General features: G+C 44.7%; 1 protein-coding gene across 2 annotated transcripts; it reads right to left on the reverse strand.

Moving 5' to 3' along the window:
• Nucleotides 1–29,835: 29,835 nt before the first annotated feature.
• DPYSL2 (dihydropyrimidinase like 2) lies at nucleotides 29,836–85,541 on the reverse strand. 2 transcript variants are annotated; one of them, XM_074807926.1, is made up of 14 exons: nucleotides 84,695–85,541; nucleotides 69,861–69,949; nucleotides 68,333–68,517; nucleotides 50,249–50,413; nucleotides 49,186–49,247; nucleotides 47,961–48,041; nucleotides 47,000–47,068; nucleotides 42,314–42,434; nucleotides 38,685–38,841; nucleotides 38,379–38,520; nucleotides 37,987–38,157; nucleotides 34,995–35,174; nucleotides 33,383–33,548; nucleotides 29,836–32,709 (listed from the first exon to the last, which is right to left on the reverse strand). In XM_074807926.1, exons 1-14 carry the CDS (start codon nucleotides 85,043–85,045, stop codon nucleotides 32,618–32,620), a joined length of 2,031 nt encoding a protein of 676 aa, XP_074664027.1. In that variant the 5' UTR covers nucleotides 85,046–85,541; the 3' UTR covers nucleotides 29,836–32,617. The 2 variants fall into 2 exon arrangements, with proteins under 2 accessions (XP_074664027.1, XP_074664028.1); XM_074807927.1 differs by lacking the exon at nucleotides 84,695–85,541 and adding an exon at nucleotides 73,208–73,683.
• Nucleotides 85,542–113,031: the final 27,490 nt, after the last annotated feature.

Consider the following 113,031-nt stretch of genomic DNA (forward strand, 5'->3'; position numbering starts at 1 on the left):
GGAAACTTGATCCAAGTGGCTGCACTCCTCCTACCTTCAGAGACCAGCCTGAACTTTTCTCTTTTTGTACAATCAACCTCCCAAATCTCCAAACAAATCCAAATGAAAATTTGCATGCATCCCAGGTTTGTTTGGAAGGTCTCTGTGCTTTGACGCGGGTCTAAAAAAATTCAAAACTAGGTAAGTCATCAGCAAATAAGGCTCAAAGAGGTCAATTCTACTCATCCATTTGTTTCTCTTGTTCTGAGTCCAGCAGAGACCTGCTTAAAGACTCAATAATTCCTTGCTCAGGTGCTTGTTAGTCAGATCAGTGCCACAGTCACTGGAAAAGCTGCAGACATTTTTCTGTCTCCCTGCCCAGTGTTATGCTACATTCCTTTTCTGACTCCTTCCATACCAAGTGCTCTAAGCTTTCTATGAGATCCTGTGTACCCTGGAGTCAGGAACTTTACCCTCATTCTGAGCAGTGGGAGTTAAGCACGTTAAATGACTTAAGGACATACATCCCCATGAGAAAGGGCCACCCTTTGGGAATTTGGGAGAAAAGCATTTGGAAGCATGTTATATTTTAATATAGCTAACCCAAATAAATAAATAAATGAGCTGTTCAGCATCTGGAAGAAATAGTGGGAGGAATTCTCTGTACAATATTAGAAATAAGCAGCTCTTGACATAACTCCTCCTGGGCCTGCCAAGTAAGAATGCAGCTTCTTGAAACAACACATAAGCCTTTACTCATGTCTCAATGTCAGCTCCTGTGCTAAATATCTACTGGCTTGGAAAGGGAAAGGGCTTAAGATAATGTTAGCTTTTACAGGATAGGGCCTTGAAAGGACACCTGATGTTATTGATGAGAGATCATTGTTTATTCATCTCCCATTCAGTATTAAGTCCCCAGGGTCTAGAGAATTTCAGTCTTCTGTGTCTTTTATTTATGCATGAATGAGATTTCTTTCCTACTGCAAACACATATTTTCAGCTAGAACATTATCAGACAATTTGCAAAAGTAAAATCTGATCCTTGGAGTTTGTGCAATACTGTTGCTTTGCAGAGTCCTGGAAGCAGAAATCAACCTCCGAGTGTAAATGCACTTTACATCTATACATGGCCAGGATGCTAATCAAGCATTGCCACTCTAAATAAATGTTGAGCTCAAAGTGAAAGAAGAGAGTAGATGGACCTAAGCCTGTGTTTTGTGTAGACAATTCAGAGAGGCAGAACAAGCCAGCTAATTTTCCACCCTATATTTGGCCTTGTTCTCAGCGCATTAAAATTACCGAGTAATTACCAGTACACCTAGGAAACCTACTACAAAGTGCCCATTTACAGATCTTGCTAATCTTGCAGGATCCAAAGTAAGATCCATAAAAGCAAGAATCATGTCTTTGGGTAGATTCACTAGTATTTACTCAGACAACACCAGCCTGATGGAGCTATGTTAGAAAACAAGAAAGGTGTAAAAGACCTGGTAGTGTTGGCATCTTTTTTCTGGTGTAATAACCAAGAACACTTCAGGTCCCATACGTGCTGGTAAATTTTCCTTGCACTTGCTGCCTCAGGTATGTGTCTCATAGGTGTTTTCAGGTGCTAACACGTCACATCAAGCAGAGGTCTTGCTTCTCCCAGCCTTCAAACAAATGAGTGCGTGGTGATAGGGAAAATGAAGCTAACAGTTCTTGACTCAGCCTGCAGTGGTCCTGAAGACAATGACAAGACACTTGAATTTGGAAGCACAGTGTTTTTCAGACCGTTAAGCTTTTGTTGTGTTTGGTGGGTCAGTGAATGGCACTGTCTACCTCTTCTTATACTTGGAAAATGAAATATCTAGCTTTGCTGATTAGCTGAAGCAAATAGTTATTTCTTCTCCCACATGAATGCTGCATAACAAAGATACACAATGTCCCAAACAGGTTAAAATTAGAGAAGAATTCAAATCAAATCCTCGGACCCAAACCCTTATTTATTTCCAAAAGCATGCACCCACAGACAGCAAATCTGTAGCATTATCCCATTAAATAAGTTTAAATAAATCAAATAAGTTTAAATAAGAAGCCCACACCACCCCTTAAAGCTTTTTTACATTTTTTCAATAAAGTCTAGAATTTGAAACTAGAAGTGTTGAAATACCATGAAAAAAATATTCTCATGGTACTTCAAGCCAAGACCAGAAGCAGAAAAGCTGGAAATCTCATAAGAAAGTCACGTGAGATTCGTGGCCAAGGTTTTCAGTCTCACGGGGTTCAAATATGTGGGACATTTATTTGAACAAAACCTGAACTCTGAAACATTTCAAAAAAACCCCATTAAATTGAGCAAAACAGCAAAACTAGCAGGATATAAAATCTTCACTACACACACTTGCTGCCCAACCCTATTTGTATACATTTTATAACTTGAACCAGTAAGGTCATTTGTCCCATCTCTCCTTCGGAGCTGGGAGATTTACACAGGGTCTCTCCAGTAATTTTATATTTGTTGAGGTTTCATGGTGTCAGGGGGTGTCAAGGGGTTGCTGTGGAGCTACGCATAGGCTGACACAAATGGATTAGTCATTTAATTCCAGAGCAATACTGAAGTAACAATATAATCTGAATCTAAGATGAGGATAAGTAAGTCATCATGCTGGTGGCAATGTCTGGATAGACATGGATAGCTGCCTGTGTAGCACAGCACTCCTGCCTGTGAGAGACTGAGGGTAGAATAATGAAGTCTTGGTCTCACTTTCATCCTTTTTTTTCTGTCATCAAACAGATGCTAACAGACCTCTCTCTCTCCAGTGACACTGAAAAGCACCCGGCAAGCCTGGTCCCAGCCACACCTCTGCTGCTGTCACATTTGCCAGTAAAAACAAAATCAGTTTGGCCCACTCAGAGAATTTCTGCATGAAAACTGCTCTGTTCCCTTGCTGCAAGCAGGGTCATGGGCACTTGTCATCTTGATGGACATTTGGACTGACAAGTCTCAAAAACCATAGAAGGAGCTCTAGGAAGAGAAGAAAAAAAAAAGCAAAAAAAAAAAGCAGTGCAGGTTTAAGCAGCCCATATTTTTCTATTATTTAAAATGAACTTGGCACTGGTAAAAGAGCTGCAGCCACAGAGGCTGAATGTATCTGTCTATCTAAAAAGCACTAGCAGAACAAGAGATTTCCCAGTGGCTTGCCATCTATCATCACATGTAAAACCTTTCTACGATCAGGACTCCACAGCAGCACAGAACAGAGAGCGGGAAGCGGTCAGGTGGGATGTAAGAACACAGAGGAGTGCTGTGATTTTCCCTTCAGAGCCACATCCAGTGGACCACACTGACCTGTCAATTGATGTGTCCTGACCAAAATCTTTGAGGGACACGTATGCCATCCCACTGCCCTCTCTGTTCAGTATTTCCTGTTGAGAGTGACAGCCAAGATTTCCATCTTGAGCGGAGCAGAGAGGCTCTGCTGCAAAGAGTTGAGAGCTGTCACCATCATATAGATGACTTTTAATTTACACAGGCTGAGACTAAGCAGATGACCAATCTCTTCCTCACAGAGCAGGAAATGTTCAGTATTCCAGTTTCCACAGTTAATGATCATTCAGATTTACTGTCTTATGCTTCTGAGGCTTCACGTACTCTAAGATTATTCAAATCCCAAATACTTGACCTCTGTCCACTATCCAAATAAATGTCATCTTTTTTTAAAAAAAAAAAAAATTTTGCTCTGCCAAGCCCAAGGAGAAATTCTGTACTGTATAAAAGAATATTTTCCTTTGCCAGGCTTTAATGTTTTGAAAATCTATGGCATTGAAAAGAGGAAAGATTAAGCTAGGGATACTTCTTCCTTTTCTACTCATCAGAGTCAGTAAATGGATTTCACAAACCTTCTTCAGTCTTACTTGCAAAATTTCCCTGCCTGACTTTTTCAATTTTCTGAAAAGTAACAGTTACAAAGCAGAGTATCATATACCAATTGAAGGCAGTTAAAAAAGATCTTATTGTTTTACTGAAGTGGAAGTTCCTCAGTTCTAGGTATGCCTGTTGGCCTCATGTTAACTAATGCTCATGTTTGGGTTTTTATTAGGAGCTCCACTTTAAGATAAAGGCACAGAATGACTCGGTGATTTGCTCAAGGAAGATTTCAGCTGTCCCATGTTGAATCCATGCTTGGTAATTAACTCTGTATCCTACTCAGAGATACCTTTATCCTCTTTCCTGTCTTAATATCGTTTGGGTAAGCAAGACAAATAAGACAGGCAGTTGACTCCAATTATTTCCAGATGATTGCTTCCGACAACAGAGCCAAAGAGAAAAGCCAGTTGGTCTTCAGGATGTTGCACTAAGCTCAAGGCATATTTGGGACCTGCACCACACAGTGTCATTGTTTGCCAGAAGGAAAAGCTGTCTAATAGATCACAAGAGAACTGCTGTAATGAGGCACTTTGTGTATCTGCTCTCTGTCTGCTTGCTGCATTCCTCATACCTGCTTCCAGTCACCCTTCTGCCCAGAGCCTTTAAGTCTCACTGACATATCAGCCTGTAAATTGTTTCCCAAGAAGCCCAAGAGTCAACTAGCACTTTCTGTGAATTAATCTATCCAATATTTATTCTGTTTCTTGCCTAATTATAATGAGACTCACAGGGAGAAGGTTAGACTGTCTGGCCAGACTAATCCTGTCTTTTCCTATCAATGCACATAAGTAAACTAACCCTTCTCCATCTGTAAAAGGGAGCTAATCCATAAGCATAATCAACTACTTTTTGAAGGTATTCCTAAACAGATTGTTTAATATATGACAGTATTATGAAAATCCAAGGCGCTACGGAGAGAGCTTGTGGTGCATTAAAATAAAGATCTTCCACCCAGCTTGATAAACGTAATTGAATCACTTTTTTACCAGGAGGAGATTAAGCATTTGTATTAGGCATTTGAGTGAAATGTCATGCCTTCTGCACAGAGCACGCTGCATATTTCTCATACTGACAGAGAAGGAGAAAAATAGCAAGCATGAGCTAAGGGGAAATTAATTGCTAAAGAGAGCTACGTATTGCAAGCAACTATCAGTAAGAAAAACCACATCTTTTAGTTCCACAACATGCTCAAAAATCTAGTTAATGTCTGTTATACTGAGCTCAAACCCGGGCTGAGAAATATCCTCTCCTTTATCATCACGATAACATTAAGATCTTTTTCAGAGTAAAAAAATGTCCAAGTGTTAATACTGAAAAGCAAAAATGATTTTCCAGTACTCATTGTCTCAGACTGAATGACAAGACCATCTTGCATTGATCCAAATTTCTTCTATGATCTGCAAAATCTCTGTCCTTATAAACCATTCTCTGAAGTAAAACAGAAATCTAGCCAGCATTTCAGCACTTTTCCACTTAAAAAGCAATTCCACTCAGTTCATGATCACAGCATCATTGTTTTGTGATACAAAGCCATTGCTGAATATCGCTGAATACCCAGTTCTACAGAACTGACGTTACGACTGTGGGAATTGTATGCAAGCTGGTTTGGGCTTTTTTTGCTTTGCCAGTCTTTGGTGACAAAAATATTTTATTTTTCTTCGGTCTGCTGCAGCATTTTGCCTGCATGTTGTACAAGTTTGGCTGCCAGTGGTTTTTAAAGGTGTTTCTTGAAACGGGCGCTGCATTTTCTGAACACGGTATTCCAATGTCATTGAATTTTCTACGTGCTGTTTTTAAAGGCCCATTGTTTATCGTGTGCGACATGTTTGAACAGTCATGCTGGTCATTTTCTTGAACAAAACTGAATGTATATGAAATATTGCTAGGTGAACAAATAAATTATTGGGGGAAATGTGCACTTTGTGACATGTGAGCTACAAGTCTGTTTGCTTGTTTGGTTTTTTTCCCCCCAAAGGTATTTATACAAATGTGACTTCTCCCTTTCAACAAAGATTTCAGGCAGAGGATCAGGTAGAGATTCCTACCAAAAGTGCTGATCTCGGTGGGTTTTAGTGGGAATAAGGTACAAGGAGGATAAAGCAATCAAACTTTGATTTCTACTGTAAAAAGTTAAGGTCTTAAAAAATTTTGAAAGGAGATTGAAAAGTTCATTTGGGCCCCAGATCCTTACCATGCCTATTCAATTTGCTTACAGTAAAACATCATGTCCCAGATGAAATCCAGCCCATTTTGCTGTATTCCTTATAAACAAGCACTAAGAGAACAATCCTTGTCAACCCAAGAATGTAAATCCTCTTTGGGAAAGACAGTGCTGAATTATTATTTCCGTGATTTATAAAGGGAGAACTGAGACAGAGAAGGAAAGAGAGATTTCCAAAACAGCTGATACACTAGGAACCTACAAAGCCCTTGCTGTAGCTGTCACTGGTGAAACCCTTGAAAAATTCATCCTAGGTCTCAGGGAAACTCTGGAGAAAAACTGTAGTTGGGAAAAAAAAAAACCCACCCCAAAACAAACAGTTGCCCTCCTGCTTCTTTTACAGGCCTGTTCTTTCTCTGGCTTACAATGCACATTTACCCTGTATTACTCTGTGTTGCAGTGGAACCTGGGAGCTTCAGCTAAGGACCAAAATTTGGTCCTGAACTGATACAGACCTTGCTCTAAAGGACACCCACCTAAATTCACAGACGGGTATGACAAATGTTGCAGCTATAAGTAATTACTTAGAGAATCAGAATGCCTTTGTGATCACTAGATTTACTGTCAGATAAAAGAAGTAGAGTTATTTTTAACCAATGGTAGGAAAATTGTGCAGGAAATGTGCATTTTTGCTTGGCTTTATAAAATCAACCTTTTTAAGATTACGTAGTACTACGTCAGTCTGTTCTAGTAATATGGGTATAGGTCCTTCCTCTGTTACAGGACACACTCCCTTGCTGTGAACCTGCCAGGTGAGGCAAGGAAGGAGTTACATTTTCTGACATATCAGATGAGAACTTTATTTTCTTAACTGGGTCATGATTTTCTGACCTTAGGCAAGTCAATGCATTTACACTGTGTCTAAACTCCCCTCTGAGCAATGGATATGATATATCCCAAATGTCCCAGGAATGTTGAGCCTCATAAAATTCCATCAATGATTCTGAAAAGCTGACATATGACAGGAAAAAAAAAAACAAACCAACCTGTTGATGCATTTGTTTCATTTCATTACAAGTACATGAATTTGGCAAATTCTCCTTGTGCTTTTTTGGGGATGAACTTACTACCCCTTTCCAGCTCCTCAGATGTCTTTGCTAATTTCTCAGCAGCTTCTGTCCACTCAGTCTCATCAATAAACTGTCCCTGTTGCATCCTTTTTTGTAATGGCCAAGGCAGGACAGAGCTCCTGCTGCTCTGCTAAAGGCACAGTGAAGAAGAGCCACTAGGTTGCTACCTCTGCCTGTCTAGTAGCCACTTCTGTGGTTACTGGGGATTATTTCTCTGTCTTGAGCCATCAGGGTGAAATAACACATGCAGGAGGCTTCAGGAGGTCCTTGATTTCCTCCAAAATTACATAATCAAGAGAAAAAGCAACATTTCCACTTTCCCCAGCTCTGCTCTACACATTCATTTCAACAATAATGTCTGTGCTCTGCATTACAAATAAGTTTTAAACAAATAATATAAAACAATTGTCGGTCTTATATGTGATCCACCAACAAACCCCAGGGTTGCTCTGGATTTTCTTACTTTACAAGATAGAGTTACAGATGCCACCGTAGTTAAAATACCTTAACTACTGTTAATGCAGTACACTTCAGTCAAGTATCTCCAAGTGCTTTTAGAAACACTTCTTAATTAATCCTTTCCAACACAGAAACTGCAGTATACATATCCCCTTAAAGGTTCCCAAGCTGTTTCATTAACTTAATGTAACTTTAAACAAACTAACTATATGAAAAGGTAAAGTCATCCTCCACTCTGGTATGAAAGGAAGCATCTGGTTTAGTATCTACATTAACATCACACTACAGCTTTGATAAGGATTTACCAGTGAGAACTTCAAGGGAAATGCAAGAGGCAGAACATAACTGCCCAACTATGGCTTTGGCCAAAGCAACGCAGTCAACACAACTGCAGTTTTCTGTCTGAATGCAGTATTTAATAACCCATGGACGGGTGATGCTAACGGGACTGCTCCACCTCCCAAAGAAATTCTGCTCATGTTCTCAAGAGCTATTAAGGGTTTTTTCATAAAGATTCAGGCCCCACTAGAAATTTTATGACAGTTTTAATCATGGTCCCCTGCAGGATAAAAATCTTAACACTGTAGCTTTTGTTTTGTTAATCTAGCTGCAGGCAAAGGTCAAAGCAGTCAGGAGCTTTATTGAGGTTCAAACGCTTTTACCACGATAAGTGACACTGTGCTGGCAATTACAGAAGTGAAAGCCATAAAACATAGAGGGGTTTTTTTCAGCTTGTTATTGGCTCAATGCTATCATAGTTCTTACAGTAAACTTCTGCTGTTCATTAAAGTGGTAAGTGAGCCAAACAGGTATTTGTTTAAATCCACTAGTTGGGTAATGCAATTACCAGCCACTGATCTTTATCAGAAAGCTGCAGAATTGACTGAACAACCTTGGGGAAATGGCTTTGTTCCCCTTGATAAAAAGCCTAATGCCATGCTCCAGTTTTGGCCTGGGCGTGTAGTTGACATTATCTTTTTTATGAAGCAAATAGATTTGGAGCAGCTATATGGGCAGGCTACCAGTGATCTGTGGCTGCTGGCTTAGGTTATCACTGTAATGATTAGCTCCATAAGGGACAGATTCCCAGATATAATTAGAAGTGGTTCTGTTAATATGATAGTCTATCTCCCAAAGCAAGGAGAACCTGCACAAAATGCATCCGAGAGATGGGTAAGGAATTCTGCATAAACATTTCTAAGTGTTTAACTGAAATCACAGCGTGGGCTTGTACACAACAGAAGAGGTGTAACAAATAAGGAGCAGGACTGATCGTATCCAAACACACTTCCACACCAGAGCACATCTTTTAGCTTTTACAGTTTGTTATAACTGAAGTGCTCTGTTTAGTCTTCAAGAAAACATAGTGCATGATGGATAGAAGCTTTCTGGGTATGTTTTCATTTTATTTTGTATTTTCTTCCTGACGTATTTTGGCAGAAAAGAGGAAGGAAAAAAAAAACCCACAACAACAAAAAACCAGAAAAAAATTAATGCCTCCCATATCCAAAAAAAAATAAAAGGGGGGCTGATCCTGTTTCCCCTCAACCCAATTAAAAATATATATTGAAGCAGATCCAGCATTCCTTACTCATATTGAGCAGTAAGTTACCAAGAAACCCCAGTAGCTGTGGCAGAACAGCTCTCCAGTGGGGTACCTTTGGCTCTTTAACCTACAGCAGAACTACGCCTGGTTAACGCAAACCAAATCTCACAAAAGTGGTTACAGCACCTTAGTATCACAGGCTGGAAGTTGTTCATTCACTCTCAGAAGCACTGCCTGGAGATAAAGGAGCAGAAATACTAGTTTTTAGAAGGACAAGCAAGAAATGCTTGCAGATCTGAGTACTGAGAGAGTCAAACTGATGGTCTTCATGTGTCCTACCAGCAATAGGAGGGGAAAAAGCTTTTTTCTATAATACTGAGTTGAGGATTACTTATCTGTTACTTGTCAGTATAAACTCACCCCTTTCTTCATACGGGGTGTAACATCACCTTCTAGACAAAACCCTGAGACCTTGGAGGCAATTAACTTCACTGGGACTCCACTGGGTGTAAATCTGAGCACAATTTAACCCAACAAGCAATGAAAATAGCACAAGCAAATGATTCTCTAGACCTACATGTTTTATTCCCCACTTGGCTTATGTGTAACACAGAAATAAAGGCCTGTGGTGTTAGTAGTAGTGGCAAGACAGCATTTAAGTTCCCTTTACATAGCAATATGTTGGCATTCCAGTTAAGTTCACATTCATAGATCTGCTGACTAAAGGGAGCCCACCTCCTTTTCAGCCTGGATATCCAGACTACAGTGGTTGCTTTGCACCTGCCAAGAGAAGAAAACTATACAATTTCATTGGTATAGTGGGTGGACTGAAACCAACTCAGTGTCACATTACCATATGTGTGCCTATATGTATTTGTACGCATACATGCATATGTATACACATGCAGATCCTGTCTAATCTTAGCCCAGAGCACTCTGTTCAATGCCTGAAGGCATTTTCACAGTCGAGACTGATTGAAAAAACTGGGGGAAAAAATATAGTCTGCAAGGAGTAGAAATCTATTAGTTGATCTAAAGATTTATTTTAGAAACTTGAGCTCTGTGTGAGATTTATTTTCAAACAGAAAAACCTGCCTGAACTTGTTGACCAAGAGTAAGAGCACATAACTGATTCTGCAGATTCCTAACTTGTTCCTTCACTCCATCCTGCAGCTATTACAAAGCAAAGGGAAGTGTTAGAGAGCTTCATTAAATAGCTGCTTTGTTGCTTTGCACATGGCTCTGCGTTTTCCCCTCCCTCACCCCAACACACACCTGATTTTCCTTTCAGCAGCTGATCGTTACTGATGGAGCTGGCCAAGGCTGTGGAAAATGGGGCTTTTTGCAGCTGCATCCTGCTTCCTTACTGAGTGACAAGCCCTCTGCTGACTGACGCTGAGGAGACAGCATTTACACACTTCATTTTTCATCATCAGTTGCACATACTTAAGCTCACAGAAAACAGGCTTTGCCAGAAGAGCATCTAGGGCTAGGCAGGCTTAGTTAGATAGAACATGTATAGTGTTAGACCTAACCTGGGTGGTGGAAAGGGGAGTTGACAGCTCGGAAGTAACAATGCTGATGAATGTTGAACCCAGCTCCTGTCCAGTTTTCATGTTAACCTACCCAGGAGCAATAATTTAGAGGAATGAAGTGTATATGAACACAACAACATATTCTCTGGCTAGTTCATTATTTCCCTCCCTTCAAACATCTCTCAAACACTCCTGAGTTTTTAACCGTAACAGACCTACTCCTTAGGGGTGAAAACTGGAGAAATTCCTCTTGCACTCAATGAAATCCATGGCAGTATTTCAGCCCAGCTAAAGCTCTGCTATACTATAGTTTTTTGTTTTAGTGGTTGGGGTTTTTTTCAGCCATTAAACAGTCTTTTTTACTAACATCCACAATCACATTGTGTTGTTTGGAGTTGACACAAAGCTGAAGAGCTGCTGCCTGTTCTTTTAGTGGTCTTTTTTTTTCTCATGATAGCTGCTGAGATGGAGGCAGCTGGCAGCAAATGAAGCCTTCCTGACAAGTTAGTTTTTTGCTAACACTACCTACCTTCAGTTGTGATGCTTCCTTATCATCAAGTTGCTGCTGGAAATCACACTGAGCTACTTTGAGATGAAACATTTACAATTCATTAGTGAATCAAGTAACAGTATCGATGTTTATTGGTCCTCTTACACCAAATATCCCCTATGTTGGCAGCTCCCATGATTTACCCTTGAGAGAGACCGTGCTATCTGAACTCCAGCTCAGGGACTCCAAAATGCTACTTCAGTTTCAGGAATGTTCTGTGTTTCCCTTGAGAGTCATAAAAATCTCAAACTAATGGTGCTATATCCGGAGATGTAGTGGAGGAGGGGGCAGACAGGAAGAATATTACCAGGGAGTCTAAGGTTTTAAAAGCATTTCTTTCCTTGAGCACTTGTAAAAGGGAGGACAAGCCAAATCTGTTGGTTACAGGCAGTATTGTTAAACCCGGGCGTCACTAATCACCCCCTCAAAAGACATCAAATCACTCCTAACATTTGATTTATTTACTTTTAATCCTAAGAATTAGAGAAAATCAGCTATTTTGGAAAAGGGAAGAACCTCTTTCAGTGACTTTTATAGTCTGAGGATGCCCAGTCCAGCAATATCCCAAACCTGAACTCCAGAGGGATGATGTAAAGGTGATCTCATGGAGAGCTGCTTCCCATTCTGAAAACTGGCATTTCTGAAAGGGATGGTCTGGCGTGCAGGGAGGAGACAACCAACTCTACAACGAGCAACCTTTCCTGAAACACACATAAAACCTACAGCTTTTTGTTTGTATTTAAGCTTTTAAGTTCTCACACCCGTTGTGGATTTTTTAACGTATTGTGGATTTTTTACAGAAACCAGCCTTTTCATCACATATTATGTTGTTCCGTGTGTCAACTGACCTCTAAGAAATAAGGCTTTCTCAAAGATCTTGAGATATCCATTTCAGAGATGGGTAGGGTTTATTTGATTTAGGGAATATTATTATTATTATTATTAATTCCATTGGCCTTACATTTCTCTACACTCTTAGAAAACTGACTTTCTTTTCCAGTTTCAATATTTCTCATTCAGAATTCCAACACAGTATAATCTCAGAGAAAAAGATCTCTTCAGTCTGGGTTTTTTTAGTACTCAGTTCAGGCACTATTGCATGGTGGCCTGTACTGAAACAGTTGCATTTAATCACCAGACTCTGTGTGTTTCTGCCATTCTGCCTGTCTTTCCTCGACTCCAGACTCGACCCTATTACTTACCTACTTCAAGGAAGGCATTTTGCTGGTACCAGATATCACAAAATGTGAGGCAACAAACTAAAATTGCAGTTTGTTTTAATTCACTTGCTGCTGCTCCCATTAAGGAAAATAATATTTAGAACAGGTTCAGTAAAACAAGCAGTTTGTTTGGGCTCAGGCTGTTAAAGAAGAAGAGGCTTTGCAGGAAAACTTCAGATAACCAGTCCAGGAGGAATTTCCTAGCAAGGTTAACGGAGAACTTCTGCCAGACAGTTCAAATGGGATAAATTCATGTCCCAAAAAAAGGCCTGTGCATTCCCATCTACTGTCTGAATAGTTACATGAGAATTTATAAAGTGCATGGCGAATCTGAAAAGCCAAAAATGTGCCAATGCAAAGAAAAAGGAACATGTACTTATTTATGAGCACTGAGTCCAGACCCATAAATTGCCTCCTCCTTTTGCCAAAAGAATAGGTTCCATGTGGTTGTTAGCAAGCTATTTTAAGGCACTTTTATGCCTTTCACTATGTTGTTATATTCAAAGAACATTTGATTGGGAATTCAGTTGTCTAATTTTGAATGCATGACACATACCCAAAAAGAGGCAGTTAAATTAAATTACAAGGCTTGGTTGGGTTGTTGTTTCATTTGTAACATGCCTGGAGTGTCTGCTGGCTTCTCCGGGAAATATCTGAATATAAATCTCATCTCAAGCTATATTTACATATGGATCTGGGCATATTGAAAGGCTCCAGAGGACTCATCAGAATCATATGCCCCTTCCTGGTGCTGCAAAGGGATCATGCCTAAATGCTCCAGAACCCGGTGTTCACATCACTGGGGACATTTGTTTTGCTGGAAGCTACATATAAAAATACAATTCAGCATCTATCGAAGCAGGTGGCAAACAGCAAATTGGCCAATAAACACCTGTTGCATCTGCAGTAGCTGTCACGGGCATGTTCTGTGCAGCCTTGCCATCTCGTGGTCTGTGCGGGTCTGCAAGCAACGTCGGGGTAAGAAGAGGATCTGACAGCAGAGTTGGGAAGAGAAAGCAATGCTACTCTAACTCATGAAGATGGGGAAAAAAGTCAGGGGAGACAAGGAATTGCCCCCGATTGCCCTCCCATTTTTCACCAGTGTATTGCTCCACTGTCTGCACTGGGACAACCGATTTACAGGTCTGCATGGCAATACAGAGCCACGGACTTTGCTGCCAGATTTTATTTCTCATCCCACAAGTGGTAACGGCAACACACAGGGAGGAAAATCTACCTGCTTGAGGCATGTATAGGCTAATATAGGCCCCTATAGGCTCATCCCGAATAGGGACATGCAATGGGAGACTCTGCAAAGGTGCCGCCACCGCTGGGGAGATGCCGGGGCAAACCAGGCAGAGGTCAGTAGGGAGGTTTGGAGAACTTCAGCCTCGGAAACATCAGCAGAAAACGCTTGCAAATAACTGAGAAAACAAAGGAAATGTTAAGACTGACATTTTGGCAAAATTAACCCTTCACATGAAACTTCTTGATCACCACAGTGAGCTACCACTGTAGTCTTCTTACCCTTGTTTTATACAGCCAAGGTTGTCCAGTTTCTTTTGGATAAATTTTCCTTACTCCAACGGAGCAAACCCTCCTCCTGAGGGTTTTTGGGGAAAGGCGGGTGTGAGCAACTTGTCAGTGGGGTACAGCTTCAGCTGCTGTGGAGGGGTTAATGCTGGAGACAGGAGAGCCAGTGAGGCAATACTGCTTTGCAGTAGCTGATCTTCTGCCGCCTTCTCCCATGAACTCCGGGAGCTTTAGAAATGTGTTAGCCTAATTGGTGTCATTAATCCAACTAGAATCATATCATCTTAATTTGTATTGAGGTTAATTTTTGTTTAGGAAAAAAATGGCTAGACCTTTGTTTAATGTAGCTATGTATGGCTCTTAAACCAGCTATTTTACTCTAAATGATTAATTAGAGGTATAATTTCCTTTCAGGTTTTGAAAATTAACATCTAATTATTCTTAACCTAAGGGATATTAGCACTTCTTATGAAAGCGAATAACACTCTAATCTAAATTTAGAAGAGAGAACTTCTCAGTAAATGGCAAGGCTGGAATTATTCAAAGACAAAAGAATCAAGCCACAGAAAAAAAATAACATTAAAAAAAATCAGAAGTCATTTTTTAAGACAACCAAAGAAAAAAGAATCTGCCCCTTTCAGATCTCTATTGGTAATATTATCCAGCAGCTTCCAACCCTGCAGCTTGAGAACAGCTCAGTATAAACGGCCGTGATACAGCAATGAGATTTTCATTGTCTTTGGGACCACTAAGATCTCTCTGAAGAAACTGAGACTATTTCTCTCTTTTTGCTTCATTTAAAAGAGTTGCTGTCTGGAAGAAAAATCCGAAATTGGGTGCATTTTTTTTACTGATGAGAGCAAAACACCATCAAGACAGATTACCAAGCAACATGACAAATTCTCCATCTCTAAAAGACTTTTAATAACACTAAATGAGTGTCTAAAGGATGAGATAGTTCAACCTCAAACTCTTGGGCCTGATCTTGGAACCAATCAGGGAATTAACTGAAGAATCATAGTTTCAAAAAAGACTTAGTATTTCGGAATCTAAGTGTCTTTGACAGCTATGAAACTGCTTGTCTTCTTTCTAAGTGCAAAAAGGCATAGATCATTTTTCTGGCATCTATTTCATTATTTCAGACTTTCTCTTCTAATGAGAAGAAACATTTTATTTTTCTCTTTATTCTTAAACCGCAGATTGTTACAGAGAGATCTGCAGCAACCAGAAATAGGACTGGATGTAGCCTGACAACTCATTACTTGTACCTAATGAATTAAATCTCTTTGGAGAAGGAAGGCAGCACAAGAAGGGCACATTCCTGGTAGGATCTCCTTATGCTTTCAGACCGACACTTCTGTCCTCGCTGTCTCTATTGAAGGTTCCCAGTGAAATGTCCTTGGTCTGTAGCACGTTAGCTCATTAACTCTCACGTTCAAGCCAGAAAGGAAGCACTTGCCTTCATCTCTTAGAGCTTTAGATTATTTTCTCTTCCCTTTGGATGTCAGCTGAAGTCATTCTTGCATCTTTCCATTGTGAGTGCTTGTCACTGGGAATACTTTCATGCAACACAAAACCAGTGGGTGAATAACTTCTGGCCCAGAGCAAACACAGATCTGTGACTATGGCATCTGCAGTTTGCCTTATTTCTAAATCGAACTCATAGGGCAGGCCTGATGCCAGGAGGTTTTTCTCAAAATAGGAGTTTCCACTCTCCCCTGATATTGGGTAGCAAACTGCACTTCCAAACTGGGACACGTGCTAATATTATCTTCTCAGATATTCCTGAGCTTTCTCCTAAGCTGTTTTGGTGCTCAAATGAAATGGTTTTAGTGCTAGTGTAAGTTTTGGCAGCCCTGAAGACTGAAATAATCTCAACGCCAAACAGAGGGTGGTTGGGGTAACCAGTGTGTTTCCAACCCTTTCCCTTTGGTGACCACCACACATGTGCTGGCCAGTGGGATCAGGCAGCGGGGAGGCTGTCCAGGCTCACAGGAGAAACTTGTTCAAGCAATGGCTGCGACACAGATCTTTGTATTAGGGTTTGGGCACATTCCTCATTCCTGCTTTCTTGATAAACTGGTAGCGATTCTTCCTCCACCCCCAAACTCCTCCTCACCTTCACTACAGCTTGGATATTATGACCTTCCCTGTGGAAATAAGGTCTTGGTGGTCCCCAGAGTTTTTTTGAACTGTTTTTACACTCTGCTGTAGCATCCTCAAGAACCAGGGTGTGAGGAAAGATGTTTTAAAGTCAGTCTAATCTTCCCACGTACGCTTCAGGTCCCATTTTTCTGTGAGCAGTAATGCTGAAGGAGGCAGTTTGTCTTTTCAGCACAGCCACGCTAAGGGAAGGCATAATTACAGGAGTTTATCTTTTCGCTCCACACCGTATTATTCAAAAGGGCAAGATATTTGCCTAGAAACAGTGCAGTAGGTGGGAGGGAAAACTTCCAGCAAACACTGTGCACTTCAATAGCATCTTTCATCAGAGAACGTGAAAGGGCTTTATAAACATTATTGGGGAGATTTTTTTCTAAGTATTTTGCATTGGCCAAAGCTCTTCTCCCGCTGCAGACAATCTACAATTCCTGCTCTCCTTCCCTGGAGCAGCCTGAGGAGCTAGGCTGGCACATGGCTCTTGAGATGCTGTCTAAACCCTATTAAAGGTTTTTAATGTCCATTTCTTCAGCTGTAAAATTAGAAAATGTGCCTTTGCCCTGAATCATACAATGGGTCAGCAAGAGATTTAGTGTTTTGAACCCAGGAGCTCCTTATATTCTGGAAAATATAGGTTCAGATGTACTCAGACAGAAATGAGAAAATGTAATCCAGTTCTCCTCATGCCCCTCCCCAGCTGTAAAGTGTGTGGCCAGCATGATGTCCATCCATCTCTCCCTTCTGCACGTCCTCGTGACTGGTTTACGGGAGCTCCGCAGACAATGTCTGGGCTGGGCTCTGGGATTAAGATTGTGGATTTTCCTCTGGGAAGCAAAGTAGCATTTCAAACCTCAGGCTTCAACGATTCCCACTGCAGTCAATGATCTGGTACCAAGCACCTGCCAACATACTCTGCTAAATTATGGCCTGAAACTGTCTTATAGGCACTTACCTTTGAGTGTGAGTATTAATGAGCACCTCATCACACCACCAGGCAGACACAGCTTTTCAAAGAAGATTTAAAACAAAAGTTGCAGAGTGTTGGATTATATCCCCTCTGTTGCTGTGGCTTGTTCATAACACGGCTATTTAAAAAATAAACTTATTATAAATCAAAAGGACCATTTAACATCTAAGTGACAAGCTACAGTGAAACCCAAACTGTATAAATGCCAGGGGCTTTTTTCAGTTTATAAAACCCTGTTTCTAAGTTTATATAAAACATCTTGCTGGTTTTGTTGGGGTTTTTTTAATACTAAAAGAACTCTAGGACCCAATCCAAAGGCCACTGAAACGGATGGAAATACTCTCATTGATTTAAGTGAGTTTGGATCAGCCTGTTTTTAATATGGGATGGCTGCACCGGGAGAGATTTCTCCAGCCCAGGATGGGGGACTCTTGCCCTCTGCTGGCTGTTGCTCACTCTAGAAATAAACGACCAGAAAAAACTGCTTTAGGAAAAAAACCACCAGCCAGCCTCACTGTGCTGGGAAGGGTGAAGTCTGCGGTGACAGAGAATGAACGTCTGTTAACACCAGAGTAGCCCCACAAGAGCAAAAAGGGCAAGAACTGTTTCTTCCCCTCTGATGTTTCCAGATTTTGATCCGTTCAGCTGCATGAAGCAGGGCTGGCAGAGGATTTTTCAGAGCTGTGCTAATGAGTTCTCCGTCGTTCACCAGATCAGAAGGCGCTGCCCAGTCAAACTCAGCACCATCCATACGCACGCGTTTAATAAAGACCAATTGCCAGGAAACCACAAAGACAGTTGCCCAAAAGACCACAGGGCCCCTGTTGCAGCTGGGTTCCTCCCACCGCAGCCCTGGGATTCAGTCAGGGATGCTCTGAGGATTTGCTAGACCTTGTCAGGGTTAAGGGAACTGCTCTACTCAGTGATTTTTCAATGTTGGTGAAAGGCAGAGCAGTTCGGTCGCGAAGGACACGGTCTTTGTTGTTGAAATCAACACTGGACTGTGAGAAGAGAGAAAAATGGATCTGAGCTGAAAAACTTTGAGCCCAAGGGTGGTTGTTTTTTTTTTTTTTTTCTTCTGAGAATCTGATTTATTGCTCTGGCATAAGAATAAACCTAAGCATATTTATTTAGTTTAATAATACAGTTTCATCGGGAGAACTCCAAGTTGCTTACAAAGGTGGTCAGAATTGTATTTCTGTTTTAGAGAAGGTAAACTGAGGCACAAAGCCAGCCCCAAAAGAAGAAACAGACATAATCATGGCACCAATTTCAAGCATCTTCAGTGCAAGGAATCCCCAACTGAGTTGTTATATGAGTAGAGACCCTTACTACTCAGTACAGGGAAAGAAGCACTCTTGGCTTGGTGCAGCTCGTCCTAGGAGAGGAGACTTTTCCCCTTGCCCAGTCTGGGGGGGAACAGGCTTTCAGTGATGATTGAACATGCAGAATCACAAAGTGGCACGAGGGTTGTATTTGAGCTCTAAGTACCACCTTTGGGGCTGTTTTCCTTACTCTTTCTGTCGAGGCAAGAAGATGCTGGTTAAGTTGTTTGTACAATGCTGTGAATGACAAAATGTATTCTTTCCACTCCTACAAACTGAACCTGAAGTGGTCCAATGGGCAGTTTACAATCAGTGCATGTAAAGCAACGCACAAGAGAGGAATGGGCCAAAGCCAGATGTATGGCTGCAATGTGGGACAACCCAAAAAGCATCTCCTGCAAGAACTTCCACAAGATCTTCCATGGCACATTGTTTCCCCTCCTGATTTTGTAGCCACAGCCTGGTGTGTTCTTAAAGCACCTACACTGATGCTAATAATAGCTCACCTCCCATCTGGATCCAGTCCTCAGGAAGGCACAATGTTCCCTCTGTATCAACTACTGCTTCATCTTCCGATCCGTGGGGCTGCCAGGATGTGAGGAGTGTGTACTCCCTTGCCTGGGTGAGTCATTGCTGTCCACTATAGCAGGTAATGTTCCGGGCACTAATGTGGAGATGAGTGAAATCTGGAGGAGGGAAAGGGATGATTTTAGCAGGGAAAGATCCATAATTATTCATAGGGATGTCTCTCTCTCTCTGTCTGCACTGTCTAACTGAAAAAACAAACTGTTCAGAATTATTTTGAGCTGATTTGTTCTAGCTGAAGTTCCCAGCACAATTGTTTAGCCAGAACTGGAGGGAGGGAGGAGATGCTATAAGGTAGAATCTGATCTCAGTTACCAGCCTATGAAGTTTGTTCTAACTCTTTCCATGCTGAGGATGATTTGGACCTTATAACCTCAGATCCAAACCCGGAGCGGATATGCAGGACCATTGTGAAAACAGTAGGAGTCGCAACAATAAAGCTGTGATCAGCATCTGACTCAAGAGTAGCTCAGCTAGAAGAAAATAGATTTACACATATTCAATAGATCTGAATATCTGCCCTTTGGGCCAAAGCTTGTTACAACACAAAACCTTTCACAGCTAAGCAGCTGGTCAAAAGCGTAGATCACACAGCCTGTGTTGGTACAATCTAGTGATGGGAAGCAAGTGTCTTAATGACATCCCAGGGACTGGAGAATCCAATACCAGTAACTGTCACCATTACTGTATTCATGTTTTAAAAGCACAGGTGAGCCTGCTTTGGGTTTGCAAGGGTGCTTCCTGAAACTGTGTCTAGCACGTTGGGGAACACTGAAGTGACACGTCATGTCTTGCAAACATAAGAATCCATCTAGAGTCCAACCTGTGCTTTCTCTGAAGACGGCTGATGGAGGTGGGTTCGGCTTCTCCTGTAAGGGTCAGTTGCCCCAAGGCTGAACCCTGAGCACAGGCTCAGCGTTACCGAGCCCCCAGTGTCAGAGCGCTGCACTGGCAAGGGCAGGTCAGAATAAAGTTTATGCTTATAATTAGTTTTACAGGACAGTTTCCTGCGCAGCTGCTGGTAAAGTCCCAGTATGCAGCCTTGGCAGGGTGTCTCCTAGGAAATGCTGATGCTCTGTCATCTATACCTACTACCTTCATTGGATGGTAAAGAGTAAAGATGGCAAAGACTCAGTATTTCTGCCATATCATTCACGCTAACCTGAATTACCCACTGGGAGCCACAACTGCCCTGGAGAGGCGAGGGCACGGCATATCCCATTATCTGCAAATTAATAGGGTTGGACCTTTAAATTATGTGTTGATCCAGGTGTCTCTGAGCTCAGACCCTGCTCCAGACCTCTGCCCAAGCAATAAAACGACAAGGAAGCTAGCGAGGCAGTCCTCCAGGGCCAGCACTCCCCAGCCCAGGAGGCTGGGCACTGCCAGAGGATGGTAAGGACAGCACAACGCTACAGCATATGCTGCTTTCAAACACGGGGAATCAACTTGTGCTGAGACCAGGCAGATAATTCAATATTTACACAGGATTTCAACAGTAAAAGAATGTTGTTATGCCTTAAAAGCTTTTGGAGGATGAGATCCAAGATGGCACAGCAGGGCCATGGAACAGCTCCAAATTCTATTTCTTTGTGGTGAATTTGTCAAAATGAGGTGTTGACTCTGTAAATCGCTCAGCGAGCAGATGTTGCCCCATTCACAACGCCAAAGCTCCCAGTAGCCCTTCAACCTCAGGCTGCCGAGTGTGCCTTTGACCTTGTGGCTCAGTGAGGCTCCGGGAGCCAAGACTGAGGAGCCAGGGTTAGGCTGAGGAGTCAGCTTTAAATGTTGTGGCAGCCACTTTACCTGTGCTCTGCTGCCCAGCGCTAGGATGGCATCAGCAGATTGACTCATCTCCTGGTTCTGCCACAGGATTCCTGCATAACCTGGGATGACTCACTTCATCTCTCTGGGCCTCTGTTCTCCAGCTTTAAAATGGAGAGTGTCATAGGCAATAACACACCTCCTTTATCTGTCTTTCAAATTAATGCTCTGCACAGTCATGTTTGCCTCAGAAAATGCAGAGCCCCAATTTTGGCTGGATGCTCCTCCACTACCACTGTGTCATAGTCATAATAGCATGAATTTATAATAAGCAAGTTGTGGTTCTTTTCCTACACATACCGCCGGAGATCCTTTCTTTATTCCAATTTTTGAAGCCAGAGGCAGTTACACAAAATCTGCGTTAGAAGATGATGTATAACAGACCTTTGAAATCTGCCATTAAGCTGCTATTGCTCTTGCAGCTTAAAGAGACTTAAAGAGACAAAAACTACTTTAAGGGTTCTAATCAGCAGCCAAAACCATGGGAAGCAACACAGCGGCGAAGGAAATCCCCTCTCTTTACCTGGCTCTGCAAGGGAGAGGATTGGTGATGTATGGGGCAAGGCACTCTGCCTTGGTGTTTGTCATTCCTATGGGTACTCCAAGTGCAAGGTCCTCATGGCAGGGGCTGTTTCCTTATCTAGACTTCATGCTGGGCAAACGGGACAGTGGCTCTCATCCGAAATTGCTGTCATCAGAGTAACTAAGCCCAGCACCCTCCCTCTCTCTGAGGAGCTGAACAGGTACACTGCAGCCTCCCTCTTCTCCATGCTGCTTGGCTCATCAGCTGTGTTTGTCCCCTGGCTTTTCTTTCCCCATCCCTCTCCACTTGAATTTTAATCAGAAGCAGCAGCTGAACAGAAGGTGCCATTTCCATAGTTACGGAAGAGGCATCGACAGCGAGAGGTGATGGAGAGGCTTTTACCCAGATGCAGTCATCATTAACATTCACCATAATAACCTCGCCTGCAAGCACAGCCCTACTATGGCAATAAGACGCTTGGGCTGTAAATCCTTGGCCAGGCTCGTCTTTCATCACAGAGAACAATACCTTTTGGGGTCACATTTCTAATCTGCTAATTAATCATTTTTAGATGTGGCACTGTTTACATATAAGCAGAGACCACTTTGAACCACGTATGGCTACGCCAGTGGTTACCTTGGCTTAGGCACGGTGGACAATAATTGCCCTTTCTGAGGTGTTATGCATACACACATGCACACAGAGGTATGTGGCATCTACTATCTGTGTCCTGCTCCTCCCATCAGACTGGTTTATGCCTCCTGAAACAACACTGTTTAACAAAGACAGTCTGTCTGGATTTCTGGCTGTCCCACTGAGTTATTTTGGGATGCTGGGTAGGACCTTTCCCCTCCATTGGCACTGTTTAGCTTGTGTTTTTCTTGTCTTAAACCTGTCTGTCCTTCTCAAAAGCCTAAACCAGAAATATTCCCTCCCTCCAGGATCTACACAAAATCAATACATTGTTCAGTGGTAAAAAAACCCCCTTGCCATGCCATGGGTTTCCTCCATGGAGCATGACTCAGTCCCACTATGGTTCGAGTTTCATTTCAGGTACAAACCCTCGTCAGTGGGTGAACCAAGAGGCTGTGTAGGGTGGGTGGCATTTTGAGGGGACACACTACAAGGGGACCACCTCTGGCATTGGGTTGGGAGTCTCTCTGCAGCACTGGTTTGGGCCTGTTACAGTGGAAATCTCCCCTGCAGAGCTCCAACCTTGTCCATGTAGAGATTTCTACCCAAGCTTCCCACACAGCAGCGCAGGGTGAGGAACTGGATGAATGAAATTGAATTTGAACGTGAGGGAGGGAATGCGGGTAGGAGAAAATAACCCTTTGAGTAATTTATGAGGCATGTTTATAGCTGTTATTTATAGACCTCTATGGGGGATTCACATTGTTCTCTACCATCTGACATTATTTGGCAGTTTAGTGGTGCCTGCAAAAAAAAATACCCCAAACCCAAAAAAACCCCTCCTCCAATACCACATTTTTGATTAATAATCGTGAAAGCTCAGGGTGTCGGCAAGCCCTCAGAAAGACTGTCCCTGCTCTCCTCTAATAACTTATGGCTTAAAGGTACAAGGGCTTGATTAAAACTCTCATCACAGTAAATCAATGGTAGCTCAGGGAAAAGAGGTCCTTTCCCTCCCCCTTTTCAGATAAAGTTTACTCGCTTGTGCTTTTCTGGCATTTGATTTTGCATGCATGCAAAAATACTAAATCAATGCCATCAGTAAAGTGCTCACTGGGGGTGCTTAGTCCTGTCCATGTCAAGCTGAAAGCATGCTTTTTTATGCATGTCCCTTCAACATTATTTTTGGAGAGATTAATGAATTCAGGTGCAGTGAAAAGAAGTCTACTGCAAACAAACAAATTCCTCCTTAGCATATTGGAAGGATAAAGAATGTCATCTGCATGAATACAACCTCAGTGATACCACGAACGAGGCAAAGCAATTGCACCATTGCTGTGGCTGTTTGGGGCAGTGGATGTCTCGAATGACCTTGCCTGTTGGGAGCTGTTAATCCAAGCATTTACCTCAGCTGAGGCAGGAGACACATCTGGAGATGAGCAGAAGAAACCTTCCAGCCCCAGTTATGTCTCTACATGGGCACAATATGTGGATCTAATTATAGGAGTGAGGTTCGCAGGAGGCTGGAAAATTAATGCTGATTCCTCCGAGCCTCCATGCTAGCAGAGTCAGGAAGGGCTCACTTCCGTGCCTACCCTGATATCCTATGAGAGGGAGAGGTTTTTTGCTGTATTTCTTAAAATATAAAATCTCAGGAGACTTCAAACTGACAGCTAAGCCCCGGTCACCATGGACCCCCCTTAGCCTTGGTAGGGTCTCCCCTGCCCTCAGCAGTGCGGCTGCTGCAAGTTTGTTAAAGGGAAGGACAAAGTACAGCTGGCTTAAAGCAAAAATGTGGGATGGTAGCTCATTACAGAATTAGCCCAGAGCCTGGAAAAGCCTGGTCTTATCACCAGACAAGCTTTAGAGAGGGTAGGAGAGCAAAGGGGAGCAAACCACAGGGTCTTCTGTAGAGCTTTGCTCAATCCACAGATAATTTGGATCTCAGCCTTGAAATGTCCAGCTGGGCTGAGTCCTCTAGGACTTTCCTTGCTGGGACTTTTTACGCTTCTCTCTGACCAAGAGGTAATATGAAAGGCCCAGAAAGGAAGGCCACATTAAATCTCATGGCGTGCCTGCTCTTTGAAGTATCACACAAAGCAAGCCATCCCTGGGAATTGTCTAGCATTTGGAGCCAGAAGCCTGAGTGTAGTTGATGAGCTGTGACATTTGAATGTCATCTAGTCCCAGTCCAACCCCCACTTGCTGTTTAACTTGGCAACTGGCTTCCCCTCCCTGTCCCAGAAATGCAATGCTCCACCAAGGTGACATCCACCTCCAAACCTCCCTGCCTCTCCCATGCTACCTTTGTCTTTGTCCTAGAGGAGGAAAAAGCTACAAGGAGATGCATAAATAAAACAGGATATTTTCCTGTTTAATTGATGCCATTAAGGGAGAGAGACAGCAGTTTTCACCATGTTTTGACTGTCCTGTAACAAAAATCTTGCAAGAATCTATAGAAAAAGCCTCTGGGGTGACTCTGATGGGACTCTTAGAAAATCACTGGTAAAACTATAGCTTTGCTGCAGAATTCTGTGTGTGAAATAAAAAAATGCAAACAGATGATTCCCCATTACACTTACAGGCAATTTTGTCTGAAAAAAAAGATATTATTTCAGTTGTGTATGAACCAGCATCTATCTAATCTAGGACAAAGTAAAATATGGCAGGTTCTGGTGCTGAAAAGCATCATAGATATACAAATGCCAAGGCCTGTGCACTCAGTATTTAGCAGGTCCATATCTGTTTCTGGAGGAAGCAATGTGAATAGGAAGGAGAAATAACCTCAAGAAAACTAATAGAAATGCAGCTTAAACACGTGTATCTGGTGCCCTCCTGTGGAAACGAGCCACTTCGGAAGAAAGGAGCAAATCCTCGGTGGTTTTGATGAGCAAAAAAGTGTCTGGGATAGGGATTACTTTTTGGATTTAGAATAGGACTAAGAGTGATAGAAACTAGAGCTCAGTTAGCAATTTAACTCATCATTTTCCAAAAACTGCTGCGTGATTTTCTGGACTAACAACTGAGTTAGTTTTACATACTGTTTGAGTAGCTGTAGTAATCACACCCCATTGCTGTTACTACCTAACCATTAGTAAACAACAGTTTGCATTGGAATGCTGTACTCTGCTTGCTCCTGTTTTAGGGACTAGCAGAGGACAAGATGCGGCTGTTGCACAAATGAAACTGAAATTTGTGTGCGAGCTTAAGTAAAGTTTCCTAACACTTGTCTCTGAAATCTGAATGAAACAAAGCAGAAAAAAGGGTAGCAATCGTTATGTTTTGGAATTGAAATTCAGAAAGCAGATCAAGCTTTCACTGGACAAACTAAGTAACACTGATTCGTGATCTACTTTATTCTTACATTTGCACTACTTTATATCTTATGAATGTTTTGTATGACAGACATTAAATATAAATGCCCTCAACTGCTGTACAGGGTCTGGCTTGTGCACCGAAGCGTGAATTTCTTGTCATCCTCTACGTTCCAATCCTAACAATTCAACACTACTGGTTAAATGTGATGTCTCATACTCACAGTTCACATGGGGAAAAGGAGCGATTTAAATTTTTTTTGACCAATAAGCGTTACTGCTTTTTAAACTGCACTTATAGGGAACGAATATTGGCCTTATTTGCAACTTCAAAAAAGGAACTGCTGTGAAAAGAGGCTCTTCATTTTCTACATGTGCTTCCATATACCAGCAACAGGAATCCACAGCCATAGCCAAAACCTGAAGAATGCAGGCTCGTCAGGTCAGCTCCTCCCACAGTTTTAGATGGTGTGGTGTTTTAGATGGTGTTTTAGATGGTGTTTTAGATGGTGCTACGAATCCTCTGCAGTAACCCAGTCTGATCACTTCGGACTGGCCGGACCGTAGCTCAGCTGAACAGCAAAGGGTCAGCGAGGGGAAGGCATCGCAGCCTTCCCCAGCACACAGTAGCTGGCTGAGCTGGTAAATATTCAGGGGGATGCTGGCTGCAGATGTATCGCTCTCCTGACACAAGGGGACATGCTGCCCCTCTGCAGCAGGACGTGGTGGGATGGGGGGTGGAAGTTGGCCAGAGCCACGCGTTCAGCTCGGCTGCTTGAGCCACCCCGGAGAAGAGTCCCCCATCGGCCTTAGAGGGATCTCTGCTCTACTGTGGGAAGGCGTAACAAGAAGTACTGGTGAGAAAGGAAAGACAGGCCAATTCAAATCAGAAGCAGGGGAAAAGAATTAACCATGAAGATGATTAATCAATGGAATAAATAACCAAGGGATTTTCTGCCATTTGAGGCTTCGCAAGTCAGCACTGAAAGACTCGCTATAAGGTGTCTGCCAAGCTTTATTGGTTAATGGTCAAAAAAAATGCTTGTGGAAAGAACACCACACTCAAGCACACGGTGGTAAACCCACAGTCAGGGTGCCAAGGCTGTTAAGTCAATCACAACTGACCGGAGTTAGCAAAGGGCAACTTCTCTGGCCTGTGTTATATGGGAGAAAAAATAGATAATCGCCTCTAATTGTACAGCAGTCAGTTGGCAAAGTTTGCAGTTTTACAAGAAGAAAGAGGAATAGGAGGAGCAATAGCAAAGAGGGAAATGATTCTCCTGCAGATATTAGGCAGCAGCTAGCTCTTGGAAAGACACGGTGGCACAGTTTGGTGCTGACCAGACTTAGCTTTGATTATTTTCAAGAAATAAAATGATTTGGTTTTCTGAGTGGTGTTGGGTTTTTTTTAAGGGAAAACTTTTCCTGCTACTGGTAAGAACAACACAGAGCAAAAAATCTGCATATTTTCCATGTTAGAGAGGAAGAATCTTTAGAGGTTTCTTCTGTATTTCTATTTTTCACTGTTTTCTCAATGAGAAATGAGTGGAACAACTAATACGATAAACCAAACAACTGTTCATTCTTTCCCTCTTTTCCCCCCTCCACCAGTAGCTACTTATGCAGAGAACGGCTGCACAAAGCCAAAAGCCAAAAACTTTAACCACAGAAGAGGGGCAGGAAATGGCAGAGAAGAAACAGAAGCATTTCAGAGGATGGAAAACCCTGCCATTTCTTCAAATCTACCTTACCTCTGCTCTTGGACATCATACTTTTGTGGAAAAAAAAGCCAAAATCTGTTTAAAAAATAATGTTTGGGTTTTTTTACCTGTAACCAAATTGGAAGCTAAAGTTTATGGCTTGCTCTCTATTTTATTACAGGAGGGTGCCTTGTTAGGCTTAAACTGTAACAGAATGCACTTAGATGATTTATATCTTTTTAACATTGAAATACTATCCAATATATTAATATAATAGAAAGGATATGTGTGTGTGTCATCTCTCTCTGTCACAGTAATCATAAGCCCTGTGCATGTTCTACATTTATTACATCCTACATCATTCTTAAGATGATCCATGTGCCTCAAGGGAGTTTGTCATGTTGTAGGTCCTGCTGCCACCTAATGGGAGTGAGCCCAACCTTCACCTTTTGTGCTAAAAAAGGGGAGAAAACCGGTTCTGAAGCTTCTATCTGTGCAGAACAAGCAGCTAGCAGTACTAAATGCTTTAATTTTTAGAGTCATAAAAATCTTGGGAAATTTAAGTTAACTAAACTTAGTATTAATTAATAGGATTCTTGCCCTGCACAAGCTATCTAGAGTCATATATAGTACCTTAGTTAGGGGCTTGATACCATGTTCCCAGCCCATGTGAAGGTGCCAGTCATGGTAGCCCACACTAAGGGTTACCCAACAGTGGGTTTTTTTGAAGTGCAAAGCAACAAGGTCCATATTGCCAAGGAGCCTTGGGGGCCTATGCACTCAGACACCCTCAAATTACTGTGGTAGAAGGTATTAAGCTGCAGAAACACTGGTTTTAGCTTGCAGAAAAATAGTGCAAATTAACCTTGTTTGCTGCAAAACCGGTTGGGTTGAGCAGAGGCACGTATATATGCTTTTATATAGATGTATAATATAAATATAGATATGAATGAGCCCTAGGTCAGAGAAGCCTCGGCTTTGAAAATGCTGCGTTAGGTCTCGGCGTACGCTGAAGCAGGACAGCTGAGATGCAGGGACCAGTGACAACTATTGCTCCCAGCACCCTGCCACTAAGGAATAAATCAGGCCCTGTTGTCCTCTGCTCTGATAACCCACCGCCCCTCTCGAGCCGACAGCTAGTGTTCCAGGCCACTGAGTCAAATTCATCGTCTACTTTTTTTCTCCTCTGAGCCACTAATTCTGTCTCGATGTTAACATCAGATTAGATCTGTATTGTCTTACAAGCGTGGCTGCAGAGCAGTCAGCGGGAGGCCTGCAGAGAACCAAATCAGCCATGAGCTGGGCCTCCCCGCTGCCAGCATGAGGAACTACCCGGATTAAGGGGTTGACAAAACACGGCTGTTCTTGTGCTCTTCTGTAGCAGCAAGTCCTGCCCCACTGACCTGACCATGTTCCTGAGATGTCTCCCTGGCTTGGTTCCTCAGTACACGTTAGATTTAGATCTGGCTGTTGATGACTTCTTCCTGACCTTAACTTCTATAGGCTTCAGCTGGTATTTTTTGGCCTGTTGAACATAGACCAGGTTCACTGAGTCCCTGGAATTGATTTCCTGGGGAAGAGGTTTCTTTCTTTCCAATGTAGGTGCTGGAAGAAGAAATAACGATAGAATAAAAACAAATGGAGGCTCTGCAGATGTATGTTAACTAAATACCAGTGTTTTAGGCTAAATGTATCTTTCACTGGGATATTATTGTTGGGACAAGCTAATAAGTCTTACACACAGCTACCCACCAACCCTATTCTAGGGGATTTGATTGCATACATGCTAATATCTAATCTAGCTGCCAGTAGCCAAATAACTGCCTGTCATTTGTGACAGAGCCAGGATCCCCACGTTAACCAGAACTCTTTTTATTAGTTTATCAGACCATTTATTAATTTATTAGATCATTGCCCCTTCTCAACAGATAAAAAGGAAACCCTCTTAAGACTTCCCACTGGATAGGGGTGCCAGGTTTAAAGCTGCGTGGAGAAAGCTAATTGCATTTCACCGAGCGCTTAAACGTTTGGTTTTGTTCAGATGAGGAACAAGAGCTAAACATCACTGCAAAGTCAGTTGCAAACTCCAGCTGTGCTCGGATTTGGGGGAAGACCACTGAGAGGGTCGGTGTGGTGGATGCAGGGATGCAGCAACCAACGATCCGAGCGGCTGACAGCGACAGTGGCTCCTTGAGCCCTTCCCACGATCTGGTGCGATCTCTCTCACAGCATCCTTGCAGCACAGTAAAACCCAACCACCACCACCAAAAGTTTCACTGGCGTTTTTCCAGCCAGCTCTAACACTCCCCATTCAGTTATCTGTGTGTGGCTTCTATTTACGGCTGTACTTTCTCTCCCCTCCTCCATCGCTGTTAGGAGGGTCCAAGTAGAAACACATTGGAGGGCTGAGGGCTATGCCAATAGTTTTAGCTTCTTTTGCTCGCATTTCATCAGCGATCTCTGCAATGCGGAGCCAGGATTTTTCAAGCAAATGCCTCTGCTTTGCCAAATACTGTTTTAAATAGACAACTGCCCTGAGGCTTGCTTTTCTCTAAAGAAAATTATACTGTAGACCACTGATTCCTCTTTCCCATCACCATCCTCCAAGGAACCACAGGACCTTATTTCAGCTCTGCCACTGTACCTCTCACTCCTACGCAGGACTACCACCAGCCTACATGAGCACCAACTTCAGGGCTCAGTCTGTTTTTATCTGTTGAAGGCATCAGCCAAGGTACGCGGTTACCCAGAACACGTATCGCCTTGAGACACAGATGCACCTAGTGAAACAACAACATTTTGTCTTTATTAGGAGTTCCCATGGTAATATAACACAGAGTTCTTAAGGAATAAAACACAAGACTTGGGGTTGGGGTGGGGTTTTTTGCCATTGAGACAATGGTCAAATATCAGTACTTCTTTTTGTCTACACACATGATCAGCTTTAGCACTTACAGCTCCTCCACTCATGGTTCACAATCACAAATCCAAGGGTTAAATCCAGCTAGTATTAAATCCTACTTTTTTTTTTATTTTTAGAGCTTCAAGTCACTGCGGTTAATTAATTAATTAAGTCATCGTCTTTTTTTTTCTTTAAGCATTTACATATGACATTCATTAAACAGACACAAAGCGGACGAGCTCTCACAGGAAAAAACATGCTTACATAGCCTGCAAAAATCTTTTTTTGTGATTTTTTTTTTCCTTTTGAAGAACAAATTAAAACTAAAAAGTCATCATGAGTCAGTGAAGGAAAAAAAAAAAGGAAGACTTAAGTGAATACTGAAGAGCCGCAAGTGTTTCGCAGAATTGAAACGGATCTGCAATTCTTTTTTTTTTTTCTCCCCAACTCGTTCAAATTGATTTTAACATATAGGTGAAAAAAAAATGAAAATAGCTGCAATATATATTAAGTTCACGGATTACTTAACAAACAAAGTGCAAACTCTTTTATGCAAAACTAAAAAGACCCAAGAGTTAAACTGAAATGCAAAATGCATGGATGAATATGGCAATGTTTTTCTTAACTTTCGTGTTCAAAAGGGCCTAAAGGAATTAGGTGCTGAAGCTGGGAGGGTTTGGGTACCTAAGTAGCTTCCAGATCCTTTGCAAATCCCAGCATTGATACTTCATAACAACAAATTTGGTACTTGCTTCTTAAAAGCCTTCATATATATAGTTTTTTCCCTAAAAGAACCTGTAAACACCATTTAAGAAAATACTCACAAATATGAAAAAACAAGATCAATGTACGTGGCAAAGTACAAATAGAAGAGAAAGCAGAAGATGCAGCCAAGTGCCAGGGCATGCAGACAGTGGAGGTAATGCTGTGTTAACTGCGGGTAGAAAAGCTCCCTGGGCTAAGAGACAGGCCAAGTCCGTGGGACTGCCGAGCCCTCCAGCTAAGTTTAAGTGGGAATCTAATGGTGCAGATTTATTCTCCATGTCCTGAAAATAATAATTCTCCAATACCAGGGCTAAAAGACCTTCAATCCCAGAAGACAGTTAAATGCCTAGATCCCGCTAACTGCCACAGAAGCTGGGGCTCCTAAATTCATTTAAGGACCGCTCAAGACCTCTGGTTTCTCAAATCCGAGGCAGCAGGCATCCGAGGAAGGGTGGGGAACCACCAGGCCTTCTCATGTATGTTTGCACAAAGGCAGATTCCTGAAGGAATGAGCGACTGTGAAATTTGCACCACGTATGAGAGATTCTCAGCTGCTGTTGACCCATGGAGCTGCTCTGAGGCTCCCAGTTACAACAGCTGGGCATCTGGACTTGAACTGGAATGGCCGCAGATGCTCGGGCACACCCTCAACTGACCAGCCTTTTGATGAGAGCCAAAGATAAGCTCTCATAAAGTTTTAAATAACCACTTGTCGATGGCCAGGAAGGGGGAACATGGCTGCTACAGAGATCTTACAAGCAACACGTTGCTCTTTGCCCATGGCCCCTGCTTATCCATTTCCACCTCCAGGAAGACAAACTAACTGCTAAGAACTTCTCAAGAGACTCCGTCCCAGCTCCTCAGCTGGTATCCAGCCCCTTTGTTTGCACCAGCTCGAGTACACTGAAGTGAAGATCATAGCTTATGAACCTGCTCCGTGGCCTCCTATTGCAGCTAAGTGGCAAGCGTTGGCTGGAATGATGCAACGTAGGAACACCTGAAGTACCAGGGTGGCAGTGGCAGTGACACGGGAGTCTGTAACTTGAATGAGGTTTGGGAAGGACCAGAAAGAACAGGGAGATTCCCAGTTCTCAGATAAGGCTTCGTAAACACAATGATACAAACATATTAAAAACACACACACAAACATAAAAAAAAAGAAGTTTCCTCAAGGACCTAATTTGCAGCAAAATCCAGAAGGAAAAAAAAAAAAAAATAATGAAAAAACAAACCAACAGAACCAAAGTCCCCAACAATTCTAGCTCACCCAATGGCCGGGTGCGATGCGCTTTGTCAATTCCTAGTGCTGGGTCCTGTTTCTCTCTCTTGGCAGCAGCCAGCCTTTCAGTGACCTCAAAGGTGGTGCTGGGGAATGGTTACAGACAGCCTGGGATTCCTGTCCCTCTGTGCTTGCCTAGCTATTCTGCTGGAACACAGAACCCTACAAAATATCCAGTTTAAAACCCTTGAACTACTCTTCTGCTTGACATTTAAAAAAAAAAAAAAAAAGTATTTTTTACATTTATTATTTATTTATTCCTTTTTTGTGTGTGTCTTAAAGGCAGCTCCCGGGAAATTCACTTTATCCTTCCTTTATTAAAAGAAAGATGCTGAATGGGACAGAGGCCACATATCTCAAACATCCTCTTTACATTTACTTTCGCATGTCAGAGGTGTCAAAAGAGGGTTTATTTCTTTAAATGTGTAAGGGCTGAGGGGGGAAGTGAGAGGGGTTGGTGAAGATGAGGAGGGAATCTGAGGGGACTGAAAGAGGCGCCTTACTTCAGCCCCCCCCTCACTGGTTGCCCGCAGTAACTGTCACAGGCTCTAAAAGGATCAGAAAGGGTCTCCAGGTGCCCCGTCCCCGGTCCGCCGGGCGGGCACGGAAGGGGTCGGTCCTTAGCCCAAGCTGGTGATGTTGGCACGTCCACCTGGCGGTGCCACGATGCGCTGAGTCGTGCGGCGTGGGATGTTGTCATCGATCTGTGCCCCTGCGGGAGAGAGAAGCAACGTCAGGTCCCCCCGGGCCAGCGAGGGTTTGAGATGAGCGAGGGGCAGGACAAGGGAGTCGGGAGGGCACGGCTGCACTGAAACTCATTGAGTCCTCTTGGGCCAGGCTCCGACGGTGTGCACCAAAATGCATCATCTTTGAGGGAAAAGCCCTTACCAGCCTCCAGTGCCTTAATCCTCTGAAACCTGTTCTGCATTAGTACCTCCACACCGAACACCTGAGCCACCCAGCCCTGCACAGGTAAGAGCTGGCTAAGTGGTTTGCCCTTAGCGAGCCTTTTTATTCCTTTAGACAGTTCTCCCTGATTGCACTGAAACAGGCACGCTGAGAAATCAGACCTGCCACATCCCAGACCCACAGCTGGTCTCAGCTGGCAAAGCTCCACTTAAAGTTGGTGCCATCTGCCCCCTTCAGACACCCAGCTGAGGACAGAGCCCAGAACGCAAGGGGGTACTCAGCATTCATGCCATGGCATGAACATCAGCAGGACTTTATGATAGCTCCTATACTGCTCCTCTTCTTCCTTTCTAAAGGGATAACCTCCAGGCTAAAAACACATCACAGTCTCTCTCATTGCCTTCCAATTAATTCAGAGTATGGGAGTATAAACAAGCCGTGATTTCACAGCAATTTAGCCCCATCAAAGTATGTACCAGACAAGCTGAATCCAGACTGGTGCAGGTTCCTCACGGGTGGGGCCTGCTGTTTGGCAGGAGACGTCTTAGCTGAAGACGCCGGCGTGACGGTCTTCGGTGTCACTGACACTTCGCAGACAGGTCCGTCGTAGAGACCTCGAGGCACACCCCGCAGCTCAGCCAGCTGCAAAACAGAGAAGCAGGCAGCCTTCAGGCCCAAAACAGCCTTCAGAACAGAACTAAACAGCTGGCCAGATGTTGCTAAGCCAAGGACACGCATTGCAAGATTTGTAAGAGGATTTGACAGCGTACATCATCTGCTCCGCGCTGATCCTCGCGTGGTGGCTGCTCTCTGAAGCAGCACGGATAAAATGAAACGTGCTCTGGACTGCTGGGCTCTGGCTAGTTGCTAGCTGGTGTGAGCAGCCTACAGAAGACCGCCAGTCTGTCCCCTGCACCCCGAGTTCTGTCCTTTAATGAGCTCACCCCACTTGCTGTTGTATTAAGGGCTCCTGACAACTCTCAAATGAAATTTATTACTCATCCCCAAAAAGCAAAAACAATGCTGAGACCAGAGGCAGGTCTGCATAAAGAGGAGCCAGGCTAGCTGCACATGGCCAGCTTGGGAGCTTTAGATTGGGTTAAATGCAATTATTCCAGTTGAGATGCTGCCCAATTGGATTTATAGGTCAGACACGTACTTCTGTGGGAGACCAGAACACAACAGAAACCATGGATCTGTTCTCTGCAGTGCTAAATCATTAAGGTTGCAATGTTGATAACTTGCAATTTCTTCAAAGAACAATTAAGGAAAGATCATTTGCAAGGAATGTGAATATTACCTATGGTCAGCAGAACTAATACAGCTCTGGTTTTGTCCAGGAGAGGGCAACACTTCGAACATCAAAACACTTTTCAGAAATCTGACTTCATCGAGAAATAAACTTCTTAAATTCTCAGCAACTAAGTTGCAGCTGAGTTCAGTGTCATCTTCTCCATCAGTTTTTACCAACTAATGGCATATCAAAAGGCAGTTTCTGTTTTGAATGGGTGTATTTTACAAATCACTTTCCCAACAATTTTAGCCTCTTAAAAATAGAAAATTCTCACTTTTACACAGTCAGTAGGCTGTGCCTGTGACTCACTAGTCATCCGACAAGAGCATCTGATCATATCTGACAGAAGAGAAAGCAGCATAATGCATCTATAACAATAAATTAGAATTCCAAATTGTTGCTGAAAGGTTTGATATGTAAATGCTATCCATAACTTCTCTTGGTTCTTCTGTGACAGGAGAAGCCTGCTGGGTTATGTGCAGATGGACTCCTCTCCAAACTGGACAGTTGCTGGACACCTGCTCTGTCTAGGTGTCCCAAGACAGAGAAGAATTAGAGCGCAGAAAAATAAAATTTGCAGCAAATCCAAGCTCAAGGCAAAGCATATTCCTGTAATGACTCAAGTGAATAGCAAAAATGAAAGAGGAATGAGATAAATATGGCTCCTATCCAGGGAACATTTTCTGTTGCAGAAGTGTGTGTCTGCGAGCCAGGGGACAGCATCTGTTTTCCACCCACTTTAACTCAGGAGTTTCAGTGAGAGAACAAATGTGCATCCAACCATCTATACTCACCCTGCTCCTTGCTTTGATGCGCTTGTAAACGAAGTCAGGGAACGGTTTCCTGGGGATATACCGTCCAGATCCCTCAGTGACATGGAGATTCCCATCCTCCAGCACGATCTTCCCCTGGCTGATAACCACCAGGGGAGACCCACGGCACTCCATGCCTTCGAAGATATTGTACTCCAGAGACTAGAACAAACAAAAAACCAACATGAGGCAAACATATTCATCCCAGCAAAGCCTGCTGTGCTTTAATTAGCACTCACCAGTCATGCTACTTGCCAAAATTTTAAGGACAGATGGAAGCAAACTCAACAGCATTTACCTGACTTGTATATGTTGTGGTTTAATAGTAAGGCTGGTCTTTATTATCAGTCTAAATTTATTAAGGATTTACTCATGCAAAATTTCCACTGCAACATGAGTCATAAAGAGGAAATAACAGTTTCAAATGAGGAAGTCTACCTGTTTAAATGCATTTAGGTGCCTATCTCTGCTGAATTGTGGGGAATTTAGAAGCCAAATAAAGTTTTATCTGAGTTTCATACTAAAAATAGTGATAATTTTGAAAAGCTGCATTTCAAACCAGCATTTTGGTTGATAGATCAGGGGCCAGGACAATCTTGTTTTACTCTAATGGGATTGCTCATCCTCAATTAACAAGATTGGAAACATTACACCATGGAAAAAAGACAAGCTTTAAAGGAATCACTGGTAAACGTCCCACCCATGAAGCACCCTGGAATGAGATGCACAACGACCATGTTATTTGGGGACTGTTACTCTAGTGACCATCTCTGAGACAAATCCGGGTTTTTTTACTGAGTTAATAATGGAGTTTGCTCTTGAAGTGTGTTATAAGTATGGATAGGCTTGACTGCAGATTTACAATTAGCTAGAATGGTGGTTAAACCGACACTAAACCAGGTCCAGTCTGAAAAAAAGTTGTGGTGGCAAAGGAGGAGGCTTGGTTAGAAGCTTATGAATTAGGCTGGTTCCAAGAAAAACACTATCTCCCCTCTCTAGCTCCTAATGTTTCCTTGCCAGACAGTGGCAAGAGCAGTGTGAATTCTTGGAAAATATCCGTATGTTGCTCTAGCATTTAAAAAAGTAGCAATCATCTGATGCCACATAATCACTGCATCTCCCTGTGTCACAGCAACCGCTCTGTCTGACTTTCAAAGGGGCTTTTGTTTTATACTTGACTCTAAAGGCGTCTCTCGTATCAGTTTCTCTTCTAACACAACACACACGTGCAGTGAGACACAAAACAATCCCCCAGCAGGTGTAATGCCAGGTATAACAGGCGATGCAATGACAGGGGAGGAGGTTAGAGCTGGACGTTTAAGAAAAAAACCTGCGATTTCTTAGACAGCCCTTCAAGCTCTAAACAAACCACTCGAAAAGGAGAGCCCTTCATCCTCCATCGTCTTGGCACAACTTAAGAGGCAGCCTTTGGCAGTAGCTGATCACTGAGTGCTAAGGCCTCTTACACAGTGCAAGAGTTTCAGGGGGATCTGCAGTCCTTAGCGTATAAAGAATTTCTGAACGGCCACTCCACAGCGGATCTGGTTCTCCTTCAGCCTAGCCCAGATCAATGGCAAAATCACGGAGTCAATCCTGATTGTACTGGAGCATTTCCACAAAAGATAAAGACTCTGAGTTTTGTGTTAGGAAATTTTTAAAGAATTCAATTTGTTTCCTAAAGACAACGGCCATTAAAGGGCAATGACTTTCAAATACTCCACCCAGCAAGCTACCTCCAGCTCCCTGAGCCATTCATAAGCACAAATCCAGGTTCAGACCACTAAATTTGGCACCTAATAGGGGTATGTCCCTGGGCTCCCTCCTCTAAGTCATTCCTCTCCAGACTGGAGGTGTGAAGAGTCCAGAAGCACCTCTAAGGTGACTGAAGCAGCCAGACTTCTGAGTCTGGATGCCTCTGTTAGAAGTCTAAGCAGAGGCAGGATGAATCCAGGCCATCTGTGACCAATTCTGACACAGAGTTAAATCACAGGGAAGTGACCCAAACCTGTAAAAAAGTTTCTTTGTGAATGTGCCCAGGGATCCAAGTGTGGAAGAAAATTTTGCTCCTTCAGCTCCAGAGTGAATGAAAGCATTCACGGAAAAAAGAACAAGGAGTTTTTTTCCAGGGAAACATTCCATAGGTTCATCGCCAGCAGTGAAACAAGTTGTCAACAAATGCAAACAGTGGTTGCTTTCTCCGAGACAGCGCTCGAATGTCACAGGGAGACTCCAACCAGCCCTTTGCACTGGGACCATTCTGCAGTTTCCCACAGGGTGGGACAGCTTTTCACTGGAGGAGCCAGGTGTAAGATATGGGACCAGCTGTGGGCCACAACAGCGCCTCTAACAGTGCCACCACAAAGCCACAGAGAAACAAGGGGAAGGTCTGGTTAGTCTGGGTGCTGCCTTGTGCCTCCCTGTGCCAGCTAACACTGGGATCATCACCGGTAAAATCATGTCTAGGTATGACTCCACACACACGTGCCAGATCAGGACGTGGGGTAAATCCACTCCGACTCCTTGATCTGGATCAGCTCTCCAGCAAAGATGTCCACAAGCTGACAAGCTTCACCAACCCCAACTAGAAAAGGGGCAGTTCACATTCCCACTGCTAGTGAGCCAGAAGGTCATAGGCCACACACTGTGGGAAGAGGCCTTTTGATATTTTAGGAGATTTAAAGAGCTTTCTGTGTGCTCAGATCCAAGCATCCAACACTCAGAAAGAGCAGACAATCTCTTTGCTCTGAGAGGAATCTCTGGGTAGCTCATGGGATTTCAGATTTGGACTCAGTCCTCTTCCCTTTCTGCTCACACAGCTGAGCTGTACAGGGTGTAAGACCAGAGAGGGCTTGGGGCATCGAGAAAACAAAGCCCTGAGTTGTCATGAGCTCTAGTTCTTGGCAGGACAGTCTGGCACTGAAGGAAGAGAGGAGGAAATGAGCAGCAGAGCTCACATTGTAGAAAACATCCTTACTATGTTATGAGTCTTGGCGGAGATTGTCTTGACACTGTCAGGATCCCAGATAACAAGATCAGCATCCGAGCCCACTGCAATGCGGCCCTTCCGCGGGTACAGGTTAAAGATTTTAGCTGCGTTTGTGCTGGTCACAGCGACAAACTGGTTCTCATCCATCTTGCCAGTCACCTGGGGAAGAGACAAAAGGAGTCGCTGCGTTAGCCAGGTAGGGACCACTCTGAAAAGCAAATCACTGGCAGGACAGCAGATTCCCAGTGATCTCTGCAGGGGCAAAAACCTCAAGTGGAAGGACCAGAACAAGCAGCTGGGGGAGATAACAACACCCTGCTGCAGCTCTTTCAGCTCTGAACGTCTGGTTGCAGCCTAAGCCTATGACACATGTGACATACCACAGCCTTATCCCAGATGATGGACATCCTCTCCTCAGTCCCGTTGGTTCCCTCAGGGATCAGGGTGAAGTTGTCCTTCCCAACGGCCTTCTGGGCAGTGTTGAAGGTGCAGTGGGCACTGCCAGTAACTTGGAGGTCTCCACTGGAAAGGGCAATGAGAGGTATTTAAGATATTTTATTGTCACAAGTTTAATCCTAAAGGTAAAACAGCCTCTCTTGCTTGCTGGCAACAACAGCTATTATTTTTATCAACCAATTGCCTCATGACGAAGCATGTGTTGTATGAACACAGAGAGCTCTACTCACCACGACAGCAGCGAGTTGAGAAAATCAGGAGTGGTTGGGTCAGGACTCAGTGGTGGGGAAGTAACAAAAGCTGCTGCTTTAGCCCAATTCTTGCTCCAGTAATGAGATCCATCAGTACCCAAGCTGGCTGTGATGGGCTCTCCATACACCACAGTGCCTACAGGACAGGAATACAGACAAATCCACGGTGAGCACCAACCAACATGCATCTCCAGCCTGGCTTCCAGGCGTAAAACATCCTTCTGAAAAAGGGCCAGTCCGGGAAGTCACGCCAGCACCACACGCTGCAGGGTTTCTTGGTACTTCCTCGTGAGTATGCGATCACAGAGACACAACACTGGACTGAATTCACTGGCCTGCATAACCAGATGATCAGACATCGTTAAACTCCTGACCTGATCAGTGCTCCTCAAACTGTATTACTAGGGGCATGTTTTCACAAGCAAACTCTTAATTTGACATGTTTATCTTGAGATCTCTAAAGAAACACTGAGTATTTTCCAAAAACCAGTCCCTCAGACTAAGTATCCAAACAACTAAATACCCGAGTTAATAACAAAGATATTGTTACTGTTAAGAGCTTGGAGCAGCAAAACGGGCAAAATTGCTGAGGTTGGCACTGATTAATTGTGCTTGAAAGGGTTACTGTAGAGATTCACTGTATTGTACCCTGGGCCAAGAACCTCATGAAAGAGGCTGAGGGGAACTGTAAGAGTGTGAGGAGATCCAGCCTGATCTAGAAGGGATGTGGAAGAAAAAGAATGACGAAAATAGCGCCTGCAATATTTTTATAAATGTGTACGTATTAAAGATCTAACAAGGCTGGGTTTCTTGGAGCAGACTCTATGCATAGATCTGATGAGAGAAAACTCCTCTCAGGGAAGTTTCCTGCCTACAGAGAAAGCCCATCACAGAGGAAGTATCAGTGTTTCTGCTTCACAAATGCAGCTCAGGGAAACTGAGTGATTCCCCCAAGGGTACAGGGAAAATCTGTGGCAGAACTAGGAAATGAAATTGGATCTTCTGACTCTCTGTCCAGTGTGCTAACCACCAGTGCATCCTTCCTCTTCATTAACATTTTTGGAACCACATGAAGGAACGGCGGATCCTTAAGGCCGCGATACTTTGCAAGCTGGAACGCACCAGCAACATCTGCGCACCAAGCAGATGCAAGATGCTGCAACTTCAAAAGCTGGTAGCCCCACAGATCTGCTCACCAAATGCAACCTTCCCAAAATCTCTGCTAAGTGCCTAACCCTCTGGCTTCTGAGTCCAGACGCTTCATGTATTTGTATGTGCCTGCAAAAGACATGGGTAGTTAAAATACTAACCCTAAATACTTCAAACAGACTGGCAAAGGCAACCCCAGAATTGGTCAGCAGGGTCTTACACACCTCACCATGCACAGTAAAAAAATATGAGCTTGCTTTCACCATGTTGTCTGAGCTACTATGATGTCTATAGGCTCAAGTTAGATGGGAAAGAGTGCATCAGCTGAGGCAGAACGATGCACTAACTGGTTTCACGCTGCTTCCAGGACCACACTGAAACAGGAGGTGTAGGAACAGCCTTTGTCAGAGGGGATCCACCAGCAGAGGAAGAGGCCGTCTGACATCACTTGCCACAAATAGGGTTACGAAATCAGAACAAGGCAAAACACACGCTGGCTATTAATGGGAGGCCTGTTGTGGGCCAAAACATTGGGAGGATTGTTCTGCGGGGAGTGATGTTTTGAGCTCCCAGATCTGCCAACGACAAGAGTCTGCAGGGAATCTCCTCCATAACAAATGCCACTGGGAACATCTGGCTTTAAATAACATTCGTTCTTTTTCATTTAGCAAATCAATTCTGTTTTGTTTTCGCCTTGGATAGTCTTCAGTTATGTTTCCTCTGTTGCTTGGGAGGGCAAGACTAGTGTGTGTGGCCCTCCTGGGCTACCCAGTTGGGTAACTGCACAGCATTTATATTGAATTATTTAAATAAAGGAACAGAGAATGGCGTGCCATTTATACCCCAAATTCTCCTTATAAGGAGAAAACACAATCTGAATGAAAACTGCATATGCCAGTTCACTCAGGCTAAGCAAAGTGAGTTCTGTGGATCATTCACCTGGGACAAACCCAGCACCTTTCCCAGGCAGGGTAACATCTGCCCAAGTCAGGTCGTGTTTTACGACTTCTGCGATGTAAGTGTATGGTCCCTCACCCCAGTGCCCCTCTCTGCTTGCCAGCGAGTGGTCTCAGGGGACAGCGAGCGCAGCAAGAAGGTATTTCAATTAATGCTCCATCTCTGTGGTACATGTCTCCAGTACTTTACCTAGAAAGAGGAAGGGATGTTTCCCCAGACTTACAGGATTGAGTTGAACAGTGACATCAAGTTGTTTTCTGGGGTAATGCAACATGCAGCCACTTTGCCGTGTCAACACATCTTCTCATTTCAGCATGATCTCCACTAATGGAGCTAGGAGAGGAAGGTTTATCCCAAGCAGCTTGAGCTGCTTCCATTCCACAAACAGAAAGAGATGCCTTGGAAATTAGTCCTCCTCACCAACTCTGAACTCATTTAACAGAAATCATGGGACCAAAATACTTCTGAGCCAATACACAAACACAAATCTGTTTGCTGCGGTAGGAAATTAGCTCTTCTCACACCAAACACCCAGATGGAAAGTGATGTCATTTGTATATCCATTCAGGCTCATTCAGACTGCATAAAATTAAATCCAACCCTTCTGAGGAAAGAAGGGGGAAAATCATCCCTGCTGCTTACTCACCCACCCAGAGCTGCTCTAAATAGAAATGAAGGGTTTAGTCACAGAATAAAGCAGGGAGACAGGCACTCACTGTGCTTTGTAACCCATGCTTCCTGGGGGCAAAGCAGCTGGCTCAGGACTGGGGAGAAGCTACTGCATCACTGAGAGCAGCGCAGCTCCCCCACAGACTTTGGTTAGAGAGAAGAGACCCAAGGCAGAATCATCCACAGCAGGTCTGAGTCTTGCTTCTTGCAGCATCCTCAGGCAGAGTTATCAGAGGCAATTGCAACTCCCAGCCTAACCCAGACTACTGATCCCAATTCCTGTTCGGATGCCAGGCTGTGAGTTACAGCACATGAGGAGTATCTATTTCACAAGCAAGGAGCACCATGGATAGCTGGAATCGGTAACCTCTTTGGTTACTCCAACTAAACCCAGCAGGGCTTGTGAGTCAAGACCTCCGTCAGGACTCCTGGAATCACTTCTGAGCCCAGGAAGCAGCTCAGCAGAAAGCACCACGGAAAGACCACAGCAGCTGGAAGGAGGACACAGCTTGCAATCTCCTGGGAGATTCCTTAAACGGAGGCAGCATGAAATTACTCTGCGATAACACGAAGGTGCATGGCTCGGTGTGGCAGGATGAGTGTGAAGAGAAAGGCTTTAGGCTGAAAGAAAGAAACAGGTCCTGGCACTGGTAGACCATTGAATACTTGTCTGTGGCAGATGAGACAGAAGCAGTTGCTTAGGACCTTTTAAAAAAGAGCCTGGACAATAACACTGGAAAAAGAAACCTTTCCTGTAGGGATGAAACTTATGTTGGCAAGCAGCTGAACTGCATGAGCTAATAGGGTGCTTCCATCCAAGGGAAATAACTTACCCTTTTTCCTGGCTTGAGCAATGACATCAGCGGCACTTTTGCTCATCACCTTGGTGATATAAAGGGGGCAGTTGGTTTGGTTGGCGATGGTTATTGCCCGGTTCACAGCCTCTGCCTCCACCTGAGAAACAAAGTCAGCAGCAAGTTAGTAACATCCCATGTGTTAGCAGATCCCATTCCCCTTCAGAGGGTCACAGCCTCTGCTTTCACGGGAAAACAGGGTGTGCAGGGCCAACACGAGACTTTCCATCTCTCCGATCCTGAGCCAGAAAAACGTAAAGTGTAATCATGATAATTAAAATGACACCAAGCTGTAGTCCCCTCTCATTACTACCTTTTCTTCCAGGCTGCTTCAAAGTTTCTCTGCAAGCAGACAAAGTCCTAAAATAACACTCCAGGTGCTCAAGGTCAGAATGATTAAGTCCCTTCTTTAACCTAGACAAAAAAAAGCAACTAAACGTTGACTCAACAAAACTATTCATGTTCCAGCCCACGCGGAAGAGATGCTGTAGCCACATACTCTGGTAAGCCACGTTTGCAAACAAGCCTCCTAAATTGTACCCTCCGCTACAATATCTGGCTTGGGATCTGACAGAGTGTGAACCACCCCATAAATCAACTATTTTTTCTTGCATGTGTAGAGAAATAACCTCAGCAAGACTGAGGGTCACTTTATAACTACAGCCTCAGAGTGAACGTCATCACTCCGCAGACTTTTACGGATCACACATCCTAATCAAAGCAGTCCAGATGGCAGATTTAACAGCAGGCTCATGCTCACAGTGCCTACTGCCACGGAGAACCGAGCCTGCAATGCCACAGACATTTTCCAAGCGCACAACAGAGGACACTGAAATGCAGAGCAATCAGCCACCTGATTCCCAAAAGCAAGAGGCTACCAGCACCTCCCCGGGGCTCCAGCGGGACTGGCACACGCTCAGCACTTTTGAAAAATCTGCTCTGTGGTGACTTATCACAGGCCAAGCGTCGAAAATCATCATCAGTCGCAGAATCGGAACACGCTGACTGCTGGTTCCTAGCACTGTGCCTGGTCCACCAAAAGAAGTAACTGAGATTAGGCACCCATCAGCTTAGGGAACTGTGTATTCACCAGACTGATGATGTCCAAGTGCTCAGAACAGCTCTGCTCACTGACAAAGCCACCACTTGCAACACCGCTCCGTCTGCAGCTGGGCTGCTTAAGAAAAACAACACAACAGCTGGGAGGTTTTAAAAGAAAACCAGCCCCCCAGACCCCGTCAGCTGGTCTCTAGTGCCAAAAGGGTTAAAGCCCTAGCCTGTCACCACTCCAGGGCTTGTGACTAACCCTCCCAGGCAGGGTGATGTACAGAAGGAGACATCTTCTGGCCCAGCTGCCCCATGCAAATGGAAAAGGCTGCAAGGAAGGGTGTTTATTCCAGGACTGAGTATGCCACAGCCAGCAGCCCAGCAGGGAAGACAGAGGCTGAAGGGAAGGGCCAAGAAAATCACACTTCTCCCTCCTGAGAGACAGAGAACTCAGGTGGGCCGACGCTTCCAGGCAATGGCATCAGTTTGCAAACTGCCCGCTTCAAGCAGGCCTGCGCACAGCTCTGTCACTGCAGCAGCTGGAAGTCACGTTCCCACCCACCCTGTGCCTTAATTTCCCCACTTGCAAAGCGGGGATAAAACAACAGGCACCTCCAGACTTTTGACCAAAAGGCATTTGAGCAACAGCTAAGCAGGAGGAGAGTATTTTCTGCCCAGAAGAGAACAAGGCTGCTGAATTCATGCCTTGTGCCCAGATGCTATGGTGATAGGCACATAACAATAACCCAAGGACTAGTCCAAAGGGGAATGTTTGCAATTACCAGTATGCGCTAGAAGCCCTAGCACAGCAGTTCTCTTGGAAAAAAAGACAAGACATTTCCTGGAGCACTTGGACCGCTTGTGCTTTCAGCGTTTTTGTGGCTAAAATAAAAACAAAAAATGATGGATTGCTCTGAAAAGTCATCACAGAATGATCTGAGCTATGTGGGGGAGAGTTTTCCAGAAAGTGATGGGTGATGCTGACCTGGGACGGTGGTGTGTCCATTAAGGCTCCCTTTGCTGGCTGGAACAACGTGCTGAATACCGTCACCTTGGCTCAACCCAGGTTACTGAGGTGAGAAAACTAAACCCATGAGTCAGCAGTGAAACTTAAGCCTTAATTCATGCCTTCTGCTCAACCTGGGAATTCAGAAGATGTGTACGTTCCAAGTAAGACGCAAACGCACATGGCCAGACCCTGAATGCTTCACTCTGACGTAAGTCTCACTGACTTCAGTGGGAGTTTTGATTTAATAAATATTGTAGACTTGTTCAACAACTCCTGCTAGTTTGCTGAAGATGGAGGTCTGACTTAAGCATCTCTTCAGTAAGATGACAACCACCATAAAGTCCTTAGGACAGGCTTTACACTCCATAAGGGACAGCATGAAAAGCCAATTCTAGTGTTAACAGTACCCCAGAGGGATACCAAGAAACATCCGCTCCTGCTGAAGTCAACAGGAATCATGGATCTGCTGCCACCCTCAGAATCTGGCCTTCATCATCAGCCAGCTTAAAGGGAGTTGTATGTTTTTAAAAACACAACGTTACTCCTGCGTTGGAGAAAAGGAGGGGAGGGAACCAGATGACATCGTTTCCTGCTCTGTTTCCTATGACTTTCAAGGAGGAGAATTTTGGACCAAATGCTTCCACTCTGGGCAGACGGCACAGCTGAGCTCAGCTGCACAGAGGCTGCCCAGTGACACTGGGAACAGGCTTTACTGATCCTCAATTTGAGGCAGCCACGTGTCCTCAGGCAGCCTTCCTTGCTACGCTGAGGAAGAACACATGTCTGCACAGATGTAACAAACCAACCAAGCCAGGGAACCACACAGTTCACACTTTAAAGCTCCTGCTCCACTCAGGATGAGCTTTGAAGTAGCCAGACAAGACTTGGCTAGTTTGATGGCCAGATCCTTTAAGGTAAGGAACAGCCTTTCTTTGAAGTCAACAAAAGTTTAGGGGTGCTCCACAGATGAGCCCCAAGTGTCATGTCAGCATCTGTTCCCACTCTCCTGATGCAAGCCAAAAAATATGTTTAAAAAAATGCAGGGTGGGTGGGTGGAAAGCTCAGTGCAAGTGTTTGCTCACAACTTTCAGGAAGCAAAAAAATTCCAGCTCCTAGGGCCAAACACAAATTCTGTGAAGATTCACATACTGCCCAAGTTGAGCATTTTTTCCCCCTTTCTGCATGAAGCAACCAAATGATTTATATTCCTGCTGAAATGTCTCTGGATGCTGCTTGTCTGAACCAAGGGGAGGAAATAGAGAGGGAGCATGAGGGGCACGTGTGGATGATCTCACACACCCAGCTTCCAGCTCCCACATCTGGCAGTCAGCAAAGCCCCAAGATCTTGGAGGAACAAAAAGAACTGCTTGTACAGAAAGGATAGCCTTCACAAACCCAGAATGCCACGGCGAGATGTCTACCTTAGAGATACTGAAAGACTGGAAACGAAGAATGCAATGGGAACCAGCCTGAAAAGCAAAGTTTTAAGGTTCTTTCTTGCTCTTGAGATTTATTTTAAAGACTTAGAGAGAGTGAGAGGGATTGGGGTGCTTGACCCTAGAGAAATCAATGGAGAAGTATGGACGTTAACTATATTAACGTGCTGGGCTAAGATCTGAGAGTTAACTCCCCTCTCTGGTACACACTTTCTGTGCCTTTAGCAAACCACTTAGTCCCTTGGTGTAAAAAATCCACCACTTGTAAAATGTTCATCAAATATCATGGTAATGGATGCTATGCAAGTGCCTAAGAGACAATGTCAGGATTTGGGCGTATACTAAAAATTTGTGTTGATTTAGAAGAAGGACAAAATAAGGACCAAGAGAGAAGTCCAAGAGATGGGATTTAGAAAAGTCAGTGGCAGAATCTTGCCTACATAAACACAGATTCTGAAGTCTTTACTCATACAAAACTTGACTGAAAGCAATGAGAAACTACAAGAACTTCAGGGTCTAGCTCCATGAAGACCAACATCATCAATCAGAGCATGTAATTCTTCAGGGACTCCACCTTAAAGTCTTCATGTGCAGCACCTGAATCAAGGAATTGGTGATTTGGGTAGATCATGCTCTACCTGTGCTTCAGGTTCAATGTTTTCTACATCTCCTAATGTAGGATTCCAGTCTGGGCTATCAAAGGCATGAACTGAAGATATGCTAAGTACCAACAGCTCTCTCTGTCTTGAGGGCTTATCGTGAGCTCTGCGGTTCAAACACATCTCACCTCACTTTAGATACCTGATGTGTGAGCAGAGCCTTTACGAACTATCTCCAATAATTAATAGAAAGAGATGAGCTTTTCCAGAGGGTGAATCAAATCTTAGGCTGGATGAATTACTCCCTGGAGATGTCCCCTTCTCCAGTACAGAAGCTGAGGAGGCTCCTCAATTCCTCATAAGTACCCATAGCAGTCAGTCTCTAGAAGGGACTAGTTACTAGTTAGTCCCTAGAAGTGTCTTATCCTCTTCCCTTACCCCACACAGCATATAATTTTTACAGCCAGGATGAAATTGTGCTTCCAGCCACATTCATCCCAATATGAAGTACTCGATGGCAATGCAGAAATGTTATAAATTGAGGGAGTAAATGCAAAGGCAGTAAAGTCCTCACCTCTTCAGGTCTGCTCAACACATGCCCTTCAGGGCCTGTAATTCCCAGTTCCAGGATCCTCTGCTGCTCCTAAGGCAGAGAGAAAAAAGAGCAGGAAAAAGATTTAAAGCAACACACATTTCTTCTTCTGGCAAGCACAGCTGTTTGAAGGAGGTACAAGTAAGATCCTAGGCATCTGTGCTAGCTAACAATCACATGGGGCTTTAGATCAGGGCCTTACAACCAGAGTTCTGTCCAACTTCCCTTGCTGAGAATAACCAGAGCTCACAAAACCCTTGCTGATTTGTTCACAGGAGGTCAGGGAAACCTTTTATTTTGATTTGCTTCACACTGAGTTCATAGCCCCTCGACTTTCACTACTCATTTGTGTCCATAAAATAATCTCTAAGATGTGGCAAAACAGTATCTCATGAAAAAATCATCTGACAACTGGGCTCAAAGGCGCAGGTGGGCTCTTCCCCAGTCAGACAATGCAGAAATCCTCTGCAACACCAAGTTTTGCCTGCTTGAGACAATGTATAAAATGAGCTGGAGAGCAGATTAAATCCAAATACATTATTAACATTTCTTCTTTGTTGCTGTTTAAAGGATGAACAGATCCCAAACATCAGCATCCCAAGTACAGTATGAAGCTATTACCCTCCCCACTCCTCCTGATCTTCGTTACCACAGAATATTTTATTGTACACTGAGCCGGTCACACCCAGACACAGTCTTTCACTTATGAAGATAAAGGCAGAGATGGCTGATATCCACCACCAACTGAAAGCTGCCACCAAAACCTGCTTTATCAGTGGCACTGAAGGGGATTAAGATTTGATGTACAGTTCTGCTTGCATCCTGGATATAGCTATGTCATGCTTTTAAAAGTCCGGGTGATTTTGTTTGCAAAGAAGGAGTTAGAGTTTAAATCCCTCCCAGCATTTTGAAGTTAATAATCCACAGAATAAACATGACATACCTCAGCAATGATGTCACCATTCTCAGCATGCACTTGAGCTGTCGCGCCAATATCCCGGATTACACTCAGGACCTCATATATCTGGAAGACAGAAAACACACATTACAATATACCCTGAGTATACACGCAGGTACACACCTGTTATAAAGGACACACTCCAGACTCCTTCAGCATACAGAATTTTGCAGAACGGAAGACAGAAAAGCACTAAGAAATATAAGATGTGGTTTGCTGGATAGATGTGATCCATTTTCCTGCCTCTAACTGAATTTCCCAATCTGTATAGTTGGATGCTACTGATATGGCAAAGCAGCACTATTCAATAGCCAGGCTGGGTATATTTACCATGCTGGAGGAAGAAACAGCAACTGCACAGCCCTACATCTGGAGTGATTTTAAAGAGCTCACAGAGTTGTACCTGTTTCATGCCTTCATCTACTGGTGCCTGGCATGAAAAAAAATGGTTTATTTTCACAGAGAACCCGTCCCCACCCCTCTCACTGCCTAGGACAGGAACAGTGTGATTTCCCCCTCCAGCAACCAGTCCGAGAGGGCTCAGGTTGAGTAACCCACAGCTGACACTGGCTCCATCAATGGTCACTCATTAAAATGCTTACCAGAGTCATTAGAGATAACTGTCATACACCACTGCCTCCCACACTGTTCCAAATGACTCCCAGGCATTCCTCTCCTCCCACCACGTTTAGAAATATAAACTGCCCGTCTCAACAATTAAATGTACCCAAACGTATCCACCAGAATAGCAAACAGGATTTTTAAGGTCCCAGCAATTCGAACGCTAAAGCCAGAAACCCACTTCTGGGCCAGGATCAGTTTCAGCTTATAAACACACAGCGCAGTTACGCCAGAGATCTCGCTGTCCTGCCCCGCGCCTAGGCATGAAGCAGCAATTTATAAAATTGCCACTGCTTCCACACCAAAGGAGCTGGAATAAAACCTTAGATCTCTCAAAATGAGGGTTTTGCCATTGCTTTGCCCAGCCAAGCCTTTCAGGGTTTGTTGTTGGTTGTTGGGTTTTTTTTATTAAAAAAATAATCTTCAGACCAGAGCTCTGGGTACTGTTGCAAATCTTAGGTACTGTTACTCATACAGAGATTGAAACCAGAAGAGAATGTCAGATCCCAGCATATTGAATTTAAACCCTTATATGTGACTACTGCACAGCTCGCAGTGACAGAAGCACGTGCACATTAAGCCTTCCTACCTGAGAATCAGTTAGCTGAAAGCGATCTTTGAAAGCCATGTAAACCAAGAAGGAGTTCACACCTGGTAGAAAGAGAGCAAAGGAATTACCTCTGACATACAAATTGCAGGCACAGACAAAGCTATGAAACACACCGTTTCTCATAGAGAGAAGACGTCCCCCTCACTCAGCCCCCCCCCAGCCAGCAGTAATGATGGGTAGACAAATAAATTACTTTAATCTACTGTGAGATGCGTACACACACGTGCGTGCACACAGACACACGCACTCTCAACAGATCACTGTACAACACCAGGATCTCCCAAGTAAAAAAATATAAGCAAAATGCATCACAGACAAAAGCAGAGACTGGGCCTGGCTCCCTGATCCCCCCACTCCCTCCTGCAAGAGCGATGGGAAATCTGTCTGTCAGTGTGCCCTCCTGCACCGTGTTCGTACTGACCAGGACACCAGAGTGCTCCTAAGTCGGCTTTACCTCTCTCACCTTCTGAACCAGCAAAAGCTCTTACCCAGCATGTGTGGGAAAGCACTCATTAGGATCTAAAAGGTTGTTTTTTTATAAACTACAAACAGGATGGAAAATTACTCTAGCCTAAGGCTGAAACGTCAAGGAAATTAAAGAGGGGAAAAACCTATGAGGTCATTTTATTCAGCTCTTCTCCACTTTTAGCAACCAGTGCTGGATTGTTCCTTCTGGGCCTAATTCTTCCCTTGTTTACAACAGTTTAATGGCTGAAGCTATCACCTACTGCACTAATGAAACCCAAAGGTGCTCCTCTCCATGGCAGCAGGAAGAGATTCACCTCTGCAAAATCACTGCTCACCCACCTAACACACTGCAGCAACACCAGCGTGTACCATCTCCCTGAGCCCTCTGCAACAGGGACTGCCCAAACCTTCACAAGAGGCCAGAATGGGCCAAGGTAATGTCAGGGCCCAGAACAGCTTTACTGGGATATGAGAGTCAAATAGTTCACAAGAGCCAGTCCTAAAAAATAGGGGAGAGGGTTCTGAAAAATAAGAAGGGGAAAGGCTTCCCCAAACTTTCAATAACTGCACTTACCATGATCTTTAACCAGAGCTTCCATCTCCTCCTGGACACCTTTATGCCACTCGGTGATATCCACATGCAGAGAGTAGTCGCAGCAGGATTTGCTGTCTGCCCATTCCCGCCACTGGTCGAAGGCAGTCAGCAAACTGGTCCCTGGCTCAGGAACCACATGATCAACTGGGAAAGACAACCAAAGCATTGGTAAATGGCTGGTGCAGTAACCTTCCTGGATGCCCAAGACATAAAACATGCCTTGCAGATGTTGCCGCAAAACCAAGACATCCCCTTCCCCTTAAAATACGAAGACCTGGTTTCTAAAGCCCCACACCTGAGAAAGCCACCAGGAAGCTGATTACGGAGCAGAAGCTGAAGGAAATAGTTTAAATATTACAGCCTGTTTACGGCAATTGCTTGTGAATGGAGTAAATGAAACTCCTAGGGCAGCAAACACAAACCACTGCAGAGAGCTCTATAAACACCGCTCCCCTCTTCAGTGACAAATAAACAATGACACGGGCAAGATCCCCTGCGAGCACCAGTCAGCAGCTTTCAGTACTCAGCACCTCAGGTTCAAGCAGTGTCTCTGTCTGTGCCTCTGGACATGCTAGAAAAGGTGTCCAGAGAGCAGAAAGATGTATTACTGCTGGCACGTACGCAGTGACAACCAAGGACTCCCCACCTGCATCTGAGCTGCTTTATGCGCCTCATCCCAACCGGGAGCACCTTCCAGAGACAGCGTACAAGGGAGGACTGGAAGAAGCAGGACCAACAGTCTGTCATGGCTGGAGAGACACCTCCTGACAACAAGACAGTGCTGCTTGCCTCTGGCATCTGCTCAGGCTGATCCTCGTTCTAGCCTAACACATTAGGTCCAGCAGCAACTGGGTTCATCAGCAGCTACAGAATACTCCACCAGTGCTACAGATGCAAAACAGCCTCAAAGGGTAACAAAAGAGATTTGGATCTGAAGGTTTAGTGTTCCTCCCAGTAATTTGAATAGCATTCAAATTTTTATTTGAGTGCACGGGATCTCTAAGATCTTCACTAGACGCAGTGAAATAAAAGAAGCAAGCCAGCGTCTCAGAAACTGAACTGCTGCTGAGAGAGTAGGAAAAGCCTGCGGGACTTCAGGGGTCACAAACTGGTCAGGCACTGTTGGGGAGGAGGAGAGAGCCCTGGCTTGATTTTACATCAAATCACACAAAAAATAAAAAGTTGCTTCAATTATCAGCAGAAAAAATCAAGCAGTTTTATTTTTAACTTTACTGTGAATATCTGGGCTGCCATCAGCTCAGCAGTTAGCTCTAAATCACATCTGGGATAAGAGACAAAGTCCTTGGGCCCTACTCACTTTCAGTGAAATACAAAGCTTTGCTTCGCCCCCACGCAGACACATCAGCCTAGATTTACTGGTCTTGCACTGCCTTAAGAATTGGATTTACCCCGGGAGCTCTCGACCCGCTGCAAAAGCGGTACAGCTCACCTGAACGACCCACGAGCCTCAGCCACCCAGTCGGTAACGACGTCTCCAATGTTTGAGACGTGCAAACACTGTAGAAAGTCAAGATTACCCAAAACAACCATCCTTCCCGCAAAGCTCTGCCCAAGGTCACTACATGACAGAGAGTAAAACAGCAGTTAAAACATTTGTGCTTCTCCAAAAGGCTTGTGTCTGCCCCTCCAAGTATCACGCTAGCCTGCAAAGGGAAGGATGTGATGTGCAGGTCTTTGCTGATACATGGGCAGTACAGCTGCAGCTTTGATCAGCAGTGGTTTAGGGGTTCAGGAGTGGCTGGTGGCCTTCGTCTGCTCAGACAGCAGTGTCCTGCCCATCAGAGAAATCCATGCTATGAGCAAAAGCTCTGAAGTTTGCCTGGTGACTGGCATCAGATCAAGGATGTGCTTTTCACCCCCCTCAGGAAAAGCAACCCAAATTTAACCAGACAATAAACTGTCCTGTTTTTTAAAAAATCATCCAGTTTCTGTTCCATGATCTCCTCCTCCCCAGTGGTCTGAAACCTTCCAGACTGAATTGTTTCTTGGCCAATATGTAGCCCCTTGTCACTCTGCCAAAGTTAATCTTTAGCTTAAGTAGTATGAACAACAAGGGGAAAAGTAACATTCTCTCTGCGTTACCAGTGGGATACAGGGAAAACCCAGGTTTTCACAAATGGCAACTGCCTTAACACAAGAGCTGTCCTCTTCAGCCCACTAATTAAAAAGCCCATTTAACCTCTAACACCTCACAGTGATAAATCCATCTCTACTTAAGAGGAAATGTGCTCTAAGAGCTCTATCAACCCCGAGATGATACATGGCTTAGGGGCATTAGGAAATTCTGCCTGGAGGCACCAAGGGGTTAACACAGTGGAGTCTTCACAGCCCAGCACGGAGCCGCTAGGAGTGACTCTGGTGTCTAGGATCAGAGCTTTATCACCATCTTATTTCATGCGCTGCCCAAGTATGACTAACGGGAGTTTGTGGAGGGAGTGGGAGAAGGGGTAAGGGAGCTCTATCAGATCTTTGACAAAGTCAAACCACAGCTGGTTACAATAAGGATAAGGGATGGAGGTAGTGGTGTATATGTGCATGAAAGTCAGCTCTGGGGATTAGGAATATCTTATATGGAAGCTGCACTGCTGACACATCTTATAGCAGCTCCCTGGAGCTCACCAATAGCCAAATCACCCATCATCCCCATCAAAATAGTGCACAGTTTGTTTCCATAGCAGCTTTCTGCCAGGCAAATATTACTGATCAACCATTGCATTACATTCCCATGGAAAAGAAGTCGGCGAGGAGGCCTGAATGTGCAAGGTAAGCCAACAGCCTTCAAAAGCCTGTGATTTAACTTGTCCAAAGAGCCTCAGGGAAGGAGCAATGTGACAGAGCACAGCATGGGACAGTCACAGTGTCAGGGACATCCCCAGACAGGGGTCCAAGTGCCAGAGGGCAGCTGGAGCTGCTCAGCGGCTACGCCTGACACACGGCACCCTGGAGCGGGAGGGAGCTGTGCTGCCACAAGTGAGGCAGCAGAAATGGTAGATGCTGCACATAAGCCATGAGGAAGGTGGATGTAACCCTGCATGCTAATCTAGAGGTAATTCAGACACAAATGCGAATGTCTCTGCAATTTTACCATCCCTTGTTACAATGGAAGGCGCCAACTACGTTGACGGCTCATGGCCTACATCCCTCCTACATCCCTGCATGCTGGGGTTGGGGTTTTTGGGAGCCCAAGTAAGAATGAGCCTAGATCCTTTAAAGGAGAAGAGTTAAGATTGATTCTCTGCCTGCTGTTAAAAGAACTGAGCATTGCAACTACTTCTGCCTGTTGGTATGGACAGGAATCACCCACATGCAGCTCAGAGGAAGTTCTCCTTCTAGCCCTCAGGCACAGCTCAAGAGCTCAAGAGTAATAAACAAAAAGCTTTTTCTTTAAGGTCCCTGTGCTTCAGAGCAGTACAAAGCAGCTGATGAAAGCTCCATCCGCTGCATTCCCACAGCCCTAGGTTCCCAAGATGACCCCTGGGTACGATCCACCACAGGACCATGGACACAAGGTCTTCTGACCCACCGGAGCAGGCAGCAAACCCTGCCGTGGAGATTACCCTGGAGGTTTCCCATGTGAAAAGCAGTGTGCTGTCCTGACCTCACTGATCCACTTCTCTCTAGGGAACCCGACAGCTTACTGCCCCATCTTTCATTCCTTCATCTCAGAAACCAGGAATGTTCAATTCCTGAAGCCGTCGGAGCGGCCTCACGTCTGCAGGATGCACTCAAGGCAAACTGTTGCAATGCAGACTGTTGTCACCCCTTTATTCTCTAGACCACTACAGCCTTGATCTCTTCATGCTTCCAAGCCCAGATGTTTTCTTCCTGTTGTTGATTATTGCTGTGCAAGTGATGTCAGCTGCTGAGGCCTGAAAAGGAAGTTGCCAGCTCAATTTAAGCTCAAAGCTTGCTCCAAAAGCAGAAACACAATGAAGTAAAAAAGAGAAAAGGAAAAGATCATGTAAGTATCACTTCATCAGTACTGAAACCTTCAAAGGAGTTAAAGAGCTTGCGGTCCTTGTAGTGGCTCCCTGAATCAGAGTGAATTTCAGGCCTAACCCTAATGTTTCTCTTTACGTAACATACACCCTCAGCAAGTTACATGGCAAAGCCAAGGTTAGGATTACAGTGGTTTCTCAGCTATGAATAGAAAACATTCCGTAGATTTATCTTTTAACCTTCTGAAATGCAGAATCCAAAACGCAACAGCCTGTGGCTTCGAAGCAAGCAAGCCTGTTTACATCAGCAAAGGATCTGCTTTGTAGAAAAAAAAAAAAAATAAAAAGGATTTTGTATTTTACAAATCATCTCATTTTTCCCTGGCTAAAATACTGACGAGATTCCAAAATTACTGGATAGTCTGTTTATCTTTTTCCCAGACAAACTGAGCGTTCACCTCCCTCTGGAAGGCAGTGGGATCTGAGGACCTGCGTACCCAATGTGCCATGATTGTTCCAGCCACAATCACCAAGACCCTTAACTACCTCTCTGACGTGCCTGGTTTTGCTCTCCCGTCATTACATAGGGTTTCACATTGTTTACAAGGTGCATCTGCTCTTACTTCCAAGTATTTCAGCTCCCACCCACCCATCATCCGCGGCTGGTTTTCTGCCTGTCTCACTCACAATCCTTCAGTCCTCCTTGACAGATTAATCAGCTCAAGATTAAAGGCAGACAATAAGCTGAAGTGAGACAACAACACCAACCACTGTTAGCTTATCTGTGTGGCTTTAACAACACCAGAGCTGGCATTCAGCCACACCGAAACGTTACGTGTCCAGTGAGCCAAAATGGTTGAATGCTGTAGGGGAGAGGTAACAACCACCGGGGCATCAGGCACTTGGTGTTCAATGAAAGGGCAAGGCAAAAACTTAGAGGAATTGATTTAAAGGGAATTTTCCAAATGTGGGGAAAATAAAGTAGTATTGTTTTAACGTAAGCATGAAAACTCTAAGTAGGGTAGGAGAAGTGACAGCATCAGTTTATAAAGCACTAGCATTTACTAATCACATCACCGGTCAGTGCAAGTATTAAGGGTCAGCTTTAAACATATCTGTGCTCTTCATTCAGCTGCTATATCTTCTCCCTTACTTTAAAACCATGCCGACCCGCCAGCTGCACCGCACACGTAAAATGGTGCCAATCTCAGCTTTAAACAGTGACTTTATAAAATGTTGCATCACATCTTGGTTCCCTTTTACAAACTCAGCTGAGACTGTGGCTTTCCGGTCCTCAGGAGCTTCTCTGAAGCAGAGGGGTATCTGCGGGTCTCTCCCTGAACAAGCTCCCAGTTTGAGAACGGAGGTAGCTATTCTGCATGGGCACGAGGGATCACACACAGAAGACTGGGGAATTTAACCAACAGCCTGCAGGATGCTTTGAGACTGAAGCCATAAAAAATCCCATATAATCTCTCTCTTGCACTTTGAAGCTCTCAAAAAAACACAGTTTAAGAGCCATGCCTTTATGTTTTTGACTCCTCACTAAGCTCAAGGGAAATCACTGCTGCAGTGGCACAGCTAAATTCAGCTATCAGCCTTGCCTTGGAAACAGAAGTTTACTTTTTGGATGGATGTCCTCATGGGTGGGGATTAATGGGGTTTATAGCTTCCTGGTATTGTGGCATGTTCAATTTTTTTCTTTTTTGCATCCTGCCTCATTTGAGCAGGCCTTGGCATGCTAACAACCCCTTCCTGGAGTTTCTATTAATAGCCCTTGGTTCTAGGTTTCCCCCCATAAAGGCTTTTTTTCCAACTGGCTTAATTACGTGTCATCTAAAGCATGCGTGAAATTTCTTCTGGTCTTCAGCTAATGAACACCGCTACCAGGAAAGAGAAAAACTATTTGATATGGACAATATAAATGCGAATTAGGGTCAGATGTTACAAAAATTGTGTATGTAATAAAACCATGTATGCGGGGTTCCAGTTGCTATTATAAACTGCAGTTTTACACATTATTTCCTGCTCCTACTAGCATTAAATGTGCCTATTGTTTAAGAGGAGTTTATAAGGTGAAAATCCTTAACTTTTAAGCTTAACTGTTAGCAGGCAGATTTCCCCTACCCAAAACTTTAAATAGCAGCTTAATCACTATAAACACATCTGCCTTTTTAATACTACTTAATCTTCACAGCAACTGCATGTGATGAAATCTGGTGGATTTATTGAGTTGTACATTCTGTCACAAGCCATTTTATTGAGAGGTTGTAATTAAATTCAGCCCTGGTAATTGCACAGCTCCCTACTTAGAAGTCTGGAGTTGTTGCTAGTCTCTGGCTGCACTAGTATTCTCCTGGCACTGGTGTGAACTGGGAGTAATGCTATGAAAGTGAGTGGAATAAAATCAGTATGAGTGAACTGAAAGTTAGGCCCTTGACTGACCCAAGAACCTTCACAGAAGATTATCCCATAATCACAGACCTTATTTCATCCAGAGACTTCAAACTCTCAGCTGGTGAAATACCACAAACCTTTCTACTATTGGTTATATATCATTACGACTCTTTTACATGTCAAGAATTGAGCTACCAAAAGCTGCCTTGTCCAGTAACAAAGTTATTACAAAGTCAAGCCTCCCAGCAACAAGACTTCTGCTTGAAATATTGAAACACAACTGCCAGCTCACCGGCTCTGCATCAATTTAGGCTAGAAAGAGACCTCAGCATTTATTCTAGAGACCTCAGCATTTATTCTGAGCTCAAAAATCCCAAAATCAAGTAACCTAAAAGAGCTTCACATCTATGTTCCGATTTCATACCCGGCTCTTCCTCTAAACCACACTCCAGGTGATGTTTTTGATCTAGGACAAGAAAGGATAGCTACAAGATTGCTTTTAAGGTTGCCTTTTCATGTACCTAACATACATAAGCTCATACACTTGAAGGTAATGAAAAATCAAAGTAAGAACTTTCTTGACATCCTGGATCCAGCAATCAGATTTCAGCTTTGCATATTTCTGGGGATTTATTCCCACATTATTTTATTATTGGAGGTTTTTTTTTCCCCAAGAAAAGATACTCGAAATAAAGAGATTATTCTGAAGAGTAACAGCACTCTGCACAGAATAGCACTTGCTGCGCTAATACAACTACACAAGGACTGTTCGCTTGTACGCGCCTGCCAAACGAACAGAAGAAAAGGCAGCCTAAATGACATTGCATGTTGTTTTCTGTCACTTTAGATCCAGTTTATTAGACTCCATGCAGGGAATCAGAAGCTGGACCAGACTCAGAAGAATTAGACATATCCATGCTACACTGATTACATTTTCAGACTGCAATGTTCTGTTATTCCCTCACTGATGTCATACAGATATTTCACTTGTCTTTTTAGCTGATTAGATCCAAAATATGATTAATAATTTAATGCCAGCTGGACACAAATGTAAAGAATGGGGGTCTGTATGTCCAAACAGTAATTAATAACCCTCTTCAACAGCTGGAATGACTATCTATTTAGATCAGATCAAAAAAGGCTCCATTTCTCTACAGTACAGGTTTATTGCACATCCAAGCTATGCTTGTATCTCAGGAGGTCACCATGATAGAGGAGGTGGGGAGCCAAGTTCAAAAGAGATATTTAAGTGATTCCAAGATTTATTCTTTCTTTTAGGCATACTCCACACTTCAAGCCCATGAAAAAAAAGTGCACAGGACTTCAAAGACTTCCATACAAATTGGTTTGTAAACCTTGGGGGAATGGGACTGAGAAAACCTCTGCTTGTAGCCATGGTTTTCAAGTCAAGGCAAAACACAACTATAACAACACATCCAAGGGGCAAAAGTTTGATCAGAAACAAGAGGACAAAAGATCAAGCGCTGTAAGCCAGTTCTGTCCCTCTCAGGTCAGTGGAGATATACCCTGCCCGCCAGGCTTTTTCCACTAGCCAGGAAGCTGGAACAATTCTGGATTTGCATCACTGTCCACAAGACCAGATTTTGGCTTCTCAGCTTCCTTTCACTGCCCATGGTTGTCTCAGGGGGGCGTTGGAGATGAAGAGGAACAACTGCAGAATGGGAATTTTTACAATGGAAATTTGTGATGGTTCTGAGAGCGCTTTATGTTTTCAGGACCAGAAAGATTAATTTTTTCCCCAACAAAATCAACTAAACGCAAAGAGTTCTGACTCCACAGAACCACTTTAACAGTTTGTGAGGGAAATAAAAAAACATCTGCTTGGTGAACATGTCCTCTCCCTCTGTGTATTTGCCATATAAACATCTCCCCTCGCTGGACAAGGGCCAGACACTTCCTCTTCTCGTGGCTGTGATGAAGTGACATCGCGCTTTGAGGAAGAGGTTTTCATCAATCACCATCATACCACTTCCACTTCTGGTAAGACACTAAGAGTCCCCATTCTGTTCTCAGTTAAGACTGACTTTGATGACTGCCAAACAGAACTACAGACAAGGAAGCACGGACTGAACCAGATCCAAATGTCCGTGTGTCCATAGAGAAAACTGTGGTGGGATCTGATGTGGGGGTGAGCAGAACCTATTTTCTAACAAACCAATTGTAGGACAGAGACCAAGCAGCACACTGACACTGCACATGTCAATTCTGACTACACCGAGCCATCTGCTAGTTTTCTATTAACTCCATAAGGCTACTGTTGCCTGCCAAAATACCTATTGTAATCATAACCTGTAGGAAGCCCTAACTAGATCTTCCTTAGTTTTAATAGGAATCCTGTGACGCAGTCCCCAGCTGCCAAATTTCCTTCCTCCACGTCTCAGATAGCCCTGTCCAGCCTCTGACACAGGCTGGGATCTTCCCAGGCTCACAAAACCTTGTTTGGGGGCACAAAGCACCGTGTTTGAGGTACGAAAGGATGCACACCTGGGTATCACCTGAGCTGGCCAACCCAGAGATGGACACTAAGCCTGTGACTCTTCCAGTCCAGGAGCCCTACACCAAACTGGTTAGGAAAACTCATACATACAAGACGCTGCCTTTTATTTTTGCCATGCACTAAGCTTTCACAGGCAACTCTTACATTCTAGACCTCAACTTAATTTCCTGTCTCAAACGCAAAAGCCAGACTGCTCAATAGCCTGAACTGCCCCTGGATCCACGCTGCGGGACAGCTCGCTCCGAGGCATTTCCACACAGCTGCCATTTTCCCCTTTTATAGTGTTTGCACAGCAAAAGGACCAACTGCTTCACAAAGCAGCAGAAGCCAACTCTGGTCTTGGTACCATGGCCTAATTTTACCTCACGCAAGAACATCCTGCACACTTACATTTTTCTCCAGTTACTGTTGAGCTACAAAGACTTTACAAAACTTTTTCAGTTCACAGCAGACAAAGAGTCTCTGCACATCAGTCTGAAAAGTACTTTGTACCCCGGCAGTAGCTGAACTCTTTGGACACTGATACAAATCCTGAGAAATCTTATCTGAAATAAAGAAAAGTCTGTTGGGAAGTATCATTAACTGACACGCATTTCTGAAATGAGATTTCTGAAGCAATATTGGGTTACACTATCTCTTGCTGTGCTATGCTTCGGGAACTTTCCCCCTTCCCCTCTGCACAAAAGCGGTGCTGTGTGATAATACAGGATAGTTCTCAAGGAACTCCCTTACCACCTCACGTTGCCTGTAGGTTGTGCCAGGGAATTTCATTCATATGTAAACCACCACAGAGTCCCCCAGATTCCAAAAGTATAGGAACTGCACATGTGTAACTGCTTTCAGGAACAAAGAAATCTGGTGAAAATACACCCTAGAAGCAGTCAGGAAGGGGAACTTCCAACAGCACGGCCCTTTTTTATGGGCTTTGAAAATTCACTGAGAGATCTCCCCGTTGACATTTGCACGTTGAAGTCTCGTGGTTCCTCCTATTAGTTAAAACAGGCTTTCAGGATCCAGGAAGCCAAAAGCACTTTACGCACACAGGGCTCACTCCATCTCTCCCTCACACAGGGTTTTTCCTTTTATTCACAACCAGAGCTGGGGGTCATGAGCTGCAGGGACTGGGTGGCTGCATCTGCGCAGATCCCAGCCGGGAGGGACAGGGATGATCTCCTTGCTAGGTGGCATCCAGTATTTCATACGTCGGGCTCTCAGACAGCTCCACATAAAAATAATCACTTTGTACTTACAATATGAGCGTCTAGGTGAACTTAACTAATCTGAATTAAAGCTTACAACTCCACAGCAACAAAGCCACCTCCCGTTACGGACAGCTAGCAACTAGCACGGAGAAATTAAATGACATACCCATTGTCACAGAGATAGTCCTAACGCTAACTGTAATCTATCAAGGGAAGAAAGGAGTTTTTCCAGAAGTCATAACTCTTAACTGCCCGTCGCTGCATTCCTTTTAAAAGCACATGGCTTCCATGGGAGTTTGGGTTGTGCAAAGCTGCAGGCACAGCACCAAGTTGGTAACAATTGGCAATTTACAAGCATAATTACGCTAGACAGGAGGAGCTAATTTGTATTCCTTAAACATTTCTCCCTCTCACCAGAAAGATTAAAAAAAAAAAAATATCCAGTTGTTAAGAAACAGATGGGACCTATGAACTGAAGGAAAGATGGAAAAAGACTCCACTGGCCCAAGACGCCAAATTCCACTCTACAGACAGCACTCACCCAAATCCACCCCGAGTGAGAAATACTGCTTTTCATTTTAGCCATCACTTATTTCAGGGATCACTTGCTTCCTTCCCCTGAGACGCAAATTGGAAAGTGAAAGGTTCCTGTCTGACAAGGATGGTTTCTGCTGAGTCAAGCTCATGGGAAGGTAAAAGAAGCCAAGGGATTGAACACTGGTAGGAAGGCAAAAATCTGTGCCCAGAAAAACAAGCCAAGAAAAGAGCTGGAGGCACCATTTCCTTTTAAGACCTTGTCTCAACTTGAAGGTGATTAAGACAGGTTATCTAGCAAGATTTACCACATGTGCCCTGAAACCTATCACAGACAGCTAATGGTGTTACATTGATGGAGGTGAATAACTGTATTTGATTTTTTTTAAGATTGCTTTGCCATCTACAGCAGACAAGCTTTATCTGGAGGACCCAACTTTTACACCTGCACCCCTCAAAGTATCCCATACATTTTCCATTGATGTAAGGGGCTATGTAAGACACAACACATCGGTGATACCCGTTAGCTCTTCACTTCTGCGTGTCACCCATAAGGCATGGGACTTGGGGATGAAAGTGCTGGACACGGGAAAGCAAGAAAAGCATTTAAAAGCAGCTTCAAACAAAGGAACATGAATTCTTCCCCACGCAGTGGGAAAGCAGCACTACTGATCCCAACCATTACATGGAGTAAGAGGTATTAAGTGCTATTGTATAAACAGACAACATTGGTTATTTCTGAGTGAGTGCCAAATCCCTCTTTCTGGATGCATGGAAAAATCTAGGTCAGTCACCTCTGCAGGAAGACAGCTGCACTGCCAGTGGTGTTGCCATTTCAACATTCATTTGTTCATAACTACATCAGAGCCTCCAGGCTCCAGCACGTGTCGGGCAGCCTCCATCCACTCCTTCCTCCACGGTGACGGGGGGTGGAGAGGGTCCAGAGCAGAGCGGGGCAAAACAGAAACGGAGCCAGGGCCCCGCTCACCTGCTCTTCAAAAAAAAATCAGTGTTGCCAAAGAGGCAGAAGGCTGGGAGAGGGGCAAGGGCCAGGATCCAGACCAGCTCTGGGGAAGGCAGAAGATGGGAAAATAAGGAGAAATGTGCTGACTGACTTACAAACAAGCTGTGCTGGACTGCAGTGGTTTCACAGGACTCCAGCCCAAAACCAGACACTGCTGATTTCACCTTTCAGCATGAAGGAGGAGAGATGGCCCAGCTGGTAGGCAGAGTCATTAGCCTGAATATCTGACAGCCAGGGTTAAAGACACTATCACACCACAGACCTCCTGCATCACCTCAGGCAAAGCTACAAGCTCCTAAAGTCATCTGTTCCTCACAGGAGCCTATTCTCTCAGCAGCAAAGAGATGACAAATAATAGTTGCAGCCCAAAGGGGAAAAAAAAAAAAAATAAAATGCCCACAATAACACACAATGTTTGCTGAGGTCTGAACAGCTGTTTCCTTCTGTGCTAACTGGCAAGAGACATCAAGGGCTTGGCAGATTCATTTCGTTTACTTCCAGCAAGACCCCTTTGGAAAGCCCATCAGAACAACAGAGGTGATCCCATCCAGCAGAACGTCAACATCGCAGGGATGCAGGAAGCAGAGCCGGGCCCAGCAAGGCAGGCTCTTGGCCGAACAAGAGCTGCAGGCAGAGATGCCTAATGGACTTAGAGGGGTTTAAAAGCTTGAGAAGGGTAGCTCGCAATGGGGGACTGCCCATCTCTGTTTATGGACCGACTTTCTCATTAATGATTTTAAGCCCGCTCTGAAGGAAAGCAACAAACACATCAGCAGCAAGCTGGGAGTCAGTGAAGTGAACAAGATTTAGCGTGAATCAGTGCAGAGGCTGAAGAGTGCGGGGGTATAAAAAGCACCGAGGGGAGCTGGGGAGAGGAGTGAAAGGGCCAGAGGGACTCTGCACTCCTGTGTGGTAATGTCATTATCTTATTAACAGAGTTCAAGGAAGCTTTTACCCATATAAATCACCAATAACCTTTTATACAAGCAAGTGGACATTTTCATTAAATTTCTAGAGAATTCCACATTTCTTTGCTGCAGAAGAACCACTGCCAGCTGCTAGAAAGTGAAACAAGCCATAAACCCCAACGCAGCCCGTCTGCAGTACTATCCCCAGCCACACAGTTCCTCTTTTATCTCTGCTGCTGGATGAAAAAAAGAAATAAAATTCAGGCTGGTGTCTGCAGAACAATGCAGTGCTGTGTACGCACAGCCACAGAGACTTGGTGAGACACTGCAGCTCTGTGGTCACTGCTCTTGGACTCAAAACGCTTGGTTTTGTACTTCCAGCTCAACCACAAGTTACTGCATGACCACTGCTGTCACCTCCTTCCGTGTCTCTGTTTCCGTCCCCCTCCTTTGCCCACCATTTAGACTCTTGCTCTCTACCAGAACAGGACTAACCCTGATAATATAAAATAGCAGCTCCCCATAGTGCAGAGTGTGATCTAGTCTTCACTGGTGGGTCTAAACACCATCCCATACCAAGCTGCCCTTGACCTTTTCTAAACCCTGCTCTAAGCCCACACTATTGCAGTTTTAGACTCTGATCTCCGTTGGGGCAGCTCCATTCTCTCAAGTCATGCTCAGTTTACAAATCAAGAGGGAGGAAGCATGCTAGACTCGAAACATTTCCTTCCAGCAAGGTGGTGATCTTCAGGATGACCTAGAACACCTGGTGTCCCCTCACTACAGATCTGACTGTAGCTGAGCAGCTAACACACTCCTGAAAACCTCTGCCACCCTGCACACGAGCTTTCTCTTTAATAGAAGCATAAAGCAGTAGGAAGCAGACTGAAGCCCATGTGAAGTTCCCCTTCATTTTCTGAACCTCCCAAGATACAAGGGCTCATATCCCTAGCGTACATTCTCCATGTTATTAGGATAACTGCTAGTCAAGTTCAAAAGGCAGCTGGCTTCCAAGTCACCAAGCCAGAAAGAGCTATAATTTCTCTCACTGTAATTTCTCTCTATGATTATAACAGTGGTTGACTGAGTCAACACAAGCAATGTCAGCAAGCAATTTTACTCAAGGACAGCAGATCCCCAGGAAGAAACACAGCCTTCGGGGGGCAGGGGGCTGACATGTGTGTGGGAGCTGGCCTGAATAGATGCAGTTCTCACTAGGACATTAAACATGCTAGAGGATCAGAGAGCCAGTAAATATACACAGCTTAGCTTCATCCTTTCTGAAGGGTCAGGAACAGAGAAAGGCAATCCTGCCTCTGCTGAAATCAGGGGGAGTTTTACCACTGATTTTGATGGGATTTCATCCATCACAGTTAATAAGCGACCAAATCATCAAAAGACTTGGAGAGGCCACCCTGTTCTTAGCAGTGGTATCTTCCTTTTCTAACAGCTCCAGGGACTGTTTTATATCCTGGGGCATCAACCTATCTCAAGTTGGGACAACAGGGGCTCAGAAATGCCATCTTTAGATCAACAGAACTGTGGCTCCATAGGCTCCATGGATGAGAAAGAGTCTCTTGTAAAGGGCAACTTCAGTTGGAGTCCTCTTCCAAAATTCCAGAAGGACTGTTCTCTTTCCATGGAATACAGGGGGGAGCTTAGGGAAGCTACCCTGAATGAGCTGGAGCCTATCCAAGGCTCTTCTCTCCTCCAAAGTCTTCTGCGGATCACCCTGGAATCCTCCCTTCAACTTAATGCCCAAACACTGCATTCTGACATTTTAGAAGGGCAATAATCCAAGTTTTTTCCAGAGTAACGTTATCCTAAAACATGCGCAGTGCTGTTCGCCCTCGGCTGACGTACCCATACTAATATTGTTTTAAGGTAGGGACAGAGAAAGCATCATGCAAATTGCTGTTTCAGAAAAACAAACAATCATATCACAATACGTCACTTCACCTCTCAGCAGCTCTGCACAGCAAAACCAACTATATTTTTTCATGCGTTAGCAAAGTCAGCTGGAGTCTTCCCTTTGGCACTGAAGAGGGTAGAGACAGAAGGATCATAGCTGGAATTCCTGTTCAAATGGCCTCCGTGGAATGAGTAGCTAGAAAAAACAATCAGCCCTAACTCCTGAGTGGAGCAACCTAGAAGAGCGCTCAGGAAAGTGAGGACTGGAGGGCAGAAAAGGGCTAATTCAGATCATCACCACCAGCCGCTCTCCCTCATCCCAGCTGAGCAGGGGGTGGGTTGGGAAGCACTGGGTTGGAGCCAGATCTGCTTCCCACCAGGATAAATCTCCACCAGTCCCACACAGAAAATGGGGCTGCTCCACCAGACACCAGCTGAGTCGGATTCTCCTCTCCCTGATGCTGTAGTAATGAATTTACTTTAAAGGGGAACGGAAGTAAATGAGAACAGGGCTTGGAAACAATAGGTTACATTCTTGAACTCCTGTGTGCTTCCCTTGGATGTGTTTGCCATCAGTATTAAAGGAACAACACTGAATTTGATCTGAGCTGAAAATGAAGTTCACTGAAACCAAACCAGACACACAGGGTGAATTCCTGGCACTGCTGAGGTCAGCGATAAAACTCTCTGTTACCCCACCGAAGCCAGGATTTCACCCACGGTTTTTATAAAACCAACAGTCAGTAGAAACCTATCCAAGATTCTTGTTTTAATTTCACTGAAAAATGTACATAAAACAAATATTTCCCTGCAAGGATTGTAAAGTAAACAGCCATAAAGTGCCCTCCTGCGTGCAAATGTGAAACAAACTGAAGCATGAAGCCAACTAACCCTGCCCAAACGAGGGCTACGTATAAAACACGGATGGAGCAAAGGTATTTGTAAATAAATAATGCGAAGTTTGCTTAAAGCACAAATGAAGAAACATGGGTGTTTTTTTCCAACGAAGCTCACATTTGTGTGCCCAGCTTTTCCATAAAAGCCTGAAGAACGGAGGCACACAGCTAGAGATATTTCCATGAGAGAAGCATATTCTCTTTTGAAAAGTCACAGGCACGGTATTTAAAATATACCATGACATAAACATTAGTGTGTCATTTTCAGGCTGCACTTTGTGATATTATGAATCTCGCTCACTAAATGTTGTCCTATTTATTATAAAAGAAAAAATGCTGCAATCAACTGCAACTCCCACCTGCTTTGGGAAAAACCAAAGGCCACCCACCAAGAGCATGCTCACGAGGGCAGTTCTGCATGCTTCATTGTGGAAAAACATTTTTGAAAATGGTATAATTTTGCTCAGAAGAGAACAGCTGAGCTGACACAGAGCAGAGACTCTGAAGCTTTGAAGTCTGGTTGGATTATTTACCCTGCTTTCCACTGTTCAGCTCCAGTTGCTGATACCCACCCATCAGAAATGTCTCTCCATCATCCTAAGCAGTTCCATTACTGTCCTTGCTGCTACGCTTTAGGAAAGTGTTTTTTGTTCAGAGATGATTGTGGATTTTGGTATCCTAATCCAGGAAGGCAGTAAGGTCAAGCTTAGCCATCAGCCTTCTCTACATGGTTTTCCCACGGTCATAATCTACATCGTGCTCATTTTTCAGAGCTGTAAAATGAGAGGTTATAAACTGGGGGCCTCTCCTCCAACTTCCCTCACTCAAGTAAGTGTTACAAATACCATTAGTGAGATATTCAGCTACTACAGCCATAAAGGCAACACACATGTACACATAAACCGAAAGGTCCAAGCGTTTCTGAAGCATGAGGCTCTGCACAGGTAAAGTTGGCCAACCAAAGCAAAGGGTTACTACAGAAAATTTTGCCTAAGCAATTCCTGCTTGAAATGTTTTAAGAAGTGCCATTGGGGGAAATAATGCTGTTGAAAGATCAGATGCAGATGACAGAAAATGTTATTTTGATCTAATTCAACTTAACAAGGAAGAAAAAAATGATAATTCAAGTGTGAACCAGGTGTACTAGTAACAAAGGAACAACCAATGAAACAAAGTCAATGAACTGAAGCTGAAAAGAAAATACGATTTCAGTGTTATTAATTTGACAGCAAAGATTTGAAGAAAAACTGGATATTAGTATGCACAATGAGACCATCCACAACTGCACTCCCACTTTACGTTCTGTCTGTGAGGTCATCTTCATACACAAACTTCATACTCTAAAGTGATAACATTATGAAAAATAATGTCCTGGGTTATTTTAAGGTTATTTATTTGAAGCATTAGACCCAGTTCATAGGCCAGACACAACCTCTTTGCAGGGTCCAGACCCAGAAAACGATTGTTTCTGAAACTCAGACTCTAGCTCTGTTTGGACCACCGGCTCCTACTCCCAACCTCCATGTCAATCCATCCAAGTCTGCCCACCAGGCCAGGGATCAAAGATTGCTCGTAACCATCCTCTAAGAGATGAGGATGTTCTAGTCCGTAAGGAGCTAGATTTGAACCGAGGAGAGTTAGCCTGACTCCTGGCTGTGCCTAAGATCTCTTTATATTGTGGATCAAACAATAGACACTAGTATATGTTCTGAACCACGCTCTTATTTCTCTGCACCTTAACTCCCCTCCTGTGAAATGGCAGCACCTCAGAGTACACGAAAGAATGCAAGATGCTCAAATATTCTATCACTTTACACCTTTATGCTTGACTCCCACATGCAGCAACAGACTCCAGGGCGCCGTGCTACAGCTTACACGTGATCAGCTGCACTGCAACAGAGGTTTTTATTTTTCTTCTCTAGCTCAAACAAGGTTAACGACAATGACTCACGCACGGAGTTTTAAGGTGCCTGATCCTGGTGTTAAGTCAGTCTGCCTTTTTATTTTGAGATACTTTCATTTCCCAATTTCTCTCTTCCTCCAAAAGAGGATATGAGCACAAAAGGAACAATGCTAACAAAAATCCTGGTGCTAAAGCTGCGTATATGAGCGAGCATGTGCAAATCCCTAAGAAAGTGGCCCAGTTTTCAAAGACACATAGTACACTGGCATCAAGCTTCTGGGTGTGAACTGTATGATGGACATCTATCCATCCCCAGACAACCCTGTATGAAGTACCTGCCCTTCTTCTCTCTGTACGTGCAGCAACCGCTGTTCCAGAAAGGCTGAACTCCACAGATGAAAGAGTAAAATCCTCTTGGAGTCATAGACATGACAGAGAATGGGAACTGAGGCACAGGGGATGTGGAGAATCTGCTGCTCATACTGGAGCCAGAGGTCAAAGTGACACTGGTTTCAGTAGGAGCAGACCCAAGAATCTGGTAAAGTCACACAAGCAGCAAGGCAACCCCTGCCAACAGAGAGGACAAGAGTGAAATGATTGACAGCTGCAAGATGGGCAAATCCTGGGGTCTTGCTTTTCCATCCCTTCTCCTACACAAGCTTTTCTCAGCAACCTGGACAGACATCAGAAATCCCCCACTGCTGGTACCTGGTCCAAAATATCACGTGACTTACACAACCCACAGTTTTTGTACTTATCCGAGGAAGAGAAAAGCAAAGCTTTCTTGGAAGAGACAAAACAGCCAGCTTACTGATCATGGTGGTGCCTCCAGCCAGTGCAGCCTTGGTCCCTTGGAAGAAGTCATCAGCAGATGTCATCCCCTGTTCTGGCATCTGGAAGCGGGTGTGAACATCAATCCCTCCAGGAATCACCATCCTGCCATGGGCTTCAATAGTTTTCACTCCTCCTGGCACAATCAGATTCTCTCCTATTTGCCTGGGTAAAGAGGTTTCAAACAGCACATCAGACACAAACAAGGCCAACAGCCTGTAAACATACACCCTCGTGCTACTTAACCTGGCTAGCGTTTTCTTTTTCCGTATAAAGACACGTACAGGATCAGCATACACAGCTGATAACGTTTTATTCTTCCCCTTGAAGCAGTTGCATAATTGAGAGCAAAGTGTGCAATTACTTCAGGACCTCGGGGCAATATTAGACTTAACAGGAAGGAAAAGAAGGAGCCACTGGCAGGCAGCTGGAGAAGGGACCGTGCAGATAATCAAATGATCGCTGCACCAAACACAGCAAGAGGCTTGTGAGCAGCTTTACTGGGACTGGACGGGGGTTGCCAAGTGGCAGGTCAACACTTGATTCTTACCATCTAACAGCAATTTAGATGTTAATATTGTTTTGGGAGCACCGGGAAAATTTTTGCCTCTATATTGTCAACTTTCCTTTCATGCATAAATATTATGTAGTCCCTGCACAAACATAAACCCGTGCAGATACTGGTTACCAAATTCCTGATGAGACCCTCAAAGGTCTCTCCAGTCTAGCTCTTAACAGACATATTTTTACAAAAGTGCCATGGCGGATGACACATTGCAATTAATAAGCTCTCTTTGGCTGCCTCCTTTAACTTTTAACCTTGATTAACAAAGCACATGTGCTGACCACTTAGCCAGAACAGGAAAATTCCCTGTTTGTAACCTCTGGCTCGTCCATTTTTTCCTAAGAGTAATTTTCCAAAGAAATTTGTAATATGTTTAACGTGCCAGAAATGTATGTTTTGGGACTGAAAACACAGAAGCATGCTGGAAAGAGGTCTGAACGTCAATCCTTAAACTACAGGAACATTTTTAACTTTAAGGGGGTTTGGACTGATCCTTGCATCATAGAATCATAGAAGACAGCACTACAAGAGACCTCAAGGGGTCACCTAAGTCCACCTTCCTACCCTAAACCAGAATTAACTGTATTAGGATGGTGACCTCTGGATTCAAAATATTTTAAGTCATAACTCAGTAAAATGTTACAACACAGATAACTTCAAACATATGTGCCATCTCAGCATGGGGCTATTCACATGGCTAAAATTAAACACATGTAAGTACCTCCTCTGACCCACACTTTAATAACAGTGGGGTTTTGGGCCATTTGTTTATTTAATTTAACAACTTGTTTTTAAAGTTCCTCCATCAAACACCAGGATATATGTGAAATATTCATTTTTCATTGCAATTTAATATAGCTCACTGAGACGAAGTTATTCCTTGCTAACCTGCAGTACATTTATGGACATTTCCAGTCACAACACGGTATCAGGCTTCACTTACTTTATCAACCCATCTTCCATGTAAATGTCTGCATAAAAAGACTGGTCGTCATTAACTATTTTACCACCTTTGATCAAAAGACGATCACTCTGCAACAAAGAAGCATACAACAATACATAATTATTCGGTGAGAAAGCTGACAGTCTGCAGTGTCACTTCAGAGATAAAAGTGTAGAGACAGAAACAACCTCTGCATTATTCAAAAGTGCATGTCAAAACACAAGTCAACTGCTGCACTTTCAACTGGAAAGAGAATATATTTTATTTCATCTGAAAGTCCTTTCATCACACTAATGAGCAAAAAAAATCCGAACAGAAGAGGAGCTGGGTTCCATTGGGCTTGTCTACTTGGCAGCTTCACTCATACCTGCAGCCTGCCACCATCACCTACAGCAAGGGCATTAAATAATACTTTGAGCGATGTGTAATAGCCACATCTCTATTATTTCTGCCTTGGTCGTATGAAAATTTCCTATATGCACCCACACACTGGAGTCACTACTTGGCTAACTGTGAGTCAACTGCTGTCAGGGAAATGGACCAAAAGTCTGTTGCCACGGGTTACACCACACAAACAAACTCATTTTGTCCAACTCAGTGATGTTTCGATGCAGTGGACACTTTTACTGCCTTTCCAGAGCACTACTGCATAATCAGATGGAAATAAACTTAACTTGCTAATATGTGCTTAAGAGAAGGATTTAAAAAACGGTTATTAAAACCTCCTCAAATTAGAAGGCAGTTTGGCAGGAACAGGAAGGTAATTATAACAAGACAGCTATCAGGCGATGCGCTTTTATCACAGCCCAGGTTACATCTCGCTTTTGCGAGATTTTAGGTCAAAACCAAATTTACCTTTTTTTGCAGTGGTCGTAAACAAGAGTGAAACACAGTCTGGATGGGGAGGAAAGTTAAAAGCGACTGCTACGTCCTTCTGGTTCCTCCATTCCCAGCATTACAGACGCACACATTGAAAGCAGAGCACATACACCGTATGCAGTGTTCAGTTTAAACTACACCTTGGCCCTTATATCTGCACTTGTACTTACTCTGATCCTCCTTCCTCCTCCCAAAAACATCTCTGTAACACAACAAAGCTATACCAGAACAGCACAGCCAAAGACCAGTGAAACCAAAAGCTGACTTCAAGAAGGGGCAGAAAGCAGGACTTTAACTTGGTGGTGCCTTGAACTTACAGCAAATACATATAAGACAGTGACCGTGGTGCTCTGGATCCTTAATTCGAGCTGGGACTTCGCTCGTCAAACAGGAGAAAACAATCAGGCATTTTCCCAAAGAGCTTATAATAAAACTGAAGAGCTGGAGCACCAGATTCTCAACTGACACAGGCTGACATGGCTCTTTTAACACCGTAAGAGCTACATGAATTGCATCAGCTACTGATTTATACCATTATATCCATCTTTTATACAGCTGCTAAACACCTATGAGATGTTAAGTGTCTCTCCTTCCCCGTCCTCATTTCCTTCTCCTTCCTCCTACCGCTGCAACAGAGAGCTTCCCTGAATAACGCCACCAATTTAAAAAACAAAGAAAGAAACCCCCAAGATTTAAATTTAGGATCTGCGGTGAATGCCAATAAGCCTGAATGAATTAACTTGGGGCGTGAAAAACCCACTTGTCTTTCAATGCCAGCCTCTACAGCAAACTGTCCTACATGTTTACCATTTCCAGAAACACTGCAGTATTTATGCCCACCTCTAGTGCAGCCTCCTTGTGCTATTAAAAAGGCAAAACCAGCTAGTTTGGCCATCGATGTCCCTGACAGCCCGAGTCCTAACGCAGCGGGCATCAGTTAGGAAAGAAGAGAAAAAAAAATATATATATATAACGATCAACCAAAATGCAGCCTGGGCCATTTTAATGATGCTCTGAATGTTTCTGCTGGTAAACAGGTCTCCTGCTGTGGCTGAGCGGTAGGCTCTGAAATCAGTGCGAATCCTTCTGCTCATTTCAACCACCTTGGAGACAAAAGCACACGCAGTTTTGCAACCGTGCGAGGGCCTGCCCCTAAATCTGTATGTATTCACCCTGCTGATGCAGTCGAAACGGGACAGCTAGACATCGAGTACCCTTCTTCTTCAAGCATCAGCCTCCATCGATCAATTGTAGGTTTATACAACAGCCAATAAGACCAGAATGTGATTTTTTCTATCCCTTCTCTATAGAAGAGAATTGCATCGGGTGCACACAACATAAATCAGAGCATTCAGTCGTAAGAAAAATGCGTCAGACTACTTTTGGCCTGTGACAGCGATTCAGCAGTAACCTTCATCCTTATTTAAACGCAGGCATCTTTTTTAAACTCTCTACCATTGGACTCTTGGAGGGAAACTACCCACCCCCCCTCCAAAAAAAAAAAAAAAAAAAAAAAGGATGCTCCATGTATCGCGTAACAATTTTGTGCATCCCCTGCCTTTCCTAAACATCCTTTAAAATGTAACTGTGCAGCCCAGCGGCTCCTGCACAAATGTCACACTTCAAAGCTCCGTTTCAGAGCTCACTTTTCTGCCTCCGAGGCTGAGGAAGGAGGACTAGGATGGGTGTGTCCGTGGGGCTGGGAGAAGGAGCCGCTGCGCCGCTGCCAATAATGAAAAACTCTGTGTCAAAAAAAAAATAATGGCTGTACCAGTCCGTTAGATGCGAGTATCTCGCCTTACGTAACGAAAAGTTAGTATCCTTGGATCTGCAATACCTGCCCTAAATCGGCTCCCACAATAACGACGTCAAGGGAGGGGTTTATATAACGGCTCCTTCCCTTTTCCCCCAGGATGGCAGCGAGGAGCGGACCGAAACGCGCGCGTTGCGAGAAGCTTCTTGGGGAAGAAAAGGGAATTCTGCTCCATCCCCAGCGCCAGCCCGCCGGGGCAGGGGGGCTCCGGCCGACACCCCCACACCACCCCCCCTCCCCGGGGCCGCCCTTTGCCGGGCTGGGGCAGGAGGACGGAGACGGGGGGCTCCATTCCCCTCCGCCCCGCTGCCCCCCGCCCCCCCCCGGGCACAGCCCCGGCGAGCCGCAGCCCCCGCTGCTCTCCCGCGGCCGGTGACACCCGAGGCCGGGGCGGGCGATGCCGATGCCCCCGCGGCTCTCCCGCGCCCCCCCGCTTAAACTACCGCGCATCTCCCCCAACCCCAAGGCCCGCCGCCGTGCCCCCCCCGGCCGTCCAGCCGCGCTGCAGCACAGGAAGCGCTGCATTAGACCCTGATCTTATTATCCTGCCACAACCCCCGGCCCCCCCCTGCCACCGCGCTCCCAGCACACAAAGGGCTTAATCCCCGCGCACCCCTCCCCCTTCCCCGCTTTTATTCCCGTGCACTCAACTCACCGTGATCCGTGGAATATTTTTCTTCCCCTGATAAGACATCTTGGGAAATCACTCCCCGATGTATTTATTTAATAATTTTTTTTTTTTTTTTTTGGGAGATGTGGGGCGGCTGCTGTATCGCTATTGTCTCCCGTGCAGCAACTGCTCCCCGACCTCCCCTCCACCGGAAAAAAAAAAAAAAAAAAAAAAAAAGAATAAAAATAAATCCCCCAAGCCCCAATCAACGCGATCACAAGGAAGGGGAGCGCGGGGTCCGCCGGGGAGGGCGCGGCGCGGCGGGGAGGCGAGCCCTGCTCTCCGCAATGGCAGGAAGGGGAGAAGCAGCCACCCCTGCGCGTCTCCCTTTCTTCCCTCTGCCCGGAGCCCAGCCCAGCCCCGCGCAGCCCAGCCCAGCCCAGCCTAGCCTAGCCTAGCCCAACCCAGCCTAGCCCAGCCCAGCCCAGCCCAGCCCCGGCCGCCAGCAACAACAGCGGCGGCGGAGCGGAGCGCGGCGGCAGCAGCGCATGCGCGCGGAGCCGCGCCCCTCCCTCTCCCCGGCGGGTGGTGGAGGGGGGGAGCGGCGCAGCTCGGGGCGCCATTGGCCGAGAGCCCGGCAGGGATGCAAATGAGAGGCGGCCGCCGACCAATGAGGAGAGGCGAAGGCGCTGATATGCAAAGTGGCGCAATGGAGACGTCAGGGCGGGCGCGGGGCCGCGCGCTGGTGGCGGGGCCTGCGGCGCTGAGGGGAGGGAGCGGACACCGCCCTCCCCCCCCGCCGCAACCGGGAGCCGCCGCCCGGCTCCCCCCTCCCCTCACGGCCGGGCCGCTGCAACGCGGCGGGCCCAGCACCTGCGGAACGACACGCAAACACGGCGGGGCTGGGGATACCCCTCCTCCTGCCCCCGCCGAGGGGAGAGGAGGGTGCCCGGGGAGTGGAGAAGGCGCTGCCCTCCATCTTCTTTGTCCCACCCCGCCCTTCTTGGCGCTACCGGAGCGGAAAGCTGTGCGGAAGCGTTAGCAAATTGCGGGGGGGAGAAGGTTTGAAGCCCCTCCGGACTGTCAGGCTTCCTCAGTGCCTCCTCCCGCACCTCCTCCTCCAGAAAAACCAGCCTGGCTTCAGGCCCCCGTTCCTGGGGTCACCGACCTGGGAACTGGGGGCTCAGAGCCAGCACACGGGCAGGGGGGTCCCCGCCGGCCCCTCTGGCCCTGCCTCACCATCCCGGTGTTGCAGACTCCAGCGTTCCAGTCACACTTGGAGTCTTACATTTCTCAGTCCCTGAACTCTGGTACTTCAAGGAAGGAAATGCGTTAAATTGCATAAATATTTCCTCGTTCTTTACAGCACGCTCGCCCCGGAGCAATGAGGAGAGCTGGGAGTCATGGCCAGAGTGTGGGATAACCATTCCCAACACGTCCAGTGCCACCAGTTCCCCTTGCTCTGGGGGAAGGTACAAAACACCTTTTGGAGAAGTCAAATAGCACAAATCCACTTCTGCTTGGAGGTTATAACAGACAATTAATGACCGACAAAGACTTACCTTCTCCCCTCAATCACGAGTGAACTTCACGTCACACAAAGCAAACTGCAAGCTTCTCCTATCACAAAATGTAGTGATCTTTACACACCCAAGCAGATCCGTGAAACACAGTGCACAGCCCATAAGAAATTAAAACCTTCGGCATATTATGGCAGTAGATGATTATAAAGGCAACATCTGTTCAAACAGGTGACTATCGGCACTTTTTATGTACATTAGCTCACATGAGGCTATAAGGAAAAGAGTAAGAGTTTCTCCTGTGTATCGGTAGGGCATCAGGCAACATTGAGGTAGCTAATATGCCAATCAGTTAATATCCAATTTGTAGCAAATGAAAAAGTGGCTCGTTATGACAGTAGCAACATGATTAATTTGTTAGCCTGTAGGGGTTTATTTTGATGTATTGATTAGACTAGACAATACTAAATGAGTTATCCTGCCCCTCTCTGATCTGTGCTGGAAGAAATTTCGAAACTTCAGCATATTTTTGCTCCGAACATGGAAGAAAGCATCTACATCAGATTTCTAAATTTAGGTAGTGCAACTGTTCCTTTTTTCTGTTTAATGCCAGCTTTCCTCCTCAATTTTATATCTGAATGGTTTCTTGCCTTTGCTTGTCAGGTAAAAGAGAGTCTTCAGCTATCAAAGAGGAAGCAAACACTCCCTGAAGGTTTGAGAGACTGCACCTTGGGCAGCCGATCTGAGATGTGCTAAGGCCAGCTACCATTTCAAGATCCTGCCCTGGCAGCAGCATCATGATTACAGGGGAATGACCACAAACACGGGCGCAGGGAAGTCTACATCTTTAGCACTGACTCGCCTCCCTGACCTTGGCAGGTCATTTCTCCACGTTACGCTACAAGTTATGGGATACAGGTAGAAGAAATCGAAGCACCTTTAAGAGGATGATGTCACCAGCAGGCTAGTATTTCTAAAGCTATTCTCATCTGCTCAAAGATAGCTATTTAAAATACTTTTTTTAAAAGGCAATCCTTACTGCACATGGACCTAATTCAGAACAGGAGTTCTTGAACTTTGAATACATTCCATAACTTGAATCCAATAGTGATTAGGTTCAGAAAGTAATAATGAATCTTCAGATGACACTTAGCTTTTCCTTCCCATCACCATGTTGCAAGAACCTAAGTAGTACAGAATAAAATAAATGAAGAGATTAAAGAGCTGAAAAACATTCTTGTTCAATATTCAACATCTACACAGCACTGAATTTTAAAAACTTCTATATGATTTAGCGTGTACCCAAGGGACCAGAACTGAGCTCCCAAGTGTATCTTCTAGCTCCATTACACCAATTGCCAATACAGCCCAATTTTCTTTCCTCTTAGCGATGAACTAAAAGGTTCTCAAAAAGTAAATCATTTAAAAATTATTAATGTAGTTGCAAACTGGCTTATTTAGCCTTGCTAAACAAAGGCAATGAAGGGATATTATCTGTTGTATAAACACACATGAGGGGAGGTGATCAGGAGGGAAGGAGGAGAGCTACTGAAGCTGAAGGACAACGTTGGGATGAGAACAAGTGGGGAACAGAGTCAGAAAATACCGAGATGTGAACCTGCATTTTTTTTTTTTTTAACAAAAGCTCGTTCATTCCCCCAGTAAAGCTATAGTTTATGTATGAATTCCCCCTGTAAGTAAAATGAAGAAAGATAACTATTTATGAAATGTCAGGGGCAGGAGTCAGGTCCTAGGTTAAAAGAAGAGGGTTAAACTCGCTTCTTAAATCCTTGCAGGTTTGTATCCAGTCCAGCTGTCATGGTGGTGCCGTTACCTGCCAAGGTATTGCGGGAAACGATGGGATTTCTAGATAATGTTGATGCACTTTGTCTTCTATCAGTCTATTAATGCACGCGGCAGGCTGAGCAGGCTAAAATTAGAAGGTGCTACAGAGAACGAGCACTGCCAAATCTTCCTTGCCAAACATTAACGAAGGGAAGTGATGAAGGATGGCTGGCCAGCCCAGCCCAGCTCCCTGACTGCAGCCACTACGACAGGACCAACAAGGTTGCTGCAGCCAAGTCACATCAGCGGTAGAGGAACCGCAAAAGAACATAAATATCTTCAATTATGCTCTATCAGCACTTCTGAGGGCCTTGACAACATTCCCCAAATGGCAGAACGGGAGGAAATGCACAAAATGGAGCATTATGCCCACATTTGCACTGCCAGCCTCTACCCCGGCCACATACAGAGCTGTGCTCTGCCCCGGCTGAGTGTCTCTGGCCCATCCTGAGGCTTCGGGTAGTTGGGGGGTGCATTGGCCAGCGGATACCCGCGAGTGCCATCAGCCATTTCTGCACAGATATCAGCTGGTGTAGGACATCTTGTGCAGGCTCATTGCAGCAGAAACGCATTTCACGTTAAAGGAACGTCTGTGTCTAAATTTGTCTTCTGGAAAGGTCTAGAGGGAAAAATGGCACAAGAATACGAGAATCTCTGTACAGTGATAATCTATGCTAAAATAAATCATCACAGGCAACAGTGGAAATCAATTTACATCGGCTCTGAATCTTAACTTTACAGATTCTGTGGACTACCATAATGCACACAGCAAGGAATTTTATTCCCACTGTGGAGTTACTGGATGGTTGGGGAAAAAACTATTCAAAGAGTCTCTTTCTTTGTGGAATTTTAGTGTAATGCAACAAACCCCACAGAATTTCTGCAACACCCGATTGCTGAATTCTTACAGATTTATCCACAAGGACATTTTGCTATGAAATTATAAAACCTGCAAATGGAAATATACATTTCAGAATGTAATGAAAAGAGGGATCAGAGATGGATTTAAAGCATTCCTGGAAGGATCTGAAATTCTAGCACTTCAACAAGCTCTAGATTTCCCTTTAGGTTTGTTAGATGCTAATAACCCCCACTCCCTATTGGGGAATCACCCCCTGCCAAAGCCAGTGAGGCTCTTGTTATTGCCATCAGAGGCAGCAGGACTGGGCCAAAAGAGCGTCCATGAGGTCACTGATCAGGCCCTAATTTTCTGTCATGATTCTGCCCATGCCAATTGCTTCATCAGCTCCGAGTCTCAGAGACTTGAAATGAGTTTCCCATGGATCCAGCAACCCCCTGCATCTTATGAAGTGTTGGGAGGATTAAATACAGGCTGATACAGGGCAGAAGGAGTACGTCTGTCCTTCCCAAAAGATGATGAAAGAACTGTCCATTATTAATCACTATAAATTAAATTGTGGAGGGGAATTATACTTGCCAATGGGCATCTTTCATTTGTTTTATTATCTTACAGGAGAAAATTAAAATTAAGTGTAATGATATGGAAATGGCCATAGAGGTCAAACATGCTACTATGAGGTAAAAATCATACAACTTCTCAGAGAAACAGCCTACTTTTTTTTTGAATACAGACTATCTTAAATTATGAGGGGGAGATTCACTTTCTAGCTGCATAAACAGGTCGATAAAAATGTACATTTGATCTGCAAATTAAAATTAACCTTCCAATTGATTTTGTTTCCTTTAAAATCCCAGGAAACCTTGAGAAGATTCAGAAATAACCTTCTAAGACAACTTACTGTTATAGTGTGTTCCTTAGAGGAAATGTCCTGAGCATTTCAGGTGTGCTACAATCTTAATTGTCCTTAAACACACCAGAGCCACCGCTCCACTGTTACTTTACTATCACGTCCTGTTATCAGGAAAGAAACAGCCCTCTTCAGGGTTCTAGACAGGGATCACTCTGTCATGGGTAGAGCAAAAATGTCCTCTCCTCTCTAAGCAGTTTAGAGCCTACATTCATGCTGTGACCTTCACTATAGTTAAATACAGGATTTCTGGAACAAAGGCATGGGACATTCGGGCATCCTTGTCCTTGCCTCTCCCTTTCATCCAGTGGAGAGAGAGTTTAGCATCTCCAGGCCCATGGGAACTGCAGGTAGGGTCTAAAAAATAGCTTTTTGCACAGTGATCTGCACTGTTTCTTAACATTATAATCCCTTCTCCTTCCCCCAAAACATACAGGGCAAAGCATCAGGCTATCAGCAATTGCTGTCATTGCTTGTGTCAGGCAGCTTTGCCTAGCTCTGATGTACAAGACAATCATTACTCCAGACAATGAGAAAATTAAATTCTGACCTCTGTTCTCCCACCTTGAGATTCATTCCAGATCTCTAGGAGGTGACCAAAGAACAGACATTGCACTTCTGTCTGTATCTTAAAGAGATCCCAGATCACAGAATCCTAGAATGGTTTGGGTTGGAAGGGACCTTAAAGACCTTCCAGTCCCACCCCCCTGCCATGGGCAGGGACACCTTCCACTAGCCCAGGTTGCCCAAAGCCCCGTCCAACCTGGCCTTGAACCCTTCCAGGGAGGGGGCAGCCACAGCTTCTCTGGGCAACCTGTGCTAGGGCCTCCCCACCCTCACAGGGAAGAATTTCTTCCTTACATCTAATCTAAATCTCCTCTTCTTCAGTTTAAACTTGTTACCCCTCATCCTATCCCTACGCCCCTGATCAAGAGTCCCTCCCCCCTTTCCTGTAGCCCCTTTAAGTCCTGGGAGGCCGCTCTAAGGTCTCCCCGGAGCCTTCTCTTCTCCAGCTGAACCCCCCCAACTCTCTCAGCCTGTCCTCACAGGGGGGTGCTCCAGCCCCCCGAGCATCTTTGTGGCCTCCTCCAGACTGGCTCCAGGGCTGCCCTCAACCCACTCCTCACCCAGCCTGGATTTGTGCTTGGGACTGCCCCGACCCATGGGCAGGACCTTGCCCTTGGCCTTGTTGAACTCCATGAGGTTGGCACGTCCCCCCTCTCCAGCCTGTCCAGGTCCCTCTGGATGGATCCTTCCCTCCAGCATGTCCCTGCCCCACACAGCTCAGTGATGTCAGTGAACCTGCTGAGGGTGCCTCGATCCCACTGTCCATGTCCCCAGCAAAGATGTTACACAGCGCCAGTCCCAGGACTGACCCAGTGCTGTCCCTTCTCAGGTAGGAGAGTTCATGCAGAACACACACATCAACTTCACATGAGGTTTGCTGCCTACATCATTTCCCAACTTTATAACACCACCACAGAAGACAGACTCAGATTTCATGTGCCACAAGACAGACAAGTGATATCGGGAGTTCGACACAGTCCTGCAGATAAAAGATTTCAGGCAGACCTAAACAACTGCTCAGCACCTACTAAAAGCAGATGGCTCATGTCAAACGATGGCCACAGCACTGGCATAAGGGTGGCATGCAAAGCTGCCAGGCTCATCGTGCCGGGTACTGCATCTATCCCCTGAGATAAAGCCTGCATCACAAGGTGCTGCTGAAACACCAGACCTCTGAATCGACTCAGCTCCAAAGCGAGTGGGGAGATCCGGCCCCAGGTGTTTAAGTTTTTCCTCCAGTCTTTAGCCCAAATAATAAGCCGGCTCTGTATCAAAGCCTCTTGGCTCATTTCTGCATGACAGTGGTATTGGTAACTAACAGACCACTCCACGAGACACCCACTGGATGTGTGGCACATTCCAGCTACGCAGATCAATGGTTCTGAGAGGGATCTAAGAAGTTAAGAGGAATTTGGCATTTGTGCTCATTATTGTTAGTTTCTCTATGGCTTTTTTTTTTCAGTAGCCAGACAAACTATTATGATCCATTGGAGGAACATGCAAGTCATCCTCCTGTATGATTATTTTGCAAACAATGATTGTCGAAACAAGGCTAGAAAAATTGCAGGCATTGTAACAAATTAAACTCATAACTGCATTTCCAGCTGTCTGGAACAGCTTCTTTGTTTTACACAACAGTTCCATTAACGTTCCAGAGTCTGTGATTATTTGAGCTCTCAACAACGCCCTGTTATTCATTATTTCTCTCCAGGAATGAACAACCATGATCCTAAGAGCTTTGAGGTTTTAGCAAAAACCCCAGTCATATCAAAAGCTTCCTGACACTGTGTTTTGCAAGTGATTCCTCTCCTGTCAATTCTAAAATAAAAATATTTTCCTAGTCTGTTTATTTATGATTGTTATTTATCTTATTACAATAGGACATAGCTTTGTTGTTTTAGACCAGTAGTTTACACCCAGTGCTCTGTACTTCCCAAAGGTCCATGAACTGTTTCTAAGGGATGCAAAAAAGGCGTGTAAAGGTGACTGTTTGTTGCACAGGGGAACCACCCGAATCACTGGAATAACAACAAGGTGGCGATGGGAACTTTAACTAGCAATTTAAGAAGAGATCTGGGATCCCAGGGCTTGTATTAGTGTTGAAGTGTCTTAGCTCCTACTCGGGCTCTCTATGCAAACTAGATTAAAGCAAGCCCCAGGCTTGCTGATCCCTCTTGCAATCAAACCTTGCTTTTCCCTGTAGATGGTCCCTAAAAGACTGTCTCTGTCCCAAAGAATTTCAACAGATGAGCAAGACAGAAGCAATGCCAATTATACACATGGGAAATCTGGGAAATACACACAGGGAAATGACCCAGGTCAAGCAAGCAATGGCCAAGGCTTTCCAAAACCCAGGCGAATGTGTATGTCTCAAGACTGTTCATCTAAGGAACAGAGGACCAATGCCCTGGGAAGCCATTTTATCAGTCCCCTTGCTCTGAGACGAGGTAACTTGCAGCTTCTGCACTGACTACTACAAAGCAGTGCTATTGAGTAAGTTCCACAGGTCCCTGCCCTGGTGCTGTCTGGAAACCAACCCCGCTGTAGGAAATGGGCTTGCAGGTGCACAGCAGTTCATGAAAGCCAGGCCAAGTGTTCATTGTCTCGGTCAAGAAATCCTGGGTTTGAACATCACATTCTTGTTAGGCTGCAGTGATGGCCCAACTGAGGTCAGGGCCTCAAAGCACTAAGCAGTGCTCAGACATTGAACAAGTAGCTCCAGGACCAGGCATTAGCAGTCTAAACAGGGAAGATGACAAAGTTTAAGATGGGAAATAGAAGCACAGTTAATTCTCCAAGGCCTGACAGCTGGGAAGTAGCTTGCCTCCGATCTGCTGAGTTGCAGACCTGTTGAATAGGTCACACTGCCTCCAGAGGCCTAACTGTAAAGAGCTGCTTAAACTAAGATAGAGAGCCTTCCTAGTGCCTCTAGAGATGATCTTAACCCTGAATGATGAGGCAGCATGGCCCAGAGGCAATAAAGCGAGGCCATGATAGATGCCTATAGAATACCCTAGACAGGGTAGACGCAAAGAGATTTGATTACCCTTATCTTTGCCTGCAGAACAATATATTGCAATTTAATGTGGAATAATTACATGCCTTTTTTTATCCTCTGGACAGTTAAGAACTCAGGAAAATAAAAAATAGCTTGTCCATCTTCCTTTGTTAATTATTTCAGTGGAGATTAATACAAGATCTTTCTGTACAGTGACAGATGACTGTTTTAAAGGACTGTTTTTAAAGGATGACTGTTTTAAATTCGCTTTGGCTCCAGCCACTGGCTAAAACACTTCCAGCTATCTCCATTGCCTCCAGGCGATCGGCACCCATTCCCATCAGCTCACGACAGGGTCCTTTGGTTCCTCAAAGAGAGCATGGACCGTCCTGTGTGTGGGTTGTTACAGGTATTGATAAAAATTGCAACTATTGTCAGCCTCAAGCTAAGGAAAAAGAAGCAGTAAGATTTCCAGCCTATTGTGAAATAATTCATGCAAGTTATAAATTCAAGATCATATAAATTAGCACGCCGTTGCTTTCCACTGTAGTTTAGATTCCTATCACATGGAAATAGTGTACAGTCTATCCAGGGAGAACCTATTTCAGATGTGTTATTAAATGCTTAAGACAGAGGTTTGAAAATAATGGGCCAAATTCAGTTGCAAATCTTCAGAAGCCTTTTAACTCCTATCTGAAATTATTTTAATGCACCATTTCCTTTAATGCCACTTCCTGCAACGTTATTTTTCTTTACCTTTTTTTTAATACTTTGAGCTTTGATTATCATCGTAAAGACACTTCTGTTAACTACACTGAAGTGAAGCCAGTTTTGCCTCCTGAGGATCTAACCATCGATTCAAGTTTAGATGCAGTCTGCTGAAAAACCATCGAAGCTAAAACACTCCTGCAATAAAATGCCAATCCATAGCAAGGCATTTATAATAAAAGGCTGCACTTACCCAGACGCTCACAACCCCTCACTATACAATCCGTTGGCATCAGTGTGATGTAAAGCTAACGAGAAACAACTCACATGTTTTGCACTATCCCATTATTTCATGCCCTCAGTTAACGTTAATACAAAAATCTTTAAAAATAGAAACAAAACACATACTTCTTAAAAAATGGGATTAATATTCTATGTGGACTTCTGATTTTTCACCATATTACACTTAGAGTTTTTTATTATACTGGTACCCTTCAATCACAAAATAATTAATCTTTTCAGAATTAATATATCACCTGTTTATACTTATGTCCCGCAGGACATCACCACATCAAATTGTCCAAAATTAGTTCTGAAAACGTCCTGAATTGCAAACCCTTTGATTCACAAAGCTGAAAAGGCGTATACCCTTTATTCCCGAGATGCACTTTGGTTAGGCCAACAAGACTAATTAATCATGGGAAGTTACTCAATTAGTAGGCACTTCAACATGGTCACATCAACCCATAGGCATTTCTAGCGGCAAACTTTTGTTTGGGTTTGGCAAATCGGGTTTGAGGCGGCGTGGAGCACATCCCACTCCTAATTAAAGGTTGGTGCGTGGCACTTCTGAAGATCAGGGCCTACCTTTGTGATCTCACCGTAAACAGCAGTTGTTCACCCACGTAAGTATGGCTGGATGGAGCCCTTGGGTTACTGCAGTAGGAAGAAGCAAAGTAGGGTCTGACCTGGGGAGGATGAGCCCCCAGTAATACCCTTAGTAATATTTCACATTTCTGAAAGCAGGAGAAAGCGGCGGACAAGCCCATATTATAAATTCCAGGCAGACTTCTGCCCTCTATATACAATCCATACCATTAGTAAACATCAGGAGGCACATGCTAGAAACCGTTTCCAGAAGGACAGACTGCTCCATAAACCCGCTGGGGGACTACTCACAGAAACTCCTTCCCAGTACGCCAGGAGTTTATCGGTTTGCTGGTCGCTGCTTCATTCATTTCCGCTCTTCCAGCCCATGCCTAGGAGCCAGCATTGTCAGAGGAACGCACAGAGTATTTCATGGCTCAGATCTCAGAATAAAGCTTGCTAAAATCTATTTATCGAGGGAAGCAAATGCGCACGGTCAGCCAGACCTGTGGCTTGAATGGGGTTTGCCTCAGGAAGAGGATAGGCTTTATTACACCATGGCACATACAGAGGGTGAGAAAATAGCTTCAGGAGTCTTCAAAGACTGGGAGGAGTTCAGTGGGTTTCTAAGAGAACGCCACATTCCTGTGAAAGTCCCAGATCTTCCGGAGGCAAAAATTCCCACTGTAGCCAGAGGCCTTGATCAAAATTGGTATTGAAATACAGCTCCCAGGGGTCACTCTGGAGTCTGCCCTCCCCTGGGAGGAGGGGGTAGGAGTTTCCCCTGGCAGAAGCCCGCAGGGATTTGATCCCTGTAGGTGGAGGCTCATTGATGCTCTTTTGCTAACAATTGCGTTTCTGTTCCCTGGAGCTGCATTCACTAGCTGGGTGGGGCATTTTGCTACCGTTGTGCTGGGGGGAATTGCCTAAGAAACAAAAAAAGTCGGTCTCTATCACCAACTAGGAAGGCAGGGCGGGGAAAGGGAAGGTGTTTGTGGGTGCAGGGGCTCCTTTCTTCTTCTGCCCTCCTCCCTGTGCACATACACACACACCTGCAGAGAGCACACGGATAACATTAGAGGTCTGGCAAGAATGCTCTAGTAGAGATGCTGCTTCTTAGAGGAAGACACCGACTGCCACATCCATGCAGGTGACATAAAAGCAAGAAGCTGCAGGGTGGAAAGGATACATCCTTCTGCAGCCTCTCACGTGTTCAAGTTGCATCTCACACACACACCCCACACATATATGCACCCACCTTGTCATTCAGGTTCTGCAGCGCCTCCTTCCCAGTGGCACTCCTGATCTCCACCTTTCTCCCGAAATCAACAGATGGTTCCCCTCCCTTCCCGCTCTGCCTGGAATAGACGGACTGAGCATCCGGACCCAGGTGGGCAACATCCTTCTGCTTTGCCACGACTTTGTTACATCCACGGCCCACCGAGAGGGAGTCGAAGTCGATGGTCTTGTTCTCCAGGGAGCCTTCCACCGGGCAGAACATGCCACAGAATTTCTGCCGGGGCTTGGGACTGCCCGAGCCCAGGTTTTTGAAGAAGGCTGGCACTTCTTCTTCCTCGCCTTGCCGGCCAGACTGCTTCCTCTCAGCCATGGCTTGTGTGGTCTCCCTGCTAAGGGAAAATAATAACAGCGGTAACCAGGAGGATCCTTCACACACACACACGCACACACACGAAAAGAGGTGAGGGAAAAAAAAAAAAAAAAAAAGAGGGAGAGAGCTCGCTCTGGGTCCTAGAGATACGGCAACATCAATTGCAAAGGGCTGTGCCTGGCAGATCCCCTGCCCCCATCGGTACAACACAGCCTGTGGCTCGCTCTGGTTTCTTTGATGCAGCGCAAAGTTGAGGGAAGGTTGGGGCAGATCCTGCTGCAATCAAGGGAGGAGGTTTCGAGTTCCCAGCATCCAGATGGGGAGGGAGGGAAAAGGAGAGGAAAAAAAAAAAAAAAAAAATCCTCACTCTGCAGCAGAAACTGAGGACTGATCCGGAAGTGATGCGACTGGTGAATTGGCAAATGGACTCGATCAGGTTGGAGCAACAGCCCCCATCACACACACACCCTTTCCCCCCTCCCCTTCCCCGGCGTGTTGCTGCTGCTGCTGCTGCTACAAGTTGCACGGAGCTGATGAGGACTGAGCACCCCCCTCACCTCCGGCTGCTCTGGAGGCGTGTTCCCAAGGCAGGGGAGAAAGGATCCCTTCCTTCCTCCCCCCCCTTTCCCCTTCCTCCCCTGGCCCCGCAATGGTGGAGCCAGGGAGTGCTCCGGGAATCCTATTGTTCCTCACTTTTCCCAAAGCAGCGGAGCCGGAGGGCGGGGAGCAGATGAGATCGCGGTTGGGTTAGTGGGGCTAGTGGGAGGCAAAATGCTGACTCATCTTTCTGGGTTTTGGGGCATCGCTGGTGCCGTGACTTGGGCAGACCCTCTTCAGGGGGGAAAAGGGCTGATTGATGCACTGGAGAGAAAATGAGAAAGAGAGACAGATGGGAGAGGGGTGTGGGAACCGAGGGAGAGAGGAAAATGAGCCGTGAACCAGGACTTACCTCCAGGAGCTGAAATTAGTGACCTTGCAAGTCAATTAAGCCTCTGCAATGCCGGCAGCCCCCGGTGTCTCCCTGCGGGGGATCGGGGGAGGCAGCCAAAGGCGGCTCCGGCTGAGTGCGGGTTTCTAGAGGAGGAGACAGAGCAGCGGCCCCTCGCCTCCCCGCTCCTGCCCCTGCCGACAGCGGCCCTGCGCTGGGGACGGAGCCGAGGGGCAGGAGCGAGAAAGCGAGGGGCCGGGGGGCGAGCGGGGCCAGCGGGGCCGGGGCCGGGGCCAGCGGGGCCGGGAGGGACCCGACCCCCCCGCCCCGGCCGGGCCGCCGGCGCTGTCCCTTCAGCACCACCCGCCGCACGGCCCCGCGGCCGGGGCGGGGGGGGGGGGGGTCAGGGCCGGCCCCGGGGGGGCTCAGACCCGCCCCGGGGGGGGGCTCAGACCCATCCAGGCACTCGCACCCCACCCCGAGCCCCCTTTCCGCCACGCAGCGCCTCGTATGAGCTGTTGGGCTCTAACACACCCTGCTGCTCCTCGTGGCTGGTCCAGTTGCATGTGTCAAAGATTTTTTTTTTTTTTTTTTTTTAAACTTATTCTCTCGGGTTTGTACCTAAATAAACCGCTCCGGCGGCTGGCGAGGCAGAGGGAGGGCTGCCTTAGTCATTTCCGAAGGGCTTGTTTCAGCACGGCTCTGTGAGTCCGGCTCGGGCTGAGTCCGTGGGAGCAGAGACATTTTTATCACAAAGGTAAGCGGTGCGGCACACAATAGGTTGAGCTTGGCTGTCTGCACCTGATACATGTTATTAACACCGCTGAGCTGGTCCTTAAGGCTAATCCGTATGCAATATCGCTCTGAACCTAGCCCAATCACCAAGCTGTTTATTACTATGCATTATTCATCGATATGCATCTTTGCACATGCATACATTAATTTAGAGGCATCTGTGTCCAAATGGTTACCAAGCACCTTCGTAAGATTCAGGCCAAAAAACCCACCAAAAGCAATAAATAAATCAATAAAAATCAAAATCTCAGAGCCCTCTCTCCCTGCAAACCACACCCAAATCAATGCATTTTTACTAAAAGGTAGCAAAAAAACCCCAAACCAAGGTCACAACCAAGTGCAGCCCTGTAATATATACACAGCACAGTGATAAAAGACTCCAGACTAAAAGGAAAGAAATAAGCCTGCAGCTTGGCCCTGAAGGATGAAGGTGATGTGCTCTGGTAACTAATGAAGGAGGGAGAAATCCAAAGGCCCTCAGGGGAAAAGCTCCACCTCCTTCCCCTTCTGGGACCATAACAGTGGATCAGCCAGGGTTGTAGCCACACTGATCTCAGGTGCTTTGCTGGGGATTGGAGGCCAACATATGGTCTCTCAGGTACGCTGAAGTCCTGTATTATTTAAGGTTTATAAATATTAATAGTCATAGCATTGCTGATCAGGCAGCCCGCAGAAGCTGCAGAGTGCTGACAGAGGCTCCAGCAAGCTGAAAGCCTTGAAGCGATTGTGTTGACACGTTCTGCAGTCTGCTGAAACGTATGCAGTGGCTTTCAGGGATAGCCTTAAATAAAGCTCATTCATCACTTGGCACATCCTTGGAAGATGCTCTGATGGCCACGGACACAGGCCTCTCTGGCGGGACGGAAAGAGAATGACCTGCCAATAAGCTAGAGGCTGTGAAGTGACTGAGAATGAAATCCTGCAGACAGGACCACAACTTCCAAACGTTTCAGATCTGATAAAGGTCACTCCCAAAAGCTGAGGTTTCCTGCCATACAGATCCCTCTTTTCCAATAAACCCTCAAAACACAGACAACAATCACATATTGAACAGCCACCTCCAAGTATTTCCCCTTTCCACACGCACCTGAGGACATGCTCAGCAGCGTCTTCATTTATTTTGTGTTCAGCTCCAGCTGTGCTCATGGGAAGTCTATCCAAGACACCTCACCACAGGCTGCTCTGCGGAGTCTCTGACTGGCCTCACGTATCAAATCAAAGATGATTTTTTCAATCGCCCATGTGGAAACTCAGGCACTCCAAAAGAATCACTGAACTACTAAAAGGAACCCTCCTTTGTATTCTCCTTTTTGGATATTTCACAGGGTGTTTGTGTAGTACTCTCTGTCTTTATGGTCCTCTAATGGACACTGAAAAATACTGGGGTCATTTCAAAAGTTGTTATTCCAACCTGTGAAACTCAAGTATCAGACCTTAAGAACTGTCCAATTGTAGCAAATTCTACTCATTCTTTTTGTTACACTTGAACTGAAACATTTTGACACACCTACATGACTCCACAGCTTTATTCCCTGGATATTCTTTTTCCTACAGGAAGAGTGCTATCACGAGCAAAGCTCAACCAGCCAGTGCAAAGAGAACTTAGAGCCCCAAAATCACTCTGACTTTGGGACCAGCCATAGAAACTTCTTGTCTACACGAGTCCCGTTGAGCCTCTATAACGTCTGACACACAGGTCTTGCTTAAGATCCCAGAATCCCCAGCCAGATACATCAGCTTCCTTACCAACTTTGTTATCATAGAAAGAGTATAGGCTGATGCAATTTACATTTCAGTCTGAGCTTGTTTACAGCGAGGTAGCATGGCACAACTCCTGAGTGGTAACATATTAAACCAGCAACTGCATATATCCATGCTCTAAGCATGGAAATAACCAAATTTTGCTGAAAAAATCACAGGGAGCTGATAATCTGTGTGCTTAATAATCCCATAGGGTGACTGTTTTCACTGAGAACCACATAAATTACTTCAAAAAAATCACACCGACCCTCATCTGAATTTCATAAACGCAGCGTCAATAAGAAACTTCCTCAGGTAACAGCTCATACTTAGCCCTATTGACCACAGAGGTGGAGAAACACTGAAGTTACATAAACACAATCTCAGAAACGCAATGCATGAAAGATTAGTTAATTTTATCAGTCAATATTATCCACACACCCTCTAATAAAAGGAACAAAAGAGGGAAACTGAGTGGAATCACAACATCAGGTTTTCTTAACATCACAACGCTCTGGACACTTCTGGGTGAGTGACTTCTAGTAGTAATATCTCAACGCTGCAAAAAAAGGGATGAATAGAGAGGTTGCACAGTCTGCCTGAAACTGCAGAGGAGAGCGGTGGCAGAACTGGCTTAATTTGAGCTTCTTCTGTGCTAGTGCACAAAAGTCCTAAGCGACAGAAGTACTCACTCCCTTAAGCACTGCAGTACCACAGGACAAAAGACAATCCCTGCCTGGGGATTTGCCCTGGCAAAGACAAGAAAAAGGACCGCGTGAAGAGCACAAGGATCCTTTCACCAAAAAAAAATGTAGTGATATAGAGGGGAAAATGCGAGCACAAAGATATGAAGTAGGCAGGCTCCTCATCAAACAAGTGGAAAATTAGGTCTCTTTACTTAAATACCAACTCTCCCCCTGTGCTGGTGTCCGTGGCTCACCTAGAAAAGCTCAGGAGCACAGGACTCCTTCACTGACCTGCGCTGCATCAATAGCTCTAGTGATTTCTGATCTATTCTGTCTGGCCAAGACGTGCCAACTTCTCATCCATAAAATAACGAATGATGCTTTATTACATTTCATTGCCATCGTTACTTACATGTGCAGGGTAAGGCTGAACAATCAAACTTGGCTTGAATTAGAACCAATTCAATATATGCTCTATGTTGCTTTATTTTCCTACCATCCTTAGGTGAGACAATTGCTGCGAATCCAGAATTTTCTTCATTATTTAAAGATTAAGAACCCAGCCAGAAATTACAGCAGTATGCTCTGCCATTAAATTGCCATTATTAAAATAAATGACAGCAACTACTTCAAAATCTGGGGCTCTTCCTATTGCAAATAATTAATTATTAATACTTCCAGTGGGTGCAAAATTCATCATACAAAGCAGGATCCCACTGAAATTTGGATATTTGCAAAAGCAGAACTCCACAAAACCTCCATTCTCCAGTGAAAATGAGCAAAGAAAGAGACTGGTTTGAGCCACCATGCCAGCTTAAGGCATGGCTTACTGAACTCTTGCCTGGGCCCTCCGCAGGACACAGCCACTCCCAGGGCCGGGGTTCTCCCGGCAGCCAGATACTTGGCAGATAGCCACGGCCATAACAAGCCACAGGGGAGATTTACCTGTCCCTGGCTGCAGAGGTACCATGCTCGATGCCTCCAACATCTGAACGAGAGCCGTGAGGAGCACAGGTCAAACCTTACCAGGGAAAGCTGGAGCTCCCCATGCGAATGAGGAAGGTGTATTTGCAAAACACGGGCTTATGCCAGCAGAACCACGGCTGACATTCACACTCAGTGAAATACTAGGTGCTTTTAAGTCAATGACAATCCTTCAATTAAGTTTCACTGGGTCACAATTTAAGAATACAGTTTTGTCCTCAGAATTAAATCAAGCTGATACCGTGTTTTCAGCTGGGTCCACTGAGAGGAGACTCCACGGTCAAGTTAGCTAATTGCTTTTACTGAATGTAGAGCAAAATCTTCATGATGCCTGGGAGCATGGGGCTAAAAGCAGAGATCCAGTGAGCACTCCTATACACTACACAAGTGGTTTTCAAAGAGAAGCTGGACAAAGCCTGAATATAAATCCACAACCAAATTTCACGGCTGCTCTGAGCAAGGGCTTGGGATAGCCTGTGCTGACCTCTGCAACCATCACTGCTTACAAAATTATGCAGCCCTTAAAAACACCACTTGTTGCCTCTGCGATAGCCTGTGAATTTCTCTGCCTGGCCACAAGCTGGGAAAGCAATCTTTCCTCTCTCTGATTTTGCCTTATCAATTGCTGATCCCTCCATCTCACCCAGTAATTTTAATTTTCTAAGGTGCAGGCCCAGTATCAAGAGGTGGCAGTGAATAACTATATTTCCAGAATATTCCTTGAACATTAAGAATCAAACCAAATCCTAAAATGCTTCACTGGGTTGGAATTGTTCTGGCATAGCACAAAAACTGAAAGACCAAGTTGTCTACGGAGAAATCATTAACCAGCTTCCCTTTGGGATATGATAATTGCTGGAGTGGTTGACAGCTTTTCTTGGCGTTGAGTGCTCTAAGACGAGACACATTATTTCAGAAACATTAAAGACCAGAAGAAAGTCTTTTGATAAATGAGTAAAGTCCATTCAAATGCTGAAACAAAGCTCATTTATTTCCATGGTCCTTTTTATTTCTGCATATCCTATGCCTCTCTTTTCCTTTATGGTTTTGTCCTCAGCAACCTCAACTAATGTAAACTAGCCCTGGTGAGTTTCTGCCAATCAAGGTTTGTTGCCAGTGGGTTTTAGTCCATGAAAACAGATGGTTTGAAAGCCACATTGTGCCACTGTGCCCACAGCCAATAGTACAAATATTTAGTCAATTAGAAGGGGATTTTCCAAAGGCACAAATGGAAATTAGGCACACAACTCCCATTGACTTCCAGAGGCAGTGGAGAGCCTCGCTGCCTTCAAAATCTCTCCTTACTAATTCAGTCTTTATAAAACAAATGCATGTGAAAGGTGCCAGCCTGCTCTGAAATCAGACATTTTTCAGCTATTCCCAGGATGATAATCATGGATAGAAGCAATAGGAATCTCTCTGAAGTGTTCAGTATTTAAGACAAAAGTTCCAGCAAAACTGCTGGTTTCATTATGGTCCATAAATGTCCTGTGACATTTTGAAGCCTTGCAATAGGTCGTGTGGATTGATTACAGCTGAGGATGGAGGTGTGCTTCTTCCAGACAGCATCATTAAGAGAACGCACCCATCTAACCACAAAAAGGCATCATTAAATATTAACATTTCCTCTGAACACCTCTCTAAGAATATGACAGCTACTGGCTTACCAGCATTAAAATCTGTATGGAACTGGGACTCAACAGGAAATGGCTATTGATTTGTGGACTGGAAATTATTTACAATTTTGCCAGCATTTTCCCAAAAATACCCAAAATGGACAATGATAATCTTTACTATTGAAACGTGGCTTAAAACAGTGACCTTCCAATGTCAGGGAGCTCTGGTCAAAAGCGAAGGAGAAGAATGGGTCAATATTACCGCTGATGTCCTGTCCCTGGGACCTCTCAGCCTGCTCCTCTATCTCTCCAGATAAGATCTTTTCATTGCAAGCATGCCAGAGCTGTGATGCACATGGCTTCACACATCTTCTAAGCACTGTGTTAATAAATAATGATGACAACAATAACAGTAAGGGTCATAAAGCATATCATGCTCTATGAATGATTCACTCATTTGACTCTGAGTGTTACAGCTCTCTGGTTTCCTTTAAGACACAATAGCACTAAAAATAGAAGTCAGCAGTAAACTCGACATATCCCAGACTCACGATACACAAATGCTACTTGGCTTAACATGCTGCTACTGCATCGAAGATGCAGTCCAGCTTCACCTTCCCTTTCAGCTGCTCTAGAATTGCTCTCGCCTGTCCCTGATGTTTCATGGCAATTCCTGCAGCACTTTGCACTAAGTGGAACTCCCTCCCCGTTTATTGGAATGGAAATACTTTACAGAATATCCTGGGACATCATCTGCCATGTTGCACTCATAATACAGGATGATGGGCTCAGAGAAGGTTTCCTTGGACACTGAAACCGTTTTCTGCACTCACAGGCAGCGATGTAAGCAACACTTGGATCAGAACTGTGCTTAGAATATTCATTACACATGCATGCACAGACACACGTGAGCACAGAAATGTTTTCCCTATGTGTTATCAAAGACTCAAGATTTTTCACTGCAGAGATCTGAGCCTCACAAGTTGAAAGAAAAGAGAAGGAGAGCACATCCAGGGTCCAGGTAAAGAAGGGATGCTGGATGAAAATGCCCAGGTGAGTTCAGAAGATGTTACTTATGTTGATGGTTCTGTTTATCAACATCACTGGATGAAAGCTCTGCCAGCTCATAGCACAAAAGCATCTTACCCTTAAGCTGCATTAAGCAGCTTCACCTCACGGACTCTGTGTCTGGCGATGGCTTTAGAGCCTATTTTAAACACATCGCACCAGTCTGCACAGGTAGACATTTAGAATACAGCTCTGGATACACTGTTAATCATGTTTACACACGGCAATGACTTACTTGGTGAACCCAAGGAGAGAGAAAGGGAAAGACCATTGATAAATGCAAATAGACTGTCATGCTTTATTCTGCAATAAAAATACCAACCAGAGACAATAATACAGAAGAGAGAATCACTACACTGGAAAGCTAATGAACACTGTGGCTAAGCTGGGCCATTGTGCCAGGTTGATACCATTTCCAACTGCAAAAAACAAGGAATAACCCTTCTAAAGCAAACAGGTTTCCACGTAGTGCAACACTTTCAAGTGAAACAGATAGAACTAAAGCTTCCCAGTATGCTCCATATTACTATCACAGCATGTCATGTGCTATATAATATTACAAACACACACAGAAGATGCAGTCTTCTCCAAAGGTCTCGAGCAAAGATTTTCTTGATGACCGGTGTTCCAAGGGACACACTGAACTGGGATTTGGTTCAATGGCAGAAAGAGGAATGTGAAGGACAAATAGTTAAACAAAAATTTCACGCTGGAATTTTCAAAGCAAAAATCAAATCATCAAACCCCACAATTTGGAAAGCAAGAAAGAGAGAAACTTCACTTTTCTTCCTTGTTTTTACAAAGGTTTCTCTTCTCTCCTACAAAGGTTTCGCTTCTCTCCAAGTGTGATGTCTGGGAGAACCAATGCTAACTGTTAAGACGCATTGGTGTTGCTGAATTTAAAAGTTAAGCTGAGAATAAAAAGCTTCAAGCAGAAACCTGCACTGGGCTGTCTCTGTACTGCTCAGTTTCTTCATTTTGCTGACACAGCTTGCAAACCTCACCAGGCCATACCGCCCAGCAGGAGAGTTCAGTCCCTTCTGAAGCCGCCTTCAGCTGAGCACTCACACGAGGCACCGAAAATCATTTGTCATTTTTGAAAATCTCATCTCATTACATTTTAAACAGAGAAGACAGACAAAGGCAGCATTATTAGCCTCACTGTACACATGGGAAATGAGGCATAGAAATTCAAATGGCCCACCTCAAACCGCAGAGGCAGCCTGTCACATGGAGCAATAGCGAGGCTCTTGTTTGTCTGTGGTCAGCCCTGTTTGGGGATCCTCCTAGCCACCACCACGGCTCTGTTCATTCTGCCTCCACAGCTTTCAGCCCTTCTTTCTAAGCAGAGGCAGAAGCAGGCAAAAGTCAGGAATAACAGTAGTAGTAAGAAAGAAGCGATGCAAAAGCCAGACCTCTTTGTGCTGCTCTGTAGAACCCATTAAGTCTGGGGGCGTTGCAGTTGCTGCTAACATGAACCAACGTCCTCATGTTGCACTTATTTAATAAATCTAATCTTATTAAACTGCATTACAAGCTTTTATTTCATAAATCTGTGTGCCTCCCAGATCACCCAGAGAATTAACTCCTGAATGGACTCTGCTGTGGAGCCTTGCAGAAGGCCCTCCTGACCAAAGCATCAGCCCTGCGGACTGCGGCGCTCCCGGGGAGCGGGCCAGGCTCTGAGCCCTCTGTGTGCAGCACAGGCCCTAAGCGCAGCCCATCGCTCTGCAGCTGCGACGACCAGACAGGAAAACCCAGCAAGTGATTCGAGGGTTCCCCTGGATGAGGGAGGGAGGTGACAGCATGGAGGGTGCTCCGGTGAGGGGATGGGAGAGGCCCTTTGCATCTCGCTGCCATCTGCAGCATACTAATCAGAGGGCTGCCAGCTGCTGCTTTTGAAAGGAACTGTGTCACCAGCACATGGAGACCCCTCATCCTCCTCTGCCAGGGTGTCCCTGCACAGCCAGAGGTATATACCAGTGTCACCCCACCCTTTCCCTGAGCAGGATGAGGAGTGACACCCAGGGCGACTGTTTCCCCCACCAGTGAAGCGCACACTCTCTTTTAAACAGTACGGGAGGATGGGAGCATCTGAGATGCTGCTTTAACATCCACATAAATTTGGTACTGGTGTTTCAGAAAGACTACAAGTTGCATACCCTCCAATATGGGCTGTATATGTGGAAACATTTGTTTAAAATCATCCAAAGAGTCTGCTGTAATTCAGTGAAAATGCAGGGTATTACTAACTCCTCCCGAAGAGCAGTACCAAGAGGTCAGGCTCTGAGTTGCATTCTGTGCAAAACAGCCTTTCCTCCCCCTTGTATGCTGGGATTTTGTTTTAATGATCTGAGGTCAACATGAAACAATTTGTTAAACAAACTTCAGTGAATCAAAACGTAAAATTTCAGACTGACCTGCCTTCCATCTGATATGAAACATCTCATCTGGGGGCTAAGCAGGTTTTTTTTAAGGTTGAGCTGTACTTTTTGTAGGATAAAAGGAAATGTTCGCATAGAAAGACATTCTGACTTCAAAATGAAGAAGGTTTTCAAGAAGCTGCATGAATATTTTAACCCTTTAATAAGAAAAAAAAAGAAGGAAATTCTCAAGCATTTTGATGAAGTGTTCAAATCCGTTTTAAGCATGGCTCAATAGATAGATTTGATAACCACTTTACATATTTGGATAAAGGATATTCACAAAGGTCTCAGACTGTAACCACTACCAGTCTAGCATGGGCAATGCCCAGACCCAGGCCAGCTGGAGTCAGGGAATGCTCCAGGGATCCCAGCAGTGCTAACAGTGCCCCACTGCAAGCCTAAGACCATTTCCAAACAATGAGCATGGCCTCGGTATCTAACTCTGACAATGATGCTCTAAGGGAGAAACACATTACTCTTCAGCAGCTTCAATACTGAAACTGAGATGGGAAAGAAAATGGATCACACCTACATCCCCTGACCTTGCAAACCACCAGCCCCGATTCAGAAACATGTGATGGCCTCAGCAGTATTGATAGAGCAATTCTCTCACTGAGCCTTAAGCTACCATTCAGGTGTTTTGCAGAATTCAGTGCTCCACGCTTTGAAGTCTGAGCCCCAGAATATGGCAGAATTCTCCCCAGGTCCAATAGTGCCCAATTAGTTTTTAATCTGGATCAGTTTTTCCAGTCTTACAGAGGAAAAACAAACAAACAATCTCCCTCAAATTGCTCACCATTTTATTTCCCAAACAGAAGCCAACAAATTAGCATTACAGTGGGAAATATGCACTGGCTGCTCTACAATTTCCTGTTTGCTTTGCTAATGTGTGCAAATGTAAGAGCTAGGCAGAGGACTAATCTGCAAGGCTTCTGTGCCTAGGTACCACCGTGAAATAAATACACACACTTGAGTGAGTCTTTACAAGCAAACCAGGCTACTTTAGCACGCTCACTTCTCTGTTCCACGCTGCATACCAAAACCTGTCGGGAGAAGTAGTACTGTCAGTTGTCTGCTATACCAGAGGGGGAAAGAAAACTCAGGCTCCTCACTTGGCTCTGCAACTGACTCACTTTGTGACCTTTGGCATGTCACTGCATTCGCCTGTGCCTATTAAGAGGCAATACTACTAATCATCTGCAAAGATGATAGATTAGTTAATTCTTTAGTGAGCAGAAAATTATTTTAGATGTGGAGATTAAAGAACAAAAACCCACACTAACAAAATGAAATTACTTAAGCGGTCTACTGCATTATACACTAATTAATCAGCATCTCTAAAATCAGGTTTGAGAAGTGTTAGCGTTAAGGTAAGCAATTATTTTCTAATAAGAATGTGTCCACAACTTGGCACAAACAGTATACTCATCATCTGAAAATCCATGAAAGTCCAGTCAGCTTGGAGGAGCAGGATTTTCAAGCACATCATTTTTCAAAGGACCTCTCTCTTTCAATTCAAGGTAGGACAGATTATGCGAGCCTAAAATATATTCACGCCCTAGAACTTTAACAAGCAGCAGCAAAATTCAAGTTAAGGCAAATCTTGAAAAATGTTCCAACAGCACCTTGGGCAACATGGGGGGATAAACTTTTTGGTCATGCAGAAAAGATGTTCTAACTGAGGATAAATTGCTGGGTCCTGGGAGGAAATGGTTACCACTATCTCTAGGAACAATAATTAAGTTGGAAAGCTGGGTTTGATTCCTGTATGAGAACACAAGGGTCTGTCTCTGGAAACTTGTCTTCTCATTGGAGACAATAATTCAGTCTCTCTCTTGCCTGACTGTTTCCTCCACCATCTTTTTTTTTGGTAGCTACCTGTATACTCACAGCCTCTAGCACTAGGTCATTTTCAAGGTCACGTTATTTTGGTACTGTTCTGAACAAAAATTGTTAATGTGCCAGCATCTCCAAATTCCTGAGCTCTTTCCCCAGTTCTGATGGTCATTCTTTTGACTTGAGCAAGCCACTTCCCTTCTGTTGGATCCATCTACACATTTGCTAAATGGCAGCGATAATACTGACCTGCTGCTCACAACTGGTTAAAGAATAGATTCACCCGTGCTTTATGCTGTTTTCCATGGTAGCAGCGAGTCCCAGAGGGAGAGCGTGCTGGCAGAAGGAAAAGAGCTGCATTGTGTCTGGAGAGGGGATGCCTGGATCATGATAAAGGAAGACAAAGTCAGCCTTCAGAGCCCAGCACTGGTAGCTGCTGAACCCCACTGGCCTTCGTTCATCTCGCAAAAACACCACTATAAGCTGCCACCTCCCAAAAATGCCCAGCACTCCCTCCTCCAAAGATCCAGACCTTTGCCTGTGGAAGGCTGCTGGCTCCAAATTTCCCTCTTTGTGTACAACGGACATATGGCGTGTTGTTGAATGCAGAGACAAAAGGAAGAAAGGAACCTCCAGCTAAAAAGCACCATCCATTCACGGGTTAAAAATGAAAGCAAGCCTCGAGGATGTTTGAAACAGCAGGGTATCAGCTGGAGCCTGCATGGAGGCTTTTCCCATTGCCATTCATAACAAAATCAGGAGGCAGAAAGTTACTATAGCAATGGCAACAGAATGCAGAACGGGCGCTCTTCAGAGGGCAGGAAGAGCTCGGGAAGAAACGCAGGGGTCTGTTTCTCTTCATCCTTCAGGGCTGCCAAACCCTGATCAGCTCCAGGTCACCAGTACACCCCCCTCTCTATAGAATGGTTATTGTAGATCACTGAATTTTAGCTTCAACAAGCTTAAACAACACTGAAAGGAGGCCCAGCTGAAAACAAAAGACAACCATCCACCTACTTACTCTCCAGGTGCTGAAGCAGCCAAAAAGTAACCCATGGCTGCACGATGAAAAGGCTGGGCTCACTTTATATGATGAAAAGCCCTGGGCAATAAAAACATCTGTGGCTACAGACCCCTCCACTAATGCCTTTGTTCAGACAGATCATTACGCATTTAGCTTTGGAACAGATTTGTCCGCTTCCAACACGTTAAAGTTTTGCTGGAGGATGGATGTGGCCACCCTGGCCAGCAGTGTGACAAGCACATGGCAAGGGATTCTGCAGCACAGATGTCCAGGACCACATGCAAACCTTGCCATAAGAGTACCTGCAGAGCTCGACTCAGTCACTGACTTAACCCCCACGACGGGATTCGACACAGCTAAGGCTTAAGCAGCACACGAGTCCTGGATGCGGCTCATCTGAAACGAATACAATATTGTTGGTTCAGCTCTAGGGATCAAAGTTTCCATACGTGCCCGAGCAAAACTGAGCTCATCTCTTAGCAGATCCAATTGTCCAGACACAAACGTGGAAAAGCACTGGAGAGTCCTGGGCCAGGAGGACTGACTGGGCCAGGGACCAGCGCCCTGCAATCGCAAGCAACCCCACATCGGAGGTTGGTTCAGATGCATCCATACAAGATCCCCTCCCTACACCACAGATCATTTTCTAAAAGACTAAAATCACAACTTAACTATTGACCAGGAGAGATGCAGGGCATGTTGAAGGGCTATTAAGTGAAAAAAAAGAGACTATCTGTCAAAGAACATTACATTACGAATGTAAATTAAAGCAGCCATAATACCTGTTAACCCCCGGGTCTTTTAACAGATGACGGGAGCACAAAAGTGGCTGAAAACAGTCACTTGTGTCTCCCTCCCATTTATCCCCATGTCAAATGGAGCAATTAAAATCAGACCTGTAGGAATTTTCCCATTCAGTAAAGGCTTTGGGCTACATTTGCACCCTCTATCACAACAGCTGCAGCCTGAGTTCTGCCACAGATTTACAGTGTAAAAAACCAGCAGACTGCGGCCACTTTTACATAAAAACTTTTCCTTACAATCTATATTTTCATTTCTTGATTAGCAGTAACAGACTCTTTAACCCTCTGCAAGACAATGATCAAACCAGCAGCAAACATTTGTCCCCACGTGGTGCCCGCTTTAATTTAGTCAGCTAGACAGCAGGCACTTCTGATTGCCTGCCTGACGGCTTTGTTTGCCTAATAGATCTTACCTTGTCTTCTCTAATTTTTAATGCTGACCAGTTCTCCGCACAAAATGGGGGTCTGCAGCAAGCACTTATTTCAAAAGAGGCCTTGTTGCCTTGGTTACCAATCATCAAGCCTAGGCCTTTGCAAGCTCTGTCGAGATTCTACCTTCGCCTTGGTTTTGTCCTGTTTTTTGTACTACTGAGATTTCTGCTCTCAGACAGTGCAGTAGAAAGCTGGACTTAAATGAATAGATCAAATAAATAAAAAACCTGAGGGAAATGCCCTCAGACATACATCATTCATGAGGTTTTACAGAAATCACAAGGTCAGTGAGAAATAACAAAACCAGCAGCAGAAGACACACTGCAGTATGACTTTAGCCACAAAGACTCTGCAAGTGAGTTTCACAGCAAAATAAGCTCAGCCTACGTCCCGAGGAGCTGGCACTTGCTCCGCTGCCAGTTAGCGGCGGCGGCAAGACAGAACTGAAACTGGGGCATCACTGGTGCTGCGTGTGCCTCCAGTCCTGGGCAGTCCCTGCTGCACAAAGCCCAAACCTTCGTAGTCCGATGAGGGCAAGGAGGGAAAGAAATCCCGTTTATTCCCATTTTACAGAGGAAGAATGGAAGCTCAGAGGCAGGATTTCTAAAGAGCGCAGCAGATGGGTCTGCAAAGTTTGCAAAGTGAAGGACAAAGGCAGGAAGCAACAAGGCCGTAGCCACCACTTAGAGATCCTTTGCAGGGGCACACGCTCGATCGCTTCATGCAGCTGGTACCTGCCCCGAGCCCGTTCTGAAACCACGTCTGCTCAGTCCTCTCCCGGCACCGGGCCCACCAGATCAGCGTCCCCCTGTGTGAGCAGCCTCCTCTTCCTCAACAGGTAACTGCTGACATGCGATTTCTGTTCTGTCAAGAGCAGCCCGCTTTAGGCCCATGCAGTATTTCAACTGACTCCAAAAAGCACCTAAATCAGATTTGAAGTCTACACACCCCTAGGCAAGGGGTGGGGGTGTGTATTTGGCATACGTACTCAAACCAGCTTGGATTAAGAGAGCTGAACACTCATCAACACAGCACAGACCAAAATCTACACAGAGAGATTAATCAGTGGCTGCTTTTGATAAACATTGAGAAAAACTTTGATGTGTCAGTGGATAAATCTAAAGAAGAAAATGAAACCAAATCCAAATCCAATGAAATCAATGCTTACTGTTTCTGTTAACTATTCTCCTGTGCCTAGAATCTAGCAAATTTCTGTATTCGCTATTACACAGTTAAAAAATAACATCTGATTTATTTTTTTTAGCACTGGCTGGGAGAATTGATTCAGGGCCCACTAAAATGCTAATACATACTGAGAAAGGTCTCTGCATTCTTCTGTGTAGAGAGCAAGTTAGCTTCAGTTAATCCCATTTTTGGAAAGTACAGGCCACATTCTCAGCATTGTAAATCAATGTGACTCCCTTAATCATTCCTATCTGTGTTTATGGTATTTCAAATTGTCACATCAAGTGCAAATTAGATAAGAATATTAAATAAATAAGATATCATGCAGCTCTCATGCTCCACCTATATTGAATTGAAAAGGCCACCTCTAACTCTCTACCGTCTCTTTCAGTGTTGCAAGCTTAATGAGATCTTACAGACAGAAACAATCCACCCTACACACAGGAGTGCCAGAAAGGAAAAAGGAAAAGGACAAGGAATTTTAATTGCACTGTAATCCTTTCAGCTAGGTTTCTTGCAAACACTGCATTTCAGGGACCTAACAGACTAGAACCAAAACCAAAATTCACTATGAACCTTTAGAAAGAAAACACATTAAAATAAATGTGATCTGCAAGATCCATACATAGACTGTATTAATCTCCAGGCAGTTGGCCATGCTGTAGTTTAATGTAAGGAAGTAATATAAATTAAACTCCTAGCTGAATGGAAAAAAAGGAAACTGCCAATTTGTCAGCTGACTTTGCCTTCATCCTAATTGCTGTATCCATCTTTCCTGCTTCGCTGTACCTCACCACTACAGGCCACAGTCCAAGCTGTCAGCAGTTCTCACACGATTCTTCAGATTGTCCGAGAAAATGTTTCATTCTATAGTTCATATATCCTGATGAGAGGCCTATAAATAGACACAATTTTCTACCCTTGTTACTGTGCTGTATCCATCACCGTAACAGCAAAATTACCTTTCAGCACTGCATTAAGTCAATGGTTCTCCAAGTACAAAGCACTAATGTCTATGAGGCCATGGTAAATGATCCACTAAGCCACACTGCACACTAAACCAAACTACATTTTCATTAGGAGTTCCATTATGATAACAAAAGTGGTCCCACTCTCCACAAAATATTCAAGGTTGACAACAGACTGCCAAGATTTGCCAAGAGGACTTAAGATCCAGCTCCCATTTCGGCTTGAGGGTGCATCAGGCAGTGCTCTGCTGTGTATTAAAATGAGTTGGGAGGATGTGTGGTGGTGTGGCTTGCTTGGGGAGTTATTTGACTTGGGTGTTACCTGTTGCTCAGACCCTGTCAGAACCTCCAACCTGAATTCAGTTAGGCAGCACTTTATTCCAAGCCAGGAAGATACTACGGACTCATGCCCGCTTGCTACATTCACCCAAACAACTAAGCTGCTCCTTCCTACCAAAGATGCAGGTTAAATCACCCAGCTGCTGAGGCCTCTGAACTCTCCCCACAGCTCTCCCCACATACACAGCTGCCTGCCTTCCACTACAGTTTTAAAGCAGTTTACAAGCAGCTTTTCGTTTTGACCACAGAGATGTCAAAGCAAAAGCCCCACTAACTTCCAAAGAGAGGGCCCTGCCAGCAAAGGTCTTCTGCAAGACATACACTACTAGGTGGAGCAGTTTAGCTGTGCTGCTCTTGCAGGTTAGGGGATGGGATGACTTGAGACTTCAAAGGGGTTTTGTGTATATGCGAGGGTGTTTTGCAACCCTTGTGAAAATCAAATTGCATGTGCTCGTTGTGCTTGTCCCCAATTGCCGTAGTTAATGAGTTTTTAGTGCACTGAACCCTACTTAATACATTGCTTAATAAAATGAGAGCAATTAATCAATTATCCAAAAGGGCCCAGCTTATGATCATTCTTACGCACTTATCACACCGGCCAGAGTCCCTTCCCCCACTCTTCTCAGCATCACAAATCACCCCTTTTCGATGACCGGCCCCTAGACACAACGAGGGCCCTCTCTCTCCTCTCCAGGAGAGGTGCAGGCCAGGTGCTGTAACGTGGCTGCTGGCCACGCTTCGTTCCTGTTGTGGGGACAAACACTTGACCACACTGCCACTTGTCCCCTGCCATGCTGCTCTCAAGCAGGCACCACAGCTCAGAAGTGCCAGCCAGGACCACGCCAGAAAGCAGTTACACATCTACACTCTGCGACTGAGGCCAGATCTTCCTTACCAAAACCGAACTCTGCTGAGCTGTCCGTGCTGCTACCAGTTTGGTAACAACGTCTTTGGTGCAATTGTTTGTATCCTAGTTGTGAAGTGCAAACCTATTGCACTGGGTGGCAGACAGTCCTTGCTGACTGAGCCTGCTCCAAACTCCTCATCATCTAGAACTATCATTTGCTTCAACACATCAAACTGCCATTGCTGATGGAGCTACCGATGTTTTTACTGTTTCTGCTTGGCTCTTTCTTCAGACTATCTCCTACTGCCACGCTGACCGTGATGGATGCCAAGTCTCTCCTCCTACTTTAGCCCACTGAAGCTTCCAACCTTCTTGCATGTTCCCTCTTTAGCTCTAGTTGCCACTCTCTCTCCCATGGCATCACATTAGTAAAACACATGGAAATCATCCTGAAAGAGGAACTACTGAAAATGGCCACACTTTGTTATTTACTCTCCAGAGCTGAAAAAAAGAAATGTCTTCCTTTATCTTAGAACCAACAAAATGAACTAGTGCTGCTTCAGGAGTGTCCGCCTGTGAGGAAAAAGAGATTTTTTCCACCTTAGTGACAATGTTGTTTCACTTCTAGAGGGGAAAAAATTTAAAAAGAAATCCTAAGCAACCCTTGGAAATCACCTACGGACTTTATACTCCTCACAACATATTTCCAAAACACTCTGGGTGTTGCTATGCTTTACTGAACTCCACAGTGAACAGCTCTGGGGTACACCTGATTTGCCTGCTGTCTTTCTGGATGTAGCAAACATGCAGGTTTGGTTTTTTTGTGGGAGGACAAGACAGCACCTGCATGGCCATCTAACCTTGAAACTCAGGGGGGCAGGAAGGGAGTCACCCTTCGATAGCATAAAGAAGCAGAAAGGACTTAAATATCAGACCTCCACTGAAAAAAATGCACCCTAATTCAGGCAAAGATCATCACAGAACTTCAGACCATTACATTTCATTCAGCTATGCCTGGATACATCTGAATACATCAGGGTCAGGCCCTGCCAGAACAATTCATCCAGTTTATGACTCATTCTGCACTGACCTCCTTCCCTTTGCTCGCTCAGACATAGGCAAAGGAGAGGCTCTCAGCTGGACAAGTTCTTCTGTCAACTCATCCCTGTCATATGAGACAGGGAGGCATTAAAACCTGCAGTTCTTAATAATTCCATGGGGTTCCGTGTAAAGCTGAACAAAGAAAAAAAATCCTTCACCCCTGAATTAACACATAAGCGCAAATAAATTCAACAAGAGCACAGTACCAGACACAAGCCTGATCGAGGAGCGCACAGCAGAGCGAGCAAGCTAGTGCAAACAGACCCACATACCAGAATGGGTGGATCTAGTGTGACACTTCGGAAATATTGGGTCTGACAGCCAAGCTGCAGCGCTGGAGGGCAGCAACTTCCTGCCATGGCGTTTGTTTTTCTTATGATTTCTGAATCGGGAAAGTCAGGCAGCTGATCCTAGAAATAACAGCTGGGAGCAGCCCAACACTCAACACCATTGTCATGAACAGCTCTTCTGAAGATCCTGATGTTAAAGGGAGGAAAAGTGCAGAATAAAAACCCACTGGCCAGACGCCCATCCTGACAGGAAAAACCCTTAAGTGTTTAGAGCAAGGATTTCAGAAGTACTTAGCAATTAAGATTCCCAACTTGAGATGTCTTAGAGGCCTAGACCATTAGTGTGCCTGCCTCCAGCAAACCGTGCAGTAAATTTCCTGGCACATGGGAACGGAGAGATGTTCTCATCTCTCTGTTCCATGGCAAGGAAATAGAGATGAAAAACAAGGAAGGAAGAGGTATTGCTTTTTAATTTTTATATATTTATTCCCCCCCCCCTCTTCATTTGTCAGACAGAGACCTTGAAAAAGGTAGGAGGCCACTACACAGGGGCCTCAGCTGCAGGGAGCTTTAAAGCCCTGGAGACAACCTTAAATGGTGGTAAGAGTCTGTATGGCTTTGTTAAGACAAAAAGCAGAGAGAAGCATGTGTCCGAGCAATGCACATGGCCTAGTTTTCCCACAGCCCTCTGAAAGAGTTTAGCTTATTCAGTAAACCCAAGGTGCCCTAAAATTACTACCAAGGGCATAACAAGTTCTAATCTATAGGAATCTACCTATAATTTTTCCTGTAAAGGTCTTTCTGAATCAGTAGTCAACCAGTGACAGAACAGCCTACAGCAAGATCAGGGCATTAACTGACAGAGCATAGTTACAAGATGCTGTTCAGGCTGAAGTTGTCTGCAAGCATCTGTGAAAGCACGTAAACAAAAAGCTGCCTATTGCTTTAAATCTAGGGAACTCTCCATCCCTCTTGGAAGGGACAGAACAATACCTCGGTGGGAGGATAAATACAGCTGCAACTCAGGGAAGACAACAGTGATTTCTTTTGCAATACAAACACATCGCTTGATTGCTACCTGGCCAGGCAAAAATAAAGGCAGGGCAGTGGCAATATATGTCACCGGATTTAAATGGTTACCAAGAAACTGGCTGAAGGGAAGAAAACAAAGGCTCCCCAGCAGACTGAAAGCAGGACAGAAACTCAACTGCATTTGTACCGTGGTTTTACCAGCCATTACCTGCACTGAGACACCAGCCGCTTCCTAGCTGCTAGCCCTCCCTCTGCAGACTGCTCCGTGAACCTGCTTGGATCCGATTCATCTGACAATCTAGACCATGTCTCAAGAAAGTCTACCCTCACCTGGGCCTGCAGTTAGGCTGGCCATTGCTTTCTCATCACATTAATCCAAAATTATGCATCTACCAGTACTCTGCCGGAGACTACAGCTCAGCACAGACAGCTGTTACAAGCTTTATACACAATTTATGTATAAAGGGCCTTATAAAAATTTGTGTTATCCCACCCTGATTATGTTTAGATAGAAAAAATACGACCTAATGAGTAAAACATAAGGCTGTCCAGGCTGCTGTGATTAAATGCTTCACAGAAGCATCTTTAGGCTAAATACTATTCCTTATTTCCCTGGCTGATCCTAGCACTACAAATGTGTATCACACCTTCCTTGTTCATATGAGCATTCAAATAGATAACAGATTTTACTCATTTTATTCCCCTTCATCTTGGGCCAAACCTCTTTGTACTCATCCTTAAAGTGAAACACAACATAATTATGCATCGAGTGAAACTTTGTCTTTTATCTTGAAGAAGTATCCCCCCAACTCCAGAGGAAAAAAAAAAATGCTGCCGACTTCCTTTTAAACATTCAGAATAGTAATGGTAGAGTATCTCTTCAGTTGTGAGAACATTTGGGGTCAGTTTTACCTAGGTTATAAGTGATTTTTAAAAAATTCTTTTCAAAATTATTATCTGCTCTAGCCACAAGCCAGATGTTGGGTTTCCTTCATGTGACACAGGACCAACACACACAGAGGTCACATTCTAACAACCAGTGTCCATTGATTTAAGTTTTTTTAAAAATCAAGCTCAGAGGAGAGTGAAGTTGTTGCTTTACCAGGAGGGCAGGTTGCAGGAGTTCTTGGTTAATCAAGCTGCTGAAAGGTTAATTATCCGTCAGAATACACATGGGGTGGGGAAGATATCATTGTGAGGCACGGAGTTGCTAGGGAGTAGGGGTTTCAGGAACAAAAGGCAAACGGGTGCTTGGGGCAAGGAATGTCCATCCCTCTCTTTGCAAAGCACCATGTGCATCTGCAGCGTGGTATTAGGGACGGCTAATAATAAACCCTAGTGCTGGGCACCTGCTAGACTAATTGCGGCACAGCATGTTGAGCGCTGTGTGGAGAGCATCTGGAGGCAGGACTGAACTCAATGCAGCGTGAGAGCTCACAGAAAGCAGCGTGTTAGCATGCTGGCTCCCGAGTGCCAGACGACTACTAAATCTCTGCTTTGGGCTGGGGAATACAGATCACTAACAAGAAGACAGAAGGAATAGCCGTCAGCTGAGACTCCGATGCTCTGTCCCTCACTCCAAAGCCTGCAGAAGCCAGTGGAAAGACTCACCCTGGCTTTGAATCAGGCTCTCTGCCACTAATATGCTGCGTGGCCATGGCAACCCAGAATCGCTTGGGAGGTCACAACACTGGAGAAGAGCTTTGCATTTGCTTCACAAGAAGCCTGAGTGAGGTTCACTTCCGAGCAGAGATCTGGCGTAAGGCCTGGGCAGCACTTAGTCCCACAAAAGAAGGCCTGTACGTGGGGAACTTGACCCACGTCTCTTATCAGTACAGTTGATGAATTAGAGCTGCTTATATTTCATATAGTCATTCTTCAGAAAATAAGCCTTTGCTTCACCCTGCTGAAATCTACAACTCCCAGTGAAGGATGAGGCGTAGCCCAAACTTGGGTTACGGTAACTCTAACCCAGCGCCCAGCCTGCCTAGAAGCCTCGGCCTCTCCTCCCAATACTTCAGACCAGTCCTCTTTCGGCACAAGCAGGGACTGGAGAGCATCCACTGCTCCTCCAGGACCCCGCAGGAACTCTGCCCACCCTGACCCTCTTTGCACAGCTTTCCCCCAGCAGCTGGGGTGCGTGACCCAGCTCTAGCCCTGTCCTGCGGAGCCTGCGGAGAGCACGGCCACGTCACAGACTCTGCAGAGCAGGTCTACAGCCAGCACAGTCCTGCACGGGACAGTTCATCCCTACGAAAGCTGCTGTTCCAGGCTGCAAGCAAATTCAGGCAGAGATGATAAAATCAAACATATTTAGCCAGCTTTTAGAAGCTTGACCAAAAAGACATAGAAACTTACTACAGGAATAGGAAAAAGCAGCTGATGATTTAATATGACCATAGTTCTAAGGAAGAAACCAGTGGTGCCAGCATAATACATTTGAACATTAATCAAGCCCCATTTCTCTTAAAGTCAAAAGAAGATATTTAGTGGTGCATTGGAGAAAAGCCTTCAGGAGGTTTAAATTATTCTGTCCGACCAATATTCTAATCACTCTGCCTAACCTCTAGAGAACATCATTAGGTTTCTGGCTCACTGCCCCACTGCATATGATAAAAGCATTTCAGGCTCACCAACGAGGTTTTCATCACTCTCCATAGGAGGTCTGGGAAGGCCACTGGATTCTGCCTCAAGAACAATGCAGATTTCCTTGCTGATAAAAACGGTGGGGAATAGATTATATAAGAGGCTCTGTGTATGCGCCAAAAGAGAGAGGACCTTAACGTGACAGCATCAGTCATCCCACTTCATATCATCTGCATTCTAATGCACAAGTAGGTCTATAGGGTTCAGCTACGCTGCAGGACGGAAACAGCCCCAAACCCACAGTTCGGTTCACACAAATAAGTTGATACCCACAGACACTGAACACAGACCCACTGCTCTCCAGTGAGACTCCACATATATTCATTAATTGCAGAAAGAAGGCAACAGATTTTCGGATCCTGACCCCCATGGTACAGGTCATACAGCAATCACATTGCCTGATCCCACCCCACAAATACAGTGCTGCACTGTATATCAGTGTGAAATATTCACATTATGCTTCATCTATCAGAGATTAAAAATACACTTACTGACTCAGCATGCTAACATGTGAGCCCAGTTCAGTGATTTAAGATTAAAGACCATCATCTCATTACTTCACTAAGATATGGCCTATGAAAACAGCTCACCAAAAACTGAGTTCCACACAAATTTAAGTCTCATGGGAACATTCTTCTATAGGAATACAAATTTAGTAATTGCTTCACTGGTCATCAAATCTGGCCTTAGAAGCAAAGACAGACATACCGTATAATCCAAAACCAAGCACAAACCAGCCTACAATTTGCTGACACTAAAATTATCTACACTGGCTGAAAATCTGGGGGAAAAAATCATTGGTGTTTGAGATCTTTACACAAAATAATTATGGAAATCCTTTGCTTTTAAATGACATCATCAACACCTTTCTACAGTAGGTTAACATTTCCATTTTAGAGATGAGAAGCAAGTCAAAGACTTGCCTAAAGCCAGTATTAAGTCAGTGGCATAAAGAAGGCTGGACCTTTAAGTACTCATCCTGGAAAACAAAACCACAACTCCTGTTTCTAGCCCAATTAAAAAAAAAATATCCTTAACACTTGGAGAACAAATTCAAAGTAAATCACATACTTTAAAAAAAAGTCAAATTCACCAGAAGGTGTAAATAGCAAAATAATCTGATAAGGAAAAGGTGTAGAGGGTGAAGTTGTATAGTTTGTGCTGTTTTGGCTTTCAGTGCATGCGTCAATTATGCATGCAAATTTGCATGCTCAACTAGGTGTGTACATCAACACACAAGCGCTTTGGGGCAAAAAAGCCATTTTCCCTATCACAAAACCTGAGTCAGAGGGTTAAGAGAGACACAGGCTGGATGAAAATCTCTTCTGTTGTGGCTTTTCTCCTTCTTTTTTGTTACACATCCAATTCATAAACGCTCACGACTAACATTATACTTTCAGTGCCACTGCATTTGCCTTCCTCATGCATTCATCAGTTAAGTATTTCCGGCAGCTCTTTGCCTGCTCTTCAGAAACCCATAACTCTTGTGCACAAGTACTGAAATCTAATTCCCCCCCCGCCCCGCCCCCAACTAATTTTACATTAACTTTGCTCTGACTGCACTCCTAAGAGGACCAGTAATGATTTACAAGCGACTCATTTTCGCAGCAGGAAATGGAACATAGCACCTTTCAGCACCGTTCTCTCTCTCTCTCATGCACGTTTCTGCTGAGAAATAAACGCCCAAGCCTGAAAAGTGCCAGAACACAATCTTGTGAATAGGCCTGCCGGGGTGACATCACTTATCATACCACTGTGTTCCCAGCCAATTGGGGAGGCTTCTCCTGCAGCCGTTATTTCTCACCTAGCAGGGAAGCCTATAGGAAAATGTTACAGCACTGGGAAAGGACTCACTCGTTTATTGTTGATGCTTATCTTGCCACACCTCCTCTCTTTCCCCTTTCCCACTCCATCGTGCATGCGCATGCACATACACACAGGGAACACAGTGGAGGCAAAACAACCATGCAGAGCAAAAATCCCTTTCTGAGTATTCGACTTTTGGCAGTGATTCACGTAACAACTTCCTGCTGGTCCTGGAGATTCATATTTTTGTTCAGCAATTTCAGTGGGAGGAAGAAGCTTCCTCTCCTAAGTCACTGATCGTTTTAACTCATTGTTATGACGCTGTGCAGCTCAGTCTTTGTATTTCTAGCCCAAATATATTAAAAGCAATTCATCTCCAGCCAGACAGCCCAATCATGCCTGTAGCCCTGTGAAAAGACAGCAGAGAATTTAAAGCTAGGTCTACATTCTGACTTCCCCCAAGTATCTCTGTTAATTTAACTAGACAAGAGCTAATTCTTAGCACACAGAAGCAAAGCCCAACATCAGACCAGGGTAAGCTGCAGTGCTGCAAACTGAGGCTTGCAAGTGGATGCTGTGCACCAGAAATACCTCACTGCAGCTGCTGTCTAGGAGGAGAAACAGGAAATGGGCACATAATGCTGTCCAGGAGATGAAGCAAGCTATTAAAGTAATTGGTAGGAACCCCAGAGATCTCTTCTACCTGCATGCCAGACAGTGCTCTTAAAGAAGCAGCTGTAATTATCAATTGCTTCTCACTTGGAAATAAAATGACAATTGGTACATCAAGTAAGCAAGTCTGTAGAGTAGACTGATACAGCCTACTCATGCGAGAGGAAAAGACCCAGGCCCTCTCTGTGAGAATTCAAAGGGCGACTGTAGGTTGTACTCTAGGCACACAGCTTTAAACCCAACTAACTCAGCAGCACCTAAAAAGCCTAAGTACAAAGAGATTTTTACATCACACTCATTGCAACAGTATTTGAGCAGTGCTCCAACTCCAGATAGCAGTCACACACACTACAAGGCTTTATTTCTGAGTTCGCAAAGATTCAGCTGCAAAATCCAACTCCAGTATCCACCTTGCTCTTGTTGACTCTGATATGAACTTTTGTTCCTACCTTACTAGTATTTACAACAATATCTGTATTTTTAAAAAGCAGAATCCTGCAACTAGAGCTGCCTAGATAACCCCAGGAAGAGGAACATGCTGTTCTTTCCCAGCACAGCCATGCCAAACCCTGCCACGCTGTCCCAGGCCAGTTTCCACAGCTCAGCCAGCCCTCGGCTGTGCTGTTAAGCTGCTGGGTACACGTAGGGATTACTGTGGACCAAACTGCAGAGCACCAGGCAGCCCTGGACTTCTGTCAGTGCCTGCTCGTTTCACTATCCTCTCACCAACACCTAACTAGTCTTTCTGAAACTCAAACATTGGCAGCTGTAGCTTCTTCTTTATCTCATCTCCAACGACAAAGCAAAACACTGGTAGAAATAGCCACTTATTTCTGTGAGCTCCCCTGTGTGAAATTCAGAGCTGCAAACAATTATGTTTTAACCAGCACCACTGAAGTGAATGCTGGTCACAAAGCATCCTCCAGGCCTTTAGGAGGCCTTCTCAGACAAAAGTCCAGAAGATTCCAAGTTTGGAGATGAATCCCAATTTAGCTTGCCTATTAAGCCCACATCACCCTCTTACCTAGAAACATGACAGACCACTTTCTTTATAACCTACTTCCTTTGAGGTGAAAGCAAAACAGTGACTCTGGAGCACACACCCTCCTGGGCTTTACCAGATCCAATTACACAGATCAACCACAGATTAACCAAGTGCAAGATCTGAACTGTGAGAGTGACAACATACCCACCTGAAGCAACTGCAGATCCCATGGAACCAGGAAATACACAACAAAGCAAGGCAATATTTTGTCTTAACTGAAACTCTTCTTGAAATAGGTACACAGAGACTCTGCTTGCTCATGTGATTTGACCAGAAACAAGAAGCAGCATGAAAATACAAGCAAATGCAGAAAACGGAAGGAGCACTCAACAGAGGAGACTGGGCAGACCACAGGAAGGAGGAGTGCAGTGAAGCAAGATGAGAACAGAAGCGTCTAAGCAATGAACTTCACAGTGAATAATGGGAAAGCAGAAGCAAGAGGTTTTCAATCAATAGTGAGCTGCAGAGGAGGCACGTTGTTCCAGCTGCAGATCTGTCAGAATGGTCCCACAAAAGCTCTTTACACTACCTGAAGGACAATCAAATTGCTTCCTCCTGCTCACAAAACTATTTGGCAGAATGATGAGCGTAGCTTCCGTTGGAAATGCCACACATGCACCTTTTATGTTTTGTTTGGTCAAAAGCTCGTGTAACTTTTTTTTTTTTTTTTTTAAGGAAAGGCAGGGTAAGAAGTATGTTTCACTGAAGATTCTGCACACATAGTTTTTCTATTGGTCACAGATAAATGACTGTCTCCCAGCATGTATTTAGATGTCTGTTACACATCAGTAGTAAAAGGTGGTGAAAATTCCCAGAGAAGATTTGTTGTAAAATACAGAGATTTTCATTAAAACAGTCATTTAGGAAACGGACTTTATAAGGAGTATGCACCTGAGAGTCAAAGGCTCCTTCATTTACCACAGAAAGGTATTCCGGCATCCAGTGGCTGAAATTTAAACTTCGGTCCAAAGTAAGATGTAAATTAAAGGCTGTAACAGCTGAATCAAGTGGGAGGTCCAGCACAAGTCCATACACCGAAATCTTTGCAAGGATATATGTGTCCTTCTGTGACTTAAATTATATACCTTAACTGTAACAACTTAACCAGCTGTAGGACTCACTATTCTTCCCTTTCATTATATACACCAGAATAAGCACTTACAGTATTTTCTGGCCTTAAAATTAATGAATCTGTCTTTAGACAACAAACTGCAAGTTAAACAAACTACCAATGAAAAAAAAAAGTCTTTCTAAACAAACACCACAATCTTATCAGAAAAGTGTTAGGAAACAGTGTAAAATAGAAGATGCTAGTTTCCATACTCTCAATTTTCTGGCAGCAGCTCAGAAAGTTAAGTCATGTTTACTTTCCTTGATGGAAAACCACCACTCGCTCTCCCCCTAATGTCAAGACTAATCATGCTTTAAGTACTGCAAGCACAAGTCTGGCGGAGTCAGCTGCGCTCAGCCAAGCTGACATACAGCGCAGGACACAAAGAGTGATGTAATGAAACGGAAATTAATTTAGCTTTTTCTTTTTTATGTGGATGCTTCATGCAGCACAAGATTTTTCCAGTTTCTTAAGGTTTTTGTTTTGTTTTTAAAGTGATGATTGAACTATACAGCATAGTTCAAGAGTCCTAGCATTTTATTTCATTTTCAAGACCCAAAACACAAAGGAGTCTTCATATATAACTAAGTACAAGGCAAAGAACCT

The sequence above is a fragment of the Strix aluco genome, chromosome 28 (assembly GCF_031877795.1).
Source record: "Strix aluco isolate bStrAlu1 chromosome 28, bStrAlu1.hap1, whole genome shotgun sequence".
Classification (NCBI taxonomy): domain Eukaryota; kingdom Metazoa; phylum Chordata; class Aves; order Strigiformes; family Strigidae; genus Strix; species Strix aluco.

Excerpts from the sequence above, each read along its gene's own strand:
- DPYSL2 (XM_074807926.1), bottom strand. The coding sequence starts at position 85,045 with ATGGCTGAGAGGAAGCAGTCTGGCCGGCAAGGCGAGGAAGAAGAAGTG. Across the intron at positions 50,414-68,332 it reads TGGAGGCACCACCATGATCA|TTGATCATGTGGTTCCTGAG; the intron begins GTAAGCTGGCTG and ends TGTCTTTCCCAG. Across the intron at positions 47,069-47,960 it reads ATGGTGACATCATTGCTGAG|GAGCAGCAGAGGATCCTGGA; the intron begins GTATGTCATGTT and ends TCTCTGCCTTAG.